Source organism: Mobula birostris, chromosome 5 (assembly GCF_030028105.1).
Source record: "Mobula birostris isolate sMobBir1 chromosome 5, sMobBir1.hap1, whole genome shotgun sequence".
Lineage (NCBI taxonomy): Eukaryota > Metazoa > Chordata > Chondrichthyes > Myliobatiformes > Myliobatidae > Mobula > Mobula birostris.
Window position 1 is genome coordinate 134,782,149 of NC_092374.1, and position 144,179 is coordinate 134,926,327.

At 42.8% G+C, this 144,179-nt stretch overlaps 1 protein-coding gene across 1 annotated transcript; it reads right to left on the bottom strand.

Moving 5' to 3' along the window:
• Nucleotides 1–12,527: 12,527 nt before the first annotated feature.
• On the bottom strand, nt 12,528–74,741 carry mrasa (muscle RAS oncogene homolog a). The gene is made up of 6 exons (XM_072258737.1): nt 74,165–74,741; nt 49,255–49,460; nt 31,794–31,947; nt 22,573–22,672; nt 20,439–20,518; nt 12,528–16,814 (listed from the first exon to the last, which is right to left on the bottom strand). Exons 2-6 carry the CDS (start codon nt 49,445–49,447, stop codon nt 16,715–16,717), a joined length of 627 nt encoding a protein of 208 aa, XP_072114838.1. The 5' UTR covers nt 49,448–49,460; nt 74,165–74,741; the 3' UTR covers nt 12,528–16,714.
• Between the last annotated feature and the right edge of the window lie 69,438 nt (nt 74,742–144,179).

Consider the following 144,179-nt stretch of genomic DNA (forward strand, 5'->3'; position numbering starts at 1 on the left):
TTGACATCGTGTCCATTCTCCTGAATGATACCCTGTTTGATATCATGTCCATTCTCCGGAGTGATATCATATCCATTCTCCTGAACAAATGTCGTGTTTGACATCGTGTCCATTCTCCTGAACGATACCGTGTTTGATATTGTGTTCATTCTCCTGAACGATACCCAGTTTGACATCGTGTCCATTCTCCTGAACTATATCGTGTTTGATATCGTGTCCATTCTCCTGAACAATACCCAGTTTGATATCGTGTCCATTCTCCTGAACGATATGGTGTTTGATATCGTATCCATTCTCCTGAACGATATCATGTCCATTCTCTTGAACGATACCCAGTTTGATATCGTGTCCATTCTCCTGAACGATACCCAGTTTGATATTGTGTCCATTCTCCTGAACAATATCGTGTTTGATATCGTGTCCATTCTCCTGAACAATACCCAGTTTGATATCGTGTCCATTCACCTGAACGATATCATGTCCATTATCCTGAACGATACCCAGTTTCACATCGTGTCCATTCACTTGAATGATATTATGTTTGACATCGTGTCCATTCTCCTGAACGATACCCAGTTTGTTATCGTATCCATTCTCCTGAACGATACCCAGTTTGACATCATGTCCATTCTCCTGAACGATACCCAGTTTGATGTCATGTCCATTCTCCTGAACGATACACAGTTTGACATCGTGTCCATTCACCTGAATGATATCGTGTTTGACATCGTGTCCATTCTCCTGAACGATATTGTGTTTGATATTGTGTCCATTCTCCTGAACGATATCATGTCCATTATCCTGAACGACACCCAGTTTAATATCGTGTCCATTCTCCTGAACGATTCCCAGTTTGATATCGTGTCCATTCTCCCGAACAATATCGTGTTTGATATCATGTCCATTCTCCTGAACGATACCCAGTTTGATATCATGTCCATTCTCCTGAACAATATCGTGTTTGATATCGTGTCCATTCTCCTGAACGATATTGTGTTTGATATTGTGTCCATTCACCTGAACGATATCATGTCCATTCTCCTGAACGATATCATGTCCATTCTCCTGAACGATACCCAGTTTGATATCGTGTCCATTCTCCTGAACGATACCGAGTTTGATATCGTGTCCATTCTCCTGAACAATATTGTGTTTGATATCGTGTCCATTCTCCTGAAAAATACCCAGTTTGATATCGTGTCCATTCACCTGAACGATATCATGTCCATTATCCTGAAGGATACCCAGTTTGACATCGTGTCCATTCACTTGAATGATATCATGTTTGACATCGTGTCCATTCTCCTGAACGATATTGTGTCCATTCTCCTAAACGATATCATGTCCATTCTCCTGAACGATACCCAGTTTGATATCGTGTCCATTCTCCTGAACGATACCCAGTTTGATATCGTGTCCATTCTCCTGAACAATACCCAGTTTGATATCGTGTCCATTCACCTGAACGATATCATGTCCATTCTCCTGAATGATACCCAGTTTGACATCGTGTCCATTCACCTGAACGATATCGTGTTTGACATTGTGTCCATTCTCCTGAATGATATCATGTCCATTCTCCTGAACGATACCCAGTTTGACATCGTGTCCATTCTCCTGAATGATATCGTGGTTGACATCATGTCCATTCTCCTGAATGATATCGTGTTTGATATTCTGTCCATTCTCCTGACCGATATCATGTCCATTCTCCTGAACGATACCCAGTTTGACATCATGTCCATTTTCCTGAAAGATACCCTGTTTGATATCATGTCCATTCTGCTGAACGATATCATGTCCATTCTCCTGAACGATATCGTGTTTGACATCGTGTCCATTCTCCTGAACGATACCCTGTTTGATATCATGTCCATTTTCCGGAATGATATCGTATCCATTCTCCTGAACATATGTCGTGTTTGACATTATGTCCATTCTCCTGAATGATATCGTGCTTGATATCATGTCCATTCTCCTGAACGATATCGTGTTTGACATCGTGTCCATTCTCCTGAATGATACCCTGTTTGATATCATGTCCATTCTCCGGAATGATATCATATCCATTCTCCTGAACAAATGTCGTGTTTGACATCGTGTCCATTCTCCTGAACGATACCGTGTTTGATATCATGTCCATTCTCCTGAACGATACCCAGTTTGATATCGTGTCCATTCTCCTGAACAATATCGTGTTTGATATCGTGTCCATTCTCCTGAACAATACCCAGTTTGATATCGTGTCCATTCACCTGAACAATATCATGTCCATTCTCCTGAACGATACCCAGTTTGACATCGTGTCCATTCTACTGAACGATTCCCAGTTTCATATCGTGTCCATTCTCCTGAACAATATCGTGTTTGATTTCGTGTCCATTCTGCCGAACGATACCCAGTTTGATATCATGTCCATTCTCCTGAACAATATCGTGTTTGATATCGTGTCCATTCTCCTGAACGATATTGTGTTTGATATTGTGTCCATTCACCTGAACGATATCATGTCCATTCTCCTGAACGATACCCAGTTTGACATCGTGTCCATTCGCCTGAACGATATCGTGTTTGACATCGTGTCCATTCTCCTGAACGATATCATGTCCATTCTCCTGAATGATACCCAGTTTGACATCGTGTCCATTCACCTGAATGATATCGTGTTTGACATCGTGTCCATTCTCCTGAACGATATTGTGTCCATTCTCCTGAACGATATCATGTCCGTTCTCCTGAACGATACCCAGTTTGATATCGTGTCCATTCTCCTGAACGATACTCTGTTTGATATCCTGTCCATTCTCCTGAACAATACCCAGTTTGATATCGTGTCTATTCACCTGAACGATATCATGTCCATTCTCCTGAATGATACCCAGTTTGACATCGTGTCCATTCACCTGAACGATATCGTGTTTGACATTGTGTCCATTCTCCTGAACGATATCATGTACATTCTCCTGAACGATACCCAGTTTGACATCGTGTCCATTCACCTGAATGATATCGTGTTTGACATCGTGTCCATTCTCCTGAACAATATTGTGTTTGATATCGTGTCCATTCTCCTGAACGATATCATGTCCATTCTCCTGAACGATACCCAGTTTGATATCGTGTCCATTCTCCTGAACGATACCCAGTTTGATATCGTGTCCATTCTCCTGAACAATATCATGTTCATTCTCCTGAACGATACCCTGTTTGATATCATGTCCATTCTCCGGAATGATATTGTATCCATTCTCCTGAACAAATGTCGTGTTTGACATTATGTCCATTCTCCTGAATGATACCCAGTTTGATATTGTGTCCATTCTCCTGAACGATACCCTGTTTGATATCGTGTCCATTCTCCTGAATGATACCCTGTTTGATATCATGTCCATTCTCTGGAATGATATCATATCCTTTCTCCTGAACAAATGTCGTGTTTGACATTGTGTCCATTCTCCTGAACAAATGTCATGTTTGACATCATGTCCATTCGCCTGAATGATACCGTGTTTGATATCACGTCCATTCTCCTGAACGATACCCAGTTTGACATAGTGTCCATTCTCCTGAACGATACCCAGTTTAATATCATGTCCATTCTCCGGAATGATATCGTATCCATTCTCCTGAACAAATGTCGTGTTTGACATTATGTCCATTCTCCTGAATGATATCGTGCTTGATATCATGTCCATTCTCCTGAACGATATCGTGTTTGACATCGTGTCCATTCTCCTGAATGATACCCTATTTGATATCATGTCCATTCTCCGGAATGATATCATATCCATTCTCCTGAACAAATGTCGTGTTTGACATCGTGTCCATTCTCCTGAACGATACCGTGTTCGATATCATGTCCATTCTCCTGAACAATACCCATTTTGATATCGTGTCTGATATCGTGTCCATTCTCCTGAACAATACCCAGTTTGATATCGTGTCCATTCACCTGAACGATATCATGTCCATTCTCCTGAACGATACCCAGTTTGACATCGTGACCATTCTACTGAACGATTCCCAGTTTGATATCGTGTCCATTCTCCTGAATAATATCGTGTTTGATATCGTGTCCATTCTCCTGAACGATACCCAGTTTGATGTCATGTCCATTCTCCTGAACAATATCGTGTTTGATATCGTGTCCATTCTCCTGAACGATATTGTGTTTGATATTGTGTCCATTCACCTGAACGATATCATGTCCATTCTCCTGAACGATACCCAGTTTGACATCGTGTCCATTCACCTGAACGATATCGTGTTTGACATCGTGTCCATTCTCCTGAACGATATCATGTCCATTCTCCTGAATGATACCCAGTTTGACATCGTGTCCATTCACCTGAATGATATCGTGTTTGACATCGTGTCCATTCTCCTGAACGTTATTGTGTCCATTCTCCTGAACGATATCATGTCCATTCTCCTGAACGATACCCAGTTTGATATCGTGTCCATTCTCCTGAACGATACCCAGTTTGATATCCTGTCCATTCTCCTGAACAATACCCAGTTTGATATCGTGTCCATTCACCTGAACGATATCATGTCCATTCTCCTGAATGATACCCAGTTTGACATCGTGTCCATTCACCTGAACGATATCGTGTTTGACATTGTGTCCATTCTCCTGAATGATATCATGTCCATTCTCCTGAACGATACCCAGTTTGACATCGTGTCCATTCACCTGAATGATATCGTGTTTGACATCGTGTCCATTCTCCTGAACGATATTGTGTTTGATATCGTGTCCATTCTCCTGAACGATATCATGTCCATTCTCCTGAACGATACCCAGTTTGATATCGTGTCCATTCTCCTGAACGATACCCAGTTTGATATCGTGTCCATTCTCCTGAACAATATCATGTTTGATATCGTGTCCATTCTCCTGAACAATACCCAGTTTGATATCATGTCCATTATCCTGAACGATACCCAGTTTGACATCGTGTCCATTCACTTGAATGATATCATGTTTGACATCGTGCCCATTCTCCTGAACGATACTGTGTCCATTCTCCTGAACGATATCATGTCCATTCTCCTGAACGATACCCAGTTTGATATCGTGTCCATTCTCCTGAACGATACCCAATTTGATATCGTGTCCATTCTCCTGAACAATACCCAGTTTGATATCGTGTCCATTCTCCTGAACAATATCGTGTTTGATATCGTGTCCATTCTCCTGAACGATACCCAGTTTGATATCGTGTCCATTCTCCTGAACGATACCCAGTTTGACATCGTGTCCATTCACCTGAATGATATCGTGTTTGACATCGTGTCCATTCTCCTGAACGATATTGTGTTTGATATCGTGTCCATTCTCCTGAACGATATCATGTCCATTCTCCTGAACAATACCCAGTTTGATATCGTGTCCATTCTCCTGAACGATATCCAGTTTGATATCGTGTCCATTCTCCTGAACAATATCGTGTTTGATATCGTGTCCATTCTCCTGAACGGTACCCAGTTTGATATTGTGTCCATTCTCCTGAACAATACCCAGTTTGATATCGTGTCCATTCTCCTGAACAATATCGTGTTTGATATCGTGTCCATTCTCCTGAACAATACCCAGTTTGATATCGTGTCCATTCACCTGAACGATATCATGTCCATTATCCTGAACGATACCCAGTTTGACATCGTGTCCATTCTCCTGAACGATACCCAGTTTGATGTCATGTCCATTCTCCTGAACGATATCATGTCCATTCTCCTGAACGATACCCAGTTTGACATCATGTCCAATCTCCTGAATGATACCCAGTTTGATATCGTGTCCATTCTCCTGAACGATACCCAGTTTGACATCATGTCCATTCTCCTGAACGATATCGTGTTTGACATCGTGTCCATTCTGCTGAACGATATCGTGTTAGATATTGTGTCCATTCTCCTGAACAATATCCAGTTTGATATTGTGTCCATTCTCTTGAACGATACTCAGTTTCATATTATGTCCATTCTCCTGAACGATACCATTTGACATCGTGTCCATTCTCCTGAACGATACCCAGTCTGACATCATGTCAATTCTCCTGAACAATATCGTGTCCATTCTCCTGAATGATACCATTTGACATTGTGCCCATTCTCCTGAACGATATCCAATCTGACATCGTGTCCATTCTCCTGAACAATATCATGTTTGACATCCTGTTTATTCTCCCAAATGATATTGCGTTGGTGACAACTGCAAAGCAAGAGGCTGATGAAATATTGCAGACCTCTTTACACTGCATAAGGAAAGCTGCTGGCAGATATAACTGCAGTGGTAGATGCTAAAAGATACTAAAAGATCTGGCAGTGATCATAACATGATTGAGTTCACTGTGAAATTTGAAAAAGAGAAGCCGAAATCTGATGTGTCGGTGTTTCAGTGGAGTAAAGGAAACTACAGTGGCATGAGAGAGGAACTGGCCAAAGTTGACTGGAAAGAGACACTGGCGGGAAAGACGGCAGAGCAGCAGTGGCTGGAGTTTATGCGAGAAATGAGGAATGTGCAAGACAGGTATATTCCAAAAAAGAAGAAATTTTCGAATGGAAAAAGGATGTAACCGTGGTTGACAAGAGAAGTCAAAGCCAAAGTTAAAGCTAAGGAGAGGGCATACAAGGAAGCAAAAATTAGTGGGAAGACAGAGGATTGGGAAGTCTTTAAAACCTTACAAAAGGAAACCAAGAAGGTCATTAAGAGAGAAAAGATTAACTATGAAAGGAAACTAGCAGATAATATCGAAGAGGATACTAAAAGCTTTTTCAAGTATATAAAGAGTAAAAGACAGGTGAGAGTAGATATAGGACCGATAGAAAATGATACTGGAGAAATTGTAATGGGAGATGGGGAGATGGCAGAGGAACTGAACAAGTATTTTGCATCAGTCTTCACTGAGTAAGACAGGAGTATACCGGACACTCAAGGGTGGCAGGGAAGAGAAGTGTGCGCAGTCACAATTACGACAGAGAAAGTACTCAGGAAGCTGAATAAGCTAAAGGTCAATAAATCTCCTGGACCAGAAGGAATGCACCCTCGTGTTCTGAAGGAAGTAGCTGTGGAGATTGCGGAGGCATTAGCGATGATCTTTCAAAAGTCGATAGATTCTGGCATGGTTCCGGAGGACTGGAAGATTGCAAATGTCACTCCGCTATTTAAGAAGGGGGCAAGGAAGCAAAAAGGAAATTATAGACCTGTTAGCTTGACATCGGTGGTTGGGAAGTTGTTGGAGTCGATTGTCAAGGATGAGGTTACAGAGTACCTGGAGGCATATGACAAGATAGGCAGAACTCAGCATGGATTCCTTAAAGAAAAATCCTGCCTGACAAACCTATTACAATTTTTTGAGGAAATTACCAGTAGGCTAGACAAGGGAGATGCAGTGGATGTTGTATATTTGGATTTTCAGAAGGCCTTTGACAAGGTGCCACACATGAGGCTGCTTAACAAGATAAGAGCCCATGGAATTACAGGAAAGTTACATACGTGGATAGAGCGTTGGCTGATTGGCAGGAAACAGAGAGTGGGAATAAAGAGATCCTATTCTGGTTGGCTGCCTGTTACCAGTGGTGTTCCACAGGGATCGGTGTTGGGGCCGCTTCTTTTTACATTGTACATCAACGATTTGGATTATGGAATAGAGGGCTTTGTGGCTAAGTTTGCTGACGATACGAAGATAGGTGGAGGGGCCAGTAGTGCTGAGGAAACGGAGAGTCTGCAGAGAGACTTGGATAGATTGGAAGAATGGGCAGAGAAGTGGCAAATGAAGTACAATGTTGGAAAGTGTATGGTTATGCACTTTGACAGAAAAAATAAACGGGCAGACTATTATTTAAATGGGGAAAGAATTCAAAGTTCTGAGATGCAACGGGACTTGGGAGTCCTCGTACAGGATTCCCTTAAAGTTAACCTCCAGGTTGAGTTGGTAGTGAAGAAGGCGAATGCAATGTTGGCATTCATTTCTAGAGGAATAGAGTATAGGAGCAGGGATGTGATGTTGAGGCTCTATAAGGCGCTGGTGAGACCTCACTTAGAGTACTGTGGGCAGTTTTGGTCTCCTTATTTAAGAAAGGATGTGCTGACGTTGGAGAGGGTACAGAGAAGATTCACTAGAATGATTCCGGGAATGAGAGGGTTAACATATGAGGAACGTTTGTCCGCTCTTGGACTGTATTCCTTGGAGTTTAGAAGAATGAACGCAGACCTCATAGAAACATTTCCAATGTTAAAAGGCATGGACAGAGTGGATGTGGCAAAGTTGTTTCCCATGATGGGGGAGTCTAGTACGAGAGGGCATGACTTCAGGATTGAAGGGCGCCCTTCCGGAACAGAAATGTGAAAAAATTTTTTTAGTCAGAGGGTGGTGAATCTATGGAATTTGTTGCCACGGGCAGCAGTGGAGGCCAAGTTATTGGGTGTCTTTAAGGCAGAGATTGATAGGTATCTGAGTAGCCAGGGCATCAAAGGTTATGGTGAGAAGGCGGGGCAGTGGGACTAAATAGGATAAAATGGATCAGCTCATGATAAAATGGTGGAGCAGACTCGATGGGCCGAATGGCCTACTTCTGCTCCTTTGTCTTATGGTCTTATCTCCTTAATATTACTTGCAACTGAAAGTTAAGCTTAAAGAAAAGATGGAAACTATGCACTAACTGGTGGTCATCTAATGGCAGTGTAATTAAAATATCTGGCAAATGCATTTTTGTTCGCTTACTTGGAACATCACTTTATGAAAGGTAAAACTGTGGTTGTCTCTGCATATTCCCAGCATTTGTTTTATTATTTTATTTAGAAATACATCCCATTTCAGCCCAACCACTCACCTTTTCAACGCTAGCCTAATCACCGGACAACTTAAAATGACCAATTTACCTACTAACTGGCACATCTTTGGAATGCGGAAGGAAAGTGGTTTTTGGGAAATTGAAAGGAGTGAAGGTAGATAAGTCACCTGAAACAAATGGTGTACACCCCAGGGTTCCGACAGAGGTGGCTGAAGAGATCGTGGAGGTATTAGTAATGATCTTTCAAGAATCACTAGATTCTGAAATGGTTCTGGAAGACTGGAAAATTGTAAATATCACTCCACTCTTCAAGAAGAGAGAGAGGCTGAAGAAGGGAAATCATAGGCCAGTTAGTCTGACCTCAGTGGTTGGGAAGATATTGGAGTTGATTGTTACTGATGTGGTCTCAGGGTACTTGGAGGCACATGATAAAATAGGCCATAGTCAGCATGGTTTCCTCAAGCAAAAATCTTGCCTGATAAATCTGTTGGAATTCTTTGAAGAAATAACAAGCAAGATAGACAAAGGAGAATCAGTTGATGTTGTGTACTTGGATTTTCAGAAGGCCTTTGACAAGGTGACGTATGCGAGGCTACTTAACAAGATACGAGCCCATGTTATTACAGGGAAGATTCCAGCACGGATAGAGCAGTGGCTGTATGGCAGGAGGCAAAGAGTGGGAATAAAGGGAGCCTTTTCTGGTTGGCTGCCGGTGACTAGTGGTGTTCCACAGGGATCTGTGTTGGGACTGATTATTTTTACATTATATGTCAATGATTTGGATGATGGAATTGATGGCTTTGTTGCAAAGTGTGCCTTTGATACAAAGATAGATGGAGGGTCAGGTAGTTTTGATGAAGTAGAGAGGCTACAAAAGGATTTAGACAGATTAGGAGAATGGGCAAAGAAGTGGCAGATGAAAAACAGCGAGAGGAAGTGTATGGTCATGCACTTTGGTAGAAGAAATAAAAGGGTTAACTATTTTCTAAATGGAGAGAAATTACAAAAAAATGAAGCACAAAGGGACTTGGGAGTGCTCGTGCGGAATTCCCTAAAGGTTAATTTGCAGGTAGAGTGTGTGATGAGGAAGGCAAATGCAATGTTAGTATTCATTTCAAGAGGATTAGAATATAAAAGCAAAGATATAATGTTGAGACTTTATAAAGCACTGGTGAAGCCTCACTTGGAGTATTGTGAGCAGTTTTGGGCCCCTTATCTTAGAAAGGATGTGCAGAAATTGGAAAGGGTTCAAATGAGGATCATGAAAATGATTGTAGGTTTGAACAGTTTATCATATGAAGAGTGTTTGATGGCTCTGGGCTTGTATTCACTGAAATTCAGAAGAATCGGGGTTGGCCTCATTGAAACCTATTGAATGGTGAAAGGCCTTGAGAGAGTGGATGTGGAGAGGATGTTTCCTGTGGTGGGAGAGTCTAAGCCCAGAGGACACAGCTTCAGAATAGAGTGGCATCCTTTTAGAAAAGAGATAAGGGGGAATTTCTGTAGCCAGAAAGTGGTGAATCTGTAGAATTCTTTGCCACAGGCAGCTATGGAGGCCAAGTCTTTATGTGTATTTAAGCCAGACATTGATAGATTCTTGATTGGTTGGGGCATGACAGGATGTGGGAAGATGGCAGGAGATTGATGCTGAGAGGAAAAGTGGATCAGTTATGATTTAATGGTGGAGCAGAGATGATGGGCCATCCTATGTATTATAGTCTTATGGTCACCCAGAGGAAACCCACACCCTCATGGGGAAAATGTACAAACTCCTATAGACAGCAGCAGAATTGGACTCTTAACTCTGAATTCTCTGAGATGTAAGAGTGCTGTGTTGTTGCTATGCTACTGTGCTGCCTAACTGGAATCTGGGAAACTAGTCCAGGTTCTGATAGAGGCAGCACGGTAGCGCAGCATAATGTATATGACAGCCTACTACATTGGCACCAGTTGTATCAGGAGGAATCTGAATCGGAATTGGAATTTTTTCTAGGCCAGGAAAACCCATCCCTGTATCAGGGACAATCTGAATCTGTATCTGAATGAGACTCATTCCTCAGCCAGGAAAACCCATCCCAGTATCAGGGGAAACTTGAATCTGAATCAGACACATTCCTCAGCCAGGAAAACCCATCCCTGCATCAAGGGTAATCTGAATCTGAATCAGACTCGTTCCCAGGCAAGGAAAAAAAAAATCCCAGTATCAGGAGCAATCTGAATCTGAATTAGAATTATTCCTAAGCAAGGGAAAAATAAACATTCCAGTATCAGGGGGAATCTGAATCGGGATCAGAATGGTTCCTAGGCTAGGAAAACCCATCCCACTATCAGGAGGAATGGCATGATGTGGTAGTAAGCCATTGCTCCTTGAGTACTCTGAAACACGTTGGTGGGTTGTTGAGGCAAGCACTTCCGTATCCAGAAAAGCAATTCAATTGTCAATGCCCAGGTGGCTTTGGCCTGTGTTCGGGTAAATGGTACCAGAATGGATAGGTACGTGATGTTCAGTGTGGGAATGATGGACCAAGAGTTGTATCTGTGTTATAAGCTCTAAAAATATATATGACTGATTAAAATACAGTGAGTGACAAGTCAGCTTTACTTCATTCTTGACTTTTGTTTGCATTGACCCTCTGCACAGGAAAATCCTGTTTATTAAAAGAAATACTGGAAACATTTAAAAGGTCATGCAGCGTCTATGGAAAGGGAAGCAGTTTAATGCTTCAAGTTTAAAATATGAGAAATAGGATTGTTCCAGGTTGTAATGACAGGGAGGAGGGATGGGTAGAACAAAGGGAATCCCTCCAGTAGGAAGAGCCCAGAGTTGCCATGACGACAAGCTGCTGATAGAGCCAAAAGTTTGATGGGATTGAGAGAAAGAACCAAAGCAAATGGACGTGTGAAACACAAACATAAAGCAACACACACAAAATGCTGGAGGAACTCAGCAAGTCAGGCAGCATCTAGGGAGAGGAATAAACTGTCAATGTTTCGTGCCAAGACCCTCCTTCAGGACCAGAAAGGAAGGCGGAAGATGTCAGAATAAGGTGGTAGTGGTGGGGGAAAGAAGACAAGCATGAAGCTGATAGGTGAAGCCAGGTGGGTGAGGGAGGGGGGAGTGAAGTAAGCAGCTGGGGGGGTGTTAGGTGGAAAAAGCAAAGGGCTGGAGGAGAAATCTGATGGGAGAAGAGAGTGGGCCGTGGGAGAAAGGGAAGGAGGGGGGCACCAGTGGGAGGTGATTGACAGGTGAGGAGACGAAGTTGGAGGTGGGGATAGAGTGTGGAATTGAAGAAAAGGGAAAATGACCCGAAGTTGGAGAAATCGATGTTCATGCCATCAGGTTGCAGACTACCCAGACGGAATCTGAGGTGCTGTTCCTCCACCCTGAGAGTGGCCACTTCGTGGCAGAAGAGGAGGTCGTAGACTGGAATGGCAGAATGGGAATGGGGATAGCAATTAAAGTGGTTATCCACTGGGAAACCCTGCTTGAGACAGATGGGCCACCAGGAAACACAAAGTGAGTTACCTGAAACTGTTGAACTCTCTCCCTTCTCAGAATGAACTCCCAGATTTAATTCAGTCCGTCACACTTCAAATTTGTCAACTCAATATTATTATGGGTAAATTCACAAATAAAAATATCTTTGTTCAAAATTCATGATGTAGATTTTACCCACTCTGTCCATATTTTCCACGTTACTCAAAACAACATTGCAGATGAGATGACAATCATTCAGCTAGAATTTTATTAAAACTTGTTTAAAACCCCTTTTTTTGCTGCAATTAAGGTCACATTGTACAAATTACCACACATGAAACCCAAGATTCCAATTAACATTAAGTACAGCAGTTGTCAATATTTCAGTTAGCTGTTGACTTGGAATTCATTTGAAAACACTGTATAATGATTGCTCGTAATACTTAACCTTAAATGCACCAATTTTCACCAAAACAACAGAAAGAATTGTGATAGTAGTGACAAAAGATGAAAATCATGTCCTTTGCAAGGTATACCATCAGGGTGGTAATTGCATGGCTAGGCTGTGAATTACAAACCTTAACCTCTCTGGTACCACATACCAAAGGGTGGTTTCTATCCCTTTAAACTGTTGTGCAAACACGTTATACATATGCCCAATTGCACTTAAAGTGTTGGTGTTCTAAAGATGTCATTACTGACATACATTGGAATATTACAACAAGTAATTGGCTGGTGTCAATAGTTCCTGTCAGCTGATAACCACACAGGCATTAGAAGATGCAAGGAATGCCTATTGTACAATATACAACATCTGATACAGGCAACACATTAACACACAGAAGCAACAACTTCACAAGTCTTGAACTATTCTGGCTACAATGTGCCAACTGTACAGGTTCTTACTGAATGCGAGAGGATGTGGTTCTGACCCCTTGTAATTGGGGCACAAGCCAAACTGCTCCAACAAGTCAGGCACCATAAAATCATTCTTTAATTTGTTGCTTTACACACCCTACATCAAATTGTAATGCAGACCAAGGCTACTTAGTTAGAGACATGAAGTGGCTTGGCTTCACTTCAGTCAGAACCTCTCTCTCCTCTCAACAGGTAGATGGGAGTTTCCTTATCAATCTGGGCAGGTTTTGAACTGTGGTTTTGAATGCTGATGTTCAGTGAGGTGCTTACATCGGCTCAGAGACTGCACTCTCTCTTCTGTCACTGTGCTCCTCTAAATTAAGCACATTATCTAAACTGACAGTGCTGTACATTAACAGGCAGAGGTGCTGCCATTCTGACATTAAACAAAGATAGCCCTTTATAGTGAAAGAAGTGATACCGTACAGTATTTAAATTAAAAAAACTTCTCAAGTTCATTCATTCCCCCGCATCAATACTAACCAAACTATTGATGAGATATTCCTCAGTTTGAGGAACTTGCCATGCATAAACTGACTTTTGCTTTTATCTACATCACCACAGAAACTACAATTAAAGGTGCTTCTTTGCCAGAAGCACTCTTGGGATTTCTCTCAATTCCTCGCTAGTGTTTGTTCGTTAATGGGCATCCAATGACAGTCACCATCTACAATTACTCTACAAGACACACAAAGCATTCCTTAGCCAAAAGAAATGCACTGCAATGTAAACCTAGCCAGCACTCAAATGGCAGAAGCTTTGGGTTCAGGTTTGGTTTCTAACTGAACCCCAATGGGACCACAATATTCCTGTAATTCTATTGCTGCTTATAGCAGTTCCATAGCAATTACACAACTTCACAATTAGGCAATGATGGCTTCAAGGGCAATAGTTGGGCATCTCTGGAATGACACTAGCTATGGGCAGAACTTTGGTACAACCCTATCATAAACACAAGAGTTTCTGCAGATCATCAACACTGCAGATGCTTGAAATCCGGAACAACACACACAAGATGCTGGAGGAGCTCAGCGGGTCAGGCAGCATCTACTGGAATGAAAAAAAGGTTGACGTTTCAAGCCGAGACACCTCTTCAAGGACTGGAAAGGAAGAGGGAACACACCAGAATAAAAAGATTGGGGGGGGGGGGGGGGAGGGGAAGAAGGATTGCTGGAAGGTGACAGGTGAAGCCCGGTGGATAGGAAAGATAAAGGGCTGGAGATGAAGGAATCTGATAGGAGTAGAGTATCAGAGAAATGGAAGGAGGAAGAGACCCAGAAGGAAGTAACAGGCCAGACTGGGGAATAGAAGAAGAGGGGAGGGGGAAGAAAAATTATTTTTACCAGAAGGAGAAATCGATATTGATGCTATCAGGTTGGATGCTACCCAGACCAAATATAAGGTGCTACTCCTCCACTCTGAGGGTGGCCTCATCGTGGCACAAGAGGAGGCCATGGACCGAAATGTTGGAACGGGAATGGGAATGGGAGTTAAAATGTTTGCCACCGAGAAATTCCACTTTTGGCAGATGGAGCAAAGGTGCTCGACGAAGCTGTCCCCCAATTTATGATGGGTTTCACCAGTGTAGAGGAAGCCGCGTCAGGGCCACCCGATACAATAGATGACCCCAGCAGCCTCACCTGGAAGCACCGCTTGGGGCCCTGAATGGAGCTGGGGGAGGAGGCGAATGGGCAGGTGGAGCACTTTGTCCGCTTGCAGGAGTAAGTGCCAGGAGGGAGATTAGTGGGGAGGGGTGGATAGACAAGGGAATCATGGAGGGAGCATTCCCTGTGGAAAGCAGAAAGTGACGGGGGGAAATAAAGATATGTTTGGTGGTAGGATCCCTTTGGAGAGGATGGAAGTTGTGGAGGATGATGTGTTGGATGTGAAAGCTCATGGGGTGGAAGGTAAGGACAAGAGGAACTCTATCACAGTTAAGGCAGCAGGATGATGGGACAAGTGTGGATGTTTGGGAATTGGAGATGCAGGAGAAGGCAGTATTAATGTTGGAGAAAGGGAAACTGTTTTGCAGCTGCGGTAAATCTAGAGTCATGCTCATAAAATGCTGGAGAAACTCATCAGTTAAGGCAGAATCTATGGAAAGGAATAAGGAGTCAACGCTTTAGGCTAAGACCCTTTATCAAGACCCTCTCCATTAATGTAGCATGATGTGCTGAGTTCAGCATTTTGTGTGTTATTCTTGATATAGCCCTATTTGCATGACATTGAATGTGGTGACAACCCAAGGTGAGGCGATCAGTTGTCACCAGAGTCACCTCCAATGGCAACAGGATATTCACCATGATTGATCTGCAACACTCACTTAAAAACATCCCCAATCGATGGATTTACTTCGAGTGTGAACTCCATCACAAAAGCAGGTGAAGAGCTGACTATGGAAACATTCACATATATTTCCAACCATTGATTCAACAAGAGGTCTTTCCACTGTAGTTCAGTATTATCAGTTTGCAATGCAAAGGAAAGCCAGAGCTGAAATTTTACTTTAAAACAATTTTAACTTCTCCCTAATCCCATTGTACACTTACAATTACAGTTATTTCCCTTGCTTAATTTCATCTAGTTCATCACAGAGAAGCTAATGGTTTGCTGACCTTGACTAACATGAAAACAATGATTTTTGTTTCCTATTTAGGAAGAGAAGAATTCCCATTTTTGTTCAGTCAGAAAAATCTCTTTTTGCATTGCCTAGTACAAGAGAAAAAGGTGCCATTTACCCAAACATTGACTTTTAAAAAAAAAACAATTGCAGTGCAGTTTGGACAGAGAATGCACATATAAAATAGGTTGGAAACCCTAACAAAAGTGCAGATAATTTAACCGTTGCTAAAAGAATAAATACTTTTAGCACAACTCTTTGAGGATCTTCTTCTAGATGTTAGTGGTTATAGGTAGTGGACCCTTGTGTAGCCACACTCCTTACCAAACCTTCCTTTAGACATTCAAGTGTGTATGCAAGAGAGATAAGTACAGTTGCTCATCTTGTGGCCAGCAAGTTTTTGTTTCATGTCAAGTTTGATGCAATGTCCTGGAGGCAACTGCAGATGGATTCAATTCTCCTGTTCACATTCCAATCTGCCCTTCTCTTAGTCTGTTTTCAAGAACATTGCCATGTCTCAGTTAGGAACTCAAGGTACTGCGCTGCTGACAGACATGGGTGCATGATAGTTCAGCCTGGCACTGCTGCTTTGCTTGAAAGAGAAAGGCAAGAATACAAAAACAAACCTTTTCTTCAAAGTGGCTCTGCTACCCAGTTCAGTTCAATCAAAGTCTGATAAGCTGCTCAACCAGGCCTTTGCATTTCACAAGATTCACCTCCAGTTAAACGTGCAAACTTGCTCGATGGAGGGAAGAGAGTTCCCTCACACTATAAATAACACTGCTAACGTTTGCTGTGCACGTGTCCTTCTGACGTATGCAGGGGGTCCATAACTTAGCATTGGATTCAATATTCTCTCAGGCTGAACAATAGCAGCTTTCAAATAGGCAAGAGGTCGATCACATGACTGAGCACTGAAGTTTGTTTGACCCAGCTGTCCTGTCCCCACGCCATTTTGTTTTCTTCTTCTTTTTCTGACTCTTCTCTGGTATTTGTTGCCTGTTTGGAATTAGACACAAAAAAAACACATCTTTGATTAATGGCTCGCCTTTGCCAAGTGCTCCATTTTTCTCAAACTTCAAGCAAATGAATGTTTTCACTGTATCAAGAGGAAGGGCCAGGAAATGGAGGCAATACAGTTTGGCTTCTGGTCTTGCCACATAACTACCCTTGTGGGGGTAAACAACCCAATAAAGAATCACAGAAAAAGTTTTACCAGGAATAAACAAATGTACAATCTGATACTGTGAGAATCTGCTGAAGTGAATAATGTAGATACATATAGGAGTAAAAAGGGTCATCGCTATTCACCATATATATTTATAGTACACGTATATGGAATTTGCTGTGGTGCGTTGGAACAACATGCAACAAACAACAATATTCAACAATTACAAAGAATAAGGAACTATATTAAAAAGAAGTTAAAGGTTAAAGTATGGATATTGGATGGGGTACTTCACTGCTTCTATTGCGTTTCTTGGGTTTACTGAGCATGCCCACAAGGAAACAAATCTCAGATTGTATATGGTGACATATATGTACTTTGATAATAAATCTACTTTGAACGTTGAACTAAAATATGGAATAAGGGATCCACATAAGGGTGAATGAAAAGGACGAGCAGGTGTGTTTGGATGAAATGAGGTGGGAGTAAATTAGGTTTCTGAATGCTCCTTGAATATTACCACCTTATTTTGCTCTAATAACTTTTCTTTTGATATTTCTTAAAAGAGTATTTTTTTATGTATTGCACTGCACTTCTGCTGCAAAACAATAAATTTCACGACAGCTATCAGTGATAATTCAGTTTGGGCACAACACAAGTACACACAGTAAGATCCACCTGAACAATAATGCAACAGTGCTTCAATAGCAATGACGCTCAACTCCAAAGACAAGGGACAGCAAAAAACCCAACTCAGACACTGGACTTGGTGCAATTCAGTCCCATAGTGGGTGGTTGATTCCTAAAACGGTCTGGAGTGGTCCCTCTGTTGCAACGTGATCTTTGGGATGGGTAATAAAGAACAACAGAACAAGAAACAAGTTTAAACAGGAAGCGGTCCACTGATATTTCAAATATAGGTAATATGGGTTACCATGACAAATATGGGTAGTATAAAACAACAGAAATAAAGTGTCAAGTTTAAACAGGAAGTGGTCAACCAATACGTCAAATTTACACTTCCCTCATTATCCATTTTGTGGCTTCTCTGAGTAAGACTGTCAATTACAGTTCTATGTCCACTGATATTAATGTAAGTGATATTTGCATTTTTGTAAGTGACAATGCTTGCAAAGATCACAAGACAAAGGAGCAGAAGTAGGCCACTCGGCCCATCGAGTCTGCTCCGCAGCTCCCCCATGAGCTAAACTATTCACCCATCTAGTTCCAATTTCCGGCTTTCTCCCCATATCCCTTGATACCCTGACTAATTAGATACCTGTCAATCTCCTCCTTAAACACCCTCAATGATTGGGCCTCCACAGCTGTATGTGGCAATGAATTCCACAAATCCACGACCCTCTGGCTAAAAAATTTTTCCTCATCTCTGTTTTAACTGGGTACTCTCTAATTCTAAGACTATGGCCTCTTGTCCTGGACTCACCCACCAAGGGAAACAACCTTTCCACACCTACTCTGTCCAACCCTTTCAACCCATTTCAACAAGATGAAGTCAGAAATCTTGTCAGATAATCTGAGCTGATTCTATTCCCCGATCCTATTCGTGAGAGACTGCTGTCTGTCACAATCTTCAGTCTCTCAGAGTTTAAGGATGAACCAGTTATTCCCTCAAGCATTTTCTCTGTTGTCCTTTATATGTGAACTTGTAAAGTGATATTAACTTTCTGTTCAATGCATGTAATAATGTTTCCTGAGATGCTATTGAGGAAATGAGCTAGCTATTTTCTTAGAATTCTTGCCCAAGTTCTTCCTCAGATAATGAAAACAAAATAATTTGAGCCACTCAGGTTAGTAAGACTTACTATCCACAAATTGTTACCTCATCTGCATAGAAAACAGGATCTACGCTATAATTTATGGGTTGCAAACTATTCTGACCCACTGGTTTGTGATACAAATGGATGTTCTTTCTTTACTGTATATGGAAAAATAGCAATGACCTCACTTAATTCAGAATCAGAATTTAATTAAATGTCTATTGTAAAAATGATGAGGAAGTGTTCATAGGTTCACTGTCTGTTCAGAAATCTGCTGGCAGAGGGGGTCTTTAATGCCACCTTTTTGAGGCATCACTTTTGGCGAGAGACACAGGTGACGGCGGCAGCAACAAGAGCAACTACCACCCTCACTGACATTAATTTTATCAGACCGAGTCACATAATTGGGAACAGGTTGTGAAACGTTTGTTTTGGAACAGGGAAGGACTGAGGGGGGAACTCCAGAGTGTAGAAGTTAGACAATGTTGCAATTCAGATATGCATTAGGAACAGCCAATATGAAAAATAATATTTAGTTATTTACTTAGCGATGCAGCACAAAGTAGGCCCGTCCAACCCTTCCAGCAGATTTTGATTTAACTCTAGTCTAATCATGGGACAATTCACAAGGACCAATTAACCTAGCCAGTATGTCTTTGGAGTGTGGGAGGAAACCAGAGCACCCAGGGAAAACCCATGCATTCCACAGGGAGGACGTACAGGCTCCACATAGAGGGCATCTGGGATTGAACTTTGTACTCTGACGCCCCGCGCTGTAACAGCATCGCACAACCTCTATACGATAGTGTCACCCGCACAATTTTTTTGCCCCCATGTGTGATTATTGGCGTGGGCTGTGTACTAATTTGCTTGCATAATGATCTTCTGCTGTAACTCAGGTGCTGAAGGTAAGAAAGGTGCTACTGTCATAGAATAACCACTCTGTTAAAGACACTTCATGGAGAAATTTTAATGGCTCAAATTTTCCCTAAGGTGTGTATAAAATCATGAGGGATATAGATAGAGTGAATACACTCAGTCTTTTCCCCAGGGTTGGGGAATCTAGACTTGGAGAGCACAGGTTTGCCGTGCGGCGGGTAAGATTTAATAGGAACTTGAGGGACAACTTTTTCATGCAAAGGGTGGAATGTATGTGAGCTGCAGGTGGAAGCAGTTAAGGTAGGATGCAAAGGGTGGAATGTATGTGAGCTGCAGGTGGAAGCAGTTAAGGTAGGTACAATTATATCTTTAAAAGCTAGTTGACTGGTACATACATGGGAAAGGTTTAGGAGGTAATAGACCAAATGCAGGCAAATAGGTCCAACTTGGATGGAGAATTTGGTCAGTATGGGCCAGTTGACTGAAGGGCATGCTGTATGAATCTAAGAATTTAAAAGAGAAATCAGAAGATAAATTTCCACCACTTCTGGCAGCTATTGAGGAATTGTCCATAAGTGAATTTAACCTGTACAATTCTTGAAATATTTTCCAAATCTAGTGAGGATATTCACTAGTTCCCAAAAAAATAAGTCTGTCCTCTTATTTACGTACAGCAAGTCTGTCCTCTCACTATATACTATAGTTTAGTGTTTATGCATTGGGAAGATCCTGGCAGTTCATGTAAAATACAAGAAGTGAACAATGTTACCGGAGTATGATAGTGCTGCAGGTACCTACCTTATGACTCTGACAAGATCATGAAAGGCTTTGTCTACGTTCAGTGGAGGATCCTTAGCGCTAGTCTCAATGTAAGATATCTTGAGCAAGAATAAATACATTTCTTAATTACCAACAGTGACATACAGAAAGGTAATACACCACAACTGTGTGAAATTCAAGCTGTGAACCTTGCACCATTACAGAGAGAGAAAAGTTAAAACAATAGCCAATGTGACGTATCATCAAGGGAAATGGGCAAAAGTTAGTGCAGTTTACTCAGTACAGATGGCTGCCTCCTCAGATGTGAACGTATATGTGGGACAAAGTATCAGCGACACAATTGGGAATTCCATGATGTGCAAAGCAAGAACAAGACTGAAGACGGTTTTTGAAGTGAAGTGGGGGTGGATTAATCTACATCTAAGCCATGTTATCTGTAATCCTTTGTACCCCATGCTGTCTGAACTGTTGTGTATTTGATAGGCTTCCCTTTTACATTTGCTGCTTTTGGCATTTTATACTTCACGGCATGGAACAAAGCCGGTGCTGCAAAGGCACTGATGCAGTGACATTTAATTTCTAAAAAGGCAGAACTGCATTACAAGCAAGGGCATTAGAAGCAAGAGCAAAATCAAATACTCAGGAAGTCAGGCAGCAGCAGTGGAGAGAAGCAGAAACCGTCAAAGGTCTGCAAGATTAAAGATAATTATGTTTCAGAAAGGCAGAGAAGAGGCGGAAGGAGGATGGTAATTGAAGTGGACCATTGCACATTGAGCTCTAGAGGTTTCATTCCGCTTCGGTGAAGGATATTAAGGACTGATGTTTTTATTCTATTCTATTTCAGCTGCCATCATCCGGGAAGCGGAACCGTAGCATAAAAGCCAGGACCAACAGGCCATCAGACTGATGAACTCATGCTGACTTGTTCTATTTATTATAAATTACTAAAAATTGCACATTGCCCATTTAGATGGAGATGTAATGTAAAGATTTTTACTGCTCATGTATGTGAAGGATGTAAGAAATAAAGTCAAATCAATTCAATTCAAAAGTTATACCTTAGACAGGGCAACAGCAAAATTTACTTAGCAACCTGCCTACATACTGATTTTCCATTCTGTTAGTCCACCTTGTGTTCCCAATGTAAAAGGCAGTTGGCTACACAATTGAAGAAACACAATAAATTCTATGATGTAACTGATGACTGGAAATTGAAAGATAGGGGAATATGTTATGGCAATGCAGAAGAAAATATACACAGGCACATGTTTCTCTGCATCCTGATTTCATGCTTCTTTTTACTGCCAGGCCTGGAACAATTACAAATTACTGTAGACTGCTGGTAACATTCAACAAAGAGCTCCCCAATTTTCTCTCAACTGTATTGCAAGCTGTTTAAATATTTAAATAACATGTTCCAGAACTAAGGTAAAAAATGAAAAGGTCAGGACATCTGATGCTTTATAAGACTTTGGTCAGACTGTTTTTGGTGTATTGTGGGCAGTTTTGGACCCCTTACCTAAGAAAAGATGCACTGGCATTGGAGAGGGTCCTGAGGAGGTTCATGAGAATAACCCTGGGAATGAAAGGGTTAACATTTGGTGGCTCTGGGCCTGCACTCGCTGGAGTTTAGAAGAATGAGGGGTGATCTCATGAAACTTATTAAATATTGAAAGGCCTAGATAGAGCTGATATGGAGAGGATGTTTCCTGTAGTGAGTGAGTCTAGGGCAAGAGGGCACAGCCTCAGAATAGAGGGACGTCCATTTAGAACAGAGATGATGAGGAATTTCTTCAGCCAGAGGGTGGCGATTCTATGAAATTCATTGTCACAGATGGCTGTGGAGGTCAAGTCATTAGAGACCAGGTTCATGATTAATAAGGGGGTCAAAGGTTACAGGGAGAAGGCAGAAGAATAGTTTGAGAGGGACATTAAGTCAACCATGATGGAATGGCGGAGCACACTTGATGGGTCAAGATGGCCTAATTCTGCTCCCATGTCTTGTGGCCTAAGTTGACATAGCAGTATTTAGGCTTCATGTTAAGTGATTTCTCACACGGCGGGAAGATGTTCATCACTGATAGAATGATAACCACAACAGTCCTAATCTTATGGTGTAAAATTTAAACAAAGTTTGCTCTGAAATACTCACATTGTATTTGGCTGCCATCTCTCTCCCTTGTTCACCTGTGACCTTGCGCAAGTGCATCAAGTCAACCTTGTTGGCCACCAGAATCATGGGGAAAGACTCCCTGAAACAGTTAGACAGCAATCAAGATGAAACTAGTACAGTAACATCTTACAAACACGAGAAAATCTGCATATGCAGGAAATCCAAGCAACACACAACAAATGCTGGTGGAACTCAGCAGGCCAGGCAGCAACTATGAAAAGAGTAAACAGTCGATGTTTTGGGCGGACTGATGCTGCCTGGCCTGCTGAGTTCCTCCAGCTTCCTGTGTGTGCAGTAACATTTTACACTCAACAACACTTCAGACCAGCAGACCACTCACTTCACATTCATAAAGACAGCATGAATATTGATCTCACCTTCCAGTTGAAAAACATTCCCTCCCCCTCCCCTCTTCCCCACTCTGGCCTCCTACCTCTTCTCACTTGCCTTATTACCTCTCCCTGGGTCCCCTCCTCTTTCCCTTTCTCCTATGGTCCACTTTTCTCTCCTATCAGATTCCTTCCTCTCCACCTCTTTCCCACCCACCTGGCTTCACCTATCACCTTCTAGCTAGCCTCCTTCCCCTATCCCCCCTCACTTACTTTTTATTCTGGCCTCTTCCCTTTTCCTTTCGGCTTGAAACATCAACTGTTTATTCAGCTGCCTGGCCTGCTGAGTACCTCCAGAATTTTGTGTGTGTTGCTATGGATTTCTAGCATCTAAAGAATCTCTCATCTTAACAAAGCCTGTTTCACTTCAAATCTCAAGACCCTTTCAGCAAACTTTGGAAGTGTATTTGAAAGTCTATTAGATTTACTCCCAATTTTAATCTATTCATTAGTAGAACAAGTTCATTGGTTCTATTAGTTAACAGATTGATAAAATTGTCATACACAGGTTAACAGACAAGCCCATTGGGTTAATCCAGACAGCAGGCTGATACATCCTCTGAAGGGATAAGAACTGCTGCTAATTGTTCTACTCATTAACGATCTCGCTAGTAGGTCAAGTTTGTGAAAATTAGGCAAGGGCGGGGATGATCACCAAAGACAAGACATGAAGATCAAGGACATAAGCTTCCCAACTTTCTCTCCAGTGTAGAGTTATCAGCAAGAGGTCCTTATGAGAATTCTCTGCCCATTGAAGCAGTGGAGGCTACCTCAGTAAATATATCTAAGACAAGGTTGGATAGATTTTTGCATAGTAGGGGAATTAAAGGTTATGGGAAAAAGGCAAGTAGGTGGAAATGAATCCATGACCAGATCATCCATGATTTTATTGAATATCAGAGCAAACTCAACAGGCCAGATGGCCTACTCCCACTCCTACTTCTAATCTTCTTAAGTGAGGGATCAGAATTTACATATGGAATCACCACCAAACCATATTAAAGGCCATGGGAGAAGAGGATGCTAATCCAGTTATAGACATGGAAAACCCACATTTACATCATCACAAAAGTGACAAGAGATCACAAATTTATAAAATATACTTTCTATAAATTACTCATCCAGCACATCAAGTAGGGTATGTCATCTACATAGCCAAGTTCCAAAAGCTGTTGACCCTAGTACAAAAATTGTGAGCAACATTTTTAGAAAATATGTTTTAGTCTAATTAATAATTAGAAGACAGAAGATGCCAGCTATGGACCAGTTGATAACGTTATCTTTGCGGAGGTCTCCCTGTTTCTTGATTCAAGTCCCATTTCCAAGGTAGGGAGATTCTATTGAAGGAGAGCTGCTTTGCCAAAGGTGCCCTGTTTTGGATTAGGCATTAAATCAATACCCAGACCTCTCTGATATAAAACAAACTGACTTTTTGCTGAGGGGTGTGCTTTTGAACCATCTGTTAGACCCACCCGTTTTTGTGGTAGCCTGAAATATCTGATTAAGTGGACCCTCAAGAATACAAATACGGCTGCCGCAGCCATTGCTGGAGCAGACTTGGGGTTGGACTGAAGTGGCGGGGCTTGAGCAGAGAATGGATAATGAGCCGCTGAAAGAGGCACAAAACTTGTAGTTTCATGATCATTTTATTAAGCGTTAATAGAACAAAGATAATTGGAAATGGGGACAAACAGAGGACTAGTAGCAGAAGGAAAAGAAGAAGCAAACACTAACAGAAGATGATGGGACAATGCGTTCAGCTCTTTTTATGCCAAAGATAAGTAACATTCTATTCAAATTTGTAGATAAGAGTTAACCAATTAGATAATCCCTATTCAAATAATGCAATGCTTCCAGAATCATGCAAAGAACTGTATCCACTAGGGGATATACTGAACAATTGCATATACAGTAGATACCGTGACCAATAGGAGAACATACTAGACAAGTATATAGGTAGTTATAAGAAATACAAGCAGGCAATTGTTAAACTGTACAGAAAATAACAATTCTCAAGTCCAATTCAACAATGGAAAGGAATACACAGTAGACGTTGCAGGCCGAGACCTTTCATGAGGACTCCTTGATTCCTGACTTTCTTCCTCATTCAAGAATTGATTTAATGTGTTTTTGATTTAACTGAGAAAACCACTCAATGAGTTTCCAGCTCATGGGCCTCAGCTGAACTTCCTCATCACAGAATTATATTCATTGACTGCTTAGTCTATTACACCCACAACAGCCAAGGAAAACTAACCAGACCAATCTAAAACCTGGCTCCCAGTCTGCAGTTTTGTTGGTCACCGAGGCAAGTGATATCTTCAAGTGGCGATGCCCCAAAAAGGTGGCATCCATCATTAAGGACCCCCATCACCCAGGACGTGCTCTCTTCTCATTATTATCATCAAGGAGGTGGTACAGGAGCCTGAAGGCACACACTCAAAGATTCAGCAACAACTTCTTACCCTCTGCCATGAGATTTCTGAACGGACATGTCCTGGGACTATTTCTGAATAGGTTGGTGAAATTCACATCAGCTGTGGGAAAGTTATTGGAAGGTATTCTAAGGAAAGGTATATATATGTATTTGGATAGACGTGGACTCATTAAGGATAGTCAGCATGGTTTCAGGCGTGGTAAGTCATGTCTAACCAATCTTATAGATTTTTTCCAAGGAAGTTACCAGGAAAGTGGATGAAAGAAAGGCATTTGATAAGGTCCTGGATGGGAGGTTGGATAAAAAGGTTCAGTCACTCGGCATACAGGATGAGGTAGTAAATTGGATTAGACATTAGCTTTGTGGGAGAAGCCGGAGAATGGTAGTAGAGGGTTGCCTCTCTGACTGGAGGCCTGTGACTAGTGGAATTCAGCAGGGATCAATGCCGGGTCTGTTGTTCTTTGAAATTTATATCAATGATCTGGATGAGAAGGTGGTTAACTGGGTTAGCAAATATGTGGTTAATACCAAGATTGGGGGTGCAGTGGACAATGAGCAAGGTTATCATGGCTTGCAGAGGTATCTGCATCAGCTAGAAAAATGTGCTGAAAAATGGCAGAAGAAATTTAGTACAGACAAGTGTGAGGTTTTGCACTTTGGTAGGACCAACCAGGGCAGGTCTTACACAGTGAATGGTAGTGCACTGAGGAGACTGGTAGAACAAAGGGATCTGGGAATATGGGTCCATAATTCATTGGAAGTGGCATCACAGGTAGACAGGGTGTAAGGAAAGCTTTTGGCATATTGGCCTTCATGTATTGAGTGTAGAAGATGGGATGTTATGTTGAAATTGTATAAGAAGTTGGTGAGGCCTAATTTGGAGTATTGTGTGCAGTTTTGTCTACAGGAAAGATGTAAACAAGGTTGGAAGAGTGCAGAGAAAATTTACGAGGATGTTGTTAGGTCTGGAGTTATAAGGAAAGATTGAATAGGTTAGGACTCTATTCTTTAGAACATAGAAGATTGAGAGGAGATTTGATAGATATATACAAAATTATGAAGGGTGTAGCTAGGGTAAATGCAAACAGGCTTTTTCCACTGAGGTGGAGTGGGACGTCACGGCTTAAGGGTGAAAGGTGAGAAGTTTAAGGGGAACAGAGGGAAAACATCTTCCCTCAGAGAGTCGTGAGAGTGTAGAATGAGCTACCAGCACAAGTGGTGCATACAAGCTTGATTTCAATGCTTAAGAGAAGTTTAGATAGGTACATGGATGGGAGGGATATGGAGGGTTATGGTCCCATTGCAAATTGGAGGTAGGCAGTTTATATGGTTTCACCTGTCACCTGCCACTTTGTATTTCTTCCTTCCCTCCCCACAGTTTCTTATACTGACTCCTTCCCCCTTCCTTTCCAGTCCTGATGAAGGTTTTCGGCCAGAAATGTTGACTGATTACTCTTTTCCAGAGATGCTTTATTATTATTCCATAGAAGTTTATTATTAATATTTTTCCCCTCTTCTTCTATATTATGTATTGCATTGAACTGCTCCTACTAAGTTAAGAAATTTCACGTCACATGCCGGTGATAATAAACCTGATTCTGATCTAAGAAAGGATGTGCTAACATTGGAGAGGGTTTAAAAGAGGCTCACAAAAAATGATTCTGGGATTGAAAGGCTTGTCATATGAAGAGCGTTTGATGGCTCTGGGCTAGTACTCTCTGGAATTCAGAAGAATGAGAGGTGACCTGATTGAAACCTATTGAATGCTGAAAAGCCTCGATATAGTGGATGTGGAGAGGATATTTCCTATGGAAGGGGAGTCTAAGACCAGAGGACACAGCCTCAGAATAGAGGGGCACCCTTTTAGAACGGAGATGAGGAGGAATGTCTTTAGCCAGAGAGTGGTAAATCTGTGGAATATGTTGCCACAGGTGGCTGTGGAGGCCAAGTCATTGGGTGTATTTAAGGCACAGGTTGATAGATTCTTGATTAGTCAGGGCACGAAGGGTTATGGGAAGATGGCAGGAGGGTGGGGCTGAGGGAGAAATTCATCAGCCACGATGAAGTGGCAGAGCAGACTCAATGGGCCAAATGGCCTAATTCAGCTCCGATATCTTACGTCTTGTGGTCTCTTTCTGTTTACTTTGAATGCCTGCAAGAAAATGAATCTCAGGATAGTATATGGTAACATATATGTACTGCGATAATAAACTTACTTTGAACTTTGAATTTTAAAAAAAGATGTGTGTAATTATTATTTCTACACTAAAATGCTCCAGTTCTGACTGGATAAAAAAATATCTGGTCTCCACATCAAATGGATCATCTTTTGCAACTTTTCCTGCAAAACTGAGCAGGGACCAGTATTTCAGTCAACTGCATGAATAAGGAGAGTAAATTTTAAACTAAATAGCAGGAGTGTGAGATCAAAGTTGATCTTGTAAATCAAAGTTCAAATCTTGTAAATCAAGTCGCAGGCATAAGGTTAGAGAGAAAGGGAAATGATCAGCAGTCTGGACAGGGAGTACATACGTGAGAATAGATCAGTAGATGGGCTTTGAGGTTATACAAAGGAAGTCTTAACAGGAGTTCTTAATGAAAGACATGATGGTAATCATGGGAGACTATAATCAAGATGTAGACTGGGGAATAGATAATAAGTTTATTTCTTGGAAGAGCATATCTGGACTCAACTCTCGGTTTGGTGAGAAAGTATTAATAATATAATATTTAGTATTAAACTGATTGCATAGACTAGATATCAGTGTTGTTTGGTTTAACGGAGTCAGTGTGGTACAGCCCTCTCTGCCAGTCTCATGAACAGAAGAATGAGCCCAGTGTTTTAGATTTACACTGAGACAACTCAAGGCACAGGCACAGGAACAGAATTCACCGGGGCAAATTGACAACTTGTGTTACTGCCGAGTGCTTGTTCTTACAGAAACATGGCTCCAGGACAATATCCCATGCACCACTGACCTTCAGGCCCTGTCACTCACAGACTAATGCTAATGTTATTTTTGGAACGTATGGTCCAGGTGCAGATCAATGGGACTAGGCAGTTTAAGCAGTTGAGGACAGACTAGTTGGGCTGAAGAGCCTGTTTCTGCACTGTACTTTTCAATGACTCTATGTTTTCGTAACCGTATATGTGCTGTGTGTGACTGCATGTTGGCCCTGGAGGGGTGCTGTTTCATTTAGCTGCATACATGTGTATGGTTGAATGATAATGAAACAATCCAACATGAAACTTAAGTGATTCTTAAGTCCAGATAAGTGGCAGTAGTTAACTCGGGTCTCCACTATATAATCGGGAAACCATTCAGCAACTAGTAGACTTCTGTAAAGCTAATTATTTCAAATGATAGGGTGGCATGGTAGTGCAGTGGCTGGTGTAATGTTTTACAGAGCCACCAGTCAGGGTTCGATTCCTGCTGTTGTCTGTAAGGAGATTTTATGTTCTCTCCTTGACCATGCAGGTATCCTTTGGCTGCTCCAGTTCCCTCCTACGTTCCACATGGGTTAGGGTTGGCAAGCTGGGGTAGGCTATGTTGGCAGTAGAGGTATGGCAAACGCGGGCTGCCACCAGCACATCCTTGACACAAATGATGCATTTCACTTTATGTTTCGATGCAGATATGACAGATAAAGCTATCTTTAAAGAATGCGCATAAAAAAATTAACAGAAAAGTTTAAGATGAGGCCATGGGCACCATGGTAGCATGCTATTACAGCTCGGGACATTCGGAGTTCAATTCTGGCGCTGTTGGTAAAGAGTTTGTACGTTCTTCCTGTGACCATGTAGTTTCCTCCAGGTGCTCTGGTTTCCTCCCATGGTCCAAAGGTGAACAGGTTAGTGGCTTAATTGGGTCATTGTAAATTGTCCTGTAATTAGTTAAATAGGTGGGTTGCTGCGCGGTGCGGCACGAAGGGCTGGAAAGGCCTGTTCCACATTGTATTGCTAAACAGATAAATAAACAGACAAACAGACGGTGCATTCTGATAGCTTCATTATTTTTGAGCAAAATACATCCAATTAATTAATGCATTAAGGCTGCGGATGAAAGAACGACATCCAGGCAGGTCGTATTCAGCTGACAATATTGATTAGTTGATAATCAATATAGTTCAAAAGTTCAAAGTCAATTTATAATCAAAGTACATGAATGTCTCCACATACAACCCTGAGATTCATTTTCTTGTGGGCATACTCAATAATTCTAATAACCATAATAGAATCAATGAAAGACCACACCCAACAGGGTGCACAACCAGTATGCAAAAGACAACACAAAATGTGCAAATACAAAAAGAAAGAAAAATAATGATAATAATAATAAATAAATAAGCAATAATTATCGAGAACATGAAATGAAGAGTACTTGAAAGTGAGTCCACAGGTTGTGGGAACAGTTCAGTGAAGGGGCAAGCAAAGTTGAATGAAGTTATCCCTTCTGGCTCAAGAGTCTGATGGTTGAGGGATAGTAACTGTTCCTGAACCTGATGTTGTGAGTCCCAAGGCTCTTGTATCTTCTTCCTGATGGCAGCAGCAAGAAGAAAGTATGACCTGGGTGGTGGGGGTCCCTGATGATGGATGCTGTTTTCCTGCGACAACACTCTGTGTAGCTGTGCTCAGTGGTGGAGAGGGCTTTACCCGTGGTGCACTGGCCTGTATCCACTACTTTTTTGTGGGATTATTCTGAAATGATAATACCGAGTAATTTAAAGCTGCCCTCTCCACCTCCAATCCTCCAATGAGGACTGGTTCATGGACCTCCAATTTCCTCCTCCTGAAGTCAATAATCAGCTCCTCGGTCTTGCTGACAATGAGTGAGATTGTTTGTTGTGGCACCGTTCAGCCAGATCTTCAATCTCCCTCCTATATGCTGATTCATCACCACTTTTGATTTGGTCAATGATAGTGGTATTGTCAGCTATCTTCAGTATGGCATTGGAATTGATAACCAATATAGACTCAATGAGCCACATAGCCTAATTCTGCTCCTACGTCTTATGGTCATAATACTTAATTTTTTACTAGTAAAATGAAGAACACGCCAAACCAAAAGACAATACAATGAATTTTGAGAATTTCTGACTTCAGTACTATTCATGGAGTATACTGGATATCAGTCCCTGCAAGAGCTGTTGGTTTAGCAGCCTCAATGCTGTGAATCTCTCTCATTTGTTCACGTAAGGATTGTGATAGAATGGGATGCTGGAGAGCACAGATCTGCTTTCTCCAACAGTGACTCCACTTCTGCTGCCTTCTCCTCATTGTGCTGCCTGTGTTTTTTATTCTTTTCTGGTACTTATCCAGTTTGCCTTCCAAATGCCTTCGTTGAATCCACTTCCACCACCCCACCTCAGTAGGAGTAACTGAGTAATTCACAATGTCCTGTCCAGTGCCTGTTCCCTCGATCGACATGAAACATTACATGGCCATTGTTACGCTACTGTGGTGGGAGTTTGCTGCGGAATTTGAAGGCAGAATGCAGGGCTAATGGCATGATTCTTAATAGTGTGGAGGAACACAGGGATCGTGGACTCCATGTCCACAGATCCCAAAAAGCTGTTGTGCAATTGAGCTCAAGAGCAGTGAGGTAACGTGCTCTTTCTAAAGCTTCTGCATCCTCCCTATAATGAAGCATCAAAGGCTACGGTGAGAAAGCCGGGAACTGGGGATGAGGAGGAGATAAGGGAAAAAAAAGGGTCAGCCATGATTGGTAGAGCAGACTCGATGGGCCAGATGGCCTAATTCTACTCCCATGTCTTATGATAAAAGTATACAAGATGATAAGATGCATAGATCAGACAGAGCCAGAGTGGATTCCCAGGACAGAAACAATACAAGGAAGCATAATTTTAAGGAGATTGGAGGAAAGTATGGTGGGGGGGGGGGGGCGCGGGTGATGAAGATGCCAGAGGTATGTTTTGAGAGTGGTGAGTTTGTGGAACACGTTGCCAAGGGGGTGGTGGTAGAGGCAGATATTTTAGGGACATTTAAGAAATTCTTAGATAGGCACATGGATGATAGAAAATAGAGCGCTGTGTAGGAGGGAAGGGTGAAATTGATCATAAGAATAGGTTAAGAGCTCGACACTACATTGCGGGCCAAAGGGCCTGTGCTGTGCTTCACTGTCCTATGTTCTAAACCTGTTGTTGCATTTCCTACATTTCATCGGTTGTAAATAATTTCATCCATTGGGACACTACACCTGCTTGAAGTGGAGCACAAAGACAGATCTTTAAAAATTCAAGAGTTAAAGAATTCAAGAGCTTTGACCAAGGAGCTGTCTCCAGGCCAAGGCAAGCTGAAGTGAAGGGGACAGAGACCGAGGAAGCGGAACTCACGTAACACTGTTGAAACGTACCTGTCTTTGACCCGAAGGATGAGCTGGTGAAATCTGTCCACGTGTTCAAAGCTGGCCTTGTCGGTGACTGAATAGACTATGAGAAATCCGTCCCCTGTCCTCATGTACTGCTCCCTCATGGCACTGAACTCCTCTTGTCCTGCAGTATCCAGCACTATGGACATGGAGTGAAGACAAAAACTAATTATTGAGGTAGAAATTGTTCATAACAACTGCAGTTACAACAGCATGAGAGCTAAAACTTACAGCTTCTGGCATTTCTGAGCCACTTCATTAAATTTTAAATATGAACTTTATTCATAACAGAAGGTGCATATGAAAAGAAAAAGAGAGTACAAAAATTAGCATTTTGTGTGTCAGTCGCTCATTATATTCAGTAATGTTAAGATTTATTCATAAAGTGTAGCACCTTTGCCACTCATGTGGGCCTCTGGGGAGGTACACATTTTCATTGTTTGAGGGGCTACCCCACCTGATTCAATCCCACCATGTCCAGTAGTGGGAGGAACCTAGATTGTCGTCCTTCCCCACACCCCACAAAACCTTTGCATTGGCTGTACCAAGTTCACCGCATCCCTCTGCATGTACTCTTGTAGCCTGGAATGTGCCCGTCAGCAGAGTTTCCTTTTCAACATCTCATTCTACTGGAAGCCAAACCACTTTCTTGCAATTTTGACGAATAAACTCTCCTCGGGTTTCCAGCAGGGTATAGGTATCGAATTTAACCGACGTTTCGATGTCAAACTCCGCCATTTTCATCAGGGATGGTGACTTAGCACGTCTAGTCCTGTGGTTTCTATAGTACATCCTAATTTTGCAGGTCTTGGAATCTGCTCTACACCTGAGCTGGTACTGATTCAAATGGTAACTCCACATAGGAACACAGCAGTAATCCCAGCAAGACTGGCCTCTCATGCAGGTCTACGTGGATGTTCCAGCAGTCTGAACAAACTGCTATAGATAAGGGTGGGCCAGATTGTGCTGGCTGTGACACACCAATATCTTTTTGGCCTGCCTGACCTTCAGAGCGTCAACGTTGCCCTTGGAGCTGGATTCATCCCAAGTCATTTGTCCTGTTGTCATTCTTAAAGCAAGCATGATATTAAGTCATACTTTACATAGATGGCTGGCAGTATCAGTTCTCTTAAACTTATCCTAAAATGTAATATAACAGAGCAGAACAACACAGGGACAGGAACAAACCTCTTGACCTACAATGTTTATTCCAAACATGATGGCAAATTAAACTAAATCTCTTCTGTTAATTTATGTATTACATATTGGATATATTGTATGTATACTTGTATATTGCATATATAGGATATATTGTATGTATATGTTATATGCATACAACACTTAGAGCTCAGAAGTTCAGTAATGTGACAGTTAAGAAATCTCATTTCCAATCACATTTCAGGTAACATCTCACTTAAGACATTTTTTTTATTATCTGATTCAAAGATAATGATAACAATTAGAGCACTCGGTGGCTGTAATTTGTCTAATCTTCCTCCGCAAAAATTTGTCTTAGAAGTTAATATTCCAATGTTCATGAAAGAAGTTTCTCCTGTAACTTTATTTGGGACTCAAGGAGGAAGGGGGACCATAACTTCTAATTTTCTGTAGATTTAAAATTAATGTTGTTCCGTGACAAAGCTCCCAATATGAAACTTAAACAAATTGTATTCATCACCTCCTCTTCTCAGATTATCTCAACAGGAACTGCCTGTAACTTCTCCAGAAAAAAGATATGAAACTTGCAGTTTCTACACCTCTGATTAAAAAGATTACCGATAATAGTGATCTCATTACATATATCTTGAGGGAAACAGTTATCTCTGAACTTGTTTTACACAGTGAAATTAATTTTACCATTTCAAATGGAACCCTCCAGCAAACTCTATTTCTATTATACTTCTGGCAAACAGAGACACTTTTAAAGCAGTATCTTGATGCCTTCATTTTGCAATGTCTAATCTGGAGTAGGTTTGGCCATATTTATATAAAAAGTGTTCCTGATGTTTTCAAAGACTGAGTAATTCAACAGAGAAAATGAATATGAGACTGTTTAGAGAAGGCATTTTAACACTGGCATAGTTTCAGCCCAATTACATCTGGTTTGGATAAGTTATGTCAAGGGGAATGAAAAATGTAAGATTTTACTGCTGTAAAGATTTAAAGATATATGAATTCCCTTATGTCTTGCTCTGAATTTAAAAAAAAAAGTTTGTCAGGAGTATTGGCAGAACAGGGAGTGGAGACTTTAACATGTTGGCTTGATGCTTAAAACCCCAGCTCTGCAGTGAATAGGTGAGCATTGTTCCTTTATATAGATGTGGAATATAATGTGCAACAGCAGTATCATTTTCATAAATTGGGAATAAATACATTCAGTGGCCACCTTATTAGGTATACCTACTTATTAACACAAATATCTAATCAGTCAATCATGTGACAACAACTCAATGCATAACAACACACAGACATGGTCAAGGGGTTCAATTGTTGTTTGAACCAAACATCAGAAAAAGGAAGAAATATGACCTAAGTGACTTTGGCTGCGGAATGATTGTTGGTGCCAGACAGGGTGGCTTGAGTATCTCAGAAACCGGTGACCTCCTGGGATTGATTTTTTTTACATTAAAAACGCACAACAGTCTCTGATCTTACAAAGAATGGTGCAAAACAAAAATCCAGTGAGTGGCAATTCTGTGGGTGAAAATGCCTTGTTATTAAGAGGAGTCAGAGGAGAATCGCCAGACTGTCCAAGCTGACAGGAAGGCGACAGTAGCTCCAATAACTTTGTTTTACAACAGTAGTTAGAGGAGTATTTCTGAATACGTACCATGTTGAGCTTTGAATGAAATGGGCAACAACAGCAGAAGACCTGGTTCCACTCCTGTACCTAGTAAAGTACTCACTGATATCCGTCTTCATCTCATGTTCTTAATATTTGTTGTTTATTCATTTATCATTATTGTTTCTTCTTTTTGTATTTGCAATTTGTTGTCCTTTGCATTCTGGTTGAATGCCCTAGTTGGCCAGTCTTTTTGGTTATTATTCTCTAGATTTACTGAGTATGCCAACAAGAAAACAAATCTCAGGGTTGTATATGGTGACATACAGGTGGAATATGTTCTTTGATAATAAATTTTACTTTGAACACCTGAAATTGCATTGTTAACTGTGCCCATGGTAATGAAGTTTGAAGTTACTTTGTCAGGATTGTTTTAGTTGCAATTTTTCTACCAGAATCTGAAGAGAAATTGTTCTCAGAAATGGGAATTTGTTGGATTGGGGTGGGATCACCATTTTTTCATTGTAGGTTTAGCTTTAAAAGAAAAATCAGTTTCCATTTGTTCAGCCACAGCTAAAAGGAAAAAAAAAAGAATTGGACAATAAGAGGAGCTGCATGTTCAAATTTAGACAAAAGGCAGTGATTGTTGTGTGTGTAGTACTGCTCCATAATCTTGTAAAATCAACTCACAGACAAACACTCTCTCAACATGCCCTGAGTTCAAAAATTAACATTAAATTCTCAAAATGTTTTGGGATTTGGAAAGCAGGCGACAAATAAACAATTTCAGTGCCCAATCCATGAATCAGTGGTTAAGTTAAAAAAGTCAATTACAAGCAAACTGTGTGCTGCCCAGCAAATGAAAGCAGATAAGGTTCATAGAAGTTCATATTGGAACAATTGAACCATGTAACAGTCCGGGAATCAGTGACCAGTCAATAGGCAATGTTCCTTTAACCTTTCAGCTGGAGAAGGTCAGCAAAAGGGTAAAGAGCTAACTATTCCAATATATCACTGAACAAGAATTACTGTACCCCCTAGGTAACTAGGGAGCTGCCAACATCTAGACAGGACACTCAGACATGTGGCTTATTTATGCCTCCACCTCAGATTTGAAGGGCTGTGGGTTCAGGACCTACCATTGCCTTCTAGCTTAAAATGCAGATTAACATTTTACTCAGGCACTGAGGATGCTTTCTTAAACTCAGATTCAAAGTTCAAAGTAAATGTTATTATCCAAGTATATATACATCACCGTATACAACCCTGAGATTCATTTTCTAATGGACATACTCAATAAATCTACAGAACAATAACCATAACAGAATCAATGAAAGACTACCCAACTTGGGCATTCAAACAGAGTGCAAAAGACAACAAACTGCAAATACAAAAAGAAGAAATAATGATAAATAAATAAACAATAAATATCAAGAACATAAGATGAAGAGTTCTTGAAAATGAGTACATTGGCTGTGAGAATATTTTAATGATGGGCCGGGTGAAGTTCACTGTGTGTGGCCCGTGAATCTTGCTGGTAAATACTGTTAAAGGGTTTTGGCATGTGGAAATCCCAAACTTGTTTTGAGATCCCAGCCAGTTAAACTGTCAGTATGCTCTGCTATAGGAGCCCCAAGACAGAGCATGAACCTTCTGCACCAGCTTAAATCTAGCACTATGTCAGAATCAAATTTGTTATCATTGACACACATCATGAAAAATTACTGTTTTGCAGCAGCAGTACAGTGCAGTAATAAAAGCATTTACTAATTCGTATTCCATCTTTGTAGCTTCCAACATCAATTTTACTAGCATCAGGTAATTTCTTCTCCTCCCCCTGTGATTTTCTTCATTTTCATTCCCCATTCCATCTCCCCTCTTACCCTTTCTCTCCTCACCTGCCTATCAGCCCCTTCTGATGAATCTCATCTTCTCTTTCTCATATGGTCCACCCACTCTTCTCTATCAGATTCCTTTTTCTTCAGCTCATTACTACTTCTATCTATCACCTCCATGTTTCTCATTTTATCCCCCCTCGCCCCCACTGTTCTTTTCCATCCACCTGGCCTCACCTATCGTCTTCCAGCTTGTACTCCTTCCCCTCCCCCCCACCTTCTTATTCTGACTTGTTCCCTCTTCCTTTCCAGTCCTGATGCAGGGTCCCAGCCTGAAACGTCAGTCCTCCACCATTTTGTGTGTGTTACTCTGGATTTCCAGCATCTGCAATGTTACAGTAAGTGATATTACATTGATCTCCGGTTCTTGCCAACATCCATGACTGGTCACTCTACGAGACATGTGACTTAGGGACTTGGGCTACATTATATTTCTTGTGTTTACTACTATCTTATATGTTCTATATGTGCTTTGTGCTGTGTATGACTGTTGGTGCTGCATTTTGGACCTTGGCCCAGGAGAAACACTGTTTCATTTGACCATAAGACAAAGGAGCAGAAGTCGGCCATTCGGCCCATCGAGTCTGCTCCGCTATTTTATCGTGAGCTGATCCATTCTCCCATTTAGTCCCACTCCCCCGCCTTCTCACCATAACCTTTGATGCCCTGGCTACTCAGATACCTATTAATCTCTGCCTTAAATACACCCAATGACTCGGCCTCCACTGCTGCCCGTGGCAACAAATTCCATAGATTCACCACCATCTGGCTAAAAAAATTTCTTCGCATTTCTGTTCTGAATGGGCGCCCTTCAGTCCTCAAGTCATGCCCTCTTGTACTAGACTCCCCCATCATGAGAAACAACTTTGCCACATCCACTCTGTCCATGCCTTTCAACATTCAAAATGTTTCTATGAGGTCTCCCCTCATTCTTCTAAACTCCAAGGAATACAGTCCAAGAGCAGACAAACGTTCCTCATATGTTAACCCTCTCATTCCCGGAATCATTCTAGTGAATCTTCTCTGTACCCTCTCCAACGTCAGCACATCCTTTCTTAAATAAGGAGACCAAAACTGCCCACGGTACTCCAAGTGAGGTCTCACCAGCGCCTTATAGAGCCTCAACATCACATCCCTGCTCCTATACTCTATTCCTCTAGAAATGAATGCCAACATTGCATTTGCCTTCTTCACCACCGACTCAACCTGGAGGTTAACCTTAAGGGTATCCTGTATGAGGACTCCCAAGTCCCGCTGCATCTCAGAACTTTGAATCCCTATTTAAGTAATAGCCTGCCTGTTTATTTTTTCTGCCAAAGTGCATAACGATACACTTTCCAACATTGTATTTCATTTCCCACTTCTTTGCTCATTCTTCTAATCTATCCAAGTCTCTCTGCAGACTCTGTTTCCTCAGCACTACCGGCCCCTCCACCTATCTTCGTATCGTCGGCAAACCTAGCCACAAAGCCATCTATTCCATAATCAAAATCGTTGATATACAATGTAAAAAGAAGCGGTCCCAACACTAATCCCTGTGGAACACCACTGGTAACAGGCAGCCAACCAGAATAGGATCCCTTTATTCCCACTCTCTGTTTCCTGCCAATCAGCCAACACTCTATCCACGTATGTAACTTTCCTGTAATTCCATGGGCTCTTATCTTGTTAAGCAGCCTCATGTGTGGCACCTTGTCAAAGGCCTTCTGAAAATCCAAATATACAACATCCACTGCATCTCCCTTGTCTAGCCTACTGGTAATTTCCTCAAAAAATTGTAATAGGTTTGTCAGGCAGGATTTTCCTTTAAGGAATCCATGCTGAGTTCTGCCTATCTTGTCATATGCCTCCAGGTACTCTGTAACCTCATCCTTGACAATCGACTCCAACAATATCCCAACCACCGATGTCAAACTAACAGGTCTATAATTTCCTTTTTGCTTCCTTGCCCCCTTCTTAAATAGCGGAGTGACATTTGCAATCTTCCAGTCCACCGGAACCATGCCAGAATCTATCAATTTTTGAAAGATCATTGTTAATGCCTCGGTAATCTCCACAGCTACTTCCTTCACAACAGTTTGGCTGTACTTCGGGGTGTCACAGCATAGCAGTTAATGCAATGCTATTAAATCTAAGAGCACCAGATTTTGGAGTTCAATTATGGCGCCCTCTGTAAGTCTTACCTGTGGAATGTGTAGTTTTACTCCGGGTGTTCCAATTTCCTCCCACAGTCCACAGAAGTACTGGGTAGGATAATTGGTCACTGTAAATTGTTCTGTGAGTAGGTTAGAGTTAAATCAGAGTTGCTGGAGATTGCTGGGTGGTATGGTTCAATAAATAAATAAATATATAAACAAATTCATGAGTTTTGTGTATGGTTGAATGTTAATTAAACTTGAACTAGAGAACATTGAGTGTGTGCTCCCAACTTCATTTCAATGGAGATTTACAGCTGTAAGAATATAAATTATTACTTCTTTAAATTTTTATTGGTTTACACTAAAGCTTTGATGTGGTTTTATTTAAAAACATGCTATCAAAACTTCTGCATTATTTTTTAATGGTTTTCATATGGTTGGGACATTCAGAAATGGAAAACACTAGTCAGCTCTGACAGAGGACAAAGCCAGATTTGCGGGTTTGCTGTCTGTCAAGAGATTTCTCAGCTGTCTGTGGGTGAGGTTTTCTCGGCGCTTTTGTTTGACCTGCTTTGGGTGAGGCCCTAGCAACTAAGATCTGGATGTTGTTACCCAGTAAGTTTGATCTTTCAGCTCAACACCACGGAGCTGCAAGGCAATACGGAACTTGCCCAACCAGCACCAGCAGCAGGCACTGCTCGGCGACACCCAGCCCTGTGTGTCCTGTGTTATATTTTCTCTCAACATCAGAAGCTAGTTCAGCCCATCAAATCTATGCTGGCTCACAGAGCAATCTCATTTCTCCACATGAAATTCTGCAGGTGCTGGAAATGTTCAGCAACACCAAGGGTGCTCGAGGAACTCAGAAGGTCAGGCATCATCTATAGAAGGAAATGAATAGTTGACATTTTGAACCAAAACATTGACTGTTGATTTTCCTCCATAGATTCAAATTGCAGACGTCACATTTTACTGAATGCTTCGATGTACATGTGATAAATAAATTAATCTGAATCTGACTGTTGATTCCCCTTCATAGATGCTGCCTGACCTGCTGAGTTTCACTGACATTTTTGTGTGTTGTTCATTTCTCTGCCTCCTTCCATACCCCCATTTTCCTCACATTCCCATCACTTCCTCCAGGATATCACCAGTTATCTGGACAATACGGACAATTTACTGTGGCCAGTGTGTCACTGGAATGTGGGAGGAAACCAGAGCACTGGGGAAACGCACTCAGTCCCGGAGAGAACATGAAAACTCCACCAGGACAGCACTGGAGGTCAGGATTGAAGTCAGGGTACTGAATCTGTGAGGAACTAACTCCCCTCTCAGCCACTGAACTGTCTTTTGTGTCACTACATTTTCCTTGAGGTCCTGAGAAATACTTATCCTCCAACTAACAGCCGAGTACACTAACCAAATAATTCAGCATTGCAAGTTGGAGAACAATTCTGCATTTGATGGCTCTGGGACTGTACTCTCCAGTTAAGAAGAATGAGAGAGGGATCTCATTAAAACCCATCGGATATTGAAAGGCCTAGATAGACTGGATATGGAGAGAATGTTTCCTATATTGGAAGAATCATGGACTAGAGGTCACAGACTCAGAATACATGGACGACCATTTAGAACGGAGATGAGGAAGAATTTCTTTAGCCAGAGTACAGTGAATATATGGAATTCATTGCCACAGACAGCTGTGGAGGCCAAGTCATTGGATGTATTTAAAGTGGAGGTTGATAAGTTTTTGATTAGTAAGGATGTCAGAGGTCATGGAAAGAAGGCAGGAGAATGTGGTTGTGAGGGAAAATAAATTAGCCATGATGGAATGGGCTGAATGGCCTAATTCTGCTCCCATGTCTTTATTGTCTAATTTACAATTATTTGTGATGTCACGAGTGTCCCTCACTGCATTGTGATTGAAAAAGAAATGGTCACAAATTCCTTCTCTGCTTCATGTTCCTTCACAGAAACAGGATTCTTGTTTTGATTAAATGAAAAAAAAATGCCATTTGCAATTCTTGTTCTGACCTCACAACATCTGGCTCCGATTCAAACCAGGCAATTAAATCACATTATGTTCAAAAAATAAACTTGTATCACTCCCTGCAGCCAAAATACTGCAATCTACCCTCAACTTTAACCTGTAGGAGAGACTACACAGAGTCTACATTACATCATGCAAAATACTCCCCCTTCAGGAATCCATCTTATTCTATGTAGAATTGAGTTATGCAAAGCAATTCCTCTTTTTCTAAACATTTAAATACAATCGCCTTTCCTCTTGTTCTTTAGGATACTTAATAGACAAAAGAGAAAATCCTGATGAAGGGTCTCGACCTGAAATGTCGACTGTTTATTCATTTCTATAGATGCTGCCTGGCCTGCTGAGTTCGCCCAGCGTGTGTTGCAAAAGAGAAATATATTTTAATGGAAGTCTTTCTTTTACTTGAGTTTCATATAGATAAAATAATCTATACAAAGGGAAATTAAATGTAGCTGCATACTGCCTTGTGTTTCAGAGAGAAACTCTTTGATGGGTTGTGAAAGTGGAAATTCAAAGGTGAGAAGCAATTAGAGATGTGAGGGGGCAGAGTGGAAAAAGCATTAGCAAGTCCACAGTGGCCACTTTATTAGGTATCTCCTGTACCTAATAAAGTGGCCACTGAGTGTATGTATGTAGTTTTCTGTTGCTGTAGCCCATCTACTTCAACATTTGACATGTTATGCATTCAGAAATGAACAGCACTGTTGCAACGCATGGTTACATTGTTGCCTTCCTGTCAGCTTGAACCAGTCTGGCCATTCTCCTCCGACCTCTCTCATTAACAAGGCATTTTCGCCCACAGAACTGCTGCTCACTGGATATTTTTTTAAAGTTTCTCACACCATACGCTGTAAATTCTAGAGACTGTTCTGTGTGAAAATCCCAGGCAGTCAGCAGTTTCTGGGATACTCAAACCGCTCTCTTTGGCACCAACAATCATTCCACAGTCAAGGTCACTTAGATCACATTTCTTCCCCATTCTGATGTTTAATCTGAACAACAGCTAAACCTCTTGACCATGTCTGCATGCTTTCATGCATTGTGTTGCTGCCACATGATTGGCTGATTAGATATTGCATTAATGAGCAAAAAGTCATGCACTGAGTTGACAGTGATCCGGTATGTTACACGTGGGTGACAGTCCAATAGCATGCTTAGATATCACGAGGTAAACATCAGCGTGAATGTGAGATCACCCTGTGCCGACAGGTAGCCTATGTAAAGCATCAGGGCCCAACCAGGCTCCAGATTAAACACAAATTAAATTCTCTCCTGCAGAGAATCTCAGTTTAGTTTCTTCTAGTAACAACTGACCCAAACATCACAGAGAGGCTGCACATCTATTACTGCTAAAGGACTGCAACAACAGTCCAGTCTAGGGAGCTTATATCTCGAGTTATATGGCAATTCTATATCAAAAGGGCTGTTGGTATTTGAAGCTAGTTCTCAGATCTCTGATTTTGGAAAGAAGGCCTTTGATAGCCAAATGTAAAGCTATTAACTCCAGTGATGTATCAGATTACATGTCACCTGTTGAAAACAAATCTTAGTATTTGTCCCAAGCACCAAACCTCTTACAGTCAAATAAAACTTAACAATTATTGTTTGCAATTGTGTCAGGTGAACACTTTATTAAGACACATATATCTACAATTCAATGAGTCTACTACTTTTTATTCTAAACACAAAAGATTCTGCAGATGTTGGGAAACTTTAGTAACACACACAAAATGTTGGAAGAACTCAGTAAGTTAAGCAGCACCCATACAAGGGAATAAACAGTTGACCTTTTGGGCCAAGATCCTTCATCAGAAGTGGCCCAGTTCTGTGAAGGGCCTTGGCCCGAAACATCAACTGTTTAGTCCCCTCCATAGATGCTGACTGACTTGCTGAGTTCCTCCAGCATTTTGTGTTTCTCACCTTTTTATTTTTACACAATTGGTTAATATTGGACAGAAACGTAATGTGCTCACATGACAACTAATTTAGCAAACGAATTACAGAGACCCACTTGGCAAGACAGTTACTTTTCCATCTCAGGAAGTTTGCAGTGTAGGTCACTGAGGCACAACAAGCAGAGCTGTTGCCTGACACACCAGTGATGTGAGTGCAAGCCTTATATCTGGGGTTGCCTATAACGAGTTCGAATGTTTTACTTGTGAATGTGTGTGGTTATTTTTTTCCCCCAGGTATTCGTCTCCTCCAACATCACAAAGATGTGCAGGTTGGAGGGACTAATGAACCACTATAATGCGCCCCTAGTGAGTCTGGGTTGAGTGGTAGAATCTGAGAGAGCCTGAGGAAAATTAGGGCAGAATAAAACAGGGATGGCACAGAATTAGTGTAGGATGGGTTCTTGATGTTCAGCGTGCATTCTAAAAATTTATTTGAGATACAGTGTGGAATAGGTCCTTCTGAGCCTTTGCACCATACCATCCAGCAATCCCCGATTTAACCCTAGGATAATCACGGGACAATTCACAATGTACCTATCAACCGCTATGTCTGTAGACTGTGAGAGTAAACTGGAGCACCCGGAGGAAACATGCACCGTCACGGGGAGAACATACAGACAGAAGCAGGAGTTGAACCAGGGTCACTGGTACTGTAAAGCATTGTGCTAATCACTAAGCTACCACTCTTGACTGGCTGAAGGGACCTGCCCCTATGCTATATGACCATAACACAAGTGTGGGTTATTGCCAGAAATTAGCTCTTCTGGTAATTCATGACATTCACTCTGTTTTATTATGGTACATGGAAACACTTCTCGGAGGATCGTCACCTTGTCCTGGTGGAGAGGCTTGTGAGTTCTTGAGATCCCAAGAGCAATGCTGTCCGGAGTTTAGCCATTTGGTAGGGTCACCCATGGCGTTAAGGTCAAGGGGAAGGTTCCAGAAAAACAGTGATCTGACCAAGACCTCAACGGTGGAGCTGGTAGAAGATGATGACATAGCACAATCCTATCGAAGGCGGAGGAAGGCTGCAGCAGTCCCCATTCCAGGCCACTGGACCCTGACTCTGACCCCGATCTGTCAAAGACCATGGAGTTGCTGCCCATGCATCAGCTTCTCCACGTTACAAAAAGTCACGCAGAGACATACTCCATTAAGACAGTGATAAACAACTACGTCAGAGAACATCATCCTCGACTTGAGTCATCACACTGCATGAAAACAGGTTTTTCCACTTGAATCCACCTTGCATAATAATCACTCAATCCCAGGTATTTTTTATACATTCTTTTTGTATTTAGTCTGAGAAAACCTGGTAGGTCGTGACCAGATCTGGTTGCAATTGAGTTTTTGTTTTCCTATTTCTGCAAATACTGAACTTCTTAATTAATGATTAGTTGATATGCCTCTGTTGTCTGAGTTATTATGCCTGCAATCATGATGTTTGCTTTCATTTCACTGCAAAAGGTTTTTTTTAATATTCCTTTCAAATGAAATAAAAACTAAATTTAAGTGTATAATCATTCCATGAATAATACATATATTATATACAGGGGAAAATTACGTAGTAAAACTTTAGTATGAGAAGAGCCTTTTGTTGATGGTCATTGCTTTTGTCACCATTTCAGTGAGCATTGGCGTAGAGACGTCTAATTTTTGAGTACATTTGATACCGCTGCATCTTGCAAAGATGATACTGTTCATCATCTACAGCAGGAGTTCCCAAACTTTCTTATGCCATGGACCCCTACCATTAACTGAAGGCTCCGTGGACCCTGATCTACAGCTTGACTTTGTGGGTCTTTGTAGTCATAATGTGGCCATTCAGGTTCTTCCATCCTCAGCCACAGCCACCTTGAGTGTGTGTTCCCCCAGTCTGTCGGCTTATTCAAGCTTATCCAAGTCTTCAATGCATAAAGCATGCAGACATAGCCAAGAGGTTCAGTTGTTGTTCAGACCAAACATCAGAATGGTGAAGAAATGTGATCTAAGTGAGTTTGACCATAGAATGATTGTTGGTGCCTGTCGGGGTAGTTTGAGTATCTCAGAAACTGCCGATCTCCTGGGATTTTCGCACGCGGCAGTCTCTAGAGTTTACAGAGATTGGTGCGAGAAAAAACACAAACGAAAAAACATCCAATGACTAGCTGTTCTGCGGGGGTGGGGGAGAGAATGCCTTGTTAATGAGAGAGGTCAGAGGAGAATAACCAGGTTGGTTCAAACTGACAGTAACTCAAATATCTAGGCGTCACAACGGTGGTGTGCAGAAGAGCATCTCTGATCACAGAACTGGTTGAACCTTGAAGTGGTAAGTTAAACTGTAGATCAGGGGTTCCCAGTTGGGGTCCACAGACCACCCAGTGAACGGTAGGGGTCCATGGCATAAAAAGGGGTTGGGAATCTCTGCTGTAGATGATGAACAGTACTCATTTCAAAACAGTGAGGCTACTCTGTTAGTGAGGCAACAGCATTTCTGCTCTCATCCAGGAAAACAGGCACCCAAAATGAGGGGCTCATCCCCTTTTACACTTTTGCCTGAATTTTCCATTGCAACAACAATCACTTCAACCACAGACTGGGATAAAAAGAAAGTGCTTCCCAACGTGATCTCAGGGTGGTTGCCAATTGCGTTAGATGGACAGTCTTATAAATTCAGCCAGGAATAGGATGAAATCACAAGAATTTCTGCCTCCTATTTTCTCCTTGGCTAGATTCAAATACTTAGGGGGATGGTGGATGAAACGTTAGGATATAGCACACCATTTTACCAATTCTCTGAAGCCCATCCTAATGAAGGCTGAACATTGTACAGTAAAATTATTTCTGTCAAATTTGTCACTGACTGGATGTTGCCCAAATCAGGGCTTTTCAAAGACTGTGAAAAACACTGTATTAAAAGAAGAACCACTGTTGCCATGGTGATAGTAATACAAGACTGACGAGTGTAGGTGAGAAAGTAGCTAGAGCAACAACACAACATTTGACAATTACTTAACACGCCAATCTTAGCTCAGTATTAAAAATAAAGTACAAGTATAAAAAATTGCATTAAAAACCTCATCCATTGTTCAGAAAACTTAAATATCTCAGTGTTAAGATCGTAAACATCGCCCTCATGTAAAAACAAGACATCATGTTGCGTCTGCTCCTAAGGAGAGCTATTGAATTAGTCCCGCTCCACTGCTCTTGACCCACAGTCGGGCAACTGCTTCCTTTCTGGAATAGACAAAGCATATTCCATCACTCACCAATCTGTCCTGTGCCCACATCTATAAATAGATTTTGGGAACCGAAAAAAAAAATCTCTAAATCTTTGCATTGCAGATTTAAACCAGGTTTTGCAAAATTTTCAAGTTGTTACTTGGCCAAGAAGAATGTTTCTTGTTTGTTTTTAGCATTAATACCTTGCCTAGCATGTGGTTCAGGGGATACGGTGAGAAGCTGAAAAAGTTTCTTTGGAATGGTGGAGCAAGCTTGTCACACTAAATGATGTACTCAGGCTACTTGTATTCCTTACACAAAGAAGATGCATGGCTGGTTACAAACTATTCCTACAGATTTCTTGCAAGCGGCAGCCTTTGAATGCCGTTATTGTGTGCAGGTTAATTTTTATTTCTATTAGATATGCTTCTTTGATTTTTCCAAACAAAAGCACTACAGTGGCTTCGATACATTATTTGAAGTGGCTCCGATGTTTATATCAGGGGTTCCCAACCTGGAGTCTATGGACCCTTTGGTTAATGTAAAGGGTCCATGGCACAAAAAACGTTGGGAACCCCTAGCGTATAGGATAAAAATACCTTAAAGCAAGACCAGCAGTCAGCATCAGATCACAACTGCCAACAACAGAGAAGTAATGGTGGTGGTGGTGAGTTGCCTTCTTGCTGGATTCTGTGCTGAGAAAGCACGTGATCAACAATGTCTTGTTAGGGAGACTTAAAAGGTTGTAGACACTGCAATCTCAAACAACACACAAGATGCTGGAGGAACTCAGTGGGTAAGGCAAGAAATGGACAGTTGATATTTTGAGCTGAGATCATTCATCTTGGCTGACATCCTTTAGTGTCAGCAAAATAATTGACTTCAGGAAGTGGGGTGGAGTTTACACACCTGTCGGTATCAAAGGCAGAGATGAATGAATTCTTGGGTATAGATAACACCAACAGAATGTTCAGTCCACCCATGATTCCCCCCCCCCAGAAAAAATAATCACACCAATGCCTTTACTTCCTCAGAAGTCTAAGGAAATTCGACACGTCTCCAATGAACCTCACCAATCTTTAGAGGTGCACCATAGAAATCATCCTATCCAAATGCATCACAGTTTGGTATGGCAACTACCCTACCTAAGACCACCAGAAATTGCAGAGAATTATGAACTCATCCTAGTTCAGCGTGCAAACCAACATCCCTCTGCAGACACTGATTACACTTCCCACTGCCTTGGAAAGCAGTCAAGATAATCAAGGACCTCTTCCAGCCTGGCCATTCTCTCTTCTCCCGTTGGGCAAAAGATACAAAGGCCCGAGAGCATGAACTACCAGAATCAATTATAGCTTCAATCCCACTGTTATCAGACTCGCAGAAGCTAAAAGTTGAACACTCAAACCCCTGACCTCCAATCTGCCTTGTTTTGGTCTTTGCACTTGTCTACCTGCACAACACTTTCTCTGTCTCTGTCCGCGTTTTACCACCTCCATGTAAATTAGATTTGGAATAAATGTGTGACTGGAATGCCAAAAAAAAAAGCTTTTTACTGTATCTTCAGAGCCAGATTTAATATCACTGGCATGTGTTGTGGAATTTATTGTTTTGTGGCAGCAATACAATGCAAGACATAAATATTACTACTAGTTACAAAAAGAAGTACAGAAGTGTGAAAGAGAGGTAGTGATCATGTATTTAGAAATCCGATCGCAGGGGGGAAGAAGTTGTTCCTAAAATGATGAGTGTGGGCTTTCAGTCTTTCTCCCCAGTGGCAGTAATGAGAGGATGGCATGTCTCAGATGTTGAGAGTCCTTTCTGATGGCTATAGCCTTCTTGAGGCAATAGATTTTTGAGGGTGCCCGTAATGGTGGGGAGGGTTGTGGCTGTGATGGAGCTGGTTTGGTTGAGCCTACAGCTCCCTGCAGCCTCCATACCAGGAGGTGATGCCACCTGTCAGATTGCTCTCCACTGCAAGTGTGTTGTGTAGATATTTTCTGGAACTTCTTGGTGACATACGAAATCTCCTCAAACTCCCAATGAAGTATGGCTGCTGATGTGTTGCCATCAATATGTTGGGCCCATGTTAGCACTGCAGGGGGTGCAGAGGAGATTCACCAGGTGCCTGGAATGGACAGGCTCAATTATGAGGAGAGACCGGAGAAGCTAGGTCTGTTCTCCCTGTAATACGGGAGGTTAAGAGGGGACATAATTTAGATATATAGGAGTACAGACAGGATACACTGCTGGTAACTTTTCCCTACATTAGGCACTTTTCCCCTCAGGTTGGGCGAGACTAGAACTAGAGGTCATAGATTTAGGGTGAAAGGTGAAATATTTAAGGGGAAGCTGAGGGGGAACTTATTCATTCAAAGGGGTTGTGCTAGTGTAGAACGAGGTGCCAGTGGAAGTGGTAGATGTTGGTTCAACTGTAGCATTTAAAAAACGGTTTGGTTAGGTACATGGATGAGGACTATGGTCCAGGTGCAGGTAGATGGAGCTAGGCAGAAGAATCAGCTGGCACTGACTAGATAAACTGTAGGGCCTACTTCTGTGTTGTGGCGTTCTATGACTCAAAGTAATATCCTAGTTGGTGATAGTGTTCTTTCTGCCTTTTAAACCATTATTAAATTGCCCATATTACTGAGCTTAACCCCCGCCCTAAGCAGTAAAGAGAAAATAGTGGCAGAGAAATTCTTAGAAGCTCAAATAATAATTGTTTTTCCTGTGAATGCTGCTCGTCTGATGATACGCGCTCGAGATGCTGCTGCAAGTATCTTTTCCGTTGCACCTATACATACATGTTCTTGTGCATATGACAATAAACTCAACTGTTTGACTTCACAGACATCCAGCAGCTCGAACTTGCAATTAAAATGTGACTGCTGACATGACAACATTCAATAGGATCTGCTTACAAAGCCAAGCGTTTAAAAAAAAGACAAGTTTAGGAAAATTTGGCAGCTGAATTAGATGCCCAGCACAGCACCTACTGTAAGTGTAGGAGAGGATGGGATTAGGGGCATAGTAGATGAATTTCCACTTGACATGGTATTGCTCATTATACAAACCTCGTCACATCAAAATCTATTTATTTTAAGCCCTGAGGAGCCTTGGCCTACAAAGCTGCGGGTGGGAAGTGGAATTAACATACATACTTAGTACATTTTTGGCGAAGGACATGAGTCAACTGGCCTCTGATTGTACACTCTGTCCTGTATAGAATGGGAAAACAGATGTAGCAGGCTATCTTTAGGTATCTGCTATGTATTTAAAAGCATTCTCTCTTGGTTTCAAAAAAAAACTTTTACTCTATATGAAGCTATAACATACATTAATGCTCTTCCTGTAACTTTGACACATTAGATAGAGTAAGATTACAAAGCGCTAACGGAAGTATCATTAGCATTCTACCAACTTACCATCGAGAATTGCCCATTGGCCATCGATTTCTGTATGTTTTAAGTAAGAATCTTCAATAGTTGGGTCATAATCCGGCACAAAAATCTTTTGGAAGAACTGGATGGTGAGGGCACTTTTTCCAACACCGCCATCTCCGACTACCACAAGTTTGTACGTGGGGAGATTGTCACTTGGAACTGCACTTGCTGCCATGTTATAATTTAACCTGTTTAAAAAAAGGACAAAACAATATTAAATTTATGTCTATCATGCAAGGTACTCGAGTAATGTTTTTTATCGATCTGAATGGTCCAGATATTTAGAAAACCAGAAAATTACAATGGTTTCCCTCCACTATTAAGTGGGGCTTGCTGACTGTAACAAATTTTCAATCATCACCTTGGGTTTTTCTAATTTAATCCAAAGCCACATTCTACTTATCTCTATACATTTCTCACCCATTCACACCACTTCCTTTTCAGCATCATGACAAACTCTGCTTTGGGCATGTCCTTAATTTCTCACCACTGTTTGCCATTTTCACACATTTCCTCTATGAGCTTCTCTGCTTTATCTTTCACATTGTCATCAATGATTCTGTTGATCACTCCCTCTAACTCCACAACTCATTATCAGGATCAAACACATGTTGTGAAATTTGTTGTTATGAGGCAGAAGTACACTGAAATACATCGTAATAAAAATGATAAATTACAAGTACATATAAAGTAAATTAAGTCCATTTCGTTAGTCCTGATGAAGGGTCTCGGCCTGAAACGTCGACTGTACCTCTTCCTAGAGATGCTGCCTGGCCTGCTGCGTTCACCAGCAACTTTGATGTGTGTTGACTGAAGGAGTGAAAATGGGTTCAATGTTCAGAATGTTCAGAAATCTGATGGCCGAGGGAAAGAGGCTGCTTCAGAAATGCTGAATGTGCGTCTTCAGGCTCCTTGGAATGAGAAGAGGGCACATCCTGGATGAAGGGGATCCTTAATGATGATGTCGCCTTTTGAAGATGTCCTCGATGCTGGGGAGGTTAGTGGCCATGATAGAGATGACTGAGCTTACAACATTCTGCAGGTTATTTTGATGCTATGCAGAGCCCCAACCCCCACAATACCAGACAATGATGCAACAAGTTAGAATGCTCTCCGTGGTACATCTGGAAAAATTTGTGCATCTTTGGTGATATACCAATTCTCCTCAAACTCCTAATGAAATATAGCCGCTGTTGTGCCTTCTTTGTAATTGCATCAATATGTTGGGCTCAGGATAGATCGGAAGAGAAGCTGACACCCAGGAACTGTTTACCCTTTCCACTTCTGAACCATTGATGAGAACTGGTATGTGTTCCCTCGACTTCCCCTTCCTGGAGCCCACAACTAATCCCTTAAGTCATTCTGGTGCTGAGTGCAAGGTTGTTGCTGTGACACCACTCAATTAGCTGATCTATCTTACTCCTGTACGTCTTCTCGTCACTATCTGAACTTCTGCCAACAATACTTGCGTCATTGGCAAACTTATAGATGGTGTTTGAGCTATGCCTAGCCACACAGTCGCAAGTGTGGAGTAGAACAGTGGGTTAAGCAAGCATCCTCGAGGTCCGCAAGCATTGATTGTGAAGAGGTGTAATTTCCTTAGCTCCAGAACACCATTTTATATTATTCCATCCACATCTCATTGGCTGAAGGAGGGTAATAAAGGTTTGTACAAAGAGCATAGAAAAGTACAGCACAGTACAGGCCCTTCGGCCCACAGTGATGTGCCATCCTTTAAGCTCTTCTAAGATCAATCTAACCCTTCCCTCCTTCATAGCCAAGTCTACTTCTGAGAACTTCTTCCCCAAACGTAACGTACATTCATGAAGAACAACAGCAGGTTCAGGAAGGCAGCTCACTATGAACTTAATGTGAATAATAAGATTTGGCCAATAAATACTGAACTTACCATTGAGGCCACAGCTAAAAAAAAAGTGTTTTTATTTAAATCACAAGATTGTTTCTCCTGATAGTTACAGGTTTTTGGAAAGTTCTAACCCAGAAGGCCAACTGCTTGATATGGATTTAAAGCTAAAAATCGAAACAAGAATATCGAGGCGAAATCATGAGCCAGTAGGATTGGACGGTACCATCTGAGGGGAATAATGCTCATAGTGATTTTTGGCAAGGTATACATCTCTAGAGTTAGAAAATATGTGATAGCATTGCACCAGTGGTAGCTTTATGTGTGCTATCATGTATTTTATAACACTACCCTAAGCATTTCTGAAAAGTGGCCAATATAAAGTATAACACATATATTCAACCTAGTGGTATTTTGTCATCAGTGATCCCTCAACATTGAAATTTGTCACAATGATAGCTGAGTTCAAGCACTTCTCATCAAATTTTGTTATAAAATTCTACATTGAAAACTATGTCATTGGTGGCATTCGCAGTACAATGCCCAATTTCAGTAGAGTGAATCATTTCATTTTTAGAAAAATATTTGTTGTTTATTTTGGAAAAGTCAATAAAAACCCTAGGACACATATAATCACATAGATTTGTAGAGAATTTATTCAGGAATTCAAATAAGTAATCACTTTTTGTATATATTCCATATTAACTTCAGTACAGCAGAAAATGTTACCCCACCCCCCCCAAGAGGTAAAAAATCTCGTTTGGAGAGATTTCTAGAGTTTTATCAATGTCATGATGTTTTCCATATTGTTGTATCAAATTAAAACAATCTTAAGCTTTTGTCATAGCATATAGAATTACAGTACAATAATTCAAATGTGGGGTTCCACACAGCCATAACCTAGGCCCCATTTGGTTGTAAAACGAATATATTTAATCAAAGGCTGCATTCCATACTTTGTTTTCTATACTTTCATAACCTATTAATAATCATAATAATTTTCCAAGTCTTCCACGTTTTCCACATCTTCATCTGAACTTTCCACACTCTCTGAGGTGGATGCCTGGTTCTCACAGTCTGCCAGTCTACACATGTCTGTACACCTGAGGCCATTTGCAACACACATACATCTTGGGAGTGAACATTTTTTGGACAGTTACAGGCCAGTAGATTCAGGACAGCATAGGGTCCTGGCTGACCTCCCATCCAGTGCACCACCAACTGTTCAGCTCCCTCTCCTCTCAACATCTTCCATCCTCTGCCAACAGGGCATCTTCTCCATATATCAGCCTGGTAGTTGGCTCGCTGTGCATGTTCTGTTAAGCAGCCCTTGCACGATGGGAGTTGATGACTTTCGATTTCACCTTTTCTGGCACAGAAAATGTGATACCTGAGCTCATTGACCTTGGTGGTCGATGCTTTTGGGGCATACAGGAGACAGGTAAATGCCTCCAGTTTGTCCATCAGTTCTGGGGAGAGGTCCCATTCCTGACCTAACTCTAAGAATGTGTCCTGATTTTCCCTGTTGCTGGTCAGAAATTTTAGGGCACTTGTCTTCCCTTTGCCTGCAAAAGTGCTTACGGTGTCACATCCTGTATATGCGTGCAACCCGATGAGTGCCCTACAAACCCTTATGCCAACAGTAGCAGCAACCTTCCTGATGTCTACAAGCCTTGTACGGGTTCTAGTGTCACACTTCTGGAACAATGGAGCCTCAATCTTGTCACAAAATCCTAAAGACATGATAAAGACATCTGTGTCTTCTGAGCAGCTCACTACAGATTGGTATCCCTCTCTTGTGGCATGGGCAGCATAGAGAAGTAGGCAGCCATCTGCTTCTTCTTATTTACACTGAAGAGTTGACACCTCCTCACTGTCTTGAGATGTGATTCTGTAACAATTGTCATTAACAGTTGCATACAGAATCTTCTCCCGTAGCTTTGCTCTGTACTTCGCCTTCCTCTATTTATGGACTATAAAGTTAATAAGACTATTTTTGTTACTGACTTTGATCAGGAAGCTCCTCCACTGCCTCACCATCTGTGTGCCTGTGATTCCTTGCAACTCATGACCAGTCTCTTCACCCGGTAGAGATCTTTCACTATTCTTGATAGAGTTCTCCTTGTATGTGTCGAACACAACATCTGTTCTGCTACTCTGACTGCTTTCCCTCAGAGCCATACCCAGAATTGTTGTGGCAACATCTCTGAAAGTAACTTGATCACCTTTCAATCTTCGGACCAAGTTCATTCCACTGTAGCAGAGTTTCCTGGGAGTAGCTCTTCTACTGCTACATTCTTCTGCAAGGTTGTGGCTAAAGTAGCTTTATTTGGCTTTCTCAGCAATCCTTCTGGTGTGGACAGGGCCCAGGGCAATGGTCCAAGGGGATGAGAAAGGATATCCTCCATACATAGACTGCGCCCTTGTGCCATCACTATGATGCGGCCAAACAAAGACCTGTCTGCTTTCAAGATGATCGCCCTCCCATTTGATTTCACTTCTCTCTTCTTCCACATATCACTGAATGTTTTCAGCTTGTTGGTTTTCATTGGGTCATGGAATTTCTTTGCTGGTGGGTCTTCCTCTAGTCTCTCATCCTTGAAGGTTGCATAGCATTGCTCACCAATCTCATATGCCTTCATCAGTTCGAAGGCAATGTCCTTGGGGGCTGCCTTTGCCGTAGAGATGCTAATGAGGTCCCACTTCTCTGCAAATGGGTTGACCCATTCACGTATGAGGCTAACCACGGCTGAAACTGCTTCCTCGTCTTTCTGGATTCTTGGCCGCTGTAACTCCGCATGACAAAGCTCTGATTTGTTGCCTTGCACCATCTCCCTTAACTGTCCCAGGAATGCACTGCAGTGCTCAGCTGTTATGTAGTAACGCTTGATAGCTCCAGCATTCAGGCTGAACCGTGATGTGCCTCCAGGAGTCTGTGTGTGTCTTTGTTCACTGTGATTCGTACTGCCTGGTCCACAGGGATCTGCCCAGAGGGGTTGTTACTTGACAGCTGCACTGAGAATTGGCCGGTCTTGAAGGCCTCATACACAGAAGGATTCTTCTCTGGGAGGTTCATCATCTGAGCAAAGTAAAGGGACAGGTACCTGGCATAATTCATCTTATCATAGACAAAGCACCATGGGATCATGGGACCATGAGGTGCAACTCCCAGTCTCCCTGACGAGAGGCGCACAGAAGCCCAAGTACTACGTTCTCCATCATGTCAATGTATGAGATCCAGAATGCGGATAGCTCTCCATTGTTGTGACGGAGGTGTTCCAGGAAGTCTGTCCACAGGGTTCTCATCTCAGCTAAGAGTGGACTTTGCAGCAGATTGTTCAACTTCTGTTGTTCAAGTCACTGGCCATGTCGTTCACATGGTCTAAGAATAATTTGATCATCCCACTCCTCTCTGGAACGTTATTCTCAACTCACGGTGTGAACTCTGCTCATGCGAGTCTCATCAGTGCTTCATAGATGTACTTATGGACCCTGACAGCACAAGTGTAGTGCTTACCATCAAGGACTCCATTGATGGACCCCTCTGCAATAATTCCAAACCCTATGCATACGTCCTTTAGACCAGCATCCTGAAATCGCTTTCCTAGGATGGCTAAGGCATTACATATGGTATGGAATGTCCCCATCCTGAGAAGAATGTTGGAGAAGTGCTCTTTGTGCTTCCAGGCAATCTCAGTGGCTTTTGCATAGAGTGCTTGATCCATGACTACCACAGTTGTTTCTAGATGAAGTTGCTTCCTGATTAGCTCTGATTGGTTCAGGATTTCAAATACTGTGGTCAACTCTATGTCTGGTGAATTGATGGTTGGCAGATACCCAACAATATCTTGTGAGATTGGTTCTTGGTCCCTGGTGCTGATATTAAAACCAGTCCAGCTTGGGATTGTCTGATTCTCTGGATCTGTTTGCCTTGCAAGTGTCCACACCAGGTTCTTCTTGCAGGCAAGAAAGCTACCACGGCTGCAATGCTATCACATATTTTCTAGCACTAGGTGTGTATACCTTGCCAAAAATCCCTTTAAGAATTATTCCCCACAGATGGTACCGGTGGCCCAAATTTGGGGTCCTGGCTCATGGACTAGATAAGGTTTGGGCAGAAAATAGTGACCATCACCAAGGATGCTCCCGATCTTTAGGGAAGGGGGAGGTGGACTCCATCTCCCCCATGTTCTATTTATACTTGCACTTGTGTATAGATCCCAATTAGAATCAATTCCTGAAAATAAATCTAAACAGGCAAATAAAATTATGTCTGATTAATGTGTGATTGCATTAAATTAGTTGAAACAGTGGGTAATTGTCCCATGATTTTACTTCACAATTTCAGTAATCAAGGGGAATTCCCGGGGATTTCTAACCCATTCCTTTGTTGTGAATGATAAGTTTTCTACCATTTTGTAATTCTGGTCTTGTTTGTGGCCCCATACACTCGGTTTTCCCCAAACAAAATGGGAAACACGTCTTAATACAAAATGTTACAGAATGATGGGTTCCATTGTTGAATCTCACCCCTATTTTGCTGTTGAAATCACTGATACGGTAATCAAGAATTGTGTAATGCGGACTAGATGTTAACCAAAACCAAAACCTCTGTGTATGTAGTAGTTAAATTAGGGAACTATTACTCTGAGACCTGAACAAAGTCAGAGACTGAAAATCATCCCACTTAACTAACTAGAACACAGAGTATTACAGCACAGCAGAGGCTCTTCAGTCCACAATGTCGCTCTGATCTTTTCGCTTACTCTAAGATCAATCTAGCCCTTCCCTCCCATAGATCTCTCCATTTTTCTAACATCCATGTGCCTATCTAACAGTTTCTTAAATGTCTCTAATGTATCTGCCTCTACCACCACCCCTGACAGGGCATTCCATGCATTCACCACCATCTGTGTGTACAAAAACTACCTCTGACATGCTCTGTATACTTTCCTCCAATCATCTTAAAATTAAACTGTCTCCTTGTGATAGCCATTCATGCTCTGAGAAAAAAAACGTCTCTGGCAGTCTACTTGATCTGTGCCTCTTATGATCACAAACATCTCCATCAACTTGCAATTTCATCCTCCTCCACTCCAAAGAGAAAAGCCTTTACTCGCTCAGCCTATCCTCATAAGACACACTCTTTAATCCAGGCAGTGATAAATGAAACCAGGAACAGCAGAGAGTTAGAGAGATGGCAGGTAGAACTGAGAGTGGGAAGGAGAAATACAAGCGGTCAGCTGGCACGGCTAATTATCTGAGATACTGTTGAACTTAAGGTCCAGTCTGGAAGGCTGCGTTGTGCTAAGTCAGAAGGTTTGGTGAATTTCATTGGATTGGTGTTAAAATGTCAGAGTGGGTGTGGGATGGCAAAATTACACCTATGGGTAGCTGCAAAAAAAAAACAGGGTTACCCTAGCAACTTTAACAGGAATCTTGTAAAGTGAAAAAAGACACTGCTGGATGAAATCATTGGGTCAGGCAACATCTATGAAAGGAAATGGTTAAGTCGAGATTTTTTATTTGGTTCTTCTACCAACTGGCAAAACACTAATCACTACAGTTTATGAACACTATGACCAACTTGCATTGAAATGAACAAATTGTTCAAATGTAATTGTGCTCTTTCTTGTAAAATTTGTGTACACTTTATGTTTTTCTTCTGAATGCTGCTGATATGATGTTACGTGCCTGCGTTTCTGCCGTAAGGTCTTCATTGCACCTGTGTCTATGTGTACATGAGTCAACTCTGACTGAAAGAGTCAAGGAGAGATAGCCAATAGAGAGAGCTGGCAAGCAGTAGGTGGATCCAGATGAGGTGTGATTCACAGGTAGAGGAGGGAAGGTTGGAACTAGTGACAGTCTGGGAGGTGGTAGGCAGAGGCATCAAAAGGTTTACCCTCATTGTTAGGGAGTATTCACTGACCTTAAGGGTATAAAAATGTGACTGTACTTTTGGGGTTGGAGCCTTTACCGAGAGTGTCTCCAGAATGATGCCTGCTTGTACACTGAATAAAGATCTGCTTCAGTGTTTCTCCAGACTTTGATCACAGTCACAACACTCGCGACTACAGTTTTATAATTAGTCACCCACGTAGCACTTTCATTGTAATTGTACCTCACCATAGTTCTGCACATGACAATAAACTTATCTTGATTAGTAATAAAAGACATAAACTGCACTCCTGAAATCAACAGGTAATGGAAAGTGTTTCAGGTGTTCAGACATGAAAAACTTAGGTTCACGAGAATGATCCTGGGAATGAAAGGGTTAATGTCTGAGGCGCATTTGATGGCTCTGGGTCTGTATCCACTGGAGTTTAGAAGAATGAGAAGAGGTGGGGGGGCGCAATCTCATTGAAACCTATTGAATATTGAAAGATCTAGATAGAGTGGAGATGGAAAGGATGTTTCCTATGGCGGGGGAGTCTCGTATCAAAGAGCACAGCCTCAATAAAAGAATGTCCCTTTAGAACAGAGATGAGGAGAAATATCTTTAGCCAGAGGGAAATGAATCTGTGGGATTCATTGCCATGGATGGCTATGGAGGTCAAGTCATTGGGTGTGTTTAAAGCAGAAGTTGATAGGTTCTTGATTCATAAAGGGGTCAAATCTTGATGGGCTGAATGGCCCAATTCTACTTCTATGTCTCATGGCTCCAAGCAAACTTCAAAATTCTTCTGCACTGTTAAATACCCAGACAACCCCACCTTTACATATCAACATTTATCAAAAAATGAGCACGTACAAGACAAAGAAGATCACTGAAACTATTCAGAAATGACAGTATCACATTCATGGGCTTAACAGTAAAAAAAGACAACCAGTCCAACTTCTATGAACAGAATTTTCTTTAACAGTGTCTTTATATGTCAAAGAAAGATTATCAGGATCAAAATCAGGTTTATTAGCACTGGCATTGTCGTGAAATTTGTGGCAACAGTACTGCATGGTGCAATGCATAAAATACACTTACAAGTTACAAAAAATATAAAACATAAGTAAGTGTAAAAAATGTTCTTGGATCATTCAGAAATCTAATGGCAGAGGGGAAGAACTGAACTATGGGTCTCGCACTCTGTGTATTTCAGTTCAGAAAGACTATTTGCTTACAGTTACTGTTAGCAAGATTTATTTTTCATTGCACATTGGGTGTTAGGCAGTCTTTTTCCACCCCAGAAACATGGGGTTTGCTTTTGGGTTTTTTTGTTTCGTGGCTGCCTGTGAGGAGGTGAATCTCAAGGTGGTATAATGTATACATACTTTGATAACAAATGCACTTTGAACATGTTCCTAAAATTCTGAGTGTGTCTTCAGGCTCCTGTACCTCCTCCTTGATGGTAGCAATGAGAGGGGGCACATTCTGGGTGAAGGATCTTAACGATGGATGCTGCCTTTTTGAGGTATCGTCTTTTGAAGACGCCCTTGATGCTGGGGAGGTTAGTGCCTATGATGGAGCTGGCTGAGTTTAGAACTTTCTGCAGCTTTTCCCAATCCTGTGCAGTGCTCCTTCCATACCATCTTTGTGATATGCACCAGTTGCTCATATGACCATCCACCACCTGCTCCCATGTGACCTTGTTCGGGGGGCTAAGCAGGAGCTGCACCTTGCCCAAGGGTGACCTAAAGACTAGTGGAGGGAAGGAGCACCTTTCACCTCCTTTGACAGATATGTATCGGCACCCTGCATCCCTAGAAATTTGCTAGAGTCCTTGTTGACATACCAGATCTCTTCAAGTTCCTAATGAGGATCCCCACGGATCTCCCACCCAGCACTTACCCCTGCAAGCATAAATGCTACACCTGTTCCTACACCTCCCCTCTCACCACCACTCAGGACCCCAAACAGTCCTTCCAGGTGAGGCAACACTTCACTTGTGTGTCTGTTGGGGTCATCTATTGCATCCGGTGCTCCCGGTGCGGCCTCTTCTACATCGGTGAAACCCGACGCAGATTGGGGGACCGCTTTGTCGAGCACCTCTGCTCCATCTGCCACAACAGACAGGATCTCCCGGTTGCCACCCACTTCAACTCTGCTTCCCACTCCCATTCAGATATATCCATACATGGCCTCCTCTACTGCTATGATGAGGCCAAACTCAGGTTGGAAGAGCAACACCTCATATACTGTCTGGGTAGTCTCCAGCCCCTTGGTATGAACATTGAATTCTCCAACTTCTGGTAATTCCCTCCCTCTCCCTTCCTCCATCCCAGTTTCACTCTGCCCCCTCCTCCAGCTGCCTATCACCTCCCTCATGGTTTCGCCTCCTTCTACTACCCATTGTGCTTTCCCCTATTCCTTCTTCACCTTTCCTGCCTATCACCTCCCTGCTTCCCCTCCCCACCCCTTAATCTTTCCCCTTACTGGTTTTTCACCTGGAACCTACCAGCCTTCTCCTTCCCACCCTCCCCCCATCTTCTTTATAGGGTCCCTGCCCCGTCCCTCTTCAGTCCTGACGAAGGGTCTCGGCCCGAAACGTTGACTGTTCGTTACCACGGATGCTGCCTGACCTGCTGAGTTCCTCCAGCATGATGTGCGTGCTGCTTTGACCCCAGCATCTGCAGAGTATTTTGTGTTAATGAAATATCGTTTCTGCCATGCCTTCTTCTAATTGTATCAATATGTTGGGCCCAAAATAGATCCTCAGAGATGCCCACATGAGGGAATGTTGCATACAAAGCTGAAATCAGCTTTCTCTATCGATTATATAGTAGGATAAACTACAAGCCATATAGAAGACATGGAGCAAAAGCTCACCTAAGGCTTCAACACTGTAAGAAAATTGATTTTCAGGAGAAAACAAAATTATCATGTGTCCCATTCATTGCTGAAGTAACAATGCTAACAGGTGATTGAATATCTGTGGTAACAGGGAAAAACTAGTCCTACTCTGCATAACCCACACCTCCCGTCCCTCCAGACGGTGCAGATGGATACTTTAACACGGTTCCATAAAGGTTGGCCATCCCACAAGTCCGGGTTCTCCCCAGCTCCTCTCATCATTTTCAATTTGTTGATTACCGTTAGAGTCACAGAAAGGTACAGCGCAGAAACAGGCCCTTTGACCCATCTAGTCCATGCCAAACCATTTAAACTACCTACCTCCAATGACCTGCACTCAGAACACAGCCCCCCATACCCCTCCCATCCATGTACCTATCTAAATTTCTCTTTAACATTGAAGTCAAGCTCACAGGCACCACTTATGCCAGCAGCTCACTCCATACTCTTACGACCCTCTTAGTGAAAGAGTTTCCCCTTATGCTCCCCTAAACTTCTCAGCTTTCACCCTTAACCCACCCAGACTTAGTGGAAAAAGCATGCTTGCATTTAGCCTATCTATACCACTTATAATTTTGTATACCTCTGTTAAATCTCCTGTCAATCTTCTATGTTCCAAGGAATAAAGTTCTCACCTATTCAATTTTTCCTTATAACTCAGGTACTCCAGTTCTGGCAATATCCTTGTAAATTTTCCCTGCTCCCTTTCAACCTTATTTATATATTTTTTATTGGGAAACAGTTTTTTTTCCCCTCTGCATTTCTTGGTGCATTTTATAAACTACTATACCCACCTTTATCAACCTCCCCTTCCTATTCAAGGAGAGGTTTTGCTTTTTAAACCATTTTGCCAAATACACTCAAACTCTGCAAGTTACAGCACAAAAGAATCTCCAGGGATTACATCCATTATGCAGAATGGAAAGAACGGAGCTATATGGACTAGAATAATAACTTACAGCCTTCAGATATTTAAACTTTGTATGCAAACTTTTCTCAATCTTGCTGCTTCCATTTTCCCCCCATTGCTCAGATGCACTCAGAATATTTAAACAAATACTTAAAAACAAGCATACTACTGCTGAAACAACTAGAACATATTCCTGTCTGCATAGCATTGCCTGCTATGGAACTGATTCTCAATTTTATTTATTACATATTCATTTATTATTAGTTTTATTTGCACAATTTGTCTTATTTTGCACATTGACTGTTTGTCAGTCTTTGTGTGCCTTATCATTGATTCTATGGTATTATTTGCTCTACTGTAATTGCCCACAAAATAAATATTTTCTTGTATTGTATATGGTGACATATATGCACATTGATAATAGATTTACTTAGAACATGAGAAGCAAAAAAAATCAACAACCCTGTTCTTCACACAATCTTCATCCTATTCTATTGTAAAAACAATTTATTTGGTCACCATGGATTCACAACCAGAGTGAAAGGAAAACAGATAAGGCTCTTGGTTTGCATCTAACATAATTATATATTTAGTCTGGTATTGGAAAAGGCAGTACCTTGAGTGAAGCATCAGAAATACAAATTGATTTTGCTGATGCTGTACACAGATGGAAGTAGCACATCCATAGTGGACAGATCTCACTTCAAGTACGACCTTAAACTAAAGTTAGGCAGCTGCTTTCTTACACAATTCTAGATTAGATCAGTGAGTAATTGCTCCATCATGCTTTTTTAAAAATAAAATGTAGGTAACTCTTCACTCGATGTGATACCTCTCAAGGGCACAAGAAGAACCTCAGCAACTTCATTGCAATAACATAAGCTTAACAACACTGGTCCCTTCTTTGAAAATGCACACCATTTGAAAATGCATAAGCTGCAATTGACCTATTATCTAGAGTGGTTCTTTGGATACAGCACTTGCCATGTGTTACACAGTCAAAGCTATCTACATGAATATTGCCAGGAATATCTGCTTCTGATGAAGTTGAGGTATTGAAAGGTTGGAACTTAGATTGGCACTTTAACTATCTATAGAACATACATATTATTACCCTATTCAGGGTGTACAGAAATTACTTGTTCAATGTTAATACATCCTAATTAAGGCAAAATGCGGAAGTTAAGGACCTAACCTCCTCTATGCCAGAACCTCAAGCAAATGGCTTTTCCAGAACATCAGGAACACCCTGCTTTCCTGTCTATCAGGAAGCCTTTACTCAATCACACAAATTACAACCTAGTCCATAAGAATAGGAGCAGAATTAGGCCATTTGGCCTAGAGTCTGCTCTGCAATTCCATCATGTCTGATTTACTATCTTTCTCAACCTCATTCTCCTCCTTTCTCCCAATACCCTCTGATGCCCTGACTAATTAAGAATCCATCAAGCTCCACTTCAAATATATCCAATCACTTTGCCTCTACAGCTCCCAATAGCTGGAGTCAGACCTACACAGAGCAAAATAGCAACACACATTAAAGTTGCTGGTGAACGCAGCAGGCCAGGCAGCATCTCTAGGAAGAGGTACAGCTGACGTTTCAGGCCGGGACCCTTCATCAGGACTGAATTTCCAGCATCTGCAAACTTTGATGTGTGTTGCTTGAATTTCCAGCATCTGCAGTCCTGACGAAGGGTCCCGGCCTGAAACGTCGACTGTACCTCTTCCTAGAGATGTTGCCTGGCCTGCTGCGTTCATCAGCAACCTTGATGTGTGTTGCTTGAATTTCCAGCATCTGCAGAATTCCCCTTATTTGCGTTTTTACATAGCAAGACAGTTTTGTTTATCTTTGGTCAATCACTGCAGGAGCTCCACTGTGTCCTGAAGCCAGACGTCTTCCACTGCTTCAGCAGTGACCTTCCTTCCATCATAGGGTCAGAATTGAAGGAGTTTGCTAATGAATGTCCAATGCTTAACTTGATTGATCCACAGCAAGTAAAGCAGCTCCTCCCTGCATCCAGCAGGACCTAGACAACATTCAGGTACAAGCTTATAAGTAGCAAGTAATGCCAGTGCTTCAAACTGTCCTGGTTGTGACTACCTCCAAAGTGAAAGAAGTGAGTTGACTTTTATGATTCTTGATTGACTATGATCTTATTGAAAAGCAAAGCAGACATGTGGGGCCAGGTAGAACATTCTGGCTTTTGTTCTTAATGTTCTTGTGATCTCCTGACTTTAGGTGGTAAGGTAGCATACCTGTTGGCATATCACAGTGCCAGTGAGCACCAGCCAGGGTTCGATTCTTGCTACTATCTATAAAGAATTTGAACATTTTCCCTGACTACGCACATTTCCTCCGGTTCCCCCCACATTCCAGACGTACAGTTGGGGTCACTGAGTCGTGGGCGTGCTATGTTGGTGCCAGGCACATAGTGACACATGCAGCTGCCCAACAAAACAGTCACTCCTTAGATTTGACACAAATGTTGCATTTCATTGTATGTTTTGGTGTAGCCGGTCATATAAAGCAGGGTCCCCAACATTTTTTGCACCGCAGACCGGTTTAATATTGACAATATTCTTGCGGACTGGCCGCCTGGGGGAGTGTTCAAGTAAGGTTAAACTCACCTCAACATGTCTTTTACAGTTAGGGTTGCCAACTTTCTCACTCCCAAATAAGGGACAAAAGTAGCAGTCATATCCTGGGACACTTTACCTCAGGAAAGACTACCATGACCATGAGGCCTTGCGCGGGCATCTGTGTGCGCATGCGTGTACGTGCCGATTTCTTTTCCCCCCACAAATTGGTTTTGCATTCATTTTCCCAACTATACTGTACATACATTATTTCTACTTTATGTAGGCTGTGTATTTATCATATCATTTCTGCTTTTATTATATGTTAGTGTTATTTATTTTCAGTTTTACGTGTTATTTGTTAGGTTATTTTTTGGGTCTGGGAATGCTCAAAAATGTTTCCCATATAAATTAATGGTAATTGCTTCTTCACTTCACATCATTTCGGCACGAAAGGTTTCATAGGAACGCTCTACCTTAGCAGGGGAGATACAGGACAAACCAATTTAGTCCAATATACGGGATGTCCTGGCAAATATGGGACAGTTGACAACCCTGTGTTCAAGTTCAACAGTGGGCGTGACAGGGAATGAGGAAAGGTGCAGCTGACTCATATTGTTTCCTCATGGCCCGGTAGCACATGCTTTGCAGCCTGGTGGTTGGGGACCGCTGATATCAAGCCAACCTTTAATCTACGAATGCAATTACAAACCATGCAACATGGGCAGAAGGGGCTCATCAGCCGTGGTTGCCAGCTCATCTCGGAGAAGGGAAACTCTGATCTCAAACTTCCACTGCATTGCACCTGTACCCACTCACGGGGAAGACTTTGGGAGTAAACCCTGAGGGAAAAGTCCGGAGCTGGAGTGCTAAGGCAGTCTGATGTGGAGTTCAATACTGACTGGCAACTTCTGCAACACCACTGGTGCCAAACTGTATCGGTCTCTGCTTTCCTCTGGATTCATCAGCTGTGTGGAGAGGGGGAGCCTACTACATGGGCAACAGCTTGCTCTCCATATTGTACTGCCCTGGCTTATGTATCACGTAGTCAGCTAGCACACAATATCCATGGAGAACCTTGACCAACAGAGGGCTAGCTCAGGATCCACAGTACTTCATTTTTACCCCATTTTCAGCAACCAGGTTTGTAGTACCACATAACATGGGGAGAAGGTTGTAACATGAAGATTAAGTGTCCAGCTGTCCCTCTTGGCAGAGATGAATCGGGTTGGTGAGGATGAGGTCCAATAGGTTTATCCCTCGTGTTGATTTATTCATTCACTGCTTGCCACAGACCCACTGCAATCACAGTACCCTTCATGAGCCAGTCAGTTCATCAGCTGTGTGGTGTCTTCAAACAATTCTTGGTAATGAACAGTGGCCCCTCAATCAGGCCACAAGCTGATCCCCAGCCACATGCAGTGCTTCTTCCAGAGGATGCTCAGAGTGGAGGAGTACAGATGCATCAGTTGGAGGACAGCAAGTGTGATTGGGAGGAGGTCTCCTTGAAGTGTGATTGAGGAAGTAGCCTTGACACTCTGTTCATCCGTTATTTATTTCTATTGCTATGCACGGAACAGGCCTTTCTGGCTCAACAAGCCGCAAGTCCCGGAAGCCTACCCATTTAACACCAGCCTAATCACAGGACAATTTACAATCTGCCAACTGGTATGTCTTTGGACTGTGGGAGGAAATTAGAGCACCTGGAAGAAACCCACACAGTTCACAGGGGGAACTTACAAATTCCTTACAGCCAGCAACAGAGTTGAGCTCCAAAATGCCCCAAGCTGCAATAGCATTGCACTAACCACGACACTAGCATGGTTCCCCAAATGTATACAGTTATGGCACTATCTCAATTCTCTGGTGAATCCTGTTCCTTCACTCCGAGAAAGGATCACTTCATAGTTTGGCACGAGTGCTGTAACGAATGATTCCAATGTTGACTGTCAGCTTGCTGCTTGACTAATCTATGGGACAGCTCTCCCGATACCTTTGCCCCCATATCTTTGCAGGAAGATTTTGGAAGGTTGAGTGAGCTGGGAGCAATGCTGCAGTGTCAAATTTCACTCCCGCTCTTCAGCTTTAGTCAGCCTGATTTTATCATTGCTATTTTAAACATAGTAGTCACCATACAGTCTGTAGATCTTTTCAGAGGGCAATTAAAAGTCAAAGCATTGTTCAGAGTTACCTGTGGGCCACATCAGTTATATAAAAAAAACAGATTTGTTTTCTTGAGGAGTTTTTGGTCAAGATTAAATTTTATTTTAAACTATTCCCTGGATAAATGGGCATGTCTTATGAAGACAGATAGGATTTTTCTCTTTGGAGCGAAATGGGGATACTGCCTTTTTCCCTCATTAGGGAGAGTGAGAGCCTGTGGCATGTCGAATTACCAGGTGAACAAGTAGTCTTTGGGGCAGTGCAAGTCTGTGTCTTTATTGGTGCTTTGCTGCTCAGTTGAGTGCTCGGTGGGGGGTGGGGGGGGTCATTGATTTGCTGCTGCTTGTGCGTGGGAGGGGAAGCTGGGGGGCACTTTAGGATTCTAACATGTAACTGTCATTCATTCTTTGAGGCACTCCTCTGTTTTTGTGGATGTCTGCGAAGAAAAAGAATTTCAGAATGTATATTGTACACATTTCTGACATTAAATTGAACCTATTGAATGAGAGGTGACTTGATAGAGATTTACAAGATGATAGGGTGGATAGCCAGAGACTTCTTCCTAGGGCAGAAAAGGCTTCTACAAAGGGACATAATTTTAACATGATTGGAGGAAAATATGGGGGTGGGGGGGAGAATATCAAGTTCTTTACACAGTGTGGTGGGTGCGTGGAGAGTCAGATACATTAAGAATCTCTCAGATAGGGAAAATGATGATGAAATTCCAAATGAATTCACCAAATCTTCTGACTTAGCAAATGCAGCCTTCCAGACTGTACATTAAATTTAACAGTCTCAGATAATCAGTCATGTCAGTTGACCGCTTGTATTTCACTTTCCCACACTCAGTTTCTACCTGCCATCCCTCCAACTCTCTTACGGCTGCCTCCTGTTTCATTTGACGATTAGAGGACGTGTTTTAGGTTGAGTGAGCGAGTGTTTTTCTCTTTAAAGTGGAGGAGAATGAGATGCTGCTTGATTGAGGTGTATAAGATTTTAAGAGGTACAGATCGAGTGGACAGCCAGAGATATTTCTTCCCAGAGCAAGAATCTCAGTGATTTCAACAGCAAAATGGGGGTGAGATTCAACAATGGAACTCATCATTCTGTAACATTTTTATTCATACACATTTCCCATTTTGTTTGGAAAACAGTGTATGGGACCACAAACAAGACTAGAATTACAAAATCTTCAAAAACTCATCCTTCACAACAAAGGGTTAGGAATCCCCAGGAATTCCCCTTGATTTCTGAAATCAAGTAAAATGATGACACAAACAATTACCCACTTGCTTAAACTAATTTAATGCAATTACACATTAATCAGACATAATTTTGTTTGCCTGTTAAGATTTACTTTCAGGAATTGATTCTAATTGGGATCTATTCACAAACGTAAGGATAAATATAAGGTGGGGGAGATGGAGCCCACCTACCCCATCCATAAAGATCAGGAGTAATCTTGGTGACGGTTACTATTTTCCATTACGTTCCTTATCTATTCTCCTCCAGAGTTTTAGCTTTAATTCCATATTAAGCAGCCAATCTTCTGGGTTAGAACATTCTAAAAACTGGAACAATCGGGAGAAACAATCTTGTGATTTATATAAAAGCACTGTTTTATTTTGGCTGTGGCCTCAATGACAAGTTCAGTATTCATTGCCCAAATCTCACTGCTCACAGTGAGCTGCCTCCCTGAACTTGCTGTTGCTCTTCTGGTGAATGCCCGTTAAGTTTGGGGGAAGTTGTTCCCAGAATTAGACTTGGCGTCGATGAAGGAACAGTGATATACTTCTAGATGAAGATGGTGTGAGAACTTGGAGGGGAACACATGTCTCAACATTCCATTCCTTCTCTTTGGAGAACTTGTTTTATATGGAAGTGGAAAGATTGAAGACGACAGAAATCAGATATAACAGGAGTTGACTACCTGAATTGTTAACCCTGCTCCCTATTAAACAAGTATCTCCAACAATTTGTTTTCATTGTTTAGTTTGAATTCATTGTTTCCATTCAGGATTGACAAGATACTGTTGAATTTGACAGACTTTCAAAGCACACCACATTCCATGTTAATGGGAATATTCAGAATATGTGGTTTAGAGAAACACTATGGGTTCCAAAACTTATTCAAAAAATTATTTCTTACAGTGATTACTTCTCTTTCTGTACCATTGTTTCTTTATTTCGCGAACCCTTTATAGACTACTGTATACTTTGGCACACAATGACTCAACACTCAGTCGTCATCTTAACCAGTGAAACCTAACACTGCTCAGGCAAAAGCATCTAGAGTAAAAGGAACAGCTGAGAAGGACTCAGAAGCCTTGAAGTTTCGTTCTATCTGATAATCATTCACAGCATTATGCTTTAAGAGAAATTCTTTTAACAGTTGGAGAGTTTTTCCAAAAAATTGAAGACAGAACTGTAGCCATGGACAATGCAGAGAAGTCATTGAATGACCTTAAGTAACCTAACAGACTGTTTTAGATGATCCTATAGGCCAAAGAAACAATTCCCTCCCCCAACCATCTTGCAACAATTCTCGGAAAAAGAGAGCTTCCTGTTTCTCTCCCCCCCCCCCCAATAAAAACTGAACGTCAATGATCTCACACTCTGCCTTTCTCAATTGAAATAAGAATTTTTCTTCCCTAATTAAATGCTGATTTGAAAACAGAATTTGAAGAGATGTTCAAAGCTGCACTTTTTGTTTTACAAATCATTTGGCCTGGTTTCAGATATCCATGCTGGGCACCAAATTTACCAGACCCACAGAATTAAAACATGGAAGGTTAATAGAAGAATCAGCCCAATATATCTGAGGTACATCCCTTCCGCACCACTAGTGCTATCTGCAGTAGACACTGCCTCAAAAAGACAACCTCCATTAAAGATCACTACTAATTGGGCCGCGCCATCTTCTCAAAGTTACCATCAGGTGGGAGATACAGAGGTTCAAGTCCTACTCCACTAGGTTCAAGAACAGCTATTTCCCCGTTAACCATTCAGTTCTTGAAGAGTTGATCACTAGAGTTTTACAACATGATGACACTTTGCACTAAAATGAACTTGGTCTTGTCTTGTTTTGTCTTGTCCTAATTGTATTCGTTCTTGTAAAAAACAATGTACACAAGGTTTAATTTATGTTTTTTTTCTTGTGAATGCTCCTTATCTGATGCTCTGTGCGCATGATGCTGCTGCACATTTTTCATTGCACCTGTGCACATGACGATAATCTTGACTTTGATCTTTGTCTGGTAAAGCTTGTTGTATTCATCCCTAGATGCATTCTTTCCCAGGCTGTGGACATGACTTGCAAAGCCTGCGTTCACCATCCACCACTAATTACTCCTGCCGCAGGAGGTAATTAAAAATGAGTCACTTCAAGATTCAAGATTGTTTGATGCCATTTCCAGTAGACAAGTGTAAAGGAGAACAAAATAATTGTTACTCTGGATCCGAAACAGCAAAAATAAAACTATGATAGAACACAATAAAAAATAATAAATATAAATACACAAGATAGCTTATATACATTGTACATCCATAAAGTGATGCTAGGCACAGGAGTGTCTGTACATTTGGTGACTGACAGGAAAAGATAAGGTAGTGGTGGTTGGGGGTTTGGAGGGGTGGGTTAGTGGGTGGAGGTGTTGATCAGCCTTACCGCTTGGGGAAAGTAACTTTCTTTTTTGAGACTGGTGATGGTGGATAGCCTCCTCCCTGATGGAATGTGACAAATAGTCCATGAGCAGGGTGGGTGGGATTGTTTATGATTTTACTGGCCACTTTCTGGCACCTTTCTGTATACATGTCCTTGTGGGGCTGGAGTTAAGTAAAAGTCAGACTGGGCAAGGATGGTAAATTTCCTTCCCTAAATAATAGCAGATGGATTTTCACAACAATTTGATGGCTATCATTACTGAGAGTAGCTCAAGTTCCAGATTTGTTTAATTACTTGTATTTAAATCACCCAGCTGGTATGATGGGGTTCAAATAAGTTTATGAATCAATGGTCCAGAACTCTGGCTCTAATTGGGTAATCTAACCAGTACGTGATGTACCCACATTGCTGTTCGAACAGTTGCCCTTTGATTTTGTCTGTAGATGAAATGTGCACAGACCTGTTTTAGAAACAGAACACCTATATTCGTACAACTTAACAGATCCAATCAATCACTGAATCAGGGCCAACACTACTGATTGTACAGAAAGTCTAATCATAATTGACAATGGATCCCTTTGGTTTTAAAAAATGCAAAGAACAAGAATGTGGCAAGATATTTAAAAATTTTATTTATTTTATTTCAAAATGGATGGGAGATGTTTGGCCTAGGTGTTATTGTAATTTTCAGTTTAACATGGTGTACAGAAATATTAATAGCAATTCTCCATATATTTAAATTCTGCATAACTAATCATTGATCATAATCAAGAAAAAATTCTGTTGCTCAGTTGTTGGCATTACGCTATTTAAGTGTCAATTAGCTACCACATCAAGCAAAATAATTTAATCAAGATCAAATTGATGTGCTACTGTTCCCTGACCAAACTGAGGAGAACTAATTCCTCCAGATTGAAGTGAACAAAATTGCTAATCTGATCATTTACCCTTGCTTGCTGCAAAGAACAGCAATCCCGAATTGATCAATTCATAACTTAATCCCAAATCAGTAATCAAATTGACGATCTCAGGTCATTAAGCGCAAGTCAAGCCTGAATGGCTCAGGTCTTTTACCTGGACTCAGAAACCAGACCGCCATCAAATCACATTTATACCATCCACATCTGAAGTACAAATCAGGCAGAGTTCTTTCAGTTCATTGTTCCTACTGGTTGGGAATAGCCTTGACAGATTTGCTTCCCCTCCCTAAGTTACCTAAGTTACCTAAGTTACCTAAGTAACTTCCCTAAGTTACCAGTATCAGAGAAGGAAGTGGCAATAGGGGATTATCAATATTACAACCCAACACCATCAGTGTGGTCTAAAATATCCACAGTGCAGCCACCATATAAAATAAACATGACTGATTTGCATTAACAGTAAATCCAGTTTTATGTGGTGGTGCAGGATTACCTTCTGGTGTAAACCTTAACCAGACAGTTACACTTAGTGGTCATTTTATTAGTTACAGGAGTGTAGCTAATACAGTGGCTCCAGGAGTGGAACAGAGTGGTCTTCTGCTGCTGTAGCCCATCCACTTCAAGGTTCGGCATATTGTGCGTTCAGAGATGCTCTTCTGCACATCACTGTGGTTATTTGAGTTACTGTCACCTTCATGTCAGCTTGAAGCAGTCTGGCCATTCTTCTCTGATCCTTCTCATTAACAAGGTGACTTCACCTGAGATATGTATATATTTTTTCCCCACACCAATTTCTATAAGCTCTAGAAACTACTATGCAGGAAAATCCCAGGAGATCAGCAGTTTCTGAGATACTCAAACCACCCTATCTGGCACCAATAATCACATCACGGTCAAAGTCACCTAGATCACATTTCTTCCCCATTCTGATATTTAGTCTGAACAACAACTGAACCTCTTGACCATGTCTGCATGCTCAATGTATTGAATTGCTGCCACACTTTTGGCTGATTAGATGTTTGTATTAACACGCAGATGTACAGGTGAACCTAATAAAGTAGTCACTGAGTGCATTTTCCCTAGTACATGGAAGGCCAAGAGGAACTTTACAAAACTGCAAGGGGTAGAGATAGGATAAGCAATTCAAAACCTTTTCCCAAGGCAGTGGAGTGTAAAACTAGAGGCACAAGTTTAAGGTGAGAGGGGAGAAAATTTAACAATCAACTTTATTCACCATATACATTTACATGTATTAGGAATTGGCTGTGGTATGTTGGTGCGACAAGCAACAGAAAAACGACAACAATCATAAAGAATTCAAAATTATATATAAAGTTAGGGAGTAAAGTACAGATATGGAATAAAATGTTCATTTTAAATACCAGCTTGCATTTACAATGTAAACAATATCATAAAATGTGGTTTAAGGGAGATCTTGGGTTAATAAAGTGCTCGAGGAATTCAGTGAGTCAAGTGGTGGTGGTAAAGGGAAGGTCAATGTTTCTTGGTCAAGACCCTGCATCAAGACTGAGCGGGTAGACCAGGGGTTTCCAACCTTTCTATTGGCATGGACCAGTGCCATTAAGCAAGGGGTCAGTGGACCCCTGGTGTAAAGGGAAGATAGCAAGTACAAAGAGGTGAGAGGGAAAAGCAAGACAGGGGTGATAGCAAGGGATTTAACAGGGATTGATAGGCAGATGGAGCCAAGATCTTCTTGACCAGCTTCCTATGTCAATGCCTTACTAAAGTCTATGTAGACAACATCCACTGCCTTGCTTTCATCCACTTTCCTGGTAACTTCCTCAAAAAACGTCATAAGATTGGTCAGGCAAGTACAATTTCCGCACTTGCCTCCTGTGGGAGTCAAGGAAACACCTTGTCAGGCCCTGGGGATTTATCCACCCTGATTTGCCTCAGGGTAGCAAACACTTCCTCCTCTGTAATCTGTACAGGGTCCATGAAGTTGATGCCGCTTTGCCTTATTTCCATAGACTCTTTATCCATCTCCCGAGTAAATACAATTGCAAAGAATTCACTTAAGATTTCCCCCATTTGTTTTGGCTCCACACATGGATTTCCAGAGAACTAATTTTGTCCTTTGCAATCCTTCTGCTCTTAAGATAGCTGTAGAATCCCCTAGGATTCTCCTTCACCTTGTTTGCTAGACCAACTTCATACCTTCTTTTAGCCTTTCTGATTTCTTTCTTCAAGTGTTTTCTTGCATTCCTTTCTTGTACTCCATAAGCACCTCATTTATTTCTACTTGCTATGTACCTCCTTTTTTCTCTTAACCAGGGCCTCAATATCTCTAACTTTTATTCTGACATGTACATACAAGCTTTGTACTCTCAAAATTTCATTTCCGAAGGCATCCCACTTCCCAAGTACACCTTTGCCAGAAAACAACCTGTCCCAATCTACATTTGCCAGATTATTTCTAATACCAATCAATATTGGCCTTCCTCCAATTTGGAATCTCAATCCATGGACCAGACCTATCTCTTTGCATAGTTACTTTGAAACTAAAGGCATTGTGGTCACTGGATGCGAAGTATTTCCCTACACAAACTTCTGTCACTTGCCCTGTCTCGTTCCCTAATAGCAGATCCAGCATTGCACGCTCTCTTGTAGAGACTTCCACGTACTGGTGGAGGAAACATCCCTGAACACATTTGACAAAATCAATCCCATTTAATCCTTTTACAGTATGGGATTCCCAGTCAATGTGAAAAGTTAAAATCACTTACTATAACGATCTTATGTTTCTTGCAACAGTCTGCGATCTCATTAAAGATTTATTCCACTAAATCCCTAAGACTGTGGGTTATCTGTAATATAGCCCCATTAGTGGTCATGCCTTTCTTATTCCTCAGTCCCACCATAATGCCTCACCAGTCAGGTTCTCCAGTCTGTCACGACAGGGCACTGCCCCGACATTTTAGCTGACTAGAAATGTCATTCCTCCTCCTCTAATTGCTCCCGCTCTGTCACGTCTAAATCAATGGAACCCCAGAATATTGAGCAGCCAGTCCTGACCCTCCTGCAACCAAGTCTCACTAATGGCTACAATGTCATAATTGATCCATGCCCAGAGCTCATCTACCTTTGCTATGATACTTATACATTTCTTGTTCTAACTTGTAGTAAATTTGAATGTATTGCAATGTATTGCTGCAACACAACAAATTTCACAACATATGCTAGTGATAATAAACCTGATTTCTGAGTTATAGCACAGGTACCTAAATGGGGAAGGACAAGAGGGGTATGGTCTGAATTTGGGCTCAGAGGATTACCCTGGAGAGATAGACACTGTTCACCATAGACAGGGCCCTGCTTCTGCAATCCACAGATCCAGTGGAAATCAGCCCTGTGTCCTCGACTTTGCAGTGAAATAGGCAAGCACAATGAGTTCTTGGTTAACTGTGAGGAAAAGTCTGAAGTACTTGCCAAAGAAAACAAAAAAAGTATTATCAGAAAAGCCTTAAAATGGAGGCCCCAAAATGCTGACAACGGCAATGAGCAGAAAGCAAAGCCGACCCTCCAGCAGCAACCTCTCACTCTCACACTGCTGACTTGGATTGGAAACAGGCAGAAATAACTCCAGGCTGTTAGAGTGCCCTCCCTTCTTAACACAAGTACACCCTTTCTATGAGAGACAGCGTTCCCAAAACAAAATCAACTCAGGCACGCAAGATTTACCAGAAAATGAATTTTGGTGACTTAAATATCAAGTTACCACAGCACACTCAGACAAAAAAAAAACAACACGGGTGTTATTCTTTGAGAAATGCAGTGTCTCGAATGCATTATGAGAATTTTTCACTATATTGAGAGCGATTTGAACCGGAGTCGCACTGGGAGCCGGTTATTGGGTTATATTGTGCATTAAATTATCAAGGAGGTTAAAGAAAGGAATTAAAAGCATAGAGGTTGCTTTTATTGAGTGAGTAAAATCCAGACTAAAGGGTCAGGCGTCGCAGGGATTGGCATTCGCCCGGTCACTTACCGTCGCTGTAGCCGCACCTCTTCCTACACTATGCTGGTCAACATGTCAAGGCTGTTGCGAGCCCCCCAGGGCCGGTCTCTCTGTCATCCCCTCTTCCAGGACACTCTCCTATCCCCCTCGTAAATTGTCCTCCTTCCTGCCTATGGTGTAAAAGAAAACTCCGCCGTCCCCTTTTCAGATTCAGATCACCGAGCCAGTCTGCCCAGGTTTAACTCTCTAATCCGTGCTTTATATTCCAATACGTGGTGCTAAAAATACCGGCGGGTGTCCAACTTCCAGCAGCGCTGCCCTCACAGCCTTCGCCTCGACGACTTGCTCTCAGTACTGCGGCTGCCCCTCCTGCCCGGGCTTTTTATGCTGACACACTCGCAAATAGACCGATCCAGCGAGCAGTCAGGTGGTTGAGAGCGCTGTTAGCATTGTATCTCCCACAATGATTCACACACATACAGAGAGCCTCTGGCTGGGACTTTCCTTTGCTCTCTCTCTCCCTACCCCTCCCTGAGCGATGTGAACGCGCCGTGGCCCTTACGAACAAATGCTTATGAGACACAGCCGAGTCCCAAGTACGTCAGCCTTGGTGGATGTTCCCGGTTTGACTGTCAAGCCTGCGTGTGAACGCGTTTTCTTTGTGTGCTCCGCTTCAATATGCGGTTACTTTCACCCTGGGAGCAAACATGCCACACACACACAAACATACACACACACACACACACACACACACACACACACACACACACACACACAAACACGTGTATACACAGACACACTCAAAACACACACACACAGACACACAAATACATACACAACACACACACACAAATATAAATATACATGCACACACACAGACACACAAATGAACACACATATACATAAAGGCACATACACTCACACATATACACACACATTCACACATATACACACGCATATGTGGGACTGAAATCAGCGCGAGAGTTCGTTCGTTGATGATGCAAGTGTGAGGTTTAAAAGGAGCTCCATTATTTTTGGTGCTTTTCGGTTGTGTGCAATCAGCGAGGTGCCAATAAAAAGAGAGGTGTAGGCGGAGTGGCCATTGTTGCAGCAGCTATTGATGGAGTGGCCAGTGTTAGAATGGCCAGGCTTTAGGTCGATAGACTTAGGCGTGAATAGGCTTGGGCAAGCGCAGGTGGAGTTTCTAAGTATGTTTCTGGTAAGTTTTTTTCTATTAGTACTTAGTTTTTGTGGATAGTTGCGAAGAAAAAGTATTTCAGGATGTATATTGTATACATTTCTCTGACATTAAATGTACCTTTGAAACCTTTGGAACATAGCTCTGAATGGGTCTGGAGGTAGTGGTTTAAAAATGCAAACACAAGGAAATCTGCAGATGCTGGAATTTCAAGCAACACACATAAAAGTTGCTGGTGAACGCAGCAGGCCAGGCAGCATCTCTAGGAAGAGGTTCAGTCGACATTTCGGGCCGAGACCCTTCGTCAGGGTAGTGGTGTGTTCTTTGTGTGAAATGTGGGAACTCTGGGAGATTACCACTCTCCCTGCACCGAGCTGCAGTTGCAGCTCCTTAGAGACTATGTTAAAGAGCTGGAGCTGCAGCTCCAGGACCTTCGCCTCATCTGGAAAACTGAGGAGGTGGTAAATAGGAGCTACAGGGAGGTAGTCAGCCTACATTGTAGGAGGCAGGTACCTGGGCGACTCTCAGGGGAGGGAAAGGGTGGCAGTACAGAGTAACCCTGTGGCCATTCCCTCAGAAATAAGTACATCGCTTTAGATATTGTTGGGGAGGGACTACCAGGGAGGAGCCATAGTGAACTGATCTCTGCCACTGAGTCTGGCTCAGAAGGGAAGGGGGAAGAAGAGGAGTACACTAGTGATATGGGATTCTGTAGTCAGAGGAGCAGACAGAAGATTCAATGGATGTGAAAGAAGAGGAAGAAGAGGAGTGCACTCGTGATAGGGGATTCTATAGTCAGAGGAGCAGACAGAAGATTCATGGATGTGAAAGAAGAGGAAGAAGAGGAGTGCACTAGTGATAGGGGATTCTATAGTCAGAGGAGCAGACAGAAGATTCAATGGATGTGAAAGAGACACACGGATGGTAAGGTGCCTCCCAGGTCCAGTGTCAAGGATGACCCAGATCAGGTCCATGACATTCTGAAGGAGGAGGGTGGACAGCTGGAAGCCGTGGTACATGTTGACATAGGTAGGAAAAGGGGGATGGTCCTGAAGAGAGAATGTATGGAGTTAGGTAGAAAGCCGAAAAGCAGGACCTCCAAGGTACAAATCTTTGGATTCCTGCCTGTGCCACATGCCAGCGGGGGTAAGGATAGGATGAATGTGTGACTGAAGAATTAGTGCAAGGGGTAGAATTACAGATTTCTGGATCATTGGGATCTCTTCTGAGGAATGTATGCTTGTACAAAAAGAACGGGTTACACATGAATCTGAGAGTGACCGATATCCTTGTGGGCAGGTTTCCTAGAGTGGTTGGAGAGGGTTTAAACTAATTTGGCATGGGGATTGGAACCAGAGTGATAGGGTTGAGGATGGGGCAGGTGGTGTACATCTAGATGCAATGTGTAGTGAGACTGTAAGGAACAACAGGATGATAGGGCAAAATTGAAGTCAGCGAGATGAGTTAAAGTGTAACAAGGGATCAAAATAAAAGAAAGGTGATGAATACAGGATTGAAGGCATTATATTTGAATGTATGCTGTACACTGAATAAGGTAGATGATCTTGCAGCACAGTTAAACATTGGCAGATGTGATGTTGTGCACATCTCTGAGTTGTGGTTGAAAGATCATAGATGAGAACTTAACATCCAAGGATATGCATTGTATTGAAAGGACAGGCAGGTAGGTAGAGTGGGTGGGATGGCTCTGTTAGTAAAAAAAAAATTATATCAAATCCGAGAAAGAGGTGACATAGGATTGGAGGATATAAACTCCTTGTGGGTAGAGTTAAGAAACTGCAAGGATAAAAAGGTGGGAGTTAAATACAGGCCTCCAAACACTAGGCACGATGTGGGATGCAAATTTCAATGGGAGATAGAAAAGACATGTGAAAAGGACAATGTTACAATAATCATGGGGAATTTCAATATCCAGGTAGATTGGGAAAATTGGGTTGTTGCTGGATCCCCAGAGAGGAAACTTGTAGAATGCCTGTGAGATGGCTTTTCAGAGCAGCTTGTGGTTGAGCCCACGATGGGAAAGGCTATTCTAGATTGGGTGTTATGCAATGAAACAGGTCAGATTAGGGATCTTAAGGAAAGGAAACCCTTAGGAGACACTGCTCATAATATGCTCTCTGCAGTTTGAGAAGGAGATGATAAAATCAGATGTATCACTATTACAGTGGAGTAAAGGAAATTATACCGGCATGAGAGAGGAGCTGGCTAAAGTTGATTGGAAGGGAACACTAGCAGGGCTGATGGCAGAACAGCAATTGCTAGTGTTTCTGGGAGCAATTTGGAAGGTGCAGGAAAGATAAATCTCGGAGATGAAGAAGTATTCTAAAAGGTAAAGTATTCTAAATATTACATATATTATATTTTTTATATATATAAAGAATAAAAGAGAGACGATGGTGAATATCAGACCGCCGGAAAATGATACTGGAATGGTAGTAATGTGGGACAAAGAGTGGCAGAGAAACTTAACAAGTATCTTGTATCAGTCTTCACTGTGGGAAAAAAATAGCAGAATACCATAAAAGTGAGAGCGTCGGGGGCAGAAGTGAATGGCACTGCTATTATTAAGGAGAGGGTGCTTGGGAAGCTGAAGACAGGTAAGTCACCTGTATCAGATGGACTGCACCCCAGTGTTCTGAAAGGGGTAGCTGAAGAGATTGTGGAGCCTTTAGTAATAATATTTTAGGAATCACTAGATTCTGGAGTGGTTCTGGAGGACTGAATAATTGCAATTGCCACTCCATTCTTTAAGGATGGAAGGCAGCAGAAGAAAGGAAAGTACAGGCTAGTTAGCTGACTTCAGTGGCTGGAAACATGTAAGTGTCCATTATTAAGGATGATGTTTCAAGGTACTCAGAGGCACATGCTAAGATAGGCGGAAGTCAGCATGGTTTTCTCAAGGGGAAATCTCGCCTGATGAATCTGTTAGAATTCTTTGAGGAAGTAACATGCAGGATAGGAAAAAGGAGGGTCAGTGGATGTTGTTTATTTGAATTTTCAGAGGCTTTGACAAGGTGCCATACAAAAGCCTGCTTGACAAGATGAGAGCCCATAGTATTACAGGAAACATACTGGCATGGATTGAAGATTGGTTGATTGGCAGGAGGCAAAAATGGGAATAAAGGGAGCCTTTTCTGGTTGGCTGCCAGTGACTAGTGGTATGCTGCAGAGATTGGTATTGGGGCCACTTCTTTTCACGTTCTATGTCAACCAGCTAAACTTTAGACATGGAGAGTGAAAGCCAGGGACATCTGATTGAGGCCGGCTAGTTTAATGAGTGAACAAGGACTGTGAATGAGAACTGGGGTTAAATAGGCTGCAGGTATGAACCTGGAACGAGTGTCAGGTCAATCCTATCAGCTGGGTGAAGACCGGGAGGAGCTCGAATGACCAGGCTGGGAGGTGTCAGCAGGACCATGCCTGACATTTCTCACCTTCTAATTCACCTGTGGATCACCACCACCTCCAATTCTGGCCCACTCCTCATCTGTAAATTTAATCCTTTGGTCTCTTCAGCTCCCAGTCCCCTCAACAAAGCTGTAGAAAACTATGAGGGGCATAGACAGGGTGAATGCACAATCTTTTCTCCAGGGAAAGAGAATCAAGAATTAAAAAGCATGGACTTAAGTTACGAGGGAAAAGATTTAAAAGGGATCTTTTGTATCTTCTTTTATATTATTGGCTAGCTTACCTTCATATTTCATCTTTTCTCTCTTTATGACTTTTTTATTTGCCTTCCATTGGCTTTTTAAAACTTTCCAATCCTTTAACTTCCCACTAATTTTTGCTATATTATATCTCTCCCTAGCTTTTATGTTCTCTTTGGCTTTCCTTGGCATCTTCCTCCCTTTAGAATATTTCATCATCCTCGGGATGTATCTTTCCTGTTCCTTCTGAATTGTTTCCGAATTAATACCCTAAGGTTAATACATAGGAACATAAGGAATAGGAGCAGGAGTCGGCCATCTGACCAGTCGAGCCTGCTCTGCCATTCAATAAGATCATGGCTGATCTGACCATGGATTCATCTCCACCTACCTGCCTTTTCCCCATAAACCTCAATTCTCCTACTATGCAAAAATCTATCCGACCTTGCCTTAAATATATTTACTGAGGTAGCCACCACTGCTTCATTGAGCAGAGAATTCCACTCTTTGGGAAAAGCAGTTCTTCTTCATCTACGTCCTAAATTTACTCACCCGAATCTTGAGGTTATGTCCCTTAGTTCTAGTCTCACCTATTAGTGGAAGAAACTTCCCTGCCTCTATCTTATTTATCCCTTTCATAATGTTATACGTTTCTATAAGATCTCCTCTCCTCTCATCCTTCTGAATTCCAGTGAGTACAGTCCCATGTGACTTAATCTCTCCTCATAGTCTAACTCCCTCATCTCTGAAAACAACCTAGTGAACCTCCTCTGCACTGCTTCCATAGCCAGTATATCCTCACTCAAGTAAGGAGACCAGAACTGCATGCAGTACTCCAGGTGCGGCCTCATCAGTATCCTGTACAGTTGCAGCGTAACCTCCCTGCTCTTAAATTCATTCTCTCTAGCAATGAAAGCCAACATTCCATTTGCTTTCTTGATAGCCTGCTGCACCTGTAAACCAACCTTTTGCGATTCATGCACAAGCCCTCCTAAGTCCCTCTGCATAGCAGCATGCTGCAGTTTTTTACCATTTGAATAACAATCTGATCTTCCATTTTTCCTTCCAAAGTAAATGAACTCGCATTTACCAATATTGTACTCCATCTGCCAGACCCCTTGCCCACTCACTTAACCTATCTATATCTCTCTGCAGACTCTCCGTATCTTCCGCACAACTTGCTTTTCCACTTAATTTAGTATCATCAGCAAACTTAGATACACATCACTTGGTCCCCTCTTCCAGATCGTTAATGTATATCATGAACAGTTACGGGCCCAGCACTGATCCTCATGGCGCACTGCACACCACTGATTGCCAGAAACACCCATATATCCCAATTCCCTGCTTCCTATTGGTTAACCAATTCTCTCTCCATGCTAATATATTACCCCCGTCTCTGTGCATCCTTGTGGATAAGTCTTTTATGTAGCGCCTTATCGAAAGCCTTCTGGAATTCCAAATAAATAACATCCATCTGTTCCCCTCTATCCACTGAGCTTGTTATATCCTCAAAGAACTGCGGTAAGTACCTTTACTCTAGAACTCCAGTAATACCTTTGTATTAAGCTTGTTATTTTATCATATCAGTCTTAAATACACTATTATACACAATAACTGAATAGAGGAAATCAAAGAAAGGAGAAAGAGTGGAGTAAATAATAACAGTCAATGTGTACCCAGGACTATTTTTAGTGAGGCAATGTACAAGTACCACATCAGATAAATGGTTCAATGAAAATGAGGAGGGGATATCCAGAAGAAACATCCAGAGATGCTGGAAATTTGAAATAAAATCAGAAACTGCTGGAAACAGTCCATGGCCAGGAACCATCTGTGGAAAGAGGAACAGAATTAATATTTTAGTTGGAGTCACAAGAGATTGCAGATGCTGAAATCTGAAGCAACAAACAAGATGCTAGTAGAGCTCAGCAGATAGGCAGTATCTCTGGGAGGTGGGAAGATAAGCAATAAGTATTTCATGTTGAGATTCTTCAGATGGACTCTTCATTTCCTTCCGCAGGTGATAGCTGACCTGGTGAATTTCTCCAGGTGTTTATTTCTTGTTAATATTTCGGGTCCAATTCCCCTCGGCTGATTGAATGGTCGACAACAGGCACTGACTGTTTCCAGCAGTTCCTGTTTGTATACAGATGGGCTTTGATCCTGTATGTGCTGCTAAGTGCAGATTGAGACTTCTGCAACTGTGCAGGAAGGAATAAAGAAATAAGATATGCAAGGAGAAGTGTATGCCGAGTTTAGTGTAACTGTTACTGACCATTGTGGTTGATGGATCATTTTCCACACAAGTGATGGAATGAGGTTATATGTGCATGTAGAACAGGATGAAGTTATTCGATCTCCTGGAGCTGTTCCTCTGCTCATTTGGTTTATGTTTTGTACATTGGTTGTTTGCTCATCTCTGTCATGTGCAGTTTTTCATTGATTCTATTGTCTTTCTTACTATTTACCGTGAATGCCTACAAGAAAATGAATCTCAGGGTTGTATGTGGTGACATATAAGTACTTCGATAATAAATTGACTTTGAACTTTGAATATATTTACTGTACTGATCTCCTATTATCATCGCATCCAGAGGGTTTTGGAGGAAAGAGTTGCTGAGCCATAGTATCTCTTGTGGTTCCCAGTTTTGTTCCTGATGGCTTGGTTTTAATTCTTAGATCATGCTAGATTCTTATTTAAACCCCAAAAGCAGAAGCTAGTTGCTCTTTTCTTAGCAAGTCTTCTTCATGGTCTTCTGAATTCAAAGGAGTAGAGACACAATTACTTGTATACACTTCAGAACCTTGGTCATATACTGAAGGGAGAGTTTAAAAAGTGCCTTCAAAAGGAAGAATAATAAATAATTTGTTAGAGAGGTCTTCAGAGGGAGTTTTTTGCCCTCAGCAGTTTAGTTCATGGCTGCCAATTGTGGAACAGTTAGAATCATGAAAGAACAGAATTCACTTGTTGTTTGGCATCAGTATCAATGATCTGGATGATAATGTGAATTAATGAATTGACTTTATTTCTTACATCCTTCACATACATGAGGAGTAAAAATCTTTACGTTACATCTCCATCTAAATGTGCAATGTGCAATTTATAGTAATTTGTAATAAACAGGGGTTAGCCTATTTCCATTCTTCCTGTGGTCCACAACCAGCTTCTTTGCTTTTGCGACATTGAGGGAGAGGTTGTTTTCTTGACACCACTGTGTCGGGGTGATGACTTCTTCTCTGTAGGCTGCCTTGTTATTATTTGAGAGAAGGCCAATTAATGTAGCATCATCAGCAAATTTAAGTAGCAGATTGGAGCTATGGGTGGCGACACAGTCATGGGTATACAGAAAGTAAAGGAGGGGGCTTAGGACACAGCCCTGAGGGGAACTTTTATTGAGAGTCAGAGTGGCAGCGGTGAGGGAGCCCATGCTTACCACCTGCTGGTGATCTGACAGGAAATCCAGGATCCAGCTGCACAAGACAGGGTGAAGGCCAAGGTCTCTGAGCTTCTTGTCAAGCCTGGATGGAATTATGGTGTTGAATGCTGATCTGTAGTCCAAGTATAGCATTCTCACATAAGCATCCGTCTTCTCCAGATGTTTAAGGACGGTGTGTAGAACTGTGACTATTGCGTCATCTGTTGATCAGTTGTGTCCGTAGGCAAATTATAGGGGGTCCAGTGTGGGTGGTAGCAAGCTGCAGATGTAGTCCTTGACCAGCCTTTCAAAGTATTTGCTTATTATTGAGGTGAGTGTGACAGGATGCCAGTAGTTCAGTCATGTCACCTTGGTCTTTTTAGGGATAGGAACAATGGTGAATGTTTGAAATAGGAGGGCACTCTACATTGGGAGAGGGAGAGATTAAAAATGTCTGTAAACGCACCTGCCAGTTGTGCCGGGCACATCCTGAGTACCCACCTTGGGATGCCGTCCGGTCCTGCAGCCTTGCGACTGTCCACTCGTTGGAAACACCTGCGTACTTCAGCCTCAGAGATGACCAAGGCACAGGTCACTTCAGCGGCTCTCCTCGGAGGCTCAGAGTTGGTGACATTGAACCAAACGTAAAAAAGACTTAGCTCATCTGGGAGAGAGGCAGCGATGTTGGCAGCACCACTGTGCTTAGCTTTGAAGTCTGTGATGGTGTGCAGACCCTGCCATAAGCTGCATGTGTTGTTGGTGGAGAGTTAACTGGATCAACAAATTTTCAGATGACACCAAGATTAGGGGTGCAGTAGACAGTGAAGAAGACTATGAAAGCTTGCAGTGGGATCTGGACCAGTTGGAAAAACTGGGCTGAGGAATGGCAGATGGAATTTAATGTAAACAATTGTGAAGTGTTTCACTTTGGGAGGCAAACCAAGGTAGGACTTACTTAGTGAATGCCAGGGCCCTGAGGAGTGCAATAGAACAGAGGGATCTGGGAATACAGATCTATAGTTTCTTGAAAATGGGGTCACAAGTAGATAGGATTGTAAAGCGAGCTGTTGGCACATAAGACCATAAAACGTAGGAACTGAAAGGTTATTTGGCACATCAAGTCTGCTCTGCCATTCTAACATGGCTGATTATTATCCCTCTCAACTCCATTCTACCTATAACCTTTATACCTTGATTAATCAAGAAACTTTGACCTCCATAATTCAGAGTGTTGAGTACAGGAGATGGGATGTTATGTTGAATTATATAAGACATTGTTGAGGCCAATTTGGAGTATTGTGTGCAGTTTTTGTCACCTACCTACAGGAAAGATATCAATAAAATTAAAAGAGTGCAGATAAAATTTACAAAGATGTTGCTGGGACTTGACGACTGAGTTATAAGGAGAGGTTAAATAGGTTAGGACATTATTCCCTCGAACGTAGAAAATTGAGGTGGAAATTTAATAGAGGTATACAAAATTATGAGGGGTGTAGATAGGGTAAATGCAAGCAGGCTTTTTTCCATTGAGCTTGGGTGGGATTACAACTAGAGGGCATGGGTTAAGGGTGAAAGGTGAAATGTTTAAGGAGAACATAAGGGGAGAACTTCTTCACTCAGAGTGTGTGAGAGCGTGGAACGAGATGCCAATGTACATGGTAGACATGGGGTCAATTTCAACATGTAAGAGAAATTTGGATAGGTATATAGATGGGAGGGATATGAAGGGCTATAGTCTAGGTGTAGGTTGATGAAATCAGAGAGATCAATGGTTCAGCACAGACTAGACTGGCTGAAGGGCCTGTTTCTATGGTGTAGTGTTCTATGACGCTATGAGAATTGAAAGAATACAGAGTGATTAAGAACTGGAGAAAATTGGAGGTGGGTGGACGTGGGGACTGGAGGCACAGATTATTTTGAAAAGGGTGAGTTTAATAAAATAATTGTTCATCAGATCTAACCTCCCACACTTTGGCATCATTCTGAGAAATGTGGACCAATAGATGAATTGATTACACAAGTTGGATGGAATCAGTTGGTGTCTTACATCATTTTTTGATATATATATTCTCTCATGCTTCTACGTACATTTGTACATGGCATTTTCTTTCAGTACAGCCTACAGAATGGTCTTCTATTAATAGGTTATGTCAGCACGAAATGTGATCGTTGCAGTCTCAAAGGATTCTCTGTTGACGTGCCACTCAATAACAGGAATATTTGACAAAGTTTTAATATTGTAAAGAGTGTGATGCAGGCAGATGTATGATGTTAAAATAGGTACTGCTATAGCAGGGCACGGATTTCCGAGGCTTTAGTTGAAATTGATGGTAGAAAGGGAGTGTTAATCTACATCTAACAGTCCAAAGCATCATCTGGGGGGATTTATTTATCTCTTATCCATTTGCCTGATGCGATTGTGGCTGGCAAGGGCAGGTTTATTGCTGAATCCTGTTTGACCCGAATAAGGTGAGCCATTCTGATCTGCTGGTGATAGTACTCCCACAGAACAAGAAATTCCAAAATTTTGGCCCAGCAGCAATGAAACAATGACAATATATTTCCAGTTCAAGATGGTGTACAATTTGGAGGGGAACCAGCAGGAAGGAGTGTGCCTATGTATCTGATGCTCTTGCATTCTCTGTGGTTCTGAGGTGTAATAGGACTATTGACTGGCCCTCTAGCATGATAAATGAACTCACAACCCACCTCATTATGGTCTTACACCTTATTGTCTACCTGCACTGCATTTTCTCAGTGACCAAAACTTCATAAACACAAGAGATTCAGCAGAGGCTGGAAATCCAGAGTAACACACACAAGATGCTGGAGGAACTCAGCAGGTCAGGCAGCATCTATGGAGAGGGGTATGAAAAGAAAACAAAGTTTCAAGCTGAGAACACTTCATCACAGCCCTTTACCTTTTCCACCTATCACCTCCTAGCTTCTCCCTTTATCCCCCCTCCCTCACCTGGATTCGCCTATTGCCTAGTAATTTGAGCCCCTCCGCCTACCCCACCTTCTTATTCTGGCTTCTTCCCCCTTCCTTTCCAGTTCTGATGAAGGGTCTCATGACAAAATGTCAGCTGTTTATTCCTTTCTATAGATGCTGCCTGATGGGCTGAGTTCCTCCAGCAGATTCTGCTAATGACCAGAAAGCATGCAAAACAAAGTTTTTCTGTGAACTTCTGTGTACTTTCACTACACGACAATACTCTAATACACTGTTTACCAATTTACAGCTTGGGGTTTGGGGGCAGGGTGCTGTCAAGTGGCTCACAATGAAAAAATACTTCACTAGGCTACATATGTGTAACCAGGACACCGTTGAATTTTTTTTTATTGTTAAAGTGCACTTATGTATTCACCTTGGTAATGCTAAAATAGCTGCCTGTGCCTTTAAGAGAAAATGGTGATGTCATTTTGCATGGGTGGAGTAGAACGAAGAGTTGCCATGTTCTAGAAAGGACGATGTTCGAATACTTTTCCCAGGTTTGGTGGAGGAAAGATTTTTGCGAGTAAAATTGATCGACGCTGGCATAGCGTGATTGTGAAGTTCCTTAATCGGCCTGTTAGCATGAGCGAGGAGAATTTATTTCAATGTCTAGCCTATATGTGTTTGGAAGTTAAACACGTGTGTGCCAAATAATTGCCACTACCGTATTGGTTTTGTATATTTTGTTTTAGTTATCTTCGTACTGCATACGCAACAAGGGTGTGGTCTGAAATTAAACTGAGATTGTAATAGCGGGAACTGTTTTTTTAAAATTGATTTTGCCATTTTTATTTTGATACCCTCTTTCTGCAATAAAACATCTAAAACAGATAAAGGAATTTAAGACCTGAAAAAGTATTTGTTGTCCTGCGTGTGTATTTTTCCCCAGGCTACAAAATATACATATATTGAAAATACTTCGACAATGAAGAGCAGAGCCCAAAGGTCGAACAGAAGTATAGAAGAACAGGCCTGATGCCCAAAACCCCAGGTCTGCAAATCCACTGGGGGTGTCAAAGATCCAATATCTGTAAGTCCTCTGGAGATGTCAAAGATCAAATATCAGTGAGTCCTCTGGGGATGTCAAAGATCCAATATCAGTGAGTCCTCTGGAGAAATCTAAGATTGAATATCTGCCAGTCCACTAGGAAAGTCAAAGATCAAATATCTGCAAGTCCACTGGGGAAATCGAAGATTGAATATCTGTGAGTCTACTGGGGAAGTCAGAGATCAAATATCTGCAAGTGCACTGGGGAAGTCAAAATTCCAATATCTGTGAGTCTACTGGGGAAATCAAATATCGAATACTTGTATCTGGGGAAGTTGAAGATTGCGTATTTGTGAGTCTACTGGGGAAGTCAAAGATTAAGTATCTGCTAGTTCTCTGGGGAAGTTGAAGATAGAATATCCATAAGTGCACTGGGGAAGCCGAAGATCCAATCTCTGTGACTCCACTGGCGAAATCAAAGATCCAATATGTCCGAGTATACTGGGCAAGCCTAAGATCCATTATCTGTAAGACCACTGTGGATGTCAAAGATCGAGTATATGCAGGTCTACTGGGGAAGTAAAAGACCCAATAACTGTGAGCCCAACGGGGATGTCAAGGTTTCAGTATCTGTGAGTCCATTGAGGAAGTCAAAGATCCAATATCCATGAGTCTACTGGGAAAGTCAAAGATCCACAATCTGTGAGTCCAAAGGAGATGGCAAAGGTCCAATATTTGGTAGTCCATTGGAGGTGTCAAATATCCAACATCTGCAAGTCCACTGGAAAGTCAAAGATTCAATATCTGCTAGTCCTGTGGAGATGTCAAAATCAAGTATCTGTGCATCTGCTGAGGATGTTAATGATCCAATATCTGTGATTCTACCAGGAACATCAATAAACCCATATCTGCGTGTCCATAGTGGAGGTTAAAGATGGAATATTTGCCAGTCTACTGGGTAAGTCAAAGGTCTAATATCTGAGATTCCACTGTGGTAGAAAGAGATCCAATACCTGTGAGTCCACTGGGGAAGACAAAGATCCGATCCTGTGAGTCCACTGGGGAGAAAAAGATCCAACACCTGTGAGTCCACTGGGGAAGACAAAGATCGAACACCTGTGAGTCCACTGGGGAAGACAAAGATCCGACACCTGTGAGTCCACTGGGGAGAAAAAGATCCGATAACCTGTGAGTCCACTGGGGAAGACAAAGATCCGACACCTGTGAGTCCACTGGGGGAGACAAAGATCCGACACCTGTGAGTCCACTGGGGAAGACAAAGATCCGACACCTGTGAGTCCACTGGGGAAGACAAAGATCCAACACCTGTGAGTCCACTGTCCACTGGGGAAGACAAAGATCCAACACCTGTGAGTCCACTGGGGAAGACAACGATCCGATACCTGTGAGTCCACTGGGGAAGACAAAGATCTGACACCTGTGAGTCCACTGGGGAAGACAAAGATCCAACACCTGTGAGTCCACTGTCCACTGGGGAAGACAAAGATCCAATACCTGTGAGTCCACTGGGGAAGACAAAGATCCAACACCTGTGAGTCCACTGGGGAAGACAAAGATCCAATACCTGTGAGTCCACTGGGGAAGACAAAGATCCAACACCTGTGAGTCCACTGGGGAAGACAAAGATCCAACACCTGTGAGTCCACTGTCCACTGGGGAAGACAAAGATCCAATACCTGTGAGTCCACTGGGGAAGACAAAGATCCAACACCTGTGAGTCCACTGGGGAAGACAAAGATCCAACACCTGTGAGTCCACTGGGGAAGACAAAGATCCAACACCTGTGAGTCCACTGTCCACTGGGGAAGACAAAGATCCAACACCTGTGAGTCCACTGGGGAAGACAAAGATCCAATACCTGTGAGTCCACTGGGGAAGACAAAGATCCAACACCTGTGAGTCCACTGGGGAAGACAAAGATCCAACACCTGTGAGTCCACTGTCCACTGGGGAAGACAAAGATCCAATACCTGTGAGTCCACTGGGGAAGACAAAGATCCAACACCTGTGAGTCCACTGGGGAAGACAAAGATCCAATACCTGTGAGTCCACTGGGGAAGACAAAGATCCAACACCTGTGAGTCCACTGTCCACTGGGGAAGACAAAGATCCAACACCTGTGAGTCCACTGGGGAAGTCAAAGATTGAATATCTGTGAGTCCACTGGGGAGGTCACAGCTCGAATATTTGCGAATCTGCTGGGGAAGTCAAAGATCCTTTGGAACATCTGTTGGTGAACTGTCATCCCTACTATCTGCCACGGGAATTCACCTCGGTCATACTGACAGCGGTCTACATTCCCTCCCCAGGCGGACGTGGAGTGTGCTCTGAACATACTGTATGCCAACATCAGTGAACATGAGACCAGGTATCCGGAGGCTTTGCTCATTATATCCGGGGACTTTAACCAGGCCAACCTCAGAAAGGCGCTGCCAAAGTTATACCAACATGTCTCCTGCCTACTAGAGGCCTGAATATACTTAACCACTGCTACACAGCAGTCAAGGATGCCTACCATTCCGTCCCATGACCTTACTTCGGAAAATCGGACCATCAAGCCGTACTCCTTCTCCTGGCTTACAAACAGAAACTGAAGCTGGAGGTCACGGTGTCAAAAGTGGTGTCGCGTTGGACGGAGGAAATGGATGGGGTCCTCCGTGACTGCTTTGAATCAGTGGACTGGTTAGTATTCAAGGACTCGGCAGCTAACCTCGATGAGTATGCCTCAGCTGTCACAGACTTTATCTGGAAATGCACCGAGGACTGTGTGTCTCGCAAGACGATCCGGGTATTCTCTAACCAGAAACCTTGGATGAATTATGAGGTCAAGTCCCTTTTGAGGGCTAGAGCTGCGGCTTTTAGGTCCGGGGATACCAGTCACTACATGGAATCCAGGTGTGAACTCCGGAAAGCCATTAAGGGCACCAAGAGGCAACATTGAGCCAAGTTGGAAGCCCAGGCTAACCAGAGGGATGCTGGTAGACCATGACAGGGTCTAAATGAGATCACTGGGCACAAAGGAAAGGCTGGGAATATCAATAACTGTGGCCCTTCTCTTCTTGACGAACTTAATGTATTCTACGCAAGATTCGAACAGAAGAGGAGCATCCCGTTCCCTCCGGATGAACCGGACCTGGTGGCATCGAGATTCATCGTCACCAAGAAGGGCGTTAGAAGGGCCTTCCTGAAGATAAATCCAAGGAAGGCAACGGGCCCAGGTGGCGTCCCAGGACGGGTTCTCTGAGCCTGTGAAAGCGAGCTAGCTGGAGTGTTTGCTGACATCTTCAACACCTCCTTGCTTCAGTCTAAGATCCCCTCATGTTTTAAGAAGGCAATGATAATCCCAGTGCTGAAGAAGAGCAAGATAACATGCCTGAATGACTATCGACCTGTGGCTCTGACATCAATTGCTATGAGGTGCTTCAAGTGATTGGTTATGGCACACATCAACCACAGCCTACCAGTCAACCTCAAGGCTTTGCAATTCGCCTACCAGAGCAACAGGTCAATGGCAGATGCTATCTCTTTGGCCCTACAATCCTCCTTAGAACACCTGGAGAATAAAGACACATATGTAAGGTTCCTTTTCACTGACTACAGCTCTGCCTTTAATACCATCATTCCAAATAAACTGATTCCTAAGCTCTGGAACCTGGGTCTTAGCACTCAGATCTGCAGCTGGATCTTCAACTTCCTCACACGCAGGACCTAGGCTGTAAAGATAGGGGACAAGCTCTCCTCTGCAATCACTTTGAGCACCGGTACCCCACAAGGCTGTGTACTCAGCCCCCTGCTGTACTCACTGTACACCCATGATTGTGTAGCCAAGCTTCCATCAAACTCAATATATAAGTTTGCTGATGACACCACAATTGTAGGCCGTATCTCGGTTAATGATGAGTTTGAGTACAGAGAGGAAATTAAGAACCTGGTGGCGTGGTGCGAAGACAATAACCTATCCCTCAATGTCAGCAAGACGAAGGAATTGGTTGTTGACTTCAGAAGGAGTAGCGGACCGCACGACCCCATTTACATCCGTGGTGCGCAAATGGAACAGGTCAAAAGCTTTAAGTTCCTCGGGGTCAATATCACAAATGACCTGACTTGGTCCAACCAAGCAGAGTCCACTGCCAAGAAGGCCCGCCATGGTCATAGTCATACTTTATTGATCCTGGAGGAAATTGGTTAAGCGCTTTACTTCCTGAGAAAACTAAAGAAATTTGGCCTGTCCCCAAAAACCCTCACTAATTTTTATAGATGCACTGTAGAAAGCATTCTTCTAGGGTGCTTCACGACCTGGTATGGAAGTTGTCCTGTCCAAGACCGGAAGAAGCTGCAGAAGATCGTGAACACAGCCCAGCACATCACATAAACTTATCTTCCGTCCTTAGACTCACTTTACACCGCCCGCCGTCGGAGCAGTGCTGCCAGGATAATCAAGGACACGACCCACCCAGCCAACACACTTTTTGTCCCTTTTCCCTCTGGGAGAAGGCTCAGGAGCTTAAAGACTCGTACGGTCAGATTTGGGAACAGCTTCTTTCCAACTGTGATAAGACTGCTGAACGGATCCTGACCTGGATCTGGGCTGTACCCTCCAAATATCTGGACCTGCCTCTCGGTTCTTTTGCACTACATTACTTTCCCTTTTCTATTTTCTGTTTATGATTTATAATTTAAATTTTTAATATTTACTATCGATTTGTATTGCAGGGAGCATGAAGTGCAGAATCAAATATCACTGTGATGATTGTACGTTCTAGTATCAATTGTTTGGCAACAATAAAGTATAAAGTAAAGTAGATCCAATATCTGTGAGTCCACTGGGAAAGTCAAAGATCCAATATTGGTGAGCCCATTGGCAACGTTCAGGATCCAATATTTGTGAATCCACCGGAGAAGTCAAAGACACAATAGCTGCGATTTCACTGTGGAAGGTAAAGATCCAATATCTGTTGGTCTACTATGGATGTCAAAGATTCAGTAACTGTGAGTCCATTGAGGAAGTCAAAGATAAAATATCTGCTAGTCCAGTGCAGATGTCACTCTCCAATATCTGCAAGTTTCCTGTGGATGTCAAAGAACCAAATATCTGTTAGTCTACTGTGAACGTCAAGGATCCAATATTTGTGAGTCCATTGGGGAAGTCAAGGATAAAATACCTGTAAGTTCTCTGGAGAAGACAAAGATCAAATATCTGTGGGTCTACTGGGGAAGTCGTCATCTATGAGTCTACCGGGGAAACAAAACTTGAATATCTGGGAGTCCATTCTGGAAGTCAAAGACTCAAAATCTCTGATATCATAGTGGAAGTCAAAGATCCAATATCTGTGAGTCTCTTGGGAAATTCAAAAGTCCAGTACATGTATTTGTGACCCTCCTGGGAAAGTCAGGTATCCAATATCTGCGAGTCCACTGGAGAAGTCAAAATTCTAATCTCTATGTGCCTACTGAAGACATCAAGTATCCAATATCTGCTAGTCCACTGGTGAAGTCAAATATCCAATAACTACGATGCAACAGGGAAAGACAAAGATCCAATCTATGCGAGTACACAGGGGAAGTCAACAACTAATATCTAGGAGTTCACTGGGGAAGTCAAAGATTCAATATCTGCGATTCCACTAGTGGAGTCAAGGATCTAATATCTGAGTCTACTGGGAAATTCAAAAATCCAATATTTGTGACTCAAGCAGGAATATCAAGGATCCAATGTCTGTCAGTCTACTGGGTAAGTCAAAATTCCAATATCTATGAGTCCACTGGAAAAATCAAATACAGGTTTCCCCCGCTATCCGAAGGTAGAGCGTTCCTGTGAAACGGTTCGTAAGCTGGAATGTCGTAAACTGAATCAGCAATTACCATTTATTAATATAGGAAAAAATTCTGAGCGTTCCCAGACCCGAAAATTAACCTACAAAATCATGCCAAATAACACACAAAACCTAAAATAACAGTAACATATAGTAAAAGCAGGAATGATATGATAAATACACAACCTATATAAAGTAGACATACTTTTCTGCAGCACTGTCTAGCGCAGCGAAAATCTCGCAGAAGCGTTGTCGGCAGAAACACGGCGCAAGTGCTCTCGGGAGAAACACTCTCTCCAGTAACCTTTAAGCTATGAAGCTGCTAAATCATACCAAATAACACATAAAAATACACAGCCTATATAAAGTAGAAATAATGTATGTACAGTGTAGTTTCACTTACCGGAATCGGGAAGACTCCAATAAATTGCAGTTTCGTCACAGTTAAACACTTGCTTATACGAATAACCACCTGACACAATTGGCAATCGTCTCTGATCTGGGCTGACATTCACGTGCCGGGCGGCACCTAATTAATTAACACACATAAAAGTTGCCGGTGAACGCAGCAGGCCAGGCAGCATTTCTAGGAAGAGGTGCAGTCGACGTTTCAGGCCAAGAGCCTTCGTCAGGACTAACTGTAGGAAGAGTGAGTAAGGGATTTGAAAGTTGGAGGGGGAGGGGGAGATCCAAAATGATAGGAGAAGACAGGAGGGGGAGGGATGGAGCCAAGAGCTGGACAGGTGATAGGCAAAAGGGATACGAGAGGATCATGGGACAGGAGGTCCAGGAAGAAAGACAAGGGGGGGAGGACCCAGAGGATGGGCAAGAGGTATATTCAGAGGGACAGAGGGAGAAAAAGGAGAGTGAGAGAAAGAATGTGTGCATAAACATGAGTAACAGATGAGGTACGAGGGGGAGGTGGGGCATTAGCGGAAGTTAGAGAAGTCGATGTTCATGCCATCAGGTTGGAGGCTACCCAGACGGAATATAAGGTGTTGTTCCTCCAACCTGAGTGTGGCTTCATCTTTACAGTAGAGGAGGCCGTGGATAGACATGTCAGAATGGGAATGGGATGTGGAATTAAAATGTGTGGCCACTGGGAGATCCTGCTTTCTCTGGCGGACAGAGCGTAGATGTTCAGCAAAACAGTCTCCCAGTCTGCGTCGGGTCTCACCAATATATAAAAGGCCACATCGGGAGCACCGGACGCAGTATATCAGCCCAGCCGACTCACAGGTGAAGTGTTGCCTCACCTGGAAGGACTGTTTGGGGCCCTGAATGGTGGTAAGAGAGGAAGTGTAAGGGCGTGTGTAGCACTTGTTCCGCTTACACGGATAAGTGCCAGGAGGGAGATCAGTGGGGAGGGATGGGGGGGACGAATGGACAAGGGAGTTGCGTAGGGAGCGATCCCTGTGGAATGCAAGGGGGGGGGAGGGAAAGATGTGCTTAGTGGTGGGATCCCGTTGGAGGTGGTGGAAGTTACGGAGAATAATATGTTGGACCCGGAGGCTGGTGGGGTGGTAGGTGAGGACCAGGGAAACCCTATTCCTAGTGGGGTGGTGGGAGGATGGAGTGAGAGCAGATGTACGTGAAATGGGGGAGATGCGTTTAAGAGCAGAGTTGATAGTGGAGGAAGGGAAGCCCCTTTCTTTAAAAAAGGAAGACATCTCCCTCGTCCTAGAATGAAAAGCCTCATCCTGAGAGCAGATGCGGCAGAGACGGAGGAATTGTGAGAAGGGGATGGCGTTTTTGCAAGAGACAGGGTGAGAAGAGGAATAGTCCAGATAGCTGTGAGAGTCAGTAGGCTTATAGTAGACATCAGTGGATAAGCTGTCTCCAGAGACAGAGACAGATAGATCTAGAAAGGGGAGAGAGGTGTCGGAAATGGACCAGGTAAACTTGAGGGCAGGGTGAAAGTTGGAGGCAAAGTTAATAAAGTCAACGGCCTCTGCATGCGTGCAGGAAGCAGCGCCAATGCAGTCGTCGATGTAGCGAATGATCCTCTCGTATCCCTTTTGCCTATCACCTGTCCAGCTCTTGGCTCCATCCCTCCCCCTCCTGTCTTCTCCTATCATTTTGGATCTCCCCCCCCCCCTCCAACTTTCAAATCCCTTACTCACTCTTCCTTCAGTTAGTCCTGACGAAGGGTCTCTGCCTGAAACGTCGACTGCACCTCTTCCTAGAAATGCTGCCTGGCCTGCTGTGTTCACCAGCAACTTTTATGTGTGTTACCTGAATTTCCAGCATCTGCAGAATTCCTGTTGTTTGCGTTTAAAAAAACCTAATTAATTAGCTTGTTTATTTTGGCTTTTTTCATAAAGTTGTGCTGGGTGAGTTCCGACTACCGCTGCATTCTTCACGGCAATGTATCAGTCCGCGGCCCAGAGGTTGGGGACCACTGCTTAAACTATGAAGCTGCCCTCGCCTCAGAAACTGATCAAACCACCCATGACTACCTTTAAATTCCACTTTCACAACACTTTCATCACCATCGTCCAGTGCTTTCTGTTTCAGCTTATTAAAAAGACTGACTGATTTCTCCTTAGGTATAAGAAAACTTAATGAAACAGCACGTTTTGTACACCCATCAATCCACTCAAGCAATAGACTTTCCATTTTATCCATTATTAGATGCCGACTAAGAGAGACCACTTTGCTACGAGCAGAACCAACAGTAACATCAGCAGCTTTCAAAATTCTTTCTCTCTACATATAGATAGTGCGAATGGTGGATGCAGGCAAGTTCAACGCGTGGACAACGTCCTTACTTCGTTCACCACGAGTGAAACGCTTAATTATGTCTAGCTTTACGCTAAGTGTAACACCCTTATGAGCTCTTTTAGCTTACAACTCATCTTGCTAACAGGTGCACAAACTAAATCGAGATACAGCACGTGTTTAAGCAATGGCAGCTAGAATGTAGTTCTGGGGAAGGAGCCTGGCTGTTCGGGCGCACGCTGCCTTTTTTCATAACAGGGAAAACACCTTCTGTTAGCGAAAACAGGTAACTAATGTAGGTCTTTCGTAACAGCAAGATGTTGTAAAGCGAACGTTCGGAAAATGGGGGCCACCTGTATCAAATATCTGCAAGTCCGCTGGAGAAATCGAAGTTCAAATATCTGTGCATCTTCTGGGGATATCAAAGATCCACTATCCGTGAGTCTGGTGGGGATGTCAAAGATCCTCAAACTGCAAACCACTGGGAAAGTCAAAGACCCAATATCTGTGAGCCCACCAGAGATGACAAATTCCAATATTTGTAAGTCTACCCAGAAAATCAAAAATCCAATATTTGTGGGTCCAATGGAGAAGTAAAAGGTCCATAATCTTCAAGTCCACTGGGGAAATCAAAGATCCAATATCTGTAAGTCCACTGGGGAAATTAAACTGGCAAATTTTCTGTATGCTTTGTGGACGTGCCCATAGTGACACAGTTTCTGTATTACCTCTGTTACTTGACTACAAATAAAAAATATAGGAAATGAGCAAGACTTTATGGCAAATAATTGTGGGCCTAATCACTAGCAAAACTACACATGAGCTACTAATCATCTTTAAGTACTTCCATAATGTTTGTCTTTTGCTTCTGCCTGTTCTACTGCCTTTTATGATGCTCCCTCAAGGAATGACTATAGCCATGCTGGGAGTGGGTACCACTTTGCTGTGTGTGAGATTGCAGGTAGCTATGAAAAGCATCTGCGAACATCACTCCATCTGGAAGATCTGGACTTAGATCATACTTGGTGTACGTAGTAATAGTCTGGGCTAGTAGGCTGAGAGGAAACACTGATAAGAATATTGGAGCTATCGACCTCATAGAAACCAGAAGATTCGTGCCTGCATGACTTCTCAAGGCTTGCGACAACAATCATGGTAACCTGACAGAAGGCAGATTACTGGAATGCCGTGACGTGTTCAAAGTCCGTGCAGAAACTGATACTCTTAGCCAGTATGGAAGCAGTTTGAATTTACTTTGCAGCCACAGAGCCTGCAGGACTATGATGAGGTGCAGGGGCGGGCATAGGGTGGCTTCTTCCTGTGCACTCATGGAAGCTGAGATATTTATCATTAGCCTTTGGAGTCCAGTTCAGCACAATGTTGATCCCCAAACTCTTATGCATTATTTTCAAGCAGATCTGAATCCCCAGACTCTCATGAGCCCACATTTGCATGAAGTTGTGCATAGGCAACTTGTATTAACTAGCCACCTAATAGAAAACTCTTGCTTCCCTGGTACATAAATATACATTTCACTTACCTTTTCAACCATACGTGCTAAGTTATGAATGGGTTTGGTAGAATAAATAAAAGAAAATTTCTGTTAGCTGAAGGATTGATAATAAAGGGACACAGATTTAAGTTAGAGCCACAACAGACTGCAAATTGTGGGACATGGAGCAAACAGCAAACTGCTAGAGGAACTCAGCAGATCAGGCAGCAGACATATTGGGAAATGGATGGTTGCTATGGAATCAGCTTCTCACAGGACTAATTTTAGGTAAAGCTAACGTAGTCACAGGGGCTGAATCATCACTATGGTACGAGATTTGATGGTTTAATGAGAATAAAAATTTGCCTTCATGAGAACAAAGAATAGCAGAAACATCTTTCATGGCCAATAAATGATGGCAGACCTGATCTTTGACCTTGCCTTCTCATTCCACACTGGTCTGCATCTCCCTTGGGCTCAATTTCAAGGACTTAACAACTCATGTTCTCAATATTATTTATTTGGTAATTGCATTTCCACATTGGTTCTTCGTCAAACTGTGTGCGTACTTTTCCATTGATTCTATTCTATTGAGTTGCTTTACAGTGAATGCCTACAAGAAAATGAATCTCAAGGTGAAATCTATGTACTTTGAAAATGAATTTGCTTTTGAACTTTTGGTTCCCCTGTAGTCCTGAATGCAATTAAAACCTTTGGATCCTCCCACTTCCATTGCAGCCCTGAGGAAGGGCTCAGCCCAAAATATTGACTGTTTATTGCCCTCCATAGATGCTGCCTGACCTGCTAAGATCCTCTAGCTGTTTGTTTTTGTATCTGCAGAATCTCTTTTATTTACGAAATTTGCTTCTTCCTTCCTTACTGGTCTTACTCCATTAACATCCTCCGCACTCTCCTTCCTGACCCAAAACATCAACTGCCCATTTCCAGTTGCATCTGCTGCCCGATCTGCTGAATTCCTTCAGCAGTTTGCTTTTTCCTTCAGGTTCCAGCAGTCTATTGAGTCTCTATCTTAAATCAGAGTTCCTTTATTATCAATCCTCCAGTCAGTAGAAACATTTTTTGGAATTATTAATTATCCTATTAAAACCTTCAAAATTCAGAAGCCCTGCCTTTAAACACCACTTTGTTTTGCTATTGAAAGAAAAATCCCCCCTTTTCCATCTTTTCACATTATTGAATTCTCCTATTCCAAATCTACATAATTTTCCAAATTAAAACAGAAATCTACCAATGAATGAAACAATTCCCAGCACACCTTCTCCTTTCCCAGATTCTTTGCTGAGATAGGGTAATGTTCAGAAACAGGAAATCGCAAACATTTCAGGGGAAGTTTTTAAAATTCTAAAACAATTGACTAGAAATTCTGCCGGAGAGCTCAGAGACTCGAAGAAGTGGAGGAATGGAGTCTCTACAAGAAACCACATTCATGTCTGGCATTTAAAAGTCATTCTCAGGATATGATTATCATTTGATTTAATTGCCCCCCTTCAGCTTCCCTTCCATAGTTGGTGGACTCTCACTGTCTGATGTAAGTACTCCTAATGTTGTCAGGAGAGGGTTTCCTGGACATCTACCCAGCCCCCAACAAATGGATGAAAACAAATGCCAATTTCACTATAATTATTGAGAATTTGTTTCTGAAGTAGAAATTCTTAACTCTCAAGAAACTAAGAACCAACAAGAAGATCCAACAAGCCAGTGCTTGAAGAAATACAGCCAGACTGCTCACTAGGAGGCTTGATTTTGAGACAAAAGCTCAAGTATTTTGGCCACATCATGAGAAGACAGGATTCCTTGGAGAAGACTCTCACGTTAGGTAAAACAGAAGGTAAAAGTACGAGAGGATGATAGAGGCTACGGTGGATAGCTAATATTACTCAGGTGATGTGTATGACCTTGGGGATCTTAGAGAAGCAGTTTCCAATAAGAAGGCTGGGTGTGCAGGAGTCCATGAGGGCCATGAAGAGTCGGACTCCACTTAACGACTGAACAACAACAGCAAGAACAAATAAAATAATAAACCATTTTACCATCTACACAGGTGGTAAGGTGGAGAAGATCAGCCTAAAATTGTGGAGTATTTTAGCTTGATCTCACCTTGACCCTTGTGGTTTTGCAACTGCGGCGGGGGAGCATTTTTCGTGCCTTGGAGGGAGGTTGGGGAACAGATTCAGTGCGCAGGTCAAAAGGCACAGTAACGAGCAGATGGTAGTGAGAAAGGGGTCAGCATAGTATCAATCCAGGCCATTGAATTGGACCCAAGAGAAATGATAACTTTTAGCAGGATCCTGCCATAGCTCATTCAGGGAAAAAAATCCTTTCTTGAATAGGCAGCTCATTATGATCTAAAGACTGGTTTTGGGTGAAATTATTTTTCAGGTAAAGGATGAAACAGATCTCCGAGAGTGATTTCAACTTGATATATCTAAGAGTGATCAGTCAGTCCTATTCCTCTGTTCTGTCCTCATAACCCAACAAATTAATCTCTCTCAATTGCCTGTCCAATTTCTCATATCAACATCTTGATTGATTGTCCTGAATCAAAATTAATAATTAGTATTAGTCTGAAGAACATACAGTACTCAATAAAATATTAGCAAAAATATAAATCAGAAACATCATTACATCATATATAAAAAGAAAATGCACTTACACACACACACATTGTCACTTCTTGCAGGATATTCTTTATTTATCCTTGAGATATGTTTGCCTTTAGCAAAGCCAGCAATAATTGCCCTGAACTGAATTCTTTATGTATTTCAGAGAGCAGTTAAAATTTAACCACACTTCTTGTGGAATCTGAGTCACCCCCAGGTTATACCGGGTATCATTGATTGATTTCCTCCCCAAAAGGAACAAAAATCTAAGAATGTTTTTGCTTGGAGGACATTTGTGAATTATAAGTGCTTTCATAGCTACTCAGTAGTTTCATATTCACCATTACTGAGTTAATTCCAGGATATATTTAATTAACTGAATCTATTATCCCCAGCTGCTACAGTGGGATTTCAGTCCCTATGTTAGACTTATTAATTCAGGGCCGTTGATTAATCACAGTGATTTACAATCAATCAATTATGAATACTGTTGTTACTTGGATAAATGCAAACACAATCTACAAACAGCAATATTCCAAAAAGCATGCAAGTAAGATTAATAATTAATAGCTAATAAAAATTAGTTATTCTTTACTGTTGGCATAGAGGGAAGAGAAAATGTTCTTTATACGAATTGTTCTTTGAGGAGTTGAAAATTATTTTAAAATCCGTTATGTGTTTGTTGCTGGTTCAACTCAGAGTATTCGCATATGTATTTGCAAACAATAAGGGACACCACACGTGTTGAAGGCCACAAGAAAACACTTTATTAGAACTGGCGCAAATGCAATACAAAAAGAAAAAGATCTCTGTAGCGATCTCTACTGTGGTAAGTAGTAGCAGTACAGAAATCAAAGTATCTCTCTCTCTCTCTCTCTCTCTCTCTCTCTCTCTCCCCCTCTCCTCTCTATCTCTCTCTCTTCTCTCTATCTCTCTCTTTTTCTCTCTCTTCCCATTAAGCCTAAGCCTAACTCTGACCTGACATACTCTGTCTCCCCCAACGTACTGTTCCCTATCTTAGAAGTAGTCACGAGCTGTGACCTAGCCTAGGACAAAACTCTCTCCTTGTACCTAGAAGGTGCCTCTTTGTGTACTATTTAAAACCCCTAACACTGGTATTTTTCCATGCATTTGGTACCTGCACCTGCACAATGTCTCCACCTTCCCATGAAAAACATGTTTTTCCTATCTTCCACTGTTAAGGCTATAGACTTGAACTCTCTTCACTTCCTCAAAATATTACTGTAGACTGGTTCTCTTGTACTTCCTTAAAACTATCCCACTCCAAGCTTACACCACTTTGTCTTACAGGCTTCCATTTTATTATAGCCTATACCAAGGAGGAATCACACATAACTTTTTCCTGACTGGAATTATTGAGTAGATTGTGCTACTGATTTCTGGAACTCAAAAGAAGGAAAGGAAATCTCTTGGCAATATCTGTGATCCTGAGGATGACTGACAGGTGGATGAGGAGAGGATATTTCTCTTGGTGGCAGGGTGGAATGTAATATCACGTTAAGGAGCATAGATTGGGTATCGTTAGAATTCTCCATTCAAGACAATCATGGATCGAGTTTTTAAGTGTGTGCAAAATTCAGGAGCTACAGGGAAACAGAAATCAGTGTGGAGTGAACAGTAGGCCACTGAGGAGTATGGTACAACAATGGGATCTGGGAATATGGGTCCATAATTCGTTGAAAGTTGTGCCACAGGTAGAAAGGGTCATAAAGAAAGCTTTTGGCACAATGGCCTTCATTAATCAAAGTATTGAGTACAGGAGATGGGATATTATGTTGAAGTAGTGTTATATGTTGGTCAGGCCTAATTTGGAGTATTGTGTGCAGTTTTGGTCACCTACCTACAGGAAAGATGTAAACAAGGTTGAAAGAGTACAGAGAGAATTTACAAGGATGTTGCTGGGTCTGGAGATTGTGTTGGTTGTTAGCAACACATTTCACTGTAGCTTTGATAAATAAACAAATTTAATCTGAATCTGTATTTGGTCATTGAGAACAGAAAATCCGAATAAAGTTCTGTTTCCCAGCTGTTGACTTACTTCCTTTTGGTTAACTGACTGAATTTGAATTTTTTACAGCTCTGGTGTAATATTCATACCTAATCTGATTTTTGGACCTCATATTCACACTTTCCTTATGAAATTCTATTCCCACCATAATCTCACTTGACTCCAAGCCTGCCTTAATTCCCCTTTCATCTTTATCCTCACTTGCAATTAATTGATCTGTATGAACAGTATGCAATACAAACTTTTCACTGTACTTCAGTACATGTGACTATCATAAAACAAATATTGGTTGTTATCCTCTACACTCTCCATTCTGGTACAGGGTTTCGACCTGAAACTTTGACAAATACTTTTCCTGCGCAGGTGCTGCTCGACAGGAAATTGTTTGTTGCTGTCTTATTTCATCTACTGTAGAAATCAGACTACCCTCTACCTTTTCCTTACTCTACTGTTTCCTTCAATATACTCTCCATTACTCTGAGCTCACCCACAAAGCTGTTGTCTGTGGTTTACACACAGTCCTGTACTTGCTAATGGACATTGGCTAATAATAAAGCAGTCCATCTGCTTTAACCCTCTCATTCTACGCTTCAACGAAACACACAAAATGCTGAAGGAACTCAGCAATTCAGGATTGTACTTTTTCCTCTCCTCCTCACCTTCTTGTTCTGATTCCATTCCAATCCTGACAAAGGGTCTCCACCCGAAATGTCAATTGTATATTCCCTGGTATAGATGAAGCATTTTAAGGTAAGGTTTTTAGAATAATTTTCTTTGTCACATACAGTATACATTGAAATATCAATTTATGCAGTAAAATGTGTTGTTTATTTATAGATGAATATATACATATGTATTTGAGATCTAGGCACAAATTTAGTGACAATAATCAGAGATGGCCTGAGGCAAAGCTATTTAGCAAAATAAGTTCTCATGATCTGGGTAACCTTTTCTGAAAAGTTAGTGAAAAATAGATCGAATAGTAAATGTCAACAGGAATTGTACAGTTCATGAATGGGAATTATAAAGTACAAGAACAAGAATTGTACAGACATGAACAGGAATTGTACGGTTCATGAACAGGAATTGTAAGATACATGAACGGGAATTGTGCAGTTCATGAATGGGAATTGTACAGTACATGAACGGGAAAATAAACACCGCCCAAATACGTGCTGGGAGCATCCCAGAAGTGCCACTATGTATCCAGAGGCAGCATATCATGTGCAGGGACCATCCAGCAAGCATCTCCACATTTCCAGCATCAGTGTATCATGTGCAGGGACCATCCAGCAAGCATCTCCACATTTCCAGCATCAGTGTATCATGTGCAGGGACCATCCAGCAAGCATCTCCACATTTACAGTGCAGGCAGAGCAGGCCCACTACCTTCTAACACTGACCTTTTTGGAATGTGGGAGAAAACTGGAACTTCTGGAGGAAACCCACACCATCATGGGGAAAACATACAGGTGGGAATTGAGTGGTGATCATTGCGTTGTAAAACATTACGTTAACTGCTACACTACCGTGCTGCCAACAGCTATTGCTTAAGATTTCCAGCATCTACAGAATCTCTTGTCTTTATGATATTCTGTATTTCAAATTGTTCATGGTTTAACCCCTCCTTGTCTTTCTAACTCCCCCCACTTGGCACTCCTTCAGCTCTGGCCTCTCAAACACTGAACATGGGCAGTCATGTCTCAGGCTCCCATGTCCCTCAGCTCTGGAGTTGTATCATAAAAACCTCATACTCTATAATTATCTCCGTTGACATCTGCAAAACCTATTTCCATGATAAAGCTCCTGTATAACCTGCACAAAAATCCTCTTTTCTGTAATGATTATTATTCTTTGTGATAATGCTGGTGACTTGCTGTCACTATATTAGATTCCGTATAAATGTAAAACCTTGCAGGTCTTTTCTTCCATTGATTGAAGGGATGTTAAATTGTATCAAGGTCTCGACTGAGCAGGGGCAGGCATCCAAGTTTCAGCACTCCAATTCCCCTGAGTATGGTGAGCTGCCACTGTCCCTTCAAGATTCAGACTGCCAATTATTGCCTGCCACATTCCTTCACGGAAAATCTGTACTTAAAGGCCTCGTGCTGAGAATCATAAGAGTTCCATTTCTAGTACCACTGTCCGTGGTTTCGCCTTTGGATTTTGTTCGTGCTGTTTTGTTTATTTTGAGTCTGAGTTAATTCTAGATCTTACTCTGCGCTCGGCTTCACCGCCAGCCATAGTTCTCTTGTTACAGAATTGTACATATTTAGATTATGAATTTAGATTATGAGGACACTCAGTCCTCTTTTATTGTCATTTAGTAATGCATGCATTAAGAAATGATACATTATTTCCTCCGGTGTGATATCACAAAACACAGGACAGACCAAGACTAAAAAAACTGACAAAACCACATAATTATAACATATAGTTACCACAGTGCAACCATACCATAACTTGATGAAGAAGTCCATGAGCCCAGTAAAGTTCAAAGTTTCTCAAATGTCTCACATCTCACGCAGACGGGAAAAGGAAGAAAAATTCTCCCTGCCACGCTGACCACAATCTGACTCAGTCATCTGAAAACTTCGAGCTCTGATCAGCTCTCCGACACCGAGTACAGAGCGCCATCTCTGTCCGAGCAATTCGACCTCCTTCTCAGTCGCCAAAAGCAGGCAAGGCCGGGGATTTTGAGGCCTACCCTCTGAAAGATTCCCGGCCACACAGTAACGACAGCAGCGAACGGGCGTTTCAGAAATTTTTCCAGATGTTCCTCTGTGCTTTCACGTCGATTCTCAACAAATCAGAATTGTCCACGGCCCCTATTTAACAGATACGACATCATTTTTCACCAGAGGGCTGCGCACACGCAGGCGTGCCGCCATCTTCTCCTCCCTATTTTCTCTAGAAATGAGGTTAAGAAATTATTTAATTGGTATTTTCAGGTTTCTGGTGGAAGTAAGAGACTGCAGATGCTGCAGACTGGAGCATGAACAATTAGCTGGAGGAACTCAGCAGGTCAGGCAGCATCTACCGGGAGGGGAGAAGGAGCTGTCAATGTTTTCCGTTAAAACTCTTCATCAAGACTGGACATGCAAAGTGAAAGTGGCCAGTATAAAGATCAGAGGTGGGATTGGTAAAGTAGGAGCACAAGATGATTGGTGGATTGAAGATAGGTGAAAGATGACAGAAGATGGAGTGAGGTGGGTTCAAAGTTCAAGTTAAATTTATTATCAAAGTACATATACGCCACCATATGCAACCCTGGGATTCGTTTGCTTTTAGACTTCACAGTAAATACAAAGAAACACAATAGAATCAATGAAAAATGCCACACAAAGACAGACAAACAACCAATGTGCAAGAGACAACAAATTGTGCAAATGCAAAAATGAAAAAAAAAACAACAATTAATAAACAATAAGTATTGAGAACATGAGATGTAGAGTCCTTGAAAGAGAGTCCATAGGTTGTGGAATCGATTCAGTTTTGAGGTGAGTGAAGTTACCCACACTGGAGCCTGGTGGGTGAGGGGGATAACTGTTCCTGAACCTGGTGGTGTGGGACCTCAGGCTCCAGTACCTGCTTCCCGATGACAGCAGGGAGACGAGAGCATTGCCTGTGTGGTGGGGGTCCTGGATGATGGTGGAGAGGAGAGTGAGAATTGGAGACAACTGCTGGAAGGTGATTAGCAGGAACAGAAAGGGCAATGATGGTTGGAGACTGATAAGTGAAAATGGGAATTATTGGGGAGAGGTAAATGGCAGATGTAACCCGAACCAGATGTTGGGAAGGGAGGTGGGTGGGTGGAAGAAGGTGTGGAAATGCCTGGGGGGGTGAATTATGTGGATAATTAGTGGATGTGTCCAGGAGGTGGAGAGGGGAATTAAATTGTGTCCTGAAGTTTGGGAAAGTTGCTGGCATTTCCAAGCCAAGATGGCAGCATGTTCTGAAAACCCCTGAAACTACAGGCCAGTGTTTCTACCTTCATGCCTGGAGCTTCTGTCCGGTGCAGAAATGTAATTCTCCCTTGCTTAATTGACCAGTCACATCAGGTTGGACTCACACCAGGTGCATCATTTCTCTTCACTTCTGTGGAGATGGTGGCTGCAAGAGACTCAGGCAAGTAATGATACACTTTCTAGTTAGAACATAGAACAGTACAGCACAGGATCGTGCCCTTCAGCCCATAATGTTGTGCCAAAGTAATTAAATTAGTCATTACACCAAAACCTTAGCTCTAATGATGGATGTCCTCCTGAAACTGACATTGCAAATACTCTTTTTAGTTAAGTCCACAAGTAAAGAAAAAAAGTAAGTGCAGTATATAAGATGTAACACTATTCACAAACTTTAATCTCTACTGCTAACTTCCCCACTACTGCGCACTCCTTGCATTTTGGATTATATTTTATTAACTTCTTTCTGATAATATTTTGAGCTCATCGCTGACTTCTAACACTTGTACTCATGCCGTTTCTTTGGATTTATCAGCTGCGTGGAGAGGGGGAGACTGCTTCACGGGCAACAGCTTGCTCTCCGTACCGTACCACACCGCACCGCCCTGGCCTGCGTACTGGCTGGGGTAGCACAAGACAGGCAGGAAGCAACGTCCATGGTCCACCTTGACCAACGAACGGCCTCATTTTGTTTTATGTCCTGTGTATGATATATACGTTGTGTGGGGGCATTGTGGTCTGGAAGAACTTTGCTTCGTTTGGCTGTATGTGTGTATGTTAGATGACAATAAACTTGAGCTTGAATTATCATCTGGTGCTGGTAACACTGCTGTAATGATTTCATCGGTACTAGACCAGCTTTTAACGTGTCTTGCTACATGTGATAATAATGAAGCTATACCAATGAAGCAATATGGACAGCAGCACCATCAGTGATAGCCACTGGAAACCGAGTGCCAAGGATAGGGGAAAAGTCCAAGGTCAGCCAGTCTCCTCTCTAGGACGAAGGGTCTTGACCCAAAATGTCGATTTCCTATAGATGCTGCCTGGCCTACTGCATTTCACCAGCATTTGGTGTGTGTTGCTTGGATTTCCAGCATCTGCAGATTTCCTCATGGGAGCAAAGGATGCTGGGAATGGCAAGGGTGGTGTGCCATGGGAGAGGTGTGGCACAGGTGCCAGAGAAGGAGTGCCAAGGATGGGGGATGGTGCCGGTGCAGCCAAACCCAGCCCTAAGACACCAGGCAAGGTAATTTGATTCCAAACAATTGGTTTATTGATCATTACTGAATGTCTCTCTGGTGCTTCCTGCTCTCTCTACTTTCCCTTCCCCTTTTCCCAGCCATGATTCCCCTCTGCATGCCCCCTTCCCACTCTCAGTCCACAATAGAAACCCATATCAGAATCAGGTTTTTTCATCACTAATATCTGTCATGAAATTAGTTTTTTTTGTGGCAGCAGTACAGTGCAATATGTAAAATTGTGTGTGTGTGTGTGTGTGTGTGTGTGTGCTTCTACCCATTTGGCAAGTGGAAATGCACAAATTATTCATTGAATTGCCCACCATTGAGAGCATCTACCATTATCAAGGATGCATCTCACCCTAACCATGGACTTTTTACTCTCCTCCCATCCGGTAGGCGCTACCGGAGCCTCCGCTCCTGCACCAGCAGACACAGGAAGAGCTTCTTCCCTGAGGCTGTGACCCTGCTGAACCTCTCATCACAGTGCTAAGCAGTATTGCATCCATAGTGTACTGTCTCAGTACTTTTATATTTGAATGCTCTAGCACTTTTTATTCATGGTTATTTTGTAAATAACACTATTCTTTGCATTTCTGGTTAGATGCTAACTGCATTTCATTGGCTTTGTATCTGTACTCAGCACAATGACAGTGAAGTTGAATCTAATCTAATCTAATCTAATTATTGAAGTAACTTCCAAATGGAAGGGTATCATATAGGGCCGCTAATCATTAAAATCCTTGGAGAAAGGATCATACTGGATTGCTGATTAATTCACAAAGTGCATTTATTATCAAAGTGTATATGCAGTATACAACCCTGAAATTCGTCTTCTTCACAGAGAGCCATGAAACAAAGAACCATGGAACCAACCATCTGATGTTCAGAAAACATCAACCATCAAAACCAAACCCACAAACAAAACAAAATTGTGCAAACAGCAGCAAAAAAAAATCAAGCAAAGGACACAGAGTATAAAACACAAAAGCAAAAAGCGTATTTCAGTACAGTGTGGCTCCATGTTCATCATCTCCAGGCCATCCTGATTCAAAAATCAACCAAAAGTAGCAACAAAAAGGGAGCAACCAGAATTGGAACTAGAAGCGAGAACACATCATAAACTTGAATTAGGGTCCAACACTACAATCCATGTTGATTAAACCTACCACCGGCGTCACTGAGGGAGAGAGTGATCATTCGAACACAAGGACCTTCCTTTGGGAGCAGCGAGTGAGAGACCGCCATATGCAGACACCTCCGCAGCAGTGAGCGAGAGGCAGGTAGACGGCACTGAACGGTTGCTTGCCTTCCACGCTCGCCTCAATGATTTCAATCTTCCTCAGCACTTTAATTGGTGAGATCAGCGCCACAAGGTTTGTTTAGGAATTGATCTGTAGTGATAATTTCTGCTTGTGAGCACTTCGTTCTGCAAAACCAATGACTATTCTGCCTGATCCATTTTACGTATTTTAAAAAATTTTTAAATAGGATTGTTATTTTGAACACTAAAGCCAGCCAACACCCGGAAGGGTAGTAGCCAACTTCATTTTCAAAATTTAGAAAGAAGGCTGGTAAAGTTCTCCATCCCCTTACTTTTATCAGCACAACTAGATGTTATTTTACCCGGAGATAGCTCGTGAGTTCATAGAACAAAAAATGAGTTCTGCAATTGTGATAGCAATTACTTTGCCTACATTGCAAGTATTTCCATTTTGGAGTGGGATGTGGTTTTACTATATCATGAAATTATATCCCTGAGTGTGGTCAGTTCATCATTTTACGTAATGGGCTATTTTTACATGAGGTCATACAAAATAATAATCTTGACTCTTCTAAAAATGCCTCAGCATCATGTCCTTGCTTTTGTATCCTAGTCCTCTTGAAATGAAAGCTAGGTGGATTAAGTGCAAATGCTACCAGTTTACGTTTACTGGATTGTATCTGATGATACTGTACTTACAGTATTCTGAGTTTTAAATTTATTAGATCTTTTACAATATAATTGCTTGAAAATTTTTTTTAATATTTAAAGGCATGGACAATTTTCTAAATGAGAGCAAATTCTGAAATCAGAAGGGCTAAGGGATTTGGAAGTGCTTGTGCAGGATTCCCTAAAGTTTAACTTGCAGGTTGAGTTGGGGGTAACAAAGGCAAATGTAATGTTACCATTAATTTTGAGACGACTAGAATCCAAAAGCAAGGATGTGATGCTGAGGCTTTGTAAGGCTTTGGTCAGACTGCACTTGGATTATTGTGATCAAGAAAGGCGTTGGAGAGGGTCCAGAGGAGGTCACAAGAAAGATCCCAGGAATGAAAGGAGTGTTTGATGGCTCTGGGCCTGTACTCACTGTAGCTTAGAAGAATGAGAGGGGAATTTTATTGAAATGTATCAGCTGTTGAAAGGCCTAGATACAGTGGACACAGAGAGGATATGTGGGATGTGGTGAGGCAGGGAGACCTCCAGTGTCCCTGATGACTACATAGAACATAGAACATAGAACATAGAATAGTACAGCACAGTACAGGCCCTTTGGCCCACAATGTTGTGCCAACCCTCAAACCCTGCCTCCCATATAAGCCCCCACCTTAAATTCCTCCATATACCTGTCTAGTAGTCTCTTAAACTTCACTAGTGTATCTGCCTCCACCACTGACTCAGGCAGTGCATTCCACGCACCAACCACTCTCTGAGTAAAAAACCTTCCTCTAATATCCCCCTTGAACTTCCCACCCCTTACCTTAAAGCCATGTCCTCTTGTATTGAGCAGTGGTGCCCTGGGGAACAGGCGCTGGCTATCCACTCTATCTATTCCTCTTATTATCTTGTACACCTCTATCATGTCTCCTCTCATCCTCCTTCTCTCCATAGAGTAAAGCACTAGCTCCCTTAATCTCTGATCATAATGCATACTTTCTAAACCAGGCAGCATCCTGGTAAATCTCCTCTGTACCCTTTCCAATGCTTCCACATCCTTCCTATAGTGAGGTGACCAGAACTGGACACAATACTCCAAGTGTGGCCTAACCAGAGTTTTATAGAGCTGCATCATTACATCGCGACTCTTAAACTCTATCCCTTGACTTATGAAAGCTAACACCCCATAAGCTTTCTTAACTACCCTATCCACTTGTGAGGCAACTTTCAGGGATCTGTGGACATGTACCCCAAGATCCCTCTGCTCCTCCACACTACCAAGAATCCTCCCATTTACTTTGTACTCTGCCTTGGAGTTTGTCCTTCCAAAGTGTACCACCTCACACTTCTCCGGGTTGAACTCCATCTGCCACTTCTCAGCCCACTTCTGCATCCTATCAATGTCTCTCTGCAATCTTTGACAATCGTCTACACTATCTACAACACCACCAACCTTTGTGTCATCTGCAAACTTGCCAACCCACCCTTCTACCCCGACATCCAGGTCGTTAATAAAAATCACGAAAAGTAGAGGTCCCAGAACAGATCCTTGTGGGACACCACTAGTCACAATCCTCCAATCTGAATGTACTCCCTCCACCACCACCCTCTGCCTTCTGCAGGCAAGCCAATTCTGAATCCACCTGGCCAAACTTCCCTGGATCCTATGCCTTCTAACTTTCTGAATAAGCCTACCGTGTGGAACCTTGTCAAATGCCTTACTAAAATCCATATAGATCACATCCATTGCACTACCCTCATCTATATGCCTGGTCACCTCCTCAAAGAACTCTATCAGGCTTGTTAGACACGATCTGCCCTTCACAAAGCCATGCTGACTGTCCCTGATCAAACCATGATTCTCTAAATGCCTATAGATCCTATCTCTAAGAATCTTTTCCAACAGCTTTCCCACCACAGACGTAAGGCTCACTGGTCTATCATTACCCGGACTATCCTTACTACCTTTTTTGAACAAGGGAACAACATTCACCTCCCTCCAATCCTCCGGTACCATTCCCGTGGACAACGAGGACATAAAGATCCTAGCCAGAGGCTCAGCAATCTCTTCTCTCGCCTCGTGGAGCAGCTGGGGGAGTATTCCGTCAGGCCCCGGGGACTTATCTGTTCTAATGTATTTTAACAACTCCAACACCTCCTCTCCCTTAATATCAACATGCTCCAGAACATCAACCTCACTCATATTGTCCTCACCATCATCAAGCTCCCTCTCATTGGTGAATACCGAAGAGGAGTATTCATTGAGGACCTCGCTCACTTCCACAGCCTCCAGGCACATCTTCTCACCTTTATCTCTAATCGGTCCTACCTTCACTCCTGTTGTCCTTTTTTTCTTCACATAAATGCGAGATGTGCATCCAGCTGCAGTTTTTAACAATCCACGTTAAAGAGTTGGAGCTGGAACTGGATGAACTCCAAATCTTTTGGAAGGCTGAAGGAGTGATAGACAGGACATATAGAGAGGTAGTTACATCCAAGGTGCAGGACACAGGAAACTGGGTGATGGTCAGGAAGGGGAAAGGGGTTAAGGAGCCAGTGCAGAGTGCCCCTGTGGCCAGCCCTCTGAACAACAGGTGCATCGCTTTGGATGCTGTTGGGATGGGGTGGGAGGTTACCCTAACAGAGGAAAGTCACAGTGGTCAGGTCTCTGGCAATGAGTTTGGCTCTGTGAATCAGAGGGGAAGCGGGAGAAGAGGCACGCTATGGTGATAGATTTGTTAGATAGAGGAACAGTCAGGAGGTTCTGTGAGTGAGAACGAATTAGATTGTTTTGTTTTAAATTAAATTAACTTTATTACTTACATCTGTAAGGGGGTTTCATCTCTTATGTTACTGCGTAGGCTAATTAAAATGGCTTCTTTGTTATGTTATACTTGGGAATGCTTCTTTGTTATGTTAAACGCGGAGAAAGTTTTTGCGCTAGCAGCTTGTTTCGGTTTAGAGTGTAATAAGAATATGTTACGAACCGATTGGGATAGTTGTTATGTTTTTAGTGTATTTGAAGATACTGTATGCGCGGGGTTTTGGGGAGAAGGCGGGAGAGAGAGACAGAGGATGGACCAGGTGCTGTGATGTCCGCTAACGGGGTCGGACCCCGAGCAGGGCATTCGGCGAGGAGAGGAGACGGAGACAGACTCATGTGGAGCGTCTGGTTGACCACTGTTGTTGGTCCCAGGCAGCCGGTCGAGGTGGTCGGAGGGGTCACAGGGTGAAGAAGAAGGGTCCTGAGATCCAACTGTTTGTGCACAAGGAGATTGAACTTTGATAAGTGTGGCGCCTTTTATACTTCCTTTTCAGTATCGAATTTATATTAATTTCATAGACTTAGTAATATTTATAAACTGTAAATCATTTAATCGTATCTGGTGTATTATGGGCGGGGTGGGGTACATCACACAGCATCCACACAAACTAATTACCCAGTTTGGTGGGGCCGAGGGCTGTTTCCCTAGACGACAGCGAGCCGAGCGACCCTGAGGCTGGCCAGGGGGGCTACACATCCTTCAAATACATGAGTAAAAATCTTTATGTTACATCTCCATTTAGATACGCAATGTGCAATTATAGTAATTTATAATAAATATTATGTACTCAGGATAGTCAATATAACTAGAAACACAGTAGCCTCAGCATGAATTAAGCAGTCTGATGGCCTGGTGGAAGAAGCTTTTGGTCCTGGCTTTTATGCTGTGGTAGCATTTCCCAGATGGTAGCAGCTAGAACAGTTTGTGGTTGGGCTGACTTGGGTCTCCAATGAATCTTCGGTCCCTTTTTACACACCTGTCTTTGTAATAGTCCTAAATAGTGGGAAGTTCACATCTACAGACGTGATGGGCTGTCCACACCATTCTCTGGTTCCCACATCTAGGAGATTCCCAGATGGTGTGTTGCCTCCCAGGTGCTAGGGCCCAGGACATTTCGAATTGAGTTCTTAGCATTTTTAAGCGGGAGGGTGAATGGCCAGAAGTCGTGGTCCATGTAGGTAGCAATGACATGGGTAGGATGAGTGACGAGGTTCTGCATAGGGAGTTTAGGGAGTTAGGTGCTAAGTTAAAGGGCAGGACCTCCAGGGTTGTGATCTCAGGATTGCTACCCATGCCACGTGCTGGTGAGGCCAGAACTAGGAAGTTTATACAGTTTAATATGTTGTTAAGGATTTGGTGTAGGAGGGAGGGCATAAGATTTTTGTATCACTAAGCTCTCTTCCAGGAAAGGTGGGACTTACACAGAAGGGATAGTTTGCACCTGAACTGGAGGGGGACTAATATTCTAGCAGGAAGGTTTGTTAATGCTGCATGGTGTGGTTTAAACTAGAGTTGCAGGGGGTTGGGAACCAAAGTGCCAGTACATTTACTGGAGAGGTTGTGGGGGCAGATGTTGGTAACACCTCAGACAAAGTTAGGAATCAAATTTTTGAGCATGGTGAGACTCGTGTCCTGAGCCTCGTATACTTCAATGCAAGAAGTATCATCGGAAAGGGGGATGAAGTTGAGATGGCTGGTTTACAAAAAGGAGCAATGTGCAGTGAGAAGAGGCTGTTGATAGGGCAAAATTGCAGTTAGCAGGATGAGTTGCAATGTAAGAGGAAGAAACAAAAAGTGTGAATACAAGACTGAAGGTGTTGTATTTGAATGCACACAGTATATGGAATAAGGTAGATGAACTTGCAGCACAGTTGCAAATTGCCATGTATGATGTTGTCGGCATCACTGAATCATGGTTGAAAGAAGATTATAGCTGGGAGCTAAATGTCCAAGGATACACATTGTGTCAAAAGGACAAGCAAGAAGGTAAAGGGGGTGGTGTTGCTCTGTTAGTAAAAAGTGAAATCAAATCATTAGAAAGAGGTGACAGGGTCAGAAGGTATTGAATCATTGTGGATAGAACTAAGGAACTGCAAGAGTATAAAGACCTTGTTGGGTGTTGTTTACAGACCTCCAAACAATAGTAAGGATGTGGTCTACAAATTACAATGGGAGATCAAAAATGCATATCAAAAGGGCAATGTTACAATAGTCATGGGGGATTTCAATATGCAGGTAGATTGGGAAAATCAGGTTGATGCTGGATTCCAAGAAGACGAATTTCAAGAATGCCTACGAGATGACTTTTTAGAGCAGCTTATAGTCGAGCCAACTAGGGGATCAGCTATTCTGGATTGGATGTTGTGCAATGAACCAGAATTGATAAGAGAGCTTAAAGTAATAGAACCCTAAGGGGAGATGATCATAGAATGATTGAAGAGAGGGCATCCTTTTAGAACAGAGATGAGGAGGAATTTCTTTTGCCAGAGAGTGATGGATCTGTGGAATTCGTTACCATGGGCAGCTGTGGAGACTAAGTATTTATGTACACTTAAGGCAGAGGTTAATAGATTCTTGATTGATCGGGTCATGAACAGATACCAGGGGATTGCAGGAGATTGGCGCTGAGACGGAAATTGTGTTAGCCATGATCAGAGAGCATGGAGCAGCTTAGATGGGCCAATGGCCTAATTCTGCTCCTATATCTCATGGTCTTATGGTTTTATAAACTGCAAAGACTTGTTTATTAAAATAAAATGATGGCTCTCGATCTCCACAGTAACCTTCAGTTCCCTGGTGCTGACTGCCTCATTTTCACTATGGATTTTCAGTCCCTATACACATCTATGCCCCATCAAGAGGGCCTCAAAGCTCTCCACTTCTTTCGTAACAAAAGAAACAAATTCTCCTCCACTACCATGCTACTCCCTTTGGCAAAACTGGTCCCCACCCTCAATAATTTTTCCTTCGGCTCCTTCCACTTCCTCCAGACTCGAGGGCTAGCCATAGGCACCCACATTAGGCCCCAGCTATACCATTTTGTTGGCTATGTAGAACAGTCCATGTTCCAAGCCTTCCCAGGTAACACTCCCCAACTCTTTCTGCACTACATTACTGCAGCTTCATCAATTCACCCAATCTGAGCTCATCAATTTAACTAACTTTGCCTCTAACTTCCACCCTGCCCTTAAATTCTCAAGGTCCATTTCTGGCATCTCCCTCCTCTTTCTCGATCTCTCTGTCTCTATCTCTGGAGACAAACTGTCGATTGACATCTTTTATAAACCTACTGATTCCCATTATTATCTTGGCTCTACCCCTTCCCACCCTGTATGCACCTCCTGTACCTAATAAAGTGGCCACTGGTTGTATGTTCTTGGTCTTCTACAGCTGTCGCCCATTCACTTCAATGTTCCTCGTGCATTCAGAAATGCTCTTCTGCACACCACTGTTGTAACATGTGATTATTTGAGTTACTGCCTTCTTCCTGCCAGCTTGAGATAGTCTGGCCATTCTCCTCTCACATCTTTCATTAATAAGGCATTTTTGCCCACACAATTGCTGCTCACTGGATATTTTTCATTTTCGCACCATTCTCTAGAGATTGTTGTGCATGAAAATCCCAAGAGATCAGCAGGTTCTGAGATACTCAAACCACCCCATCTGGCACCAACAATCATTCCCCGGTCCAAGTCACTGAGATCACGTTTCTTTCCCATTTGGATGGTTGGCTCCTCCACATCTTCCATCAGCATGGGTGCACCATAAGGCTGTGTGCTTAGCCTCCTGGTCTACGTGCTAAGCACAGCTCCACTGATATACTTGTTTGATGTCAACACCAATGTTATTGGCCAGATCAAAGGTGGTGATGAATCAGCATGTAGGAGGGAGATTGAAAACCTGTCTGAGTGGTGTCCCAGCAACAACCTCTCACTTAACGTCAGCAAGACCAAGGAGATGATCTGCCATCGCTCACTCCTCCTGATCCACAGCCCTATTGAGGTTCGCTCTGCTGCCACTATGGTGTTCCTGATGGCTTTCCACTTCTGGGCTCCTGAGATGCCCATCCGGCTGTAGACTCAGCAGAGGGTCCCTCTGCAGCCCACCTCTATGGGCATACAATGTGCCTGTCTCCCCTTGCTGCAGAACCCCTCTACCAAATCTTGATACTTTGTCTCTTTCCTTTCATGGTCCTCCTCCATCCAGTCTTCCCAGGGAACGGTCAGCTCCTACATGACCACCTGTCTAGGCGACCCCGACAGCAGCACCATGCCTGGCCTAAGCACAGCTGAGGAGATGTGCTCAGGAAATCTCAGCAGTTTCCCTAGGTCGACTCTCAATTGCCAGACCCTTGCTGTTCCTAGGAGGCCGGCATGCTCCTTGGGTTGGGTTTGAGCCTTCTCCCCTGCCATGATAAAAACAATCGCTTGCTTTTCTCTGCGATGGTGTTTGGCCTGGGTGATGGTTGTGCACAAGGTGTCAGCCACTGTCTTCAACACTTGGTCGTGGCCCCAACGATAATGCCCCTCCCCAGGGATTTTGGGCGGCAGCTGAGGATGTGTTCCAATGCCCCCTTCCTTCGGCACAGGGAGCATGCTGGTGTTTCGGCCTTGCCCCATCAGTAGAGGTTAGGCAAGACGACATCGACCGACTGGATCAGGAACTTGATGTGGTGGGGTTCTGTTCGCCAAATGTTCCCCCACGAGATGCTGTGCTCCGTTACCCGGTCCCATCTTGTCCATGTTCCTTGCTGCCGCATATAATTGTTTCAGAGACTCCAGTTTACAAAATCTTCTAAATCTTAAATCTTAATTTCTGACCCACCTAAACTTCCTATTGGTATTTTTACAGGAAATCTCATAGAAGTGTAAAGTGATTTTCCCCATGTTCTCACAAGGACACGAATATTTATTAATGCCAACTAATGCTGGAGCACCACTATCAATTTCTGACACACCAATACTTGCCATTGGTAATTTTACTGGAAATGTCACGGAAGTATAAAATACATTTCTCCATGTATTAGCAAGAGCAAGAACATTTATCAACACCACTCAACGATGGTGCACCATTACCAATTTCTGACACAGAAATGCTTCCCACTGGTAATTTTACTGGAAACGTCACAGAAGTATAAAGTTCATTTCCTCAATGCACTAGCAAGAACAAGGATATTTATCAATGCCAATCAATGCTAGAGCACTGTTAAGTTAATTGCTGCAAATCTATTAATGTTAATTTGGATTTTTTTTGCAAAGTCAGACTTTCAAGTCCTTTAAATTAGAATTTATAAAGTTGAATATTGATCACTGTTCAAAGAAAAGCTTGGCAAAGTTCATAACATTTCTAGTAAGAATCATAACTTCTGTCATGAGTTTGTTTTTTAAAATAATTAACAATGACAATCCCTTTAGTTATCTGTCACTGAATTTATATCCTTTATAACACATACAAAATTCTGAAGGAACTCGGCAGGTCAAGCAGCATCTGTGGAAGGGAATTAAAAGTCAATGCTTCAGGCCAAGACCCTTCAGCAGAATTTGAAATGTCGACTCTTTATTCCTCCCCATAGATGTTGCCTGATCTGCTAAGTTCCTCTGGCATTTTGTATGTGTTACCCTGGATTTCCAGCACCTGTACAGTCTCTTGTGTCAATATCCATTATGTTTCAGAAAAGATTATTATGTTCTGTTTACTTGCTGACCATGGCAACAGTATTTGATATTTAGCATTAAATTCCTTTATTTTCTTTCCATATTGTGGGGTGCCACAGTACCGTAGTGGATAGTGCAACACTATTACAGCTTGTGGCATCAGAATTCAATTCCTGCACCATCTGTAAGAAGTTTGTACATTGTTCCCCATGACTCTGTGGGTTTCCTCCAGGAGCTCTGGTTTCCTCCCACAGTCCAAAGGTGTACTGGTTATTAGGTTAATTGGTCATTGTAGATTGTCCTGTGATTAGGCCAGGGTTAAATGGGGGGGGGAGTTACTGGGCAGTGTGGCTCTTTGGGCTGGAAGGGCCTGTTCTGTGCTGTATCTCTAATATAACAGCGATCCCCAACCACCGGGCGGTGGACTGGTACCGGGCCACAAAGCTTGTGCTACCGGGCTGCGAGCAAATGACATGATTTGGTGATATGAGTCAGCTGCACCTTTCCTCATTCCCTGTCATGCCCACTGTTGGAACTTGAACGCATGTGAGGCCATTACCCGCGCGTCATCTATGTCAGCACGGGAAGAAGATCAACTCCTCAAGCTTGCAAGTGACGGTAGGCTGATGTTATGTTTGACATAACACCTCTGCCGGCATTCTGGATCAAAGTCAAGGCTGAATATCCTGACAACACACATCAAAGTTGCTGGTGAACGCAGCAGGCCAGGCAGCATCTGTAGGAAGAGGTGCAGTCGACGTTTCAGGCCGAGACCCTTCGTCAGGACTAACTGAAGGGTCTCGGCCTGAAACGTCGACTGCACCTCTTCCTACAGATGCTGCCTGGCCTGCTGCGTTCACCAGCAACTTTGATGTGTTTTGCTTGAATTTCCAGCATCTGCAGAATTCCTGTTGTTTGCTGAATATCCTGAGATAGCCACGAAAGCACTGAAAATGTTGCTTCCATTTCCAACATCATATCTCTGTGAAGCGGGCATTTCTGCAATGAATGCAACAAAAACTATATTGCGGAATAGACTGGACATAAGGAACCCACTTCGAGTATCGCTGTCTCCCATCACCCCTTGCTGGGACCATCTTGTTGCAGGAAAACAAGCCCAGGGCTCCCACTGATTCCGCGATATTGGTGTGTTGCAATGATTTTATATGCTCATACAGGGAAAATATGTGCTGTGTGTTTAATATTGAATTCGTTAGATAAACCCTTTCAGAAACGAAATTGAGTGTATTAGCCATTTATAAGTGACTTAGTTGACTTACCACCTATATTCCGGTCGTGATTAACACCCCCCTCCCCCTGTCAGCTGATCCACAAGAATATTGTCAACATTAAACCGGTCCGCGGTGCAAAAAAAATTGGGGACCCCTGTAATATAAAACATAATTACAGCCACCACCATATTCTGTAAGCTCGTGGGGAAAGTAATTTAATTCTTTGTGCACTACAGTGCAAGGTATGTTGTTACTCCAAGCAGGAAAGAGAGTAATTTATTAAAGGGTGGCATAGCCTTTTACAAGGTCATGCAAGGTCATCTAGTCTGGAAGGTTAGATCTGGAATCCAGACTGTGGTTGTGTATTGGAAGCAAAATTGGTTTAGTGGAAGGAAAGAGAGGGATTGGAGGGTTGGAGGCCTGAATCCAGCTGTGTGCTGTTATTTTTAGTGTTGGGTCAACTGTTTTTCCTGTCACCTGTGTTAATGATCTGAATGAGATGGATGACTCACAGTGAGGACGCAACAATCCCCTGCTCAGTGTCAGCAAAACTAGAGTTGATTGTTAACTAAAGAAGGGGAAAAATAGTTTAACTTACTTTCCTAATTTCCAGCAACTTCAATGAAATTGTGCAACCAGACACATATTCTCCTCCTCTCCTCTTCCAGGATTGTTTTCTCTGGGTCTCTCTGCCAGCAGGACCGAGAACCAAGCCATTTTTCCATATAATCATGGAGATGCAACACCTGCCTTTGTACATCTTGTCTTTGGACCATTCAGAAATTAATCCATTGGGTGAAGTAGTGATACATTTAGTACACAGCATTTGCTCTGCACAATGTTGTCTCCTTTAAATTGGAAAAATGCAGTGCAGGTTTCAAGAAGCACTAGGGTGGTTCTGTTCAGAGCACAAGGAAAACTCCAAGATTCAAATTATTTCTTAATTTAATTTTCTATCACTCCAGTACTTTGACCTGTTTTTGTCCTCCCAAACATTTCCAGTTATATAAAATGTAAGTTCAAGAAATAGCAGCTCACCTTTTGTCTTGGCATATAACAGATGTTGGGACAAAATTGCATTTAACTATTTTAGGACTGGCTAGCTCTAATGAATACCACACACAAAATGCTGAAGGAATTCAGCAGGTCAGGCAGCATCCATGAAAATGAATAAACAGTTGACACTTCATGCCAAGATCCTTCAGCAGGATCAGAAAGGAGGGGAGAAGATGCCAGGATAGTTCTAATGAACACTCATCAACCTTTGACATTAATCCATTTTCTGTCTCTGCTCATCAGTCTCTGCTGATGCCATCTGATTTGTCAAGATTTTTCAGCATTGTCTTTCATTTCTACATCTCATACTTCAAAAATTATCTGTGTTTATTCTCTCCTTTGTCTTGCCTCATCATCTCCCTCTTCAAAAAGATCAGCTATAATTAACAAAATTTTACCACCCCCCTTTGGATGGCTTTGTCAACATTTGTACCTTGTGGATTTGCTTCAGGTTCACTATACAGGATGTGCCCTTGTGGATGTTCTTAAGGTCCTCTATGCTGGACATGTCTTTGTGGATTTTACCTGAGGCCAAATATACTGGAAATGCCCCTTGTTCTCTTTATCCTTCAATCAGGCTTGTTGGAGGAAATCTCTGCCCAGTTATCATCAGCATATCACCTGCAGACCCAGGGGTCCCAACACACTCGACCACTGTTACACCATGATTAGAAATGCTTACTGTTCCATCCCTAGACTGCATTTCAGGAAATGTGATCATCTGGCTGTCCTCGTCATATCTGCATGCAAGCAAAGTCAAAAGAGCAATGCTCCAGAGATAAGAACAACAAAGAGGTGGTCACGAGAGGCTAAGTCACTGGAGTGGGCCATGTTCAAACATCATCAGAGGATCTGAAAAAATACGCCACGGTTGTCACCAACTTTATAAAGGCAGTGTTAATGAGTGTTTCCCCCCAAAATCGTTCAGCGTTTTCCCCAACCACAAACCCTGGATGAACCATGACATCTGCAATCTGCTGAGGGCCAAAGCAAAGGCATCATCTGGTGACCAAGAAAGTTACAGAGTTCCAGGTACGATCTTGGTCAGAAAACCAACTCATGGGTGGAGTTGCAATTGGAACCGCAGAAGGATGCCTGACAGCTGTAGCAGAGTTTGAATGCTATCACCTTCTATAAAGTGAAATCAAGTGCCATATGGGACAGTAGGGCTTTGCTCCCAGATGAGCTCATTTTGACTGATAGAACACAGGGGAACCTTCACAAACTCCCACAGCCCCTAGTGACACTACTATTTCAGTCTCTGAGGACAACATGAGAGGTTGAACCCACAAAAAGCATTTGGCTCATTCAGAGTTCTTGGTTGAGTACTAAAGATCTGCACTGATCAACTAGCTGGAGTGTTCACTGATATCTTTCACCGCTTGCTTCACCAGTCTGATGTACCCACCTGCTTCAAACAGGCTTCAATTATACTGGGACATATGAAGAATACAGTAACCTACCTCAGGTACGATCATCTAGTAGCACAAACATCCACTATGATGAAGTGCTTTGAGACATTGGGGATGAGCACATCAACTTCTGCCTGAGAAGTGACTTGGATCTGCTCCAATTTGTCTAGCAACACAACAACAGATGCCATTTCATTGGCTCTTCACTCAGCTCTGGAATATCTGGACAGTGAAGATGCTCACATCAGGATGATCTTCATTGTCTGCAGCTCTATATTCAATACCGTCATCCTCCCAAAAATTAATCAATAAGCTTCAAGACCTTGGCCTCAATTCCTCCAATACCATATTTACATTTGCTGATGACAGCACTGTGATTGGCCGAGTCAAGGGTAGTGAGGAATCAGCATAGAGGAGGGAAATTAAAAATCTGGCTGAGTGGTGCCACAACAACCTGTCACTCAATGTCAGCAAGACCAAGGAACTGCTTGCTGACTAAAGGAGGAGGAAACCGAAGGTCCACGAACCAGTCCTCATCAGGGGATCAGGGGTGGGGAAGGTCAGCACCATTACATTCCTTGGTGTTATCATTTCAGAGGATCTGTCCTGGATCCAGTGCATAAGTATCATTATGGCAGCATTTCAATTTTCTTAGAAGTTTGCACAGATTTGGTATGACATCTAAAACTTTGACAAACTTCTATAAATGTGTAGTGGAAGTATACCGACTGGTTGCATCACGGCCTGTTATGGAACACCAATTCCCTTGTATGGAAAAAAGCCTCCAAATAAGGGATGGACACAGCCTAGTCAATCACAGGTAAAACCCTCCCAATCATTGATCAAATTTACAAAGAATGCTGTCACAGAAAAGTAGAATCCATCATCAGGGACCCCCACCACCCAGGATATGCTCTATTCTCGCTGCTGTCGTCAGGAAGAAGGTGCAAGAGCCTCAGGTCCCACACCACCAGGTTCAGGAACAGTTATAACCCCTCAAAGATCGGGCCCTGAACCAGAGGGGATAACTTCATTCACCCAAACACTGAACTAATTCCACAATCTTTGGGCTCTCTCTTAATGACTCTACAACCCATTCTTGATATTTATTTCTTATTTGTTTTTTCTTCTTATTTTTGTTTTGTATTTGCAAGATTTGCTGCCTTTTGCAGTTTGGTTGTTTGTCCATCTTCATCATGTGCAGTTTTTTGTTGATTCTGCTCTGTTTCTTTGTTTTAGACCATAAGACACAGGAGAGGAATTAGACCACTCGATCCATAAAGTCTTCTCCAACATTCTATCATTGCTGATTTACTATCCCTCTCAACCCCATTCTCTTGCCTTCTCCTCATAACCTTTGATGCCCTGACTAATCAAGAACCTATTAATATCCGCTTTAAATATACTCAGTAACTTGGCCTCCACAGCTGTCTGTGGCAATGAATTCCACAGATTCACCACCCTTTGGCTAAAGAAAATCCTCTTCATCTCCATTTTAAATAGACATCACTCTATCCTGAGGCTATGCCCTTTTGTCCTAGACTCACCCATGATAAGAAACACCCCTTCCACATCCACTCTATCTAGGCCTTTCAATAGAAGACCATAAGATATAGGAGCATCATTATGCCATTTAATTATGGTTGATCCAGTTTTCCTGTTAGCTCCAGTCTCCTGCCTCCTCCCTGAATCCCTTCATGTCCTGACTGATCAAGAATCTATTAACCTCTACCTTAAATATCCATGAAGACTTGGCCTCCACAGCTGCCTGTGGCAAAGAATTCCATAGATACACTACTCTCTGGCAAAAGAAATTCCTCCTCATCTCCATTCTAAAAGGATGGCCCTTTATTGAGATTGATAGGTATCTGAGTAGCCAGGGCATCCAATATTATGGTGAGAAGGCGGGGGAGTGGGACTAAATGGGAGAATGGATCAGCTCATGATAAAATAGTGGAGCAGACTCGATGGGCCGAATGGCTGACTTCTGCTCCTTTGTCTTATGGTCTTATTCTGTTGCTGTGTCCTCTGGCCCTAGATTTTCCCATCATAAGAAACATCTTCTTGTAGTTTAATTTATCGAAATTACTTTTTTAAGCCTTCTTTGAGTGATCCAATTTTTTTTACTTTGGAAAGATAAAGGTATTAATTCTTTTTTGAATTTATTTAAAGAAGATAGATTGATGTCTTTTGAACAATTAATTGATAGATATTCTCTTTGATACTCAGACTTTCTGCAATACCTTCAAGTTAGACATTTTTTACAAAAATATTTAAGTAATTTTCCTTAAATATTGGAGGCTGACCTGTTAGATACTATTATGAGTATGAATCCTTCGATCAAGGGTTCTATTGGAAGAATTTATAATTTATTGTTACAATGGGATAAGCATCCTTTATCTAAGATTAAGCAGGATTGGGAAAAGCAACTCAATTTGACTTTTATGAAGGAGGATTGGATGCAGATTTTGAAGTTGGTTAGCTTTTCTTCATTTTGTGCTAGCCATTCATTGATTCAATTTAAAATTGTACATCGTTATCATTTGACGAAGGAGAGACTTTCTAAAATCTTCTCTAATGTTGGTAGTCATTGTGATAGATGTAAAACTGAGATAGCTACACTGACACATATGTTTTGGTCTTGTTCTATATTGGAACAGTTCTGGAAGTTGTTTTTTTCAACAATTTCTAAAGCACTTAAAATTAATCTACAACCTAATAAATTAACTGTGCTTTTTGGAATAATTCCTCAAAATATTCATGGTATTTCTTTGTCTAACCAACGTGTTATTGAATTTGTTACATTGATAGCTAGGAGGGCCATTTTGTTGAAGTGGAAGGATACATCAGCTCCCACTTTGTCACAATGGTTCTCTCAAATGATGCTATGTCTTAGTTTGGAGAAAATTAGAAGTCAATCTAATTCAACCTTTATTTGATTTTGAGAAAAGATGGGGCTCATTTGCTTGTTATTATCATTTGAGCTAATTGATAGATTTTTTTCCACGATCTAATTGTAAATTTTTTAGTATATTTTCTTTTCTTGCTGGCAGTTTGATGTTTATTTTTAGAAGCTTTTTGTATGATGCATGACTCCAGGGTTGTACACCTAATGGGTTCTTTTTTTTCTCACTTTTTCTGCTTAGTAGGTTTTTTTTATTATCACAAGATTTTTTTTTCAATCTTTAAGATAATGTCTTTTTTGAGACATTGTAAGTATTGTTACTTCAATGTACCCATGTTATTTCTTTTGTATAATATAACAATAAAAAGATTTAAAAAGAAAGAAAGAAACATCCTCTCCACATCCATTCTGTCAAGACCTTTCACCATTCAATTGGTTTCAATGAGGTTATCCCTCAGTCTTCTGAATTCTAGTCAATACAGGCCCAGAACCATCAAAAGCTCTTCATATGACAACCCGGTCAATCTGGAAATCATTTTTGTAAACCTCCATTGAAGCCTCTCCAATTTCAGAATGTCCTTTTAAAGATAAGGGATCCAAAACTGCTCACAATACTTCAAGTAAGGTCTCACCCATGTTTTATAAAACCTCACTATTACATCCTTGGTTTTATATTCTAGTCCTCTTGAAATGAATGCCGAGATCACATTTGCCTTCCTCACCACAGACTCAACCACAAGTTATCTTTTAGGGAATCCTGCACAATGAATCCCAAATCCTTGTGACTTGGAAATAACTTTTGGTATTCTGTTTTATATTATCGGCTAGCTTGCCTTCATTTTCTCTCCTGTCTACCACAAGCTACAACACGGGCTGCCTCTGTTTACATCCCCTCCTTCCCCTGTGCCTACCATTCACACCTCCACGTAACAACTGCTATTGTCCTATTTTCACCTCCCCCAGCTCCCACCTTCAACCAACTCCCCAGTCATCATGAACTCACCTTCACTACTCTTTCCCCAGAAGGGCTCTGGGGGAAACTCAGACACGGGAAGGTACTGGGACCGGATGGCATGAACCCCAAGGTCCTGACAGTTGTGTGGAGTTCTCTAGCACATTTTCAACCTGAGTCTCTGTCTCAGACTGTGAGTCCCGACTGCATGGAAAACATCGTGTGTGGTCCCAGTACCGAAGAAGTGCCAACCGGAAGTCTTGAATGACTACCGTCCAGTAGCCCTGACCTCACACATCATGAAGACTCAAGAGAGGCTGGTCCTGGCTCACCTCCAACCCCCGGTCAGATCAGCCTTCGATCCCCTGCAGTTTACCTACCAGGAGCACAGTGGAGTTGACGATGCTGTCATCTACCTGCTGAACAGAGCCTATTCCCATTTGGATAAGCAGGGCAGCACTGTGAGGATCATGATTTTTGATTTCTCAAGTGCCTTCAATACCACACAGCCCTCACTGCTGGGAGAAAAGCTCTGTTCAATGCAGGTTGGTACTTCCATTGTATTCTGGATAATGGACTACCTGACTGGGAGACCACAGTTTGTGTGGCTTCAGAGCTGTGTGTTGGATATGGCGATAAGCAGCACTGAGGACTGTATTGGCTCCCTTCCCGTTTACCCTGAATTTTTCAGATTTTAGATACAACACTGAATCATGTCATCTGCTGAAATTCTCTGATGACTCAGCAATACAGGTGTCCCCCGCTTTTTGAACGTTCGCTTTACGAAACCTCACTGTTACGAAAGACCTACATGAGTACCCTGTTTTTGCTAACAGAAGGTGTTTTCACTGTTACGAAAAAATCAGCTCGCGAACAAAAGGCAGCACGCGCCCCGAGCAGCCGCTCTCCCCCGGATTCGGAACAGCATTCTAGCCGGCATTGCTTAAACACGTGCCTGTGAGCAGCTGTTTGCAAGGTGAGTTCTAAGGTATCGGAAAAGCCTAAAAGAGCTTGTAAGGGTGTTACATTTAGCGTAAAACTAGACATAATTAAGTAAGGACAAAATGAGTTTGGCTTCTGGAAGCTGACGAAAATGATGTTGAAGAGGTTTTGGCATCCCATGACCAAGAACTGATAGATGAGGAGCTGATGCAATTGGAAGAGGGAAGGATAACAATCGAAACCGAATGAGTAATGATAAAGTACGACTTTAATTTTGAAAGCGTACTTAGGTTTAGGGGATATTTGCAAGATGGTTTGAGTGCTTACAAAGAACTGTATGATCTAAAAATGCACGAGGCTCAGCAGTCAAGCAAGCCTTCCACATCAGCCACAGCAGACAACGAACCTCGACCTTCGACATCGAGGCAGGCAGACATAGAAGAAGATGACCTGCCTGCCCTATTGGAAACAGACGACGACGAGACGACACCCCAGTGTCCCACCACCCCAAACACCAGGCCGCGGACAGATACCAATTCGTGGAGAATGCAGTGGTAGCCAGGAGGCACACAGCACATCTTTAAGAAAAAAGCCGAAATAAATATGCTAATTAATTAAGTGCCCCCAACACGTAATTCTCGGCCCAGATCAGAGGCAACGCAATCGGCAATCCCCTCTGATCTGGGCCGGCACCTAATTAATTAGCATGTTTATTTCAGCTTTTTTCTTAAAGATGTGCTGTGTGCCTCCCAGCTACCACTGTACCCCTGCATGCTTCGCAGATCGGTATCGGGTGGCTGCCTGGAGGGTGGGGGCCACTGCATCACCCAAACTCCGACAACTCAGTCTTAACACACCATCATCAGTGTGCTCTGCACTGTCTTCCTGATTTCCATAAGTGATACTACACTGTACATACATTATTTCTACTTTATATAGGCTGTGTATTTTTACGTGTTACTTGGTATGATTTGGCAGCTTCATAGCTTAAAGGTTACTGGAGAGCGCTTGCACCGTGTTTTTGCCGATGGCACTTGCGTGAGATTTTCACTACGGAGGACAGTGCAGGCAATGATTGTGGAAAAGTATTTCTACTTTATATAAGCTGTGTATTTATCATATCACTCCTGCCTTTACTATATGTTACTGTTATTTTAGGTGTTATGTGTTATTTGGCATGATTTGGTAGGTTATTTTTGGGTCTGCGAACGCTCACAAAATTTTCCCATATAAATAAATGGTAATTGCTTCTTCGCTTTACGACATTCCGACTTACGAACCGTTTCATAGGAACACTCTACCTTCGGTTGGCGGGGGAAACCTGTAGTTGAATGTATAAAGGGGGGACAGGGGGATGAATACTGAGCCCTGGTAGAGGACTTTGTTGAATGGTGCAAGCTGAATTATCAACAGCTCAACATCTGTAAGACAAAGGAGATGGTGATGGACTACAGGCAGACTAAGCCGGCACTATTCCCTGTTATTATTGATGCTGACGACATGGATGTGGTGAGGACCTACAAGTTCCTGGGGGTGCACCTGGATGACAGACTTGAGTGGAGCACCAACACAGAGGCTGTGTACAAGAAGGGCCAGAGTCACCTCCACTTCCTGAGGAGACTGAGGCCCTTTGGAGTATGCAGGCCTCTCCTTCACAGGTTCTCCCAGTCTGTTGTTGTCAGTACATTCTTCAATGTGGTGGTGTTCTGGGGCAATGGCATTAACACTGGTGATGCCAACAGGCACAATAAACTGATCAGAAAGGCTGGCTCTGTTATAGGAGTCAAACTGGACACACTGGAGGCTGTGGTAGAACAAAGGACCCTACGGAAAATCCTATCAATTCTGGACAATGTTTCTCACCCTCTGCACGCTGCCTTGGCTGAACAGAGGAGCACTTTCAGTCATAAACCAAGACAGCTGTCCTGCTCCAAGGAGCAGTATATGAGGTAATTCTTACCCTCGTCCATTAGGCTCTATAATAAGTCAACCTATAGTTGCGGAAGCGATGACCCCCTCTGTTAGACTGTTTATGGTAACTCATTTTTTATTTATTCTTCTTACTTATAATATTGTATATCTATGTACTTATAATGTTACTGCGACTGTAAATTCCTTTGAGATCAATAAAATATCTCTCTATCTTATGGTTCTTTTAGTTATGTTCTGTACGTTTTTAAAAGCTTCCCAATACTTAACTTCCCACTAATCTTTGCTATATTATATGCCCTCTCTTTGGTTTTTATGTTGGCTTTGATTTCCCTTGTCAGCCATGGCTGCCTCATCCTCCCTTTAGAATACTTCTTTATCTTTGGGATGTATCTGTCCCAGGGGTCGGCAACCTACGGCCCATGGGCCAGATCCAGCCCGTGAAGGTATTTTGACCAGCCTGCGAGCAAATATTGGGATACTATGCTTATCCGGCCCACGAGCGATTTTTCCTTATTCTGAGTGTTTCACGCCACCACACTGATGGACATGCATGGCGTCTTGTTACACTGGCCCCAGGTTCTGTTTTGTTCCAGACCAAACACTGGTATATACGAATGACGGGAAGGCAGACTACCTTATTAATATGTGTTAGATACTCTCCATGCACGCGCAGGTTTTCAGATGAGATCATTCAAATATGTAAACAGAAACAGTGTCACTGTGTTTTAACAAGAAATCCACTCTAAATATCCAGATATTTACACGTGCTACGATACTTGTTGAATAAAATAAAACCGAAGAAAAAAATTCCAATGGCAATGAATACAAAACACAGGAAGGTAGACGCTGAGTTCCGAAATTTTCAAGACACTTGGACACTAGATTACTTCTTCATTGAGCAAGCTGGGAAATCAGTTCGTCTCATTTTTCTAGGCAAATGAGACAAAGGACCAAAAATTGAGAAAAGAGTTTTCAACTCATTTTGCTGATTTTCGTTTGCATGCGAATAAGTTCAAGCAGTTTGTTACTCCATTTGATGTGGAAGTGGACACTGCATCAGAAATTTCTCAAAAGGGATTGATTGAGATGCAATGTGACGATATATTGAAATCAAAATTTCATTCTGAAGATGTGTCTGTGCTTGACTTCTATAGAAAATATATTCATCCAAGTGGGAAGTATCCTAACTTAGTGGACCATGCAAAAAAGATGGCATCATTGTTTGGCAGCACATATCTGTGTGAGCAATTATTTTCAAAAATGAAGCACACCAAGAACCATTTGAGAACAAGATTGACTGATGCCCATCTGGATAATGTCTTGCTCTTGGCATCAACAAGTCTGACACCCAATATTGAGAAGCTTTCAAGCAACAAACAGCATCATTTCACATTGATTTATCAACTGTTTGCATTAAAATTTTCTTTTTTATCATACTTAATTTACCACCATTCAATGCATCATGTTCATATGTTTTATATTTAAAGATTCTTTGTGTCCTTTTAATAGATTCAAAAGATGCCTTGATTGAAATAAATTGCAACTAAACTGAGTTCTTTGATTACTAATTGGCATCCTTGGTTAAGCACAAATGATTTTCTAGCATGAGTTATTCATTAATTTGAGGCAAAACATAAGTAGATGCATTTAAATGGATAATTCCCATATTTCAAGTTTTTTATAGCATTTGTCTGGCCCACTGTCCACTCATTAATACGCGATCCAGCCCACAGAGGCAAAAAGGTTGCTGACCCCTGGTCTATCCCATGCCTTCCCAATTTCACCCAGAAATTCCAGCCACTGTTCTACTGTCATCCCTGCTAGTGTCCCCTTCCAATCAACTTCTGCAGCTCCTCTCTCATGCCTCTGTAATTCCCCTTACTCCACTGTAATACTGACACATCTGACTTTAGCTACTCCCTCTCAAACTGCAGGGTGAATTCTACCATGTCATAAGACCATAAGACTATAAACATAGGAGCAGAATTAGGCCATTCAGCCTATCGAGTCTGCTCCACCATTTCATCATGGCTAATCCAGGATCCTATTCAACCCCATACACCTACCCTCTCACAATATCCCTTGATGCCCTGACCAATCAGGAATCTATCAACTCCCACCTTACATATACCCACGGACTTGGACTCCACCGCTGTTTGTGGCACAGCATTCCACAGATTCACCACTCTTTGGCTAAAAAAAAATGCTTCCTTACTTCCGTTCTAAAAGGTCACCCCTCAATTTTGAGGCTGTGCCCTCTAGTTCTGGATACCCACACCAGAGGGAACATCCTCTCCACAACCACCTTTTGTTGTCCTTTCAACATTCAGTAGGTTTCAATGAGATCCCCGTGCATTCTTCTAAATTCCAAAGAGTACAGGCCCAAAGCTGCCAAACGCTCCTCATATGTTAACCTCTTCATTCCTGAAACATCCTCATGACCCTCCTTTGGACTCTCTACAATGACAATACACCCTTTCTGAGAAAAAGGACCTAAAACTGTTGACAATACTCCAAATGCGGCCTGACTAGTGTCTTATAAAGATTCAGCATAATTTCCTTATATTTACATTCTATTCCCCTTGAAATAAATGGCAGCACTGCATTTGCCTTCTTTACCACAGACTCAACCTGTGAATTAACCTTTTGGGAGTCTTGTATGAGGACTCCTAAGTCCCTTTGCACCTCGGATGCTTGAATTTTCTCCTCATTTAGATAATAATCTGCACCATTGTTCCTTTTACCAAAATGCATTATCATATATTTCCCAATCATGATCACTGTCTCCTAAGGGTTCCTTTACCTTCAGCTCCCTAATCAAATCTGGTTCATTATACAATGCCCAATCCAGAATTGCCTTTCCCGTAGTGGACTCAATTGCAATCTGCCCTAAAAAAAAGCTACCTTGTAAACATTCTACAAATTCCCTCTATTGAGATCCAGCACCAGCCTAATTTTCGCAATCTTCTTGCATATTGAAATTCACTATGACTATCATAACATTTCCCTTTTTACATGTCTTTTCTATTTCTTATTGAAATTTATATCCTACATCTTTGCTACTGTTCAGAGGCCTATATATAACTTACATCAGGGTCTTTTTACCCTTGCAGTTTCATAACCCTACCCCTAAGGTTTCCATATCTTCCATTCCTATGTCACCTGTTTCTAATGAATTGATTTCATTTTTTACCAACTGAAGCACTCCATACCCTCTGCCTACCTGCCTGTCCTTTTGATACAATGTGTATCCTTGGATGCTACGTTCCCAAATATCATGTTTAAGTTCAAGTTTAATTGTCATTCAATTATACATGAATACCCATGAATACATCCAAACGAAACAGCGTTCCTCCTAGTCCAAGGTGCAAAACACAGTACCAACAAACATACACAGCCCAAGACACATGCAAGATAGGATTGCAGTAAATATACAATCACTCAAAAAAAAATATATATAGCCCAAGTCCCTGAATGACACGTGTCATAAATTAATGGTGCATGGATGTTATCGACTAGAACAAGCAGTTCTCAGCAGACCGCAGAGGAAAGTATACATGCATGCAATCCAGCTTCTCTTTCACCGATCGAACACTGGGGGGCAGTACCCTTGGGAGGGACCAGCCTCCAACCCAGCATGACATTGCACTACACCGCCTCTGGCGTCTCCTTCCTGGGCTATTGCAACAGGCAAGCTCATGGCTTGAGGTGTAGTCCTTGCTCCAACCGAGGGCACACAGCTCCCAGCCGTCTGTCTCGCCAATAAACAAGGGCAACGGACTTGCAGTATTCTACATTATCAATGTCTAACAGGGTTTTGTGATCAATGGCTGTTAGACTGCACACCGCCTTCGTGCACTGACTCCAAGGCTTTTACTGTAGCCAACAGTAACACAGTCTGCAGCAAGTGCAGCTCTTCCACCAACAAATGGAGGGTGGAGTAGCCTTGCAGCACTTGAAGTTCTTAATGTCCAGTATTGTCTTACGATCATAAAAAAGATAAATACACCTTAGATTGGCCCCGGAGAGGCTGCTGCGTCCGAACGCACCTCCCTCTTACGAGAGATATGATCTTCTTTCAGCCAGGACTCAGTGATGCCCGCAGCATCGTACCTGCCAATCTCTAACTGCATTACCAGATCATCTCCTTCATCTGTGTACTGTGTGCTTTCAAGTATAATAACATCCCCCAGCCCCCTGCTCCGTTCCTCAGCCACTCATCCATCTGTACTATCATCCTACTCCTGCCCGGAGTAACATGTGGAACTGGGAGTAATCCAAAGATTACTGCCTTAGAGGTTTTGCTCTTCAGCTTCTTCCCTACCTCCCCACATTCACTGCACAGAAACTCTTCTCCCTTCCTACCTGCTGTATGTAATTGGTGGTAATCTGCACCACGACCACTGGCTGCTCCCCCTTGCTCTTCAGAACGCTCTGCAGTGGTTCCGACACATCCTCGACCTTGGCAGCTGGGAGGCGACACACCATCCTGGCGACTCCTTTGCGACCACAGAATCTTCTGTCCATTCCTCTAACTCCAGTGAGTCCCCAGCCACCATCTCTCTGCCCAGCTTTCCATTTCCCACTAAGCCTCAGAGCCGGCCAATGTGCTACTGGCCTGACTACTGCTACTGCTACTATGCCTTGACAGGTCATCCCCACCAGCAGGATCTAAAGGGCCATGCTTGTTGCTGAGAGGAATGGCCACAGGGGAACCCTACACTGACTCCTTACTCCTCTTACTTCTCCTGGTGGTCACCCCTCTACTGTCTGAAGCCTGCAGTCTGGGTGTGAATTTACTGAGAATGCCTGCAAGGAAATGAACCTCAGGGAAGTATATAGTGAAATGAAACAAAATGAAATATCTTCACTGTCATTGCACAGTACAATTTGTCATGCACCAATACAGCGAAAATGAGTTTGCAACTCTCGTACTCAGTGCTATATAACAACAATAAAATAAATAAACAATAAATAAAATCTAGTAACCAGCCAGTACAAGCAATGTCCAGCAGGACAAAAATGCAACTCAGATGCATGACAGCCATAAAACCAGTATTAAATTAGCAATGTAACAAATATGATGGATGATGCTTGATCGATTGGTTCAGAGCAATTATAGCTCTGGGGAAAAAGCTATTTTTCAGTCTGGAGGTGCAGGCATAGAAAATCTTATGATGTCTGCCAGATGGAAGAAGTTCAAACAGATGATTGCATGGGTGTGTATTGTCCTTACAGATGCTTGTAGCTTTCCTTAGGCAGCGTGAGCTGTAGGTATCTTCCAGGGCTGGGAGCTGTGTCCTGATGATCTTCTGTGCGCTAGAGATGACCCGCTGAAGTGCTTTCCTATCAGCTGCTGTACATCTGAGATACCACACAGAGATGCAGTATGTTAAGGTGCTCTCTATGGTGCAGTGGTAAAAGTCACCAGCATCTGTTCAGGTAGACCAGCTTTCTTCAGCATCCTGAGGAAAAACAAGCATTGCTGTGCTTTCTTAACTATCGTTGTGGTGTTAGTGGACCATGTAAGGTCTTCTGAGTTGAGTATTCCCAGAAATCTGAAACTGGATACTCTCTCCGCTATGTCTCTGTTAATGTAGACTGGAGCGTACTCGTCATCCCGTGACTTTCCAAAGTTGATAATTAGCTCCTTAGTCTTTGCTGTATTAAGAGACAGGTTGTTCTCTAAGCACCAGCTCACTAAGTTCTGTACCTCTGTTCTGTACGCTGATTCGTCTCTGACATATACTGTACATACTTTGATAATAATTTTACTTTGACTTTGACTTTTGACTTTGACTCTTCAATTTAAATTACTCTTGTTTTCTCACTTCATGGGTTTTTGAATGAAAAGGCATCAACCTGAATGATAATCCTGTTTCTCTCTGCACAGATGCGATCAAATCTGTGGGATCTATCCAGCATTTACTGTGTTTATGTCAGATTCCAGCATCTGTAGGTTTTATTTTACTTTACACTTCCCGAAAGCTTAGAGAATTGTGCCATTGTTATCAAATTAAATAATGATAATAAGCTACTTCTCACTAATGCACACTAACTGGCCCAACTCCTGACTAATTCCTTCACTTTTCTGAGATATTAGCCCAACTGCGTGTTATAGTGTTAAGGTAGAGATGTCAGCTGATAAGATGCCTCCATGGAATAATGCCTTGTAGCTTCAATTATTGAACAGTAATGCAACTAAGCGAATTTAATCAGTCAGCATGAGTTCTAATAAGGCACACTGAGGGATAGAACAACTCACAGTCCAGCAAAGCATGAATGAATCAGATACAAATTAGAAAGAATGTCCACAGGGGGTAACTCCTGCTCCAGTCTGTCCCTGTGATCCTTTTCTGGATCCCCTGTGGCTGGTTCTTCAGTCAGAGCCAATTAAACCAGGGAGTTTGCACATCAAAGCAGATTACAGGAATCTGATGTGGTAGCAGTGCTTTGTTTATGTACTCAGGTCCATCAATTCATTGGTGAATTTGAAGCACTAAACTTTCCAAACACCATTTCTCTCCTTCTCAGACAATATTATCATTTCACAGCTCAAGGATAAGAATCTGATGACTAAAAAACGTCCAATGGTTTTATTTTTTTTGTCTCCATAGAAATATTTCCTGGTAGTTTTGAATTGCAACATATGTTAAGAACCAACTACAAACTGTGGCAAGAACAGGCAACATCAGATTCTTAAAAAATATAATTCACATTCAGGTTGGTCTTTACCGTGAAAAATAATAGTGGTTTTGTACTTAAAATGCAGGTCTGTGTTTAGAACTGTCTCTGGATTCCTGCCTGTGCCACGTGCCAGTGAGAGTAAGAATAGGATGATTTGGCAGGTGAATGTGTGGCTGAGGAACTGGTGCAGAGGACAGGGGCTCAGATTTCTGGATCATCGGGATCTCTTCTGGGGAAGGTATGACCTGTACGAAAAGGACAGGTTAACCTGAACCAAAGGGGGACCAATATCCTTGCAGATAGATTTGCTAGAGCTGTAGGGGAGGGTTTAAACTGATTCAGCAGGGGGATGGGAACTGGAGTGATAGGGCTAAGGATGGCACAGATGGTTTACAAGCAGAGGCAGTGTGCAATGAGACTGTCCGAAGGGCAAACTTGCAGGGAGTGGGATGGGTTGCAATGTGAAAGGGGGAAAAATTGAAAAGGGTGACGAATATGGGACTGAAGGTGTTATTTTTGAATGCATGCGGTAAATGGAATAAAGTAGATGATCTTGTAGTGCAGTTAGAGATCGGCAGGTATGACATTGTGTGGACCACAAAGCTATGGCTGAAAGAAGATTATAGTTGAAAGGACAGGCAGGAAGGTAGTGGTAGTGGGGTTGCTCTGTTGGTAAAGAATGAAATCAAATCCTTAAAAAGAGGATGCCTGTTTCCTGTTTTCAGTCCCTGATTTTGCCACAGTTTGTAGCTTGTTCTTAATAGATGTTGCAATTCAAAACTACCAGGAAATATTACTATGAAGACAAAAAAATTAAAAGCATCGGACATTTTTTACTCATCAGATTCTTATCCTTGAGCTGTGAAATGATAACATTGTCTGAGAAGGAGAGAAATGATGTTTCGAAAGGTTGGTGCTTCAAATTCACCAACGAATTGATGGAGCTGAGCACATTAACAAACCACTGCTACCACATCAGATTCCAGTAATCTGCTTTGATGTGCAAACTCCCTGGTTTAATTGGCTCTGACTGAAGAACCAGCCACAGGGGATCCCGAAAAGGATCACAGGGACAGACTGGAGCAGGAGTTACACCACCCCCCCCCCCCGGTGGACTTCCTTTCTAATTTGTATCTGATTCATTCATGCTTTGCTGGATTGTGAGTTGTTCTACCCCTCAGTGTGCCTTATTAGAACACATGCTGACTGATTAAATTCGCTTAGTTACATTACTGTTCAATAATTGAAGCTACAAGACATTATTCCATGGAGGCATCTTATCAGCTGACATCTCTAAACACTATAACACACAGTTGTGCTAATATCTTAGAAAAGTGAAGGAATTAGTCAGGAGTTGGGCCAGTTAGTGTGCATTGGTGAGAAGTAGCTTATTATTATTATTTAATTAGACAACAATGGCACAATTCTCTAAGTTTTCAGGAAACGTAAAGTAAAATAAAACCTGTAGATGCTGGAATCTGCATAGGATTGGAAGATGTAGAATCCCTGTGGGTAGAATTAAGAAACTTCAAGGATAAGAAGACCATGATGGGAGTTATATACAGAACCCAAACTGTAGCCAGAATGTGGGATAAAAATTACAACAGGAAGTAGGAAAGGCATGTAATAAGGCCAATGCTATGATAGTCATGCAGGATTTCAATATGCTGGTAGATTGGGAAAATCAGGTTGGTGCTGGATCTCAGGAGACGAAATATATAGAATGCCTACAAGATGGCTCTTTAGAGCACCTTGTGGTTGAGCACATTAAGGGAAAGAAATTCTTGAATCGGATGTTGTGTAATGAATTGATTAGGGTGTTAAAGGTAAAGGGATCATTAGGAAGCAGTGATCATAATATGAAATAATTCATCCTGCAGTTTGAGAGGAAGAAGATAAAGTCTGATGTATCAGTGCTCTTTTTTAGTGTGCCATACTCTGCCAGAGCCTCAGCGACCACTTTTTCAAGTGGTTGTCTTGGAGGAAAGATTCTGTGAGTGGTCCCCCACGTCCTATTCACAGCGCAGTCTTTTGTTTTTTACAAGGCCGAGTTGTGAGCTCAACACTTAAACTGGCACGAATGGAAAGCGTGCCCGGGAGCGGCCCGACTGGGTTCAAACCCGGGAACCTTTGCTCTGGAGTCCGTCGCTGATGTCACTGCGCCACTAACCAGCATATCAGTATTACAGTGGAGTAAAGGGAATTACAGAGGCATGAAAGAGGAGATGGCCAAAGTAGATTGGAAGGGGATAGTATCAGAGATGACAGCAGAACAGCAATGGCTGGAGCTTCTGGGAGCAATTCAGAAAGCTTACGACAGATACATCTCAAAGAGGAAGAAGTATTCTAAAGGAAGGATGACACAATCTTGGCTGACAAAAGAAGTCAAAGCCAAAAGAAAAGCAAAAGTGAGGGCATATAATAGAGCAGAAATTAGTCAGAAGTTAGAGGATTTGTAAACTTTTAAAAACCAACAGAAGGCAATGAAAATGCCATAAGGTGGGAAAAGATGAAATATGGACCTAAGCTAGCCAATAATATTAATGAGAATACAAAATGTTTTTTCGGGTATATTAAGAGTCCAAAAGAGGTGTGTAGATACTGGACCACTGGAAAGTGTTACTGGAGAGGTAGTAATGGGGGAGAAGGAAATGCCAGATGAACTGAACAGTATTTTGTATCAGTCTTCACTGTGGAAGACACTAGCAGTGTGCTGGAAGTTCGAGTGTGTTGACGGCAGAAGTGAGTGAAGTTGCTATTACTAGGGAGAAGGTGCTTGGGATGCTGAAAGGTCTGAAGGTACTTAAGTCACCTGGAGCAGATGGACAACACCTCAGCGTTCAGAAAGAGGCAGCTGAAGAGATTGTAGAGGCACTAGGAATGACCTTTCAAGAATCAATCGATTCTGCATCATTCTGGAGGACTTGAAAATTGCAACTGTCACTCCACTCAAGAAGGCAGGGATGTAGAAGAAAGAAAAATATAGGCCAGTTAGCCTAACTTCAGTGGTATAAAGTTATTGGAGTCAATTGTTAATGATGTAGCTTCGGGGTACCTGGAGGCACATGATAAAATAGGTCAAAGTCAGCATGGTTTCCTCAAGAGAAAATCCTACCCGACAAATTTGTTAGAATTCTTTGAAGAAATAACAAGCAGGATAGACAAAGGAGAATCGGTGGATGTTGTGTACTTGGATTTTCAGAAGGCCTTTGACAAGGTGCCACACATGAGGCTGCTTTACAAGATAGAAGCCAGTAAGGTAGTAGCATGGGAAGAGCATTCGCTGATTGGCAGGAGGAAAAGAGTGGGAATAAAGGGAGCCTTTTCTGGCTGGCTTCTGGTGATGAGAGGTGTTCTGCAGATAACAGAGTTGGGACCGCTTCTTTACTTATTGTAGATCAATGATTTGGATGATGGAATTAATAGCTTTGTGGCCAAGTTAGGTAGAGAGGCAGGTAGCTTTGAGGAAGCAGGAAGGCTGCAGAAAGTCCTTAATTAGGAGAGTGGGCAAAGAAGTGGCTGATGGAATACAGTGTGGGGAAGTGTATGGTCATGCACTTTGGTAGAAGGAATAAAGCATAGACTATTTTCTTCAAAAATCAGAGATACAAATAGTCTTGGGAGTCCATATTTAAGGTTATTTTGCAGGTCGAGTCTGTGGTGAGAAAGGCAAATGCAACATTAGCATTCATTTTGAGAGGACTAGAATATAAAAACAAGGGTGTATTGCTGAGGCATTGGCGAGGCCTCACTTGCAGTATTGTGAGCAGTTTTGGGCTCCTTCTTTAAGAAAGAGGTGCTGATATTAGAGAGTCTTCAAAGGAGTTTCATGAGAATCAAAGACTTTTCATATGAGGAACGATTGATGGATCAGGGCTTCGCTGGAATTTAAAAGAATGAGGGGGATCTCATTGAAACCTACTGAATGTTGAAAAGCCTCGATAGACTGGATGTAGAGAGGATATGTTTCCTATGTGGGAGAGTCGAAGACCAGAGGATGCAGCCTCAGATAGAGAGGCGTCCTTTTAGAACAGAGATGAGGAGGAATTTCTTTAGCCAGAAGGTGATGAATCTCTGGAATTCATTAGCAGAGGCACCTGAGGATGTTAGGTCATTGGGTGCATTTAAGGTGGAGACTGCTAGGTTCTTGATTAGTCAGGGCATGAAAGATTACAGAGAGAAGGCAAAGGAATGGGGTTGGGAATAGGATCAGTCATGATGAAATGGAAGAGCAGACTCAATGGCCTAATTCTGCTATATCTTATGGTATCGTCTTATTTTGTGTACATAATGTAGCACTTCAACCTCAGCTTCTGAAATTTGTTGATCTCATCCACCCTTTCTGCCAGAGTTGACTTTACATGCTAGGATAGGCGTGTCCCTATGAGGCCCACCAGGCTTAGCACGCTTTGAGCAGTGTCCCAGGGTATGGCTGTTGTCACATGCACCTGGAGCCACAGGTGGGTGCGAAGTGGCCGGTGGGAAACAAAGGTGAGTGATCTGTCCCAGAATGGATACGACAAGCCCCTTCACCAGAGGTGCTCACCCTCCCTGGACACCTCATACATGGCAGTGTACACCTGAATTCCTACATCAATAACTATGAGGAACTAACACACATTTTTGAAGTACTGTAGCAGTATTGGTAATGTTCTAATTCGTTCTGAATTTTATTTCAATACATAATTTGTTTCTCATTTAAATGGTAGTTTGTCCTTTTTATACCTTTTTAACTATGTCCATGAAACTTCGACTAATTGCGGCAGCCATGTAACTGGACAAAAACGTACTTGTCCAGATGTGTCCCAATTAACTAGAATCCACAGTATTTGCAAATCAAATATAAGATTTGCTTCAGTTGGTGGCATTCTTATATCTGAGTCCAATCGGGGATAGGCTCAGACACTGAAGGTGCAGGACTCCGAAACAACAAAACATCTACTGGAGGAACTCAGCAAGTCAAGCAGCATCTGCAGGAGGGAAGGAATTGGTGATGTTTCAGACTGAAACCTTGCATCAGGGTACTGCACAAAATATTAGTACAGGGTTTAGGCCTGTAAAGTCTACAGTTCCTTTCTTCCCACAGACGCTGCATGACCCACTGGGCTCCTCTTGTTCATTGCTGCAGCAGATAATTTAGAGTTTTCCATGTTATTGGATTGTTTTAATGGTTGCCTTCATAATGCCCTGGTTCATATTTTTTACTGTTATGCTGTTTGCATTTCAGTTTGTGCTGTTCTTTGAGAGCTGCTTCTTTTTAGCTTATGTTTGGGTTATTGTTGAAGATATGAGATGAGGTGAAACGTGTGCCATCCAATTAGGATGGTCGAATTGAAGGGGAGGTTTCTCTGGTGTGGGACACTAACGTTCAACTTGGGGTTTATTTTCAAGAGGAGATGAAGAGAGAAGACACTGGGGAGAACCAGTCATAGCATACGATCTGGTGGGAGATCCGTTTGTTCGAGATGGATTGTGAGCGATGTTCGGAAGGTGGTGTGTGCTTTCACGCTGACCGAGGGCCCAGTGAGTGAGCGATGGAGAGGTTCAAGTTGAGCTTCAACTCGTGCATATTTGACTGTTTAATTAGAATGGGCCCTTTCCTCTTTGTTATTCTTTGCTAAGCCTTTAGTTAAGATTCATAAATATAATTCCTTTGGGGGGGAGGGTGTGTGTGTGTGTGGTCATGGTCGACCATGGGTATTGCGCCTCTGGTAGTCACTGGGAGTGGTGTCTCCAGGGCGCAAGCCAGGGCAGAGTTGATATGGAGATCCGTCTGTTGCCCATGCAGTGGGACCCCCCTCTCCATGCTGGTGACAGGTCCAAAGGAACGACGAAAGTCGATACAGTTTGGTGCCAGCAGCATCGCAGGAGTTGCCGTTCCGATGCTGGGTACAGCAGTCAGCCGCCTTCAGGAGTCCGACTCCGGATTTTTCCTCGGGGTTTACTCCCAAAGCCTTTCCCGTGAGCGGGTATAGCTGCAAGGCAGCAGAGGTTTGAAATCGGAGTTTCCCTTTCCTAGATGAGCTACCATCCACGGTTAACGAGCCCCATCTGCCCGGAGCAACTGGTTGTAAGGTGCCAGTGCCCGCCTTTGCCCCTTCTCCTGTCAGTGAGAACAGCTCTGCCAGGCGTAAGAACTATGCCACACATGAAGGCCAGGAGTTGGACTTGGTTGTCAGAGGCTGTTTGAGACGCATGCCATGAAGAGCACTGGTTTAGCAGTGGGAGCTCATCCCCACTACCACCCTCCGGCTATGACTACCTCTGGAGCCGTATGCTGTATGCAGTGTGCTGTCCGTTATTTCGTAGCATTAATTTATAACAGGGTAACAGGGTAACAGGGTGACAGGGTGACAGGGTAACAGGGTAACAGGGTGACAGGGTAACAGGGTGACAGGGTGACAGGGTGGCAGGGTGACAGGGTGACAGGGTAACAGGGTGGCAGGGTAACAGGGTGACAGGGTAACAGGGTAACAGGGTAACAGGGTGATAGGGTAACAGGGTGACAGGGTGATAGGGTAACAGGGTGGCAGGGTAACAGGGTGACAGGGTGACAGGGTGACAGGGTAACAGGGTGACGGGGTGACGGTAACAGGGTAACAGGGTGACAGGGTGGCAGGGTATCAGGGTAACAGGGTGACAGGGTGACAGGGTGATAGGGTAACAGGGTGGCAGGGTGACAGGGTGACAGGGTAACAGGGTGACAGGGTGACAGGGTGGCAGGGTGGCAGGGTAACAGGGTGACAGGGTGACAGGGTGACAGGGTAACAGGGTGGCACGGTAACAGGGTGACAGGGTGACAGGGTGGCAGGGTAACAGGGTGACAGGGTAACAGGGTAATGGTGGCAGGGTAACAGGGTGACAGGGTGACAGGGTGGCAGGGTAACAGGGTGACAGGGTAACAGGGTAACAGGGTAACAGGGTGGCAGGGTAACAGGGTGATAGGGTAATAGGGTAATGGTGGCAGGGTAACAGGGTGACAGGGTGACAGGGTAACAGGATGACAGGGTAACAGGGTGACAGGGTAACAGGGTGACAGGGTGATAGGGTAACAGGGTGGCAGGGTAACAGGGTGACAGGGTGACAGAGTAACAGGGTAACAGGGTGACAGGGTGACAGGGTGACAGGGTGACAGGGTAACAGGGTAACAGGGTAACAGGGTGACAGGGTGACAGGGTGACAGGGTAACAGGGTGGCACGGTAACAGGGTGGCAGGGTGACAGGGTGACAGGGTAACAGGGTAACAGGGTGACAGGGTGACAGAGTAACAGGGTAACAGGGTGACAGGGTGACAGGGTAACAGGGTGACAGGGTAACAGGGTGACAGGGTGACAGAGTAACAGGGTAACAGGGTGACAGGGTGACAGGGTAACAGGGTGACAGGGTGACAGGGTAACAGGGTAACAGAGTGACAGGGTGGCAGGGTAACAGGGTAACAGGGTGACAGGGTAACAGGGTAATGATGGCAGGGTAACAGGGTGACAGGGTAACAGGGTGGCAGGGTAACAGGGTGACAGGGTAACAGGGTAACAGGGTAACAGGGTGACAGGGTGGCAGGGTAACAGGGTAACAGGGTGACAGGGTAACAGGGTGACAGGGTGACAGGGTGGCAGGGTAACAGGGTGACAGGGTAACAGGGTAATGGTGGCAGGGTGACAGGGTGGCAGGGTAACAGGGTGACAGGGTGACAGGGTGACAGGGTAACAGGGTGGCACGGTAACAGGGTGACAGGGTGACAGGGTGGCAGGGTAACAGGGTGACAGGGTAACGGTAATGGTGGCAGGGTAACAGGGTGACAGGGTGACAGGGTGGCAGGGTAACAGGGTGACAGGGTAACAGGGTAACAGGGTGACAGGGTGGCAGGGTAACAGGGTGACAGGGTAATAGGGTAATGGTGGCAGGGTAACAGGGTGACAGGGTGACAGGGTAACAGGATGACAGGGTAACAGGGTGAAAGGCTAACAGGGTGACAGGGTGATAGGGTAACAGGGTGGCAGGGTAACAGGGTGACAGGGTGACAGGGTAACAGGGTGACAGGGTGACAGGGTAACAGGGTAACAGGGTGACAGGGTGGCAGGGTAACAGGGTAACAGGGTGACAGGGTAACAGGTTGACAGGGTAACAGGGTGACAGGGTGACAGGGTAACAGGGTGGCAGGGTGACAGGGTGACAGGGTGACAGGGTAACAGGGTGACAGGGTGGCAGGGTAACAGGGTGACAGGGTGGCAGGGTGACAGGGTGACAGAGTAACAGGGTAACAGGGTGACAGGGTGACAGGGTAACAGGGTGACAGGGTAACAGGGTGACAGGGTGACAGAGTAACAGGGTAACAGGGTGACAGGGTGACAGGGTGACAGGGTGACAGGGTAACAGGGTAACAGGGTGACAGGGTGACAGGGTGACAGGGTAACAGGGTGGCACGGTAACAGGGTGACAGGGTGACAGGGTGGCAGGGTAACAGGGTGACAGGGTAACGGTAATGGTGGCAGGGTAACAGGGTAACAGGGTAACAGGGTGACAGGGTGGCAGGGTGACAGGGTGACAGAGTAACAGGGTAACAGGGTGACAGGGTGACAGGGTAACAGGGTGACAGGGTAACAGGGTGACAGGGTGACAGAGTAACAGGGTAACAGGGTGACAGGGTGACAGGGTGACAGGGTGACAGGGTAACAGGGTAACAGGGTAACAGGGTGACAGGGTGACAGGGTGACAGGGTAACAGGGTGGCACGGTAACAGGGTGACAGGGTGACAGGGTGGCAGGGTAACAGGGTGACAGGGTAACGGTAATGGTGGCAGGGTAACAGGGTGACAGGGTGACAGGGTGGCAGGGTAACAGGGTGACAGGGTAACAGGGTAACAGGGTGACAGGGTGGCAGGGTAACAGGGTGACAGGGTAATAGGGTAATGGTGGCAGGGTAACAGGGTGACAGGGTGACAGGGTAACAGGATGACAGGGTAACAGGGTGAAAGGCTAACAGGGTGACAGGGTGATAGGGTAACAGGGTGGCAGGGTAACAGGGTGACAGGGTGACAGGGTAACAGGGTAACAGGGTGACAGGGTGGCAGGGTAACAGGGTAACAGGGTGACAGGGTAACAGGTTGACAGGGTAACAGGGTGACAGGGTGACAGGGTAACAGGGTGGCAGGGTGACAGGGTGACAGGGTGACAGGGTAACAGGGTGACAGGGTGGCAGGGTAACAGGGTAACAGGGTGACAGGGTGGCAGGGTGACAGGGTGACAGAGTAACAGGGTAACAGGGTGACAGGGTGACAGGGTAACAGGGTGACAGGGTAACAGGGTGACAGGGTGACAGAGTAACAGGGTAACAGGGTGACAGGGTGACAGGGTGACAGGGTGACAGGGTAACAGGGTAACAGGGTAACAGGGTGACAGGGTGGCAGGGTAACAGGGTGACAGGGTAACAGGGTAATGGTGGCAGGGTAACAGGGTGACAGGGTGACAGGGTGGAGGGTAACAGGGTGACAGGGTAACAGGGTAACAGGGTAATGGTGGCAGGGTAACAGGGTGACAGGGTGACAGGGTAACAGGATGACAGGGTAACAGGGTGACAGGGTAAAAGGGTAACAGGGTAACAGGGTGACAGGGTGACAGGGTAACAGGGTGACAGGGTGGCAGGGTGACAGGGTGACAGGGTAACAGGGTGACAGGGTAACAGGGTAACAGAGTGACAGGGTGACAGGGTAACAGGGTAACAGGGTGGCAGGGTAACAGGGTGACAGGGTGACAGGGTGACAGGGTAACAGGGTGGCAGGGTGACAGGGTGACAGGGTAACAGGGTGGCAGGGTAACAGGGTGACAGGGTAACAGGGTGACAGGGTGACAGGGTGACAGGGTAACAAAGTAACAGGGTAACAGGGTGATAGGGTGACAGGGTAACAGGGTAACAGGGTAACAGGGTGGCAGGGTGGCACAGCATCTACACAAACCGGGGTTTGGGGTGGGATCAAGCACACCTCAATCTCACGAGTTTGGCAGGGACGGAGGTTGGCTTCCCTCGACTTACAGAGCGAAGGAAACCGGGGTGTTTCACTTTACATGTATAATTCCTATTTTTAGTCTTCGCCACGTGTCAATCTAATCAAATCCCTCCATCACATCATCTGTCAGACATTTTGTTGAATGTAATGTACACAGTGGTTTGCTCTCTAGAATAAAAGACTCCCAAGACAGCCAGAGAAAGCCTATTCTCTGTATCCTGGTTGTCCACCAATTTTCAATTATTTCCCAATCTTCTCTCGATTTACTGTGCACTGAAATTTGCACATTATGTTTGATGTGAGACATTTACCAAGGCATTTCTTTGCTTTCTCTCTCATCCTTGTTTTATAGGGACCTG

Bases quoted from the DNA above. Each gene is read 5' to 3' on its own strand.
- mrasa (XM_072258737.1), bottom strand. From the start codon at position 49,447: ATGGCAGCAAGTGCAGTTCCAAGTGACAATCTCCCCACGTACAAACTT. The intron at 20,519-22,572 runs GTGAGTATTTCA...TTCTTGCTCAAG, and splicing joins AGATGGCAGCCAAATACAAT to ATATCTTACATTGAGACTAG. The intron at 16,815-20,438 runs GTAGGTACCTGC...AATTCCAAACAG, and splicing joins GATCTTGTCAGAGTCATAAG to GCAACAAATACCAGAGAAGA.